The 144179-nt window shown below is 43.4% G+C and overlaps 2 protein-coding genes across 12 annotated transcripts; both read right to left on the bottom strand.

Moving 5' to 3' along the window:
- Positions 1–32518: 32518 nt before the first annotated feature.
- ly6pge (lymphocyte antigen 6 family member pge) lies at positions 32519–44862 on the bottom strand. Of its 2 annotated transcripts, none has more exons than XM_014158016.2 (3): positions 44634–44862; positions 35210–35338; positions 32519–33120 (listed from the first exon to the last, which is right to left on the bottom strand). In XM_014158016.2, the coding sequence occupies exons 1-3, from the start codon at positions 44692–44694 to the stop codon at positions 32930–32932; spliced, it is 381 nt and encodes a 126-aa protein (XP_014013491.2). In that variant the 5' UTR covers positions 44695–44862; the 3' UTR covers positions 32519–32929. The 2 variants fall into 2 exon arrangements, with proteins under 2 accessions (XP_014013491.2, XP_014013492.2); XM_014158017.2 differs by having other exon boundaries at positions 35222–35338.
- Positions 44863–53378: 8516 nt separating this feature from the next.
- On the bottom strand, positions 53379–130242 carry LOC106578818 (transforming acidic coiled-coil-containing protein 2). 10 transcript variants are annotated; one of them, XM_045702306.1, is made up of 20 exons: positions 105617–105900; positions 103523–103632; positions 101931–102801; positions 101648–101897; positions 101000–101427; positions 98563–98623; positions 98057–98279; positions 97324–97373; positions 96747–96868; positions 94119–94302; positions 92474–92641; positions 83977–84069; positions 73448–73606; positions 73109–73185; positions 71365–71408; positions 69588–69596; positions 65128–65288; positions 64736–64842; positions 59002–59122; positions 53379–55460 (listed from the first exon to the last, which is right to left on the bottom strand). In XM_045702306.1, exons 1-20 carry the CDS (start codon positions 105784–105786, stop codon positions 55395–55397), a joined length of 3474 nt encoding a protein of 1157 aa, XP_045558262.1. In that variant the 5' UTR covers positions 105787–105900; the 3' UTR covers positions 53379–55394. The 10 variants fall into 10 exon arrangements, with proteins under 10 accessions (XP_045558262.1, XP_045558265.1, XP_045558266.1 ...); XM_045702309.1 differs by lacking the exon at positions 105617–105900 and adding an exon at positions 129496–130242 and having other exon boundaries at positions 101648–102801; XM_045702310.1 differs by lacking the exon at positions 105617–105900 and adding an exon at positions 129737–130241 and having other exon boundaries at positions 101648–102801.
- Positions 130243–144179: the final 13937 nt, after the last annotated feature.

Raw genomic sequence — 144179 nt, 5'->3', positions numbered from 1 at the left:
CTCCATCGCTCGACCCCCCTCCTTTGTTCCTCCCTCCATTTGGGAGTCGTCTGTTTGTGTGTGCTCTGTGTTTGCTTGTTTGGATCACAGTGGGCACAACCACTCTGGGGTCATTGATATTATTAGGCTTTCCTCTGCGAGAGAGAGGTGACTTTATTTATCATTATGAAGTGAGGAACTTCAGCCAGATGCGGATCTCGTTAAGTTGTTGTTTGTGATTGTTCCTTTTTCAGAGGAGCCGACCTAAATGAATGTTCTCACTTAGATTTCTCAAGTTTTTTTGTTTGTCTCAGTTCGTTTTTAGCATGTGCACTCGTTACGTGCACGTTTTGCATGGTACAAAGCGGGCGTTGCCAAGGGAGGCTGATCCAGTCCTAGTCTCATCTCAATGCTCTCTTTCTGCACAGGCAGGCAGACATGTGACTCTGGATTCCTCTGATGGGTCACAAGTTCATGTCCCCTCCAGGGGGAGGAGTCACTGTGTTCATGTGGGAGGATCTCTCTGAGATGTCATTATGAGAAGGCGGAGTTGAGTTGAGGGTTCTAATTCTTAATTCTATGGTTTCAGGCGAGCTAGTTCAGGGCTTCATTGGGCTTCTGAGTGGCACAGTGGTCTAAGGCACTGTATCTCAGTGCAAAAGATGTCACTGCAGTCTCTGGTTCGAATCCAAGGCTGTATCACATCCGAGCGTGGTTGGGAGTCCCATAGGGCGGCGCACAATTGGTCAGCCGGGGGTAGGCCGTCATTGTAAATAAGAATTTGTTCTTAACTGACTTCCCTAGTTAAATAAAGGTTCATTTTAATAAAAATTCTGCAAAATTGTAAGTCTAGGTCTATGGTCCCGAGGAGAGATAACCACTTACCTAGATCCTCACCATCTACTCCACAGCCTAACTGGGAAAAACACGCTTCTCCCTCTCATACACACAACGAAGCTGCTTCTAAATGGTACCAGATTGTAACCCTGGATTGTAACCATAGCAGAACCCCTTTTTGGTGCTATATAGAACCTTTTTTGAAGGATCTATAAAGAACCATCCTTACGAGGTTCTAAATTGAACCTGTATGGTGCTATAAAGAACAATTTCCTAAGGTTCTATAAAATAACCATTAAAAAAAGGTTCTATATAGCACCAAAAAAAGGGTTCCGCTATGGTTACAACCCTTTTGGGGCTATATAGAACACTTTTTATGGTTCTTTATAGAACCTTAACGGAGAATGCTTCTGTAAAGAACCTTTCTGAATCTGATATTATCTTTGTAGATCATTTTGAGGAACTATACAGTTTATTTTTTTTATTCTGGTCAGCCATATTGTCAAAATTTCATAAGTGTTATTAATAATTGACAAGTTGAATCTAGTGAATCTAGTAACCTCTGGAGCAGAATTGAGAACCACTGACTGATTTAGACCAAAATTCTCAATTGGCACAAGACACTGTGACTGGCCATAATCTTGTTTAAAACATAACACAACTATTTAGATACACAGGAGTGACACTCTCACTCACGGTTGCACAAAAGAAATGCTGTGAGCAAATCACACCCCAAAATATTTCTAATGAGCAGCCTCCCCTACATTTTACACTGAATAAAAATGTAAAACGCAACATGTAAAGTGTTGGTCTGATGTTTCATGAGCTGAAATAAAATAATAATAATAATTTTTCATATTTTTTTATTTTATTTTTTATTTCACCTTTATTTAACCAGGTAGGCTAGTTGAGAACAAGTTCTCATTTGCAACTGTGACCTGGCCAAGATAAAGCATAGCAATTTGACACATACAACAACACAGAGTTACACATGGAATGAGCAAAATATACAGTCAATAATACAGTAGAACAAAAGAAAACAAAAAGTCAATATACAGTGAGTGCAAATGAGGTAAGTTAAGGCAATAAATAGGCCATGGTGGCAAAGTAATTACAATATAGCAATTAAACACTGGAATGATAGATGTGCAGAAGATGAATGTGCAAGTAGAGATACTGGGGTGCAAAGGAGCAAGATAAATAAATAAATACAGTATGGGGATGAGGTAGGTAGATAGATGGGCTGTTTACAGATGGACTATGTACAGGTGCAGTGATCTGTGAGCTGCTCTGACAGCTGGTGCTTAAAGCTAGTGAGGGAGATATGAGTCTCCAACTTCAGAAATGTTTGCAGTTCGTTACAGTCATTGGTAGCAGAGAACTGGAGGAAAGACGACCAAAGGAGGAATTGGCTTTGGGGGTGATCAGTGAGATATACCTGCTGGAGCGCATGCTACGAGTGGGTGCTGCTATGGTGACCAGTGAGCTGAGATAAGGCGGGGCTTTACCTAGCAGAGACTTGTAGATAACCTGTAGCCAGTGGGTTTGGAGATGAGTATGAAGCGAGGGCCAACCAACGAGAGCGTACAGGTTGCAATGGTGGGTAGTATATGCGGCTTTGGTGACAAAACGGATGGCACTGTGATAGACGGCTTCCAGTTTGTTGAGTAGAGTGTTGGAGGCTATTTTATAGATGACATCACCGAAGTCGAGGATCGGTAGGATGGTCAGTTTTACGAGGATATGTTTGGCAGCATGACTAAAGGATGCTTTGTTGCGATATAGAAAGCCCATTCCAGATTTAATTTTGGATTGGACATGCTTAATGTGAGTCTGGAAGGAGAGTTTACAGTCTAACCAGACACCCAGGTATTTGTAGTTGTCCACGTATTCTAAGTCAGAGCCGTCCAGAGTAGTGATGCTGGACGGGCGGGCAGGTGCGGGCAGTGATCGATTGAATAGCATGCATTTAGTTATACTTGTGTTTAAGAGCAGTTGGAGGCCACGGAAGGAGAGTTGTATGGCATTGAAGCTTGTCTGGAGGTTAGTTAACACAGTGTCCAAAGAGGGGACAGAAGTATACAGAATGGTGTCGTCTGTGTAGAGGTGGATCAGAGAATCACCAGCAGCAAGAGCGACATTGATGTATACAGAGAAGAGAGTCGGCCTGAGAATTGAACCCTGCGGCACCCCCATAGAGACTGCCAGAGGTCCGGACAACAGGCCCTCCGATTTGACAAGCTGAACTCTATCAGAGAAGTAGTTGGTAAACCAGGCGAGGCAATCATTTGAGAAACCAAGACTGTCGAGTCTGCCAATAAGAATGTGGTGATTGACAAGTCGAAAGCCTTGGCCAGGTCAATTAATACGGCTGCACAGTAATGTCTCTTATCTTTGTCGTTTAGGACCTTGAGCGTGGCTGAGGTGCACCCATGACCAGCTCTGAAACCAGATTGCATAGCGTAGAAGGTACAGTGGGATTCAAAGTGGTCGGTAATCTGTTTGTTAACTTGGCTTTCGAAGACCTTAGAAAGACAGGGTTGGATAGATATAGGTCTGTAGCAGTTTGGGTCTAGAGTGTCACCCCCTTTGAAGAGCGTGAAAAAAGCTTTTCAAATTTTGTGCACAAATTTGTTTATATCCCTTTCAGTCAGCATTTGTCCTTTGTCACGATAATCCTTCCACCTGACAGGTGTGACATATCAAGAAGCTGACTAAACAGCATGATCATTACACAGGTGCACCTTGTGCTGGGGACAATAAAAGGCCACTCTAAAATGTGCAGTTGTGTCACACAACACAATGCCACAGATGTATCATGTTTTGAGGGAGCGTGCAATTGGCATGCTGACTGCAGCAATGTCCACTAGAGTTGTTGCCAGAGAATTTAATGTTAATTGCTCTACCATAAGCCTCCTCCAACGTCATTTTGGAGAATTTGGCCGTACGTCCAACCGCAGACCATGTGTAACCACTCCAGCCCAGGACCTCCACATTCGGCTTCTTCATATGCGGGATCATCTGAGACCAGCCACCCGAACAACTGTCAGAAACCATCTCAGGGAAGCTCATCTGCATGCTCGTCGTCCTCACCAGGGTCTTAACCTGACTGCAGTTTGGTGTTGTAACCGCCTTCAGTGGACAAATGCTTACCTTCGATGTCCACTGGCACGCTGGAGAAGTGTGCTCTTCATGGATGAATCCCAGTTAGTTACAGGGCAGATGGCAGACATCGGGTATGACGTTGTGTGAGTGCCCAATGGTGGCGGTGGGGTTATAGTATAGACCACTTTCTGTGTTTGCAAACATTGCCGCAAGAGGCCGGTGGCGCAAGTTGGTGGCAGAACAAGGGAGTTCTTATAGAACACCAGCAAAAGAAACTCCATTTACATGTTGTTTATGAGTTCATTTCATACCACTTTTTCAATTATAACTGGATTTTAAGGCTCGTATAAATGTCCTGCTTAATATAATGTTTGTGTCATCATCACAAATCAACTGCATTACACTTTTTAAAAAACACTTCAATTTCAACCAGTAAAATGGCTCTTTGGCTAACTTTTGCTACAGCCTATATCAATGAGTGTTAGCATTCTATCTAACTGCTGCATCCAAAATAGTTATTTTGCAAAGATCATAACCGAATGTTCAAGCAAGAATCAAAATATAATTGTATGAGAACCCAAAAAGTTTTTTCGTTTAGAAGTTGTAACGCCCTGGCCAGAGAGGGGTTTTTTGTTCTTTATTTTGGTTAGGCCAGGGTGTTACATTGGGTGGGCGTTCTATGTTCCTTTTTCTATGTTTTTGTATTTCTTTGTTTTGGGCCGAATAGGGTTCCTAATCAGAGGCAGCTGTCTATCGTTGTCTCTGATTAGGAATCATACTTAGGCAGCCTGTTTTTCCGTTGGGGTTTTGTGGGTAATTGTTTCTGTTTCGTGTTTGCTTACGACAGGACTGTTTGGCTGTCAGTTTTCTTGTTTTGTTTTGTGTAGTGTTCTTCAGTAAATTAAACTTCAATGATGAACACTAACTCCGCTGCGTATTGGTCCACTTTCTCAGACGATGACTTCTCTGTTTCATCTGACGACGAAGACAGCCGTTACAGAAGTAATAAAAATGTAAATATGTAAGGATTTCACTGTTGTATTCGGTGCATGTGACAAATAAAATGTAATATCAATGCTATGTTGAACAGGCGCAGATGGTGATGGTTTTCTTACTGCAGCCAAGAGTGGTGTGCATCTGTGCTTGACGTCAGTATGTTGTGTACTGGAAAAGGGTCGACGGACAACGAACACAATTGCATTTTATCGATGGCAATTTGAATGCACAGTGATACCGTGGTGAGATCCTGAGGCCCATTGTCGTGCCATTCATCCACCACCATCACCTCATGTTTCAGCTTGACAATGTACAGCCCCGCTAGGGCGATCGTGAGTCATGACAGCAGTAAGATTCTACGTGACCGTTGAGTAATCTCCTCTTATGCACTCTGGACATGATTTGGTAGTATCCAACTTGCTACCGACCATCAGGTCCTAATGGCCTGGTGCTCAGGGCTCTATTGTCCCTCTAACCGCTCTGACATCAATGCAATCAAAAATCCCATCAAACACTTCTCATCAAAACAGTATTGTGCTTTTAAAGATCACCTCACTGTGATGATCAATTTGAAGACAGAAGTTCAACAGCAGGTAAAAACAGTGTATACCCTGATGAAGACATCTGAGCTCCTTGAGTGGGTCAGAGCTCCTAGAGTGTCCTTTTTTAAGTGTTCTCCTCCGCTAGCCAGCACCTAACAGGTTTCTTTTGGTCTCCATATTGAAACTGATTGGGAAACAATGTCGCTCTGGCTGTTTAAAAAAATTCATAAAAAAAAACACAAGGAAATGGACAACGCTTTCTAAGGTGATGATTAATTCTAAACACCCATATGCATATTAGAGCCCAAGCCCAGAATTCAAATTATGATTGGGCCTTATACAATACACAGCCTACCGTGTATTATCAAATCAAACTTTATTGGTCACATACAGACAGGTTAGCAGATTGTCAGCGGTGTATTGGAGGCGAAGTCAGGTGCAGGAGAGCAGAGTATAATGAACAGGCGCACTTTTATTACAGTTCCAAAAACGAGAGCACTACATAAATGAAACGCGCTCAAAAAACGGAACATAAAAGTAAAGCGCGTAAACTAACACCACATAACATGAAAAATTACACACAAAACATGATGGGAAACAGAGGGTTAAATACAAGTAGATTGATTGGGGAAATGAAAACCAGGTGTGTATGGAAACAAGACAAGACAAATGGATACAGTGAGGGAAAAAGTATTTGATCCCATGCTGATTTTGTACATTTGCCCACTGACAAAGAAATGATCAGTCTATAATTTTAATGGTAGGTTTATTTGAACAGTGAGAGACAGAATAACAACAAAAAAATCCAGAAAAACGCATGTCAAAAATGTTATAATTTGATTTGCATTTTAATGAGGGAAATAAGTATTTGACCCCCTCTCAATCAGAAAGATTTCTGGCTCCCAGGTGTTTTTTATACAGGTAACGAGCTGAGATTAGGAGCACGCTCTTAAAGGGAGTGCTCCTAATCTCAGTTTGTTACCTGTATAAAAGACACCTGTCCACAGAAGCAATCAATCAATCAGATTCCAAACTCTCCACCATGGCCAAGACCAAAGAGCTCTCCAAGGATGTCAGGGACAAGATTGTAGACCTACACAAGGCTGGAATGGGCTACAAAACCATCGCCAAGCAGCTTGGTGAGAAGGTGACAACAGTTGTTGCGATTATTCGCAAATGGAAGAAACACAAAAGAACTGTCAATCTCCCTCGGCCTGGGGCTCCATGCAAGATCTCACCTCGTGGAGTTGCAATGATCATGAGAACGGTGAGGAATCAGCCCAGAACTACATGGGAGGATCTTGTCAATGATCTCAAGGCAGCTGGGACCATAGTCAGCAAGAAATCAATTGGTAACACACTACGCCGTGAAGGACTGAAATCCTGCAGCGCCCGCAAGGTCCCCCTGCTCAAAAAGGACATACAGTGGGGCAAAAAAGTATTTAGTCAGCCACCAATTGTGCAAGTTCTCCCACTTAAAAAGATGAGAGAGGCCTGTAATTTTCATCATAGGTACACGTCAACTAAGACAGACAAAATGAGAAAAAAAATCCAGAAAATCACATTGTAGGATTTTTTATGAATTTATTTGCTAATTATGGTGGAAAATAAGTATTTGGTCACCTACAAACAATCAAGATTCCTGGCTCTCACAGACCTGTAACTTCTTCTTTAAGAGGCTCCTCTGTCCTCCACTCGTTACCTGTATTAACCTGTTGGGGCTAGGGGGCAGTATTTGCACGGCTGGATAAAAAAATTTACCCGATTTAATCTGGTTACTAATCCTACCCAGTAACTAGAATATGCATATACTTATTATATATGGATAGAAAACACCATACATTTTCTAAAACTGTTTGAATGGTGTCTGTGAGTATAACAGAACTCAAATGGCAGGTCAAAACCTGAGAGATTCCTTTACAGGCTGTCTGTCTGACCATTTCTTGAACTTCTTTTCCATCTCTATCATTTACTAAGGATCTCTGCTCTAACGTGACACTTCCCACGTCGTCCATAGGCGCTCAGAGCCCGGGAAAAAACAGAATGTCGTCATTCCAGCCCCAGGCTGAAACACATTATCGCCTTTCTCAAGTGGCCGATCAAGGGACACTGGGCTTAGGCGCGTGACCCGACCGGCCCCGCCTTTGGGATTTTTTCCTCTGTTTGCCGAAAAGGAGATTCCCTGTCGGAATATTATCGCTTTTCTACGAGAAAAATGTCGTAAAAATTGATTTTAAACAGCGGTTGACATGCTTCGAAGTACGGTAATGGAATATTTAGAATTTTATTGTCACGAATTGCGCCATGCGCGCGACACTTCTTTACTATTTCGGATAGTGTCTGGAACGCACGAACAAAACGCCGCTATTCGGATATAACGATGGATTATTTTGGACCAAACCAACATTTGTTATTGAAGTAGCAGTCCTGGGTGTGCATTCTGACGAAGACAACAAAAGGTAATCAAACTTTTATAATAGTAAATATGATTATGGTGAGTGCTAAACTTGCCGGGTGTCTAAATAGCGAGCCCGTGATGCCTGGGCTATGTACTTAGAATATTGCAAAATGTGCTTTCACCAAAAAGCTATTTTAAAATCGGACATATCGAGTGCATAGAGGAGGTCTGTATCTATAATTCTTAAAATAATTGTTATGCTTTTTGTGAACGTTTATCGTGAGTAATTTAGTAAAATGTTAGCGAATTCCCCGGAAGTTTGCGGGGGGTATGCTAGTTCTGAACGTCACATGCTAATGTAAAAAGCTGTTTTTTGATATAAATATGAACTTGATTGAACAAAACATGCATGTATTGTATAACATAATGTCCTAGTTGTGTCATCTGATGAAGATCATCAAAGGTTAGTGCTGCATTTAGCTGTCTTCTGGGTTTTTGTGACATTATATGCTAGCTTGAAAAATGGGTGTCTGATTATTTCTGGCTTGGTACTCTGCTGACATAATCTAATGTTTTGCTTTCGTTGTAAAGCCTTTTTGAAATCGGACAGTGTGGTTAGATTAACGAGAGTCTTGTCTTTAAATAGCTGTAAAATAGTCATATGTTTGAGAAATTGAAGTAATAGGATTTTTAAGGTATTTGAAAATCGCGCCACAGGCTTCAACTGGCTGTTACGTAGGTGGGACGAATTCGTCCCGCCTAGCCCATATTAATGATCAACAAACACTATACAAAAGAAACCAAAAAACTACTAGCAACAGTTCTGTTAGGAACACACTAAACAGAAAACAATTACCCACAAAACCCAAAGGAAAAACATGCTCCTTATGTGTGACTCCCAATCAGCAACAGCGAGCTCCAGCTGTGCCTGATTGGGAGCCACACACGGCCCAAAACAAAGAAATACAAAAACATAGAGAAGGGAACATAGAACGCCCATCCAATGTAACACCCTGGCCTAACCAAAATAATAACAAAAAACCACTCTCTATGGCCAGGGCGTTACACTGAGCTCAATTTCGAGTCTCATTGCAAAGGGTCTGAATACTCATGTTATGGTATTTCTGTTTTTCATTTTTAATACATTTGCAAAAATTTCGAAAAAACGGTTTTCACTGTCATTATGGGGTATTGTGTGTAGATTGATAAGGATTTTTTTTTTGCTTAATCCATTTTAGAATGAGGCTGTAACATAACACAATGTGAAAAAATTCAAGCACTGTATGTTCTTTAAAGTGTTGGCATTCTATCTATTAGTGTTGATATTTTCAACTATCTGTATTGATGCTTCCAACTATCTGTATTGATGTTTTCAACTATCTGTGTTGATTAATATTGATGCTTCCAACTATCTGTATTGATGTTTTCAACTATCTGTGTTGATTAGTATTGATGCTTCCAACTGTCTGTATTGATCTGTGTTGATGTTTCCAACAATCTGTATTGATCTGTATTGATGTTTTCAACAATCTGTGTTGATTAGTATTGATGCTTCCAACTGTCTGTATTGATCTGTGTTGATGTTTCCAACAATCTGTATTGATCTGTATTGATGTTTCCAACTGTCTGTATTGATCTGTATTGATGTGTTCAACTGTCTGTATTGATCTGTATTGATGTTTTCAACAACCTGTATTGATCAGTATTGATGCTTCCACCTGTCTGTATTGATGTTTCCAACTATCTGTATTGATCTGTATTGATGTTTTCAACTGTCTGCATTGATGTTTTCAACAATCTGTATTGATCAGTATTGATGTTTTCAACTGTGTGTATTGATGTTGTTGTTTTTAACTTCAGAACGTTTTCATTTCTCCTGTCATTTCTCCTGTCATTTCTCCTGTCATTTCTCCTTCTGTCATTTCTCTTTCTGTCATTTCTCCTTCTGTCATTTCTCCTTCTGTCATTTCTCCTTCTGTCATTTCTCCTTCTGTCATTTCTCCTTCTGTCATTTCTCCTTCTGTCAGTTCTTCTCCTGTCATTTCTCCTTCTGTCATTTCTCCTTCTGTCATTTCTCCTTCTGTCAGTTCTTCTCCTGTCATTTCTCCTTCTGTCAGTTCTTCTCCTGTCATTTCTCCTTCTGTCATTTCTCCTTCTGTCATTTCTCCTTCTGTCATTTCTCCTTCTGTCAGTTCTTCTCCTGTCAGTTCTTCTCCTGTCATTTCTCCTTCTGTCATTTCTCCTTCTGTCATTTCTCCTTCTGTCATTTCTCCTTCTGTCAGTTCTTCTCCTGTCATTTCTCCTTCTGTCATTTCTCCTTCTGTCATTTCTTCTTCTGTCATTTCTCCTTCTGTCATTTCTCCTTCTGTCAGTTCTTCTCCTGTCATTTCTCCTTCTGTCATTTCTCCTTCTGTCATTTCTTCTTCTGTCATTTCTCCTTCCTCTCAGTTCTTCTCCTGTCATTTCTCCTTCTGTCATTTCTCCTTCTGTCATTTCTTCTTCTGTCATTTCTCCTTCTGTCAGTTCTTCTCCTGTCATTTCTCCTGTCATTTCTCCTTCTGTCATTTCTCCTTCTGTCATTTCTTCTCCTGTCATTTCTCCTGTCATTTCTCCTTCTGTCATTTCTTCTTCTGTCATTTCTCCTTCTGTCAGTTCTTCTCCTGTCATTTCTCCTTCTGTCATTTCTCCTTCTGTCATTTCTCCTTCTGTCATTTCTCCTTCTGTCAGTTCTTCTCCTGTCATTTCTCCTGTCATTTCTCCTTCTGTCATTTCTCCTGTCATTTCTCCTTCTGTCATTTCTCCTTCTGTCATTTCTCCTTCTGTCAGTTCTTCTTCTGTCATTTCTTCTTCTGTCATTTTTCTCATGCTTTTCTTCTTTATCTGTCTTTCCATCTCTCCAGTCTACTGCATCTCCTCCACACCACACTCTGTCGTTATTTTCCTCTACCCCTGGCAGGTCTCTAATCTGACAGGCAGGTGTGAGGGTGTGAACGGGCTGCCCTGGAGCAGGATAGACACTGACCCCAAACTGTGACAAACAAACACACACACACACACACACACACACACACACACACACACACACACACACACACACACACACACTGGGGAACGGGCTGCCCCTAGGCAGGATAGAGACTGACCCCAAACTGTGAGACTCTGGGGCCTGTTCTTCTATAGGCCTGCGTGTGTGTTTGTGTCTGTGTCTGTGTCTGTGTGTGCACGCGCGCACAGTTTGGTCCACTGCTCAGCCGCTCCCATCCACAGACAGCTTCCACTCCGCCCCTGGCTGGCCCCGAATCAGAACCCATCAGCTCTGTTTGCAAGGCTTTCTTTAACCTTAATTAGGATGTTAAGTGAGGTGTGGAGGGAGGGGTGGTGCTGGTGTAGTGAATGGGGTGCTTTAGGCTGATTAGGTGAAGGGGGTGGGGATACTTGACGAAGGGTTTCCAGAGTTTGTCCAAAGTTATGTAAAAACAAAAAAAGGGGGGGTTTGTTAAAAAAGTTGTTCCATATAGTTCTGTAGTGTAAAGTTAGAATGACTACACAACGCGTCATGTGTCAACAGCCAGACTTCCTGACTGGTCTACTGCAACACGTTCCTTACTGGTATCCCCACCAAACTCACCAACAGACCCCCCCATATCCCTGTTATCTGTCCTGTTTTGCATGGTCCTTTGATTTTTAAATTGAACTACTGATTGAACTACTGATTGATTGATTTGATTTTATTCATCTTTGATCTGCACTTGATTTTAGGTAGCAACTATTTAAACTGCACTTGATTTTAGGTAGCAACTGTTAATGTAAGGTATGCTTGAGTTTCTTGAAAGGAGTCTGTTAAAATCTATTATTATTATTATTGTTATTATTATGTACTTACTTCCTGGTTTAGGGTTCAGTCTATTATAGTTTGAGTTACTTCCTGGTTTGGGGTTCAGTCTATTATAGCTTGGGTTACTTCCTGGTTTGGGGTTCAGTCTATTATAGCTTGGGTTACTTCCTGGGTTGGGGTTCAGTCTATTATAGCTTGGGTTACTTCCTGGGTTGGGGTTCAGTCTATTAAAGATTGTGTTGACTCTTACTCACAGCTTTGTCTCCTTGCTGCACAGCAGTCATCTAATAACTGTCCCAGAAAGTGAGATGTGTTGCAGTAACCAACATTCATTTAAGGTTGATCAGGGCAAGTCAAATGAGCAATTGATCTTGTGTAACCTGCGGTTGCCAGAGTGAGAAAGGACAAAATGTGTACTGAAAACAACTCCAAATGTGTGTGTTCTAACCTCCAGACACAGTATGCAGACGTGTTGACAGCCATCTAGTTCTGTAGTGTAACGTTACTACGCAGACACAGTATGCAGACATGTGTTGACAGCCATCTAGTTCTGTAGTGTAACGTTACTACGCAGACACAGTATGCAGACGTGTTGACAGCCATCTAGTTCTGTAGTGTAATGTTACTACGCAGACACAGTATGCAGACGTGTTGACAGCCATCTAGTTCTGTAGTGTAACGTTACTACGCAGACACAGTATGCAGACGTGTTGACAGCCATCTAGTTCTGTAGTGTAACGTTACTACGCAGACACAGTATGCAGACATGTGTTGACAGCCATCTAGTTCTGTAGTGTAACGTTACTACGCAGACACAGTATGCAGACGTGTTGACAGCCATCTAGTTCTGTAGTGTAACGTTACTACGCAGACACAGTATGCAGACATGTGTTGACAGCCATCTAGTTCTGTAGTGTAACGTTACTACGCAGACACAGTATGCAGACGTGTTGACAGCCATCTAGTTCTGTAGTGTAACGTTACTACGCAGACACAGTATGCAGACATGTGTTGACAGCCATCTAGTTCTGAAGTGTAATGTTACTACGCAGACACAGTATGCAGACATGTGTTGACAGCCATCTAGTTCTGTAGTGTAATGTTACTATGCAGACACAGTATGCAGACATGTTGACAGCCATCTAGTTCTGTAGTGTAACGTTACTATGCAGACACAGTATGCAGACATGTGTTGACAGCCATCTAGTTCTGTAGTGTAACGTTACTACGCAGACACAGTATGCAGACATGTGTTGACAGCCATCTAGTTCTGTAGTGTAACGTTACTACGCAGACACAGTATGCAGACGTGTTGACAGCCATCTAGTTCTGTAGTGTAACGTTACTACGCAGACACAGTATGCAGACGTGTTGACAGCCATCTAGTTCTGTAGTGTAACGTTACTACGCAGACACAGTATGCAGACGTGTTGACAGCCATCTAGTTCTGTAGTGTAACGTTACTACGCAGACACAGTATGCAGACATGTGTTGACAGCCATCTAGTTCTGTAGTGTAATGTTACTACGCAGACACAGTATGCAGACGTGTTGACAGCGATCTAGTTCTGTAGTGTAACGTTACTACGCAGACACAGTGGTTCATATGTCGACAGACATACACTGTATATACAAAAGTATGTGGACACCCCTTCAAAATAGTGGATTCGTCTATTTCAGCCACACCTGTTGCTGACATGTATATAAAATCGAGCACACAGCCATGCAATCTCCATAATCAAACATTGGCAGTAGAATGGCCTTACTGAAGAGCTCAGTGACTTTAAATGTGGCACTGTCCTATGAATCCAACTTTCCAACAAGTCAGTTCGTCAAATTTTTGCTCTGCAAGAGCTGCCCCGGTTAACTGTAAGTGTTGTTATTGTGAAGTGGAAATGTCTAGGAGCAACAACGGCTCAACCGCAAAGTGGTAGGCCACACAAGCTCACAGAACGGGACCGCCGAGTGCTGAAGCGCATAGCACGTAATCATCTGTCCTCGGTTGCATCACTCACTACCGAGTTCCAAACTGCCTATGGATGCAACGTCAGCACAATAACTGTTCGTCGGGAGCTGCATGAAATGGGTTTCCATGGCCGAGCAGCCGCACACAAGCCTAAGATCACCATGCGCAATGCCAAGCATCGGCTGGAATGGTGTAAAGCTTGTTGCCATTGGACTCTGGAGCAGTGGAAACGCATTGTCTGGAGTGATGAATCACGATTTACCATTTGGCATTCTGAAGGACTAATCTGAGTGAACGCTACCTGGTCTGGGGCTGTTTTTCATGATTCGGGCCCCTTAGTTCCAGTGAAGGTAAATCTTAATGCTACAGCATACAATGACATTCCAGACGATTCTGTGATTCCAACTTTGTGGCAACAGTTTGGGCAAGGCCCTTTCCTGTTTCAGCATAACAATGCCACCGTGCACAAAGCGAGGTCTAAACAGAAATTGTATGTCGAGATTCAGTGTGGAACAACTTGACTGGCCTGAACAGAGCCCTGACCTCAACCCCATTGAACATCTTTGGGATGAATTGGAACGCCGACAGCCAGGCCTAATCGCCCTGCTTCAGTGCCCGACCTCACTAATGCTCTTGTGGCTGAATGGAAGCAAGTCCCCGCAGCAATGTTCCAACATCTAGTGGAAATCCATCCCAAAAGAGTGGAGGCTGTTATAGCAGCAAAGGGGGGGACCAACTCTATATTAATGCCCATGATTTTGGAATGAGATGTTCGATGAGCAGGTGTCCACATACTTTTGGTAATTTAGTGTAGTTCTGTAGTGTAAATTAGTATTCAGACACAGTGCTTCATGTGTCTACAGCCATGTCCTCTCCATAGAGTCACAATCACCACACTTTCTGCCTTTTCTTTTTTTCATCCAAAGTTAGTCTTGCGCGCTATAGTCAAAAACTCCTAAATGTCATGAAATGTTATTGCCATGACATGCATCAAATGGTTGCTATAGGATGTGTTGTTGTTGTTGTTATGTACAGTAGTTCAAAAATATGTGCCTGTCCACTATCTAAGTAGCTGTCTATTGTGAATGAATGTCCAGGTTTTCATTAAGGGAGAGCTTATAATGGTTAAAAGTTTTCCTGTACTGCCCCCAACTGGCTATTGCATGTATTACAATTAGAAGAAGAAACCCACACACACACACACACACACACACACACACACACACACACACTGTGACAGTCAGAGTTGAGGGGACACTATCAATTCAAATCAAATTGTATTGGTCACATACACATGGTTAGCAGATGTTAATGCGAGTGTAGCGAAATGCTTGTGCTTCTAGTTCCGACAGTGCAGTAATATCTAACAAGTAATCTAACAATTTCACAACAACTACCTTATACACACAAGTGTAAAGGAATGAATAAGAATATGTACATATAAATATATGGATGAGCGATGGCCGTGAGGTATAGGCAAGATGCAGTAGATGGTATAGAGTACAGTATATACCTATGAGATGAGAAATGTAGGGTATGTAAACATTATGTAAAGTGGCATTGTTTAAAGTGACTAGTGATGCATTTATTACATCCAATTTTTAATTATTAAAGTGGCTAGAGATTTGAGTCAGAATGTAGGCCGCAGCCTCTATGTTAGTGATTGCTGTATAGCAGTCTGATGGCTGTGTGATAGATGTTTTTCAGTCTCTCGGTCCCAGCTTTGATGCACCTGTACTGACCTCGCCTTCTGGATGATGACAGGGTGAACAGGCAGTGGCTCGGGTGGTTGTTGTCCTTGATGATCTTTTTGTCTTCCTGTGACATCGGGTGGTGTAGGTGTCCTGGAGGGCAGGTAGTTTGCCCCCGGTGATGCATTGGGCAGACTGCATCACCCTCTGGAGACCCTTACGGTTATGGGTGGAGCAGTTGCCATACCAGGCGGTGATACAGCCTGACAGGGCCAAATTTCTTCAGCCTCCTGAGGTTGAAAAGGCTCTATTGGGCCTTCTTCACCACGCTGTCTGTGTGGGTGGACCATTTCAGTTTGTCCGTGATGTGTACGCCGAGGAACTTAAAACATTCCACTTTCTCCACTACTGTCCTGTCGATGTGGATAGGGGGGTTCTCCCTCTGCTGTTTTCTGAAGTCCACGATCATCTCCTTTGTTTTGTTGACGTTGAGTGAGAGGTTATTTTCCTGACACCATACTCTGAGGGCCCTCACATCCTCCCTGTAGTCCGTCTCGTCGTTGTTGGTAATCAAGCCTACCGCTGTAGTGTCGTCTGCAAACTTGATGATTGAGTTGGAGGCGTGCATGGCCACGCAATCATGGGTGAACAGGGAGTACAGGAGAGGGCTGAGAACGCACCCTTGTGGGGCTCCAGTGTTGAGGATCAGCGGGGTGGAGATGTTGTTTCCTACCCTCACCACCTGGGGGCGGCCCGTCAGGAAGTCCAGGACCCAGTTGCTCAGGGCAGAGTCGAGACCCAGGGTCTCAAGCTTAATGACAAGTTTGGAGGGTACTATGGTGTTAAATGCTGAGCTGTAATCGATGAACAGCATTCTTACAAAGGTATTCCTCTTGTCTAGATGGGTTAGGGCAGTGTGCAGTGTGATTGCGATTGCATTGTCTGTGGACCTATTGGGGCGGTAAGCAAATTGGAGTGGGTCTAGGGTGTCAGGTAGGGTGGAGGAGATATGATCCTTGACTAGTCTCTCAAAGCACTTCATGATGACGGAAGTGAGCTCTACGGGGCGATAGTCGTTTAGCTCAGTTACCTTAGCTTTCTTTGGAACAGGAACAATGGGGGCCATCTTGAAGCATGTGGGAACAGCAGAGTGGGATAGGGATTGATTGAATATGTCCGTAAACACACCAGCCAGCTGGTCTGCGCATGCTCTGAGGACGCGGCTAGGGATGCCGTCTGGGCCGGCAGCCTTGCGAGGGTTAACACGTTTAAATGTTTTATTTACGTTGGCCGCGGTGAAGGAGAGCTCACAGGTTTTTGGTAGCGGGCCGTGTCAGTGGCACTATATTGTCCTCAATGCGAGCAAACAAGTTGTTTAGTTTGTCTGGGAGCAAGACATCAGTGTCTGCTACGGGGCTGGTTTTCTTTTTGTAATGTGATTGACTGTAAACCCTGCCACATATGTATTGCAGACAATGGTTTCAAAGTAAAAAAAAGTTTAAAAATACTTTTTTTTACACTTAAAACCTCTTACATCTAGATCTTCCGCTAGCGGAACGCCTCACCAATATCCAATGGTAGAGCGTGGCGCGAATTACAAATACCTCAAAAATCCAAACTTCAATTTTTCAAACATATGACTATTTTACACCATTTTAAAGACAAGACTCTCCTTTATCTAACCACATTGTCCGATTTCAAAAAGGCTTTACAGCAAAAGAAAAACATTAGATTATGTCAGGAGAGCACCCAGCCAGAAATAATCACACACCCATTTTTCAAGCTAGCATATAATGTCACAAAAACCAAACAGCTAAATGCAGCATTAACCTTTGATGATCTTCATCAGATGACACTCCTAGGACATTATGTTATACAATACATGCATGTTTTGTTCAATCAAGTTCATATTTATATCAAAAACCAGCTTTTTACATTAGCATGTTTTGTTCAGAACTAGCATACCCACCGAAAACTTCCAGTGAATTTACTAAATTACTCACGATAAACGTTCACAAAATACATAACAATTATTTTAAGAATTATAGATACAGAACTCCTTTATGCAATCGCGGTGTCCGATTTTAAAATAGCTTTTCGGTGAAAGCACATTTTGCAATATTCTGAGTAGATAGCCCGGCCATCATGGCTAGCTATTTTGACACCCACCAAGTTTGGCACTCACCAAACTCAGATTTACTATAAGAAAAATTTGATTACCTTTGCTGTTCTTCGTCAGAATGCACTCCCAGGACTTCTACTTCAACACCCAATGTTGTTTTGGTTCCAAATAATCCATAGTTATATCCAAATAGCTGCATTTTGTTCTTGCGTTCAAGACACTATCCGAAGGGTGACGCGCCGGCGCATATCGTGACAAAAATTTTCAAAATATCCCATTACCGTACTTCGAAGCATGTCAAACGCTGTTTAAAATCTATTTTTATGCGATTTTTCTCGTAAAATAGCGATAATATTCCAACCGGGAGACGTTGTATCCGTTCAAACACTGTAAGAAGTAAAATGTTGTCGTCACATGCACGCGCCCACCAGTGTCATTGTTCTCAGAATGACCACTTTCCAAAACCCCAACTGTTTTACGCCCAGGGACTGCAGAGTTATCATTCCACGTTCTGGCGCCTTCTGAGAGCCTATGGGAGCCTTAGAAAATATCACGTTACAGCAGAGATCCTGTATTTTCGATGAAGAGGCTATAGAAGGACAAGAAATGGTCAGACAGGGCACTTCCCATATAGAATCTTCTCAGGTTTTGGCCTGCCATATGAGTTCTGTTATACTCACAGACACCATTCAAACAGTTTTAGAAACTTTAGGGTGTTTTCTATCCAAATCAAATAATTATATGCATATTCTAGTTTCTGGGCAGGAGTAATAATAAAAAAATTGGTTAGATTAACGAGAGTCTTGTCTTTAAAATGCTGTAAAATAGTCATATGTTTGAAAAATGGAAGTTTTCGGATTTTAGAGGAATTTGTATTTCGCGCCACGCCCATCATTGGATATTGGAGCAGGTGTTCCGCTAGCGGACCGTCTAGATAAGGCAAGGGCTGATTTCAAGGTTTTACTGCTAACCTACAAAGCATTACATGGGCTTGCTCCTACCTATCTTTCCGATTTGGTCCTGCCGTACATACCTACACATACTCTACGGTCACATGACACAGGCCTCCTAATTGTCCCTAGAATTTCTAAGCAAACAGCTGAAGGCAGGGCTTTCTCCTTTAGAGCTCCATTTTTACGGAATGGTCTGCCTACCCATGTGAGAGACGTAGACTCGGTCTCAACCTTTAAGTCTTTATTGAAGACTCATCTCTTCAGTAGGTCCTATGATTGAGTATAGTCTGGCCCAGGAGTGTGAAGCAACGAACCGCCCTTGCTGTCTCTGCCTGGCCGGTTCCCCTCTCTCCACTGGGATTCTCTGCCTCTAACCCTATTACAGGGGCTGAGTCACTGGCTTACTGGTGCTCTTCCATGCCATCCCTAGGAGGGGTGTGTCACTTGAGTGGGTTGAATCACTGACGTGGTCTTCCTGTCTGGGTTGGCGCCTCCCCTTGGGTTGTGCCGTGGCGGAGATCTTTGTGGGCTATACTCGGCCTTGTCTCGGGATGGTAAGTTGGTGGTTGAAGATATCCCTCTAGTGGTGCTGTGCTTTGGCAAAGTGGGTGGGGTTATATCCTGCCTGTTTGGCCCTGTCTGGGGCTATCATCGGATGGGGCCACAGTGTCTCCTGACCCCTCCTGTCTCGGCCTCCAGTATTTATGCTGCAGTAGTTTATGTGTCAGGGGGCTAGGGTCAGTCTGTTATATCCGGAGTATTTCTCCTGTCTTATCCGGTGTCCTGTGTGAATTTAAGTATGCTCTGTCTAATTCTCTCCTTTCTTTAATTCTTTCTTTCTTTCTCTTTCTCGGGGGACCTGAGCCCTAGGACCATGCCTCAGGACTACCTGGCATGATGACTCCTTGCTGTCCCCAGTCCACCTGGCCATGCTGCTGCTCCAGTTTCAACTGTTGTGCCTGCGGCTATGGAACCCTGACCTGTTCACCGGACGTGCTACCTGTCCCAGACCTGCTGTTTTCAACTCTCTAGAGACAGCAGGAGCGGTAGAGATACTCTCAATGATCGGCTATGAAAAGCCAACAAACATTTACTCCTGAGGTGCTGACCTGTTGCACCCTCGACAACAACTGTGATTATTATTATTTGACCATGCTGGTCATTTATGAACATTTGAACATCTTGGCCATGTTCTGTTATAATCTCCGCCCGGCACAGCCAGAAGAGGACTGGCCACCCCTCATAGCCTGGTTCCTCTCTAGGTTTCTCCCTAGGTTTTGGCCTTTCTAGGGAGTTTTTCCTAGCCACCGTGCTTCTACACCTGTATTGCTTGCTGTTTGGGGTTTTAGGCTGGGTTTCTGTACAGCACTTTGAGATATCAGCTGATGTAAGAAGGGCTATATAAATACATTTGATTTGATTTGATTATAACTCTATGGCAGGACCCAAAGGTCTAAGCCCAAACCAGATGTGATGGCGTATCGCTGCAGAATGCTGTGGTAGCCATGCTGGTTAATAAATCCTCTTGAGGATACCCTAGGATAGGGGGCGCCACAGCGCATTTTGAAAAAAATTCGTTCCCATTTTCAACGGCCTACTAATCAAACTCAGAAGCTAGGACATGCATATACTTATTATATATGGATAGAAAACACCCTAAAGTTTCTAAAACTGTTTGAATGGTGTCTGTGAGTATAACAGAACTCATATGGCAGTCAAAACCCCGAGACCGATTGAAACAGGAAGTGGAATTCTGAATTGTGGACTCGACTTCTCATCTTTCCCTATTAATCACACCGTTAACAATGGTTCAGTGAGCACTTCCTATTGCTTCCACTAGATGTCGCCAGTCTTTTCACAGTGGTTTGAGCCTTATACAGTCGAAACTCAGTGAATGAGACGCATTGGAAATTGGTCACAGGGGATGGGCCATCACCATTATGACGCCGGCGGCCCTGTCTACCCCCACCTTTGGAAACGTTTTGAAACACAATGAAATCATCCCCCTCAAATCTTATTGGCTCTCTTGGTGTTACAGGCCCTGAAGATTAATGTTTTACAACGTTTGACATGTTTGAACGAACCTAAAGGCGGGAAAATCTCATTTTATCCGAAACTGCAGCCCTGCGCACGTCGGAGAATTTGGAGACAGCCCTAGGACGCGCTACCAACAGCAGGCTAATGGAACGTGAAGGATGGACTTTTTCGACCGAAAATACATCTGTTGTGGACCTGGGATTCCTGGAAGTGCTTTCTGATGAAGACAACTAAAGGTAGGCGATTATTGACAATATTATACAAGATGAGATGTGACATGCGATTGTTCCAAGATGGCGCCGAGCTCGGTATATTAGCTCATTTTCTGAGTATCGCATCTCCTTTTATCGCAAAGTGTGATTACCCAGTAAAGTTAATTTAAAATCTGGTATGACAGGTGTTCTCAAGAGATATTCATCTATAAATGTTAGATTGACAATATAAATTTAAAAAATCGTTTTTGAATAGTAATTTAGGGAATTGTAGCACTGTTTCCCGGGACGCATTTGAGGGGAAAATAGTTAGTCAACGTCAGACGCCAATGTAAAATGCTGTTTTTATATATAAATATGACCTTTATTGAACAAAAGAATGCATGCATTGTGTAACATGATGTCCTAGGTGTGTCATCTGATGAAGTTTGTAAAAGGTTAGTGCTGCATTTAGCTGTTTTTTGGTTATTTGTGATGCAAGTGGTTGGTCGAAAAATGGCTATGTTGCTGCTTTTTACGATGGACTCATCTAACATAATCTAATGATTTGCTTTTCCTGTAAAACCTTTTTGAAATCGGACGATGTGGGTCGATTCAGGAGAGGTGTATCTATAAAACAAACAAAAAAATATTAATAAAAAAAATAAAAAATAATTACTTTTTTTATGCTAATTGGCGATATGATTTTTCGCTGGATTTTGATCCCGCTGACGGGATGAGACGCTTTAACCTGTTAGGGCTAGGGGGCAGTATTGACACGGCTGGATAAAAAACATACCCGATTTAATCTGGTTACCACTCCTACCCAGTAACTAGAATATGCATATACTTATTACATATGGATAGAAAACACCCTAAATTTTCTAAAACTGTTTGAATGGTGTCTGTGAGTATAACAGAACTCAAATGGCAGGTCAAAACCTGAGAGATTCCTTTACAGGAAGTGGCCTGTCTGACCATTTCTTGAACTTCTTTTCCATCTCTATCATTTACTAAGGATCTCTGCTCTAACGTGACACTTCCCACGTCGTCCATAGGCGCTCAGAGCCCGGGAAAAAACAGAATGTCGTCATTCCAGCCCCAGGCTGAAACACATTATCGCCTTTCTCAAGTGGCCGATCAAGGGACACTGGGCTTATGCGCGTGACCCGACCGCCCCCGCCTTTGGGATTTTTTCCTCTGTTTGCCGAAAAGGAGATTCCCTGTCGGAATATTATCGCTTTTCTACGAGAAAAATGGCGTAAAAATTGATTTTAAACAGCGGTTGACATGCTTCGAAGTACGGTAATGGAATATTTAGAATTTTATTGTCACGAATTGCGCCATGCGCGCGACACTTCTTTACTATTTCGGATAGTGTCTGGAACGCACGAACAAAATGCCGCTATTCGGATATAACGATGGATTATTTTGGACCAAACCAACATTTGTTATTGAAGTAGCAGTCCTGGGTGTGCATTCTGACGAAGACAACAAAAGGTAATCAAACTTTTATAATAGTAAATATGATTATGGTGAGTGCTAAACTTGCCGGGTGTCTAAATAGCGAGCCCGTGATGCCTGGGCTATGTACTTAGAATATTGCAAAATGTGCTTTCACCAAAAATCTATTTTAAAATCGGACATATCGAGTGCATAGAGGAGGTCTGTATCTATAATTCTTAAAATAATTGTTATGCTTTTTGTGAACGTTTATCGTGAGTAATTTAGTAAAATGTTAGCGAATTCCCCGGAAGTTTGCGGGGGTATGCTAGTTCTGAACGTCACATGCTAATGTAAAAAGCTGGTTTTTGATATAAATATGAACTTGATTGAACAAAACATGCATGTATTGTATAACATAATGTCCTAGGGTTGTCATCTGATGAAGATCATCAAAGGTGAGTGCTGCATTTAGCTGTCTTCTGGGTTTTGGTGACATTATATGCTGGCTTGAAAAATGGGTGTCTGATTATTTCTGGCTTGGTACTCTGCTGACATAATCTAATGTTTTGCTTTCGTTGTAAAGCCTTTTTGAAATCGGACAGTGTGGTTAGATTAACGAGAGTCTTGTCTTTAAATGGCTGTAAAATAGTCATATGTTTGAGAAATTGAAGTAATAGGATTTTTAAGGTTTTGAAAATCGCGCCACAGGCTGCCAGTGGCTGTTACGTAGGTGGGACGCAAGCGTTATAAAAGAGTATGCATTCGTCCACCTTGAATATTATTCATGTTCTGGTTAAAAAAGGCCCTAATGATTTATGCTATACAACGTTTGACATTTTTGAACGAACGTAAATATATTTTTTCCCCTCGTTCATGACGAGAAGTCCGGATGGCTTAGATCATGTGCTAACAAGACGGAGATTTTTGGACATAAATGATGAGCTTTTTTGAACAAAACTACATTCGTTATGGACCTGTGATACCTGGAAGTGACATCTGATGAAGAGAATCAAAGGTAATGGATTATTTACATAGTATTTTCGATTTTAGATCTCCCCAACATGACGTCTAGTCTGTATCGCAACGCGTATTTTTCTGGGCGCAGTGCTCAGATTATTGCAAAGTGTGATTTCCCAGTAAGGTTATTTTTAAATCTGGCAAGTTGATTGCGTTCAAGAGATGTAAATCTATAATTCTTTAAATGACAATATAATATTTTACCAATGTTTTCTAATTTTAATTATTTAATTTGTGACGCTGACTTGACTGCCGGTTATTGGAGGGAAACGATTTCCTCAACATCAATGCCATAGTAAAACGCTGTTTTTGGATATAAATATGAACTTGATAGAACTAAAAATGCATGCATTGTCTAACATAATGTCCTAGGAGTGTCATCTGATGGAGATTGTAAAAGGTTAGTGCATCATTTTAGCTGGTTTTATGGTTTTGGTGACCCTGTCTTTGAATCGACAAAACATTACACACAACTCTTGTAAATGTACTGTCCTAACATACTCTAAATTTATGCTTTCGCCGTAAAACCTTTTTGAAATCGTAAAACGTGGTTAGATTAAGGAGATGTTTATCTTTCAAAGGGTGTAAAATAGTTGTATGTTTGAAAAATTTGAATTTTGACATTTATTTGGATTCAAATTTGCCGCTCTTGAAATGCACCTGCTGTTGATGGAGTGCACCACGGGTGGCACGCTAGCGTCCCACCTAGCCCATAGAGGTTAAGTGTGCCTTGAATTCTAAATAAACACAGACAGTGTCACCAGCAAAGCACCCCACACACCATAACACCTCCTCATCCATGCTTCACGGTGGGAACTACACATGCGGAGATCATCCGTTCATCCATACCGCGTCTCACAAAGACACGGCGGTTGGAACCAAAAGTCTCCGATTTGGACTCCAGATCAAAGCACAAATATCGACCGGTGTGGTGGCTAATTTCTGCATTACCAAATGAGGAGAGTTACAAACACACCAGTCTGAGTTAAACTACATATTTAATAATTAAGATACTTTTGCAAAAGCACTTGACCTTCAATAATGCACTCTCTCGAATGAACCATTGAAAAAGGAAGGTCCCAACACAATGGCTACTGAGATATTTTATAGCAAATATCCACCCCCCTTTGACATGACAAACCACAGACATTTAGGAACGGTTCACAAAGAAAGTCTGTTTACTTTAGAGAGGAGTACCTACAGCCAGATAGCATTCGCTATAAATTATCGTTCAGTTTGATCCCTAATGACGAGGTTCTAATCTCGTCCCTGGTACTTCATAGAACAAAACCACCATTTCATCCAATGGCATATATCAATTGCCAACTCTAGATACTCCCATCTCAAGCAAACCCACTCTTGACCCCACTCCTGGACAAGCTCACTGAGGGGAGTGACCTGCGCACAGACATTGTGGAGACAAATAATTGGTTCCCCATTAATCACGCCATCCCTTCACACGGTTTAAGAATAAGTAAAGACACATTCACATACAGTGGGGCAAAAAAAGTATTTAGTCAGCCACCAATTGTGCAAGTTCTCCCACTTAAAAAGATGAGAGAGGCCTGTAATTTTCATCATAGGTACACGTCAACTATGACAGACAAAATCAGGAAAATAAATCCAGAAAATCACATTGTAGGATATTTAATTTATTTATTTGCAAATTATGGTGGAAAATAAGTATTTGGTCACCTACAAACAAGCAAGATTTCTGGCTCTCACAGACCTGTAACTTCTTCTTTAAGTGGCTCCTCTGTCCTCCACTCGTTACCTGTATTAATGGCACCTGTTTGAACTTGTTATCAGTATAAAAGACACCTGTCCACAACCTCAAACAGTCACACTCCAAACTCCACTATGGCCAAGACCAAAGAGCTGTCAAAGGACACCAGAAACAAAATTGTATACCTGCACCAGGCTGGGAAGACTGCATCTGCAATAGGTAAGCAGCTTGGTTTGAAGAAATCAACTGTGGGAGCAATTATTAGGAAATGGAAGACATACAAGACCACTGATAATCTCCCTCGATCTGGGGCTCCACGCAAGATCTCACCCCGTGGGCTCAAAATGATCACAAGAACGGTGAGCAAAAATCCCAGAAGCACACGGGGGGACCTAGTGAATGACCTGCAGAGAGCTGGGACCAAAGTAACAAAGCCTACCATCAGTAACACACTACGCCGCCAGGGACTCAAATCCTGCAGTGCCAGACGTGTCCCCCTGCTTAAGCCAGTACATGTCCAGGCCCATCTGAAGTTTGCTAGAGAGCATTTGGATGATCCAGAAGAGGATTGGGAGAATGTCATATGGTCAGATGAAACCAAAATATAACTTTTTGGTAAAAACTCAACTCGTCGTGTTTGGAGGTCAAAGAATGCTGAGTTGCATCCAAAGAACACCATACCTACTGTGAAGCATGGGGGTGGAAACATCATGCTTTGGGGCTGTTTTTCTGCAAAGGGACCAGGACGACTGATCCGTGTAAAGGAAAGAATGAATGGGGCCATGTATCGTGAGATTTTGAGTGAAAACCTCCTTCCATCAGCAAGGGCATTGAAGATGAAACGTGGCTGGGTCTTTCAGCATGACAATGATCCCAAACACACCGCCCGGGCAACGAAGGAGTGGCTTCGTAAGAAGCATTTCAAGGTCCTGGAGTGGCCTAGCCAGTCTCCAGATATCAACCCCATAAAAATCTTTGGAGGGAGTTGAAAGTCCGTGTTGCCCAGCGACAGCCCCAAAACATCACTGCTCTAGAGGAGATCTGCATGGAGGAATGGGCCAAAATACCAGCAACAGTGTGTGAAAACCTTGTGAAGACTTACAGAAAACGTTTGACCTGTGTCATTGCCAACAAAGGGTATTTAACCTCTCTAGGCTAGTCGGGACGAATTCGTCCCACCTACGTAACAGCCACTGCTATCCTGTGGTGCGATTTTCAAAACCTTAAAAATCCTATTACTTCAATTTCTCAAACATATGACTATTTTACAGCCATTTAAAGACAAGACTCTCGTTAATCTAACCACACTGTCCGATTTCAAAAAGGCTTTACAACGAAAGCAAAACATTAGATTATGTCAGCAGAGTACCAAGCCAGAAATAATCAGACACCCATTTTTCAAGCCAGCATATAATGTCACCAAAACCCAGAAGACAGCTAAATGCAGCACTCACCTTTGATGATCTTCATCAGATGACAACCCTAGGACATTATGTTATACAATACATGCATGTTTTGTTCAATCAAGTTCATATTTATATCAAAAACCAGCTTTTTACATTAGCATGTGACGTTCAAAACTAGCATACCCCCCGCAAACTTCCGGGGAATTCGCTAACATTTTACTAAATTACTCACGATAAACGTTCACAAAAAGCATAACAATTATTTTAAGAATTATAGATACAGACCTCCTCTATGCACTTGATATGTCCGATTTTAAAATAGCTTTTTGGTGAAAGCACATTTTGCAATATTCTAAGTACATAGCCCAGGCATCACGGGCAATCTATTTAGACACCCGGCAAGTTTAGCACTCACCATAATCATATTTACTATTATAAAAGTTTGATTACCTTTTGTTGTCTTCGTCAGAATACACACCCAGGACTGCTACTTCAATAACAAATGTTGGTTTGGTCCAAAATAATCCATCGTTATATCCGAATAGCGGCGTTTTGTTCGTGCGTTCCAGACACTATCCGAAATAGTAAAGAAGTGTCGCGCGCATGGCGCAATTCGTGACAATAAAATTCTAAGTATTCCATTACCGTACTTCGAAGCATGTCAACCGCTGTTTAAAATCAATTTTTACGACATTTTTCTCGTAGAAAAGCGATAATATTCCGACAGGGAATCTCCTTTTAGGCAAACAGAGGAAAAAATCCCAAAGGCGGGGGCGGTCGGGGTCACGCGCATAAGCCAGTGTCCCTTGATCGGCCACTTGAGAAAGGCGATAATGTGTTTCAGCCTGGGGCTGGAATGACGACATTCTGTTTTTTCCCGGGCTCTGAGAGCCTATGGAAGACGTGGGAAGTGTCACGTTAGAGCAGAGATCCTTAGTAAATGATAGAGATGGAAAACAAGTTCAAGAAATGGTCAGACAGGCCACTTCCTGTAAAGGAATCTCTCAGGTTTTGACCTGCCATTTGAGTTCTGTTATACTCACAGACACCATTCAAACAGTTTTAGAAAATTTAGGGTGTTTTCTATCCATATGTAATAAGTATATGCATATTCTAGTTACTGGGTAGGAGTGGTAACCAGATTAAATCGGGTATGTTTTTTATCCAGCCGTGTCAATACTGCCCCCTAGCCCTAACAGGATAACAAAGTATTGAGATAAACTTTTGTTATTGACCAAATACTTATTTTCCACCGTAATTTGCAAATAAATTCATTAAAATTCCTACAATGTGATTTTCTGGATTTTTTTTTCAGATTTTTGTCTGTCATAGTTGAAGTGTACCTATGATGAAAATTACAGGCCTCTCTTATCTTTTTAAGTGGGAGAACTTGCACAATTGGTGGCTGACTAAATACTTTTTTGCCCCACTGTATAAAAGACAAGTCTGACCTCTCCCCTCTCTGGGCCCCAAGTGACTGAGCCCCAGCTAAGGGAAACGTGCTACTGAAACATACCAGAGTCCAAAGGATACTTTCTAATGACAAGTATCTCACATAAGCATATTATACTAATAAAACATCTTAATTATCTATGTTACCCAACTAATTCTGATTCATCCACCACACCGGTCTAATGTCCATTGCTTGTGTTTCTTGTCCCAAGCAAGTCTCTTCTTCTTATTGGTGTCCTTTAGTAGTGGTTTCTTTGCAGCAATTCAACCATGAAGGCTTGATTTACGCAGTCTCCTCTGAAGAGTTGATGTTGAGATTTTTCTGTTACTTGACCTCTGTGAAGCATTTATTTGGGATGCAATTTATGAGGCTGGTAACTGTAATGAACTTATCCTCTGCAGCAGAGGTAACTCTTATATTTGAAGAATCTCAAATATTAAATATATTTGATTTGTTGAACACTTTTTTGGCTACTACATGATTCCATATGTGTTATTTCATAGTTTTGATGTTGTCACTATTATTCTACAATGTAGAAAATAGTAAAAAAGAAAGAAAGAAAAACCCTTGAATGAGTAGGTGTTCTAAAACTTTTGACCGGTAGTGTACATATATATATTTATTTTATTTTTTTGCAAAAACTTTGGGCTCTGCCCCACCTGCCCTGAATGATGGGTCGCCACTGCCTCTGCTGAGTCCCCAACAACCGGATGTTCTAGTTTACAAGGGAAATGGAAAGAGAGCCTGTGGATGTTCCTGTTGTCAGGGGAAATGGAAAGAGAGCCTGTGGATGTTCCTGTTGTCAGGGGAAATGGAAAGAGAGCCTGTGGATGTTCCTGTTGTCAGGGGAAATGGAAAGAGAGCCTGTGGATGTTCCTGTTGTCAGGGGAAATGGAAAGAGAGCCTGTGGATGTTCCTGTTGTCAGGGGAAATGGAAAGAGAGACTGTGGATGTTCCTGTTGTCAGGGGAAATGGAAAGAGAGCCTGTGGATGTTCCTGTTGTCAGGGGAAATGGAAAGAGAGCCTGTGGATGTTCCTGTTGTCAGGGGAAATGGAATGAGAGCCTGTGGATGTTCCTGTTGTCAGGGGAAATGGAAAGAGAGCCTGTGGATGTTCTGGTTGTCAGGGGAAATGGAAAGAGAGCCTGTGGATGTTCTGGTTGTCAGGGGAAATGGAAAGAGAGCCTGTGGATGATCTGGTTGTCAGGGGAAATGGAAAGAGAGACTGTGGATGTTCCTGTTGTCAGGGGAAATGGAAAGAGAGCCTGTGGATGTTCCTGTTGTCAGGGGAAATGGAAAGAGAGCCTGTGGATGTTCCTGTTTTCAGGGGAAATGGAAAGAGAGCCTGTGGATGTTCTGGTTGTAAGGGGAAATGGAAAGAGAGACTGTGGATGTTCCTGTTGTCAGGGGAAATGGAAAGAGAGCCTGTGGATGTTCTGGTTGTCAGGGGAAATGGAAAGAGAGCCTGTGACACAACTTCTGCTTTTGGACAATAACAAAGCAACCCAATCTTAACTCCTCCTCTACATGTACTGGATTGGTTGAACAGTGCAGAAGAGAACCTCCCCCAACAGGTAGTTCTGTAGGGGATATAGTTTCAGGTGTTTATTTTACACCTGCTACATTAGGTTATGGATAACATGACAAACCTCACTTGACTTGATAGAAACTTCTTCCCAAATGTGATTATATAAGAATGTGTGATATACTATAGTGGCTTGAATCAAAATAAATAATACGATGGTTTGTAAGTCATTTATAAATGTTTAATTAATAATGAGTTTATATATGTATTATAGGATTCTGTAATAACTCTGTAATAAATACGCCATACATGTAAATATGTAATAAAGCACATAGGTTAAAACTGTGTTTTTTTATGTTTACCATTCTAATACATCTCAATGGCTAATCCACACTAAGGCTCTAGTTTCTTAAAAAGATAACTATATATTCTTCATATATTAATATATTACTGACAACAAAGACCCACACAATGGAAATACAGGAAAAAAAAACTATTTTATTGAATTTATTTACAGTTGACTACAGAGGAGAAAAAAGTTGAACAATGCTTTCTTTAGTTTACATCATCTCTATTGGTTCTTTCACGGAGGAGTTGAACACACAGAATGCATAGAGTTACAAATTACAGTAGGAGTAGATTGTTCCTAGTTCTTCCAACGGTTGTCCTTTTGTTGTCTGTTTCAGCTAAGACCATAAGAGCAATGTTGAGTTTCTTTTTGAAGAAGCTCTTTGCTCTAAAGATGCAAGATTGTAGCCTGGTCTCTGATCTGTTTAAGAAGTCATTCTATTTTAGTTGAAATTTTACCCAAATGTCAATGGTTACAATGCTGGTTGATTACTTTTTGTGAATCCAAATGTGTTGTCCACGTTGATTCCACATCAAAATAGGTTGACAAATGACGTTGAACCAATGTTTATTAAACCCGTGCGTGCCCAGTGGGGTAGGTGTAGAGTTCCTTCCCTTTCCTTATCTCTCCTTCCCTCACCTTTTCTCCCCTTATCTCCCCTTCTCTCCTTCCCTCACCTTATCTCTCCTTCCATCACTTTATCTCTCCTTCCCTCACCTTCTCTCTCCTTCCCTCACCTTATCTCTCCTTCCCTCACCTTATCTCTCCTTATCTCTCCTTCCCTCACCTTTTCTCCCCTTCCCTTCCCTCACCTTATCTCCCCTTCTCTCCTTCCCTCACCTTCTCTCTCCTTCCCTCACCTTATCTCTCCTTCCCTCACCTTATCTCTCCTTATCTCTCCTTCCCTCACCTTCTCTCTCCTTCCCTCACCTTATCTCTCCTTCCCTCACCTTATCTCTCCTTATCTCTCCTTCCCTCATCTCATCTCTCCTTTCTTCACCTTGTCTCGCAAATGTTATTTTTCTATTTTCTTTCTATACTGAACAAAAATATAAACGCAACATGTAAAGTGTCCCAGAAATGTTACATACGTACAAAAAACGTATTTTGTGCACAAATGTGTTTACATCCCTGTTAGTGAGCATTTCTCCTTTGCCGAGATAATCTATCCACCTGACAGGTGTGGCATATCAAGAAAGTAATTAAACAGCATGATCATTACACAGGTGTACCTTGTGCTGGGGACAATAAAAGGCCACTTTAAAACATGTAGCTGTCACGGATCCCTCCGGAACTGTCATTACGCACACATGGTCCCTATTCCCATTTGATTAGTAATTGTATACGTGTGCCCTTTGTTCCCCATTGTCCTGTCGATTATTGTTACAATGTCCGTTGGTTGTGTGAGTACCTGTGCCTTGTTGTTTTGCCATTGTGGATGATTACGGGTCTCGAGAATTTGGAAGTATGTCCAACCGGATTCATAACCGCAGACCACATGTAACCACACCAACCCAAGACCTCGACTTCCGGCTTCTTCACCTGCGGGATCATCTGAGACCAGCCAACCGGGCAGCTGATGAAACTGTCGAGTATTTCTGTCTGTAATAAAGCCCTTTTTGGGAGGGAAAAACTAATTCTTATTGGCTGGGCCTGGTTCCCAAGTGGGTAGGCCTAAATCCAAGTGGGTGGGCCCTAATCCATAGATTAGGGCCTAAATAATTTATTTCAATTGACTGATTACCTCAACTCATCTAAAATCCTTGAAACTTGCATTTATATTTTATAGTTTATATTTAGTTCTGCACACTTCTCCCTCCCTCCCTCCCTCCCTCCCTTCCCCACTTGAAGCACACTAACAGTGGCTAACTGTAAAAAAAACATAATGCAAAGGCAGCAGCTGCAAATCCGTGGTGCCCAGCAAAACCTCAGCGCCTCCATTTTAAAACTGCTTCAGCTAGTCTAGTAGCCTGAAACTAGATATGTTTGAGTTGCCTTACTAGTCTTTCTAGAAAGACAGGTTGCCTCCCACAAAGTACCAATGCTCCCAGCTTACACTTCTGTACATATACAATGTCAGCTTGGCATAGAAGAAAGGACAGAGTTGGATATCCAGCTTTCTTATGTCACTGACTTATCCGCTTGTTGCCCTAGCGTAAACAGCACAATTCCCACCCACAACTCCGCCAACCCAAACTCTTGATTTGTTGGGAGAGATGTCTCTCTGAATAGGACTCTCTGGAACAACCAATAGAATCTGCCCTAGGTCTGGGATTTCCAAAACGAATGTCTTGCCAACTTGTGACAATGGCCATGGGATTTGGCAAGACAGCACAAACAGATCTTGGACCAGGTTAAGTTCCTTCAATCCCATACTTCCAAAATACATTCAGACCTGATAAATAGTGAAATGGACTGTGATTGGCTAGAACACCTGAACGTCCAGCCAATCATCTTAGAAGTACCCGATTAGAACCAGTCCAGATCTTTAGATTACATAGTTGGCCATACTTAGATTGGGAGTGGCGGGTACAGTAGGTATGGGTAGTTAGTTGGCATGACTGGGTTTAGGTTAGGTTGGTTTGGTTTGGGTTTGTTCTGGGTTGGGTTGGTTTGGGTTTGTTGTAGGTTAGGTTGGTTTGGGTTGTGTTTGTTCTGGGTTGGGTTGGTTTGGGTTTGTTGTAGGTTAGGTTGGTTTGGGTTGTGTTTGTTCTGGGTTGGGTTTGTTCTGGGTTGTGTTTGTTCTGGGTCAGGGTTGTTCTGGGATGGGTTTGTTCTGGGTTGGGTTTGTTCTGGGTTTGTTCTGGGTTGGGTTTGTTCTCGGTTAGGGTTTGTTCAGGGTTGGGTTTGTTCTGGGTTGGGTTTGTTCTGGGTTGTGTTTGTTCTGGGTCAGGGTTGTTCTGGGATGGGTTTGTTCTGGATTGGGTTTGTTCTGGGTTTGTTCTGGGTTGGGTTTGTTCTCGGTTAGGGTTTGTTCAGGGTTGGGTTTGTTCTGGGTTGGGTTTGTTCTGGGTTGGGTTTGTTCTGGGTTGGATATATAGTGATATCAAAGGTTATTTTAGTGTGTGTTACTTTAGATACTTTAGATAGAGTTAGATGGCGTAGTCGGCCATAGCAAGACATTTACATTTTTTTACATTTAAGTCATTTAGCAGACGCTCTTATCCAGAGCGACTTACGAATTGGTGGATTCACCTTATGATATCCAGTGGAACAACCACTTTACAATAGTGGGGATGGTAGCTGAGGCTTGGAGAGTTGGGGTTAAAGTCGGGTAGAGTAGGGTAAGGAAGGAAGGTAGGTGGTGTAGTTGGCATTGCTGTTGGTTTGTGTTGGGTTATGGTTACATGTTTAGTTTTAGATCCAGTGGAGGAGCAGGGGAAGGAGGAGCAACAGGTAGCTGAGACTTCCTTCCAGCTTGGATACATTTCCTGTCACGTTGCAGTCATCAGAGAAACAGCAGTGAACTCTGACCCCTGGTGACCGGTAACCCTGACTGTTGGCCTGGCTACAGAAAGACTTGTAGGAGCAGGACTTCATCACTCCGCCTGAGAGAGAGAGAATGAGACAGAGTGAAAGAGAGATAGAGACAGAAAGAGAGAGAGAGAGAAAAAGAGAGAGAGAAAAAGAAAGAGAGAGAGAGAGAATGAGAAAGAGATACAGAGAGAGAAACAAAGAGAGAAAGAAAGAGATAGAGAGAAACAAAGAAAGAGAGAGAGAAACAGAAAGAGATAGAGACAGAAAGAGAAAGAGATACACAGAGAAAGAGAAACAGAGAAAGAGAAGGAGAAATATTTACAGTGAAAAAAGAGAGAGAGAGAAAGTATGAATGGAGAGGGAGCAGGGGCGAGAGAATGCAGAGGGAGAAGAGAGAGAAACATTGAAATGCCTTTGTTAATACACAAGGTAACATTTAACATAATGCCTGTAGGTATTTGTATTTGTATTTATTAGGGATCCCCATTAGCTGCTGCCCAGAAGTGATTTTTTTTTTTTTTAAATCGGAAAAGTGGTTGCTATGAAGCCTCTAAATAAGATCTGGTGCAACCAATTACCTTCAGAAGTCACATAATTAGTTAAAAAAACGTCCACCTGTGTGCAATCTAAGTGTCACATGATCTGTCACATGATCTCAGTATATATACACACCTGTTCTGAAAGGCCCCAGAGTCTGCAACACAACTAAGCAAGGGGCACCACCAAGCAAGCGGCACCATGAAGACCAAGGAGCTCTCCAAACAGGTCAGGGACAAAGTTGTGGAGAAGTACAGATCAGGGTTGGGTTATAAAAAAATATCATAAACTTTGAACATCCCACGGAGCACCATTAAATCCATCATTAAAACATGGAAAGAATATGGCACCACAGCTAACCTGCCAGGAGAGGGCCGCCCACCAAAACTCACAGACCAGGCAAGGAGGGCATTAATCAGAGAGGCAACAAAGAGACCAAAGATAACCCTGATGGAGCTGCAAAGCTCCACAGTGGAGATTGGAGTATCTGTCCATAGGACCACTTTAAGCCGTACACTCCACAGAGCTGGGCTTTACAGAAGAGTGGCCAGAGAAAAGCCATTGCTTAAAGAAAAAAATAAGCAATAGTTATGCGCGCTCAAGTTCAGTTTTTTGTCTTATTTCTTGTTTGTTTCACAGTAAAAAAGATGTTGCATCTTCAAAGTGGTAGGCATGTTGTGTAAATCAAATGATACAACCCCCCCAAAAAAATCTATGTTAATTCCAGGTTGTAAGGTAACAAAATAGGAAAAATGCCAAGGGGGGTGAATACTTTCTCAAGCAACTGTATGGACAGATCTGGGACCAGACCAGAGACACACAGATCTGGGACCAGACCAGAGACACACAGATCTGGGACCAGACCAGAGACACACATATCTGGGACCAGACCAGAGAGACACACAGATCTGGGACCAGACCAGAGACATATATATCTGGGACCTGACCAGAGACACACAGATCTGGGACCAGACCAGAGACACACAGATCTGTGACCAGAGCAGACACAAACTGATCTGAGACCAGACCAGAGACAAACAGATCTGGACCAAGTTTGATTTCATCATTTCTGAACTAGGTTTGCAAAATTCATAAAACTTTCCCCAAATTCCCAAGTTTTCCAGAGATCCAGTTTCTCGTACAGGATTTCCTGCTCATTCTTTCCTGATTCCAGGAATCCTTCAACCTGGATTTCTGAGGAAACTGGTAATTTCGGGACAGATACCAAAATGTTGCAACGACATCAACAAACATATAATCATCCTAATTAAGACCCTGAATGTAAGTCTCTGTTATCTCCTCATGTCCCCGCTGGGACTCCCCCCAACTCCCTGCTGGGTCTGGGCTGGGGGTCCAGACAGAACAGTCTGTCATGTCCTCAGACACACTCAAGACACAAGCATGTGCACAACCACACACACACACAACCACACACAACCACACACACACACACACACACACACACACACACGCACACGCACACGCACACGCACACGCATACACACACGCACACACACACGCACACACACACACGCAGGATATGAACCCATTACATTTGACCCATGTAAACTACAAAACGGGTCAAGGTTTGCAGGGTACCAGAGTTGTAGATTACACACTCACTGTTTAACTCACTTCCATGTCCTCGTACTACAGCGCAGGCGTCAGAGTAGCTTGGACAGGTTTTTGAGCCTTGGCGATTGCAGTCTTCATCACTAGAACCCATGCAGGTATAGCATTGTAGGGCTTCACCTGGAGAAAGAGACGAAGACAGAGAACATTAGAAGATGAAGAGAGAAGAAGAGAATGAAAGCATTAGGAAGAGGCAGGGAGAGAGAGACGCGAGAGAGAGATATATGAGAGAGAGAGAGAAAGAGAGAGAGCGAGAGAGAGATGATAGAGAGAGACAGAGAGAATGAGAGAGAATGAGAGAGAGAGAATAAGAGAGAGAGAGAGAATAAGAGAGAGAGAGAATAAGAGAGAGAGAGATAGATAGAGAGGGAGATGAGAGAGACATGAGAGAGAGAGATGAGAGTGAGAGCGAGAGAGAGAGAATAAGAGAGAGAGAGGGAGATGGGAGAGACATGAGAAAGAGAGATGAGAGAGAGAGAGAGAGAGAGAGAGAGAGAGGGAGATGAGAGAGACATGAGAGAGAGATGAGAGTGAGAGAGAGAGAGAGAGAGCACTACACGATTAACAGTGGATTCAACACTGATCTGAGGAGACACGTTTACAGTACTGTTGTTAAAAACACTGACATAAAACTAAATGCTCACAGTATTAAAAACACTCTTGACCCAAACTGCTACAGACCTATATCTATCCTACCCTGCCTTTCTAAGGTCTTCAAAAGCCAAGTCAACAAACAGATTACCAACCATTTCGAATACCACCGCACCTTCTCCGCTATGCAATCTGGTTTCAGAGCTGGTCATGGGTGCACCTCAGCCACGCTCAAGGTCCTAAACGATATCGTAACCGTCATCGATAAGAAACAATACTGTGCAGCCATATTCATTGACCTGGCCAAGACTTTCGACTCTGTCAATCACCACATCCTCATCGGCAGACTCAATAACCTTGGTTTCTCAAATGATTGCCTCGCCTGGTTCACCAACTACTTCTCTGATAGAGTTCAATGTGTCAAATCGGAGGGCCTGTTGTCCGGACCTCTGGCAGTCTCTATGGGGGTGCCACAGAGTTCAATTCTTAGGCCAACTCTTTTCTCTGTATATATGAATGATGTCGCTCTTGCTGCTGGTGAGTCTCTGATCCACCTCTACGCAGACGACACCATTCTGTATACTTCTGGCCCTTCTTTGGACACTGTGTTAACTACCCTCCAGACAAGCTTCAATGCTATACAACTCTCCTTCCGTGGCCTCCAACTGCTCTTAAATACAAGTAAAACTAAATGCATGTTCTTCAACTGATCGAAGCCTGCGCCTGCCCGCCCGTCCAGCATCACTACTCTGGACGGTTCTGACTTAGAATATGTGGACAACTACAAATACCTAGGTGTCTGGTTAGATTGTAAACTCTCCTTCCAGACTCACATCAAACATCTCCAATCCAAAGTTAAATCTAGAATTGGCTTCCTATTTCGCAACAAAGCATCCTTCACTCATGCTGCCAAACATACCCTCGTAAAACTGATCATCCTACCGATCCTCGACTTCGGCGATGTCATTTACAAAATAGCCTCCAACACTCTACTCAATAAACTGGATGCAGTCTATCACAGTGCCATCCGTTTTGTCACCAAAGCTCCATATACTACCCACCACTGCGACCTGTACGCTCTCGTTGGCTGGCCCTCGATTCATACTCGTCGCCAAACCCACTGGCTCCAGGTCATCTACAAGACCCTGCTAGGTAAAGTTCCCCCTTATCTCAGCTCGCTGGTCACCATAGCAGCACCCACCTGTAGCACGCTCTCCAGCAGGTATATCTCTCTGGTCACCCCCAAAGCCAATTCCTCCTTTGGCCGTCTCTCCTTCCAGTTCTCTGCTGCCAATGACTGGAGCGAACTACAAAAATCTCTGAAACTGGAAACACTTACCCCCCTCACTAGCTTTAAGCACCAGCTGTCAGAGCAGCTCACAGATCACTGCACCTGTACATAGCCCATCTATAATTTTGCCCGAACAACTCCCTCTTCCCCTACTGTATTTATTTATTTATTTATTTTGCTCCTTTGCACCCCATTATTTCTATTTCTACTTTGCACTTTCTTCCACTGCAAATCTACCATTCCAGTGATTTACTTGCTATATTGTATTTACTTTGCCACCATGGCCTTTTTTGCCTTTACCTCCCTTATCTCACCTCATTTGCTCACATTATATATAGACTTATTTTTCTACTGTATTATTGACTGTATGTTTGTTTTATTCCATCCTGTGTTGTTGTATATGTCGAACTGCTTTGCTTTATCTTGGCCAGGTCTCAATTGAAAATGAGAACTTGTTCTCAACTTGTCTACCTGGTTAAATAAAGGTGAAATAAAATAAATAAAATACAAATGATATACAGTACATTCACTTCTCATAATCATCTACAATGAGTTATAATACATGCACCAAGCATAGAGAACACAAAGACAACATAGGCGCCAGCATAGACAACCCAATACAGAAGGCTTTACATGCAGCCATACACTCCGTTCTAATAAGGCCATCACATCCATCCCACCAAATAAAATGTATTTACAAAACATCGGTTTACAAAGCAGCATTCAACCTGACCATGACATCACCAAGTCATCACAAATATGTTATAATGACATCACTGCAACTCGTTTTGACTGCTGGGACGTTATCTAAGCAGCGTGCAGGTACAGTCAACAGCCAGGGATGACTAAACCAGGTCAGAGTGAGGCATCTAACAGTTATCTGAAGACAACAACACAAATATGTTGTTCACTGGACCACCCCTGTTACAGACAGTACAGTAGAGACTGGACCACCCCTGTTACAGACAGTACAGTAGAGACTGGACCACCCCTGTTACAGACAGTACCGTAGAGACTGGACCACCCCTGTTACAGACAGTACAGTACAGACTGGACCACCTCTGTTACAGACAGTACAGTACAGACTGGACCATTCCTGTTACAGACAGTACAGTAGAGACTGGACCACCCCTGTTACAGACAGTACAGTACAGACTGGACCACCTCTGTTACAGACAGTACAGTACAGACTGGACCATTCCTGTTACAGACAGTACAGAACAGACTGGACCACCCCTGTTACAGACAGTACAGTAGAGACTGGACCACCCCTGTTACAGACAGTACAGTACAGACTGGACCACCTCTGTTACAGACAGTAAAGTACAGACTGGATCACTCCCTGTTACAGACAGTACAGTAGAGACTGGACCACCCCTGTTGCAGACAGTACAGTAGAGACTGGACCACCCCTGTTACAGACAGTACAGTAGAGACTAGACCACCCCTGTTACAGACAGTACAGTAGAGACTGGACCACCTCTGTTACAGACAGTAAAGTACAGACTGGATCACTCCCTGTTACAGATAGTACAGTAGAGACTGGACCACCCCTGTTTCAGACAGTACAGTAGAGACTGGACCACCCCTGTTACAGACAGTACAGTAGAGGCTGGACCACCCCTGTTACAGACAGTACAGTAGAGACTGGACCACCCCTGTTACAGACAGTACAGTAGAGACTGGACCACCCCTGTAACAGATAGTACAGTAGAGACTGGACCACCCCTGTTACAGACAGTACAGTAGAGACTGGACCACCCCTGTTACAGACAGTACAGTAGAGACTGGACCACCCCTGTTTCAGACAGTACAGTAGAGACTGGACCACCTCTGTTACAGACAGTACAGTAGAGACTGGACCACCTCTGTTACAGACAGTAAAGTACAGACTGGATCACTCCCTGTTACAGACAGTACAGTAGAGACTGGATCACTCCCTGTTACAGACAGTACAGTAGAGACTGGACCACCCCTGTTACAGACAGTACAGACTGGATCACCCCTGTTACAGACAGTACAGACTAGACCCCCCCTGTTACAGACAGTAGAGACTGGATCACTCCTGTACAGTAGAGACTGGTCCATTCCTGTTACAGACAGTAGAGTAGAGGATGGACCATTCCTGTCACAGACAGTAAAAACTGGACCATTCCTGTTACAGACAGTAAAAACTGGACCATTCCTGTTACAGACAGTAAAGACTGGACCGCCCCTGTTACAGACAGTGCAGACTGTACCACCCCTGTTTCAGACAGTACAGACTGGATCACCCCTGTTACAGACAGTAAAGACTGGATCATTCCTGTTACAGACAGTACAGACTGTACCATCCCTGTTACAGACAGCACAGACTGGATCACCCCTGTTACAGACTGTAAAGACTGGACCATTCCTGTTACAGACAGTACAGACTGGACCACCCCTGTTACAGACAGTACAGTAGAGACTGGATCACCCCTGTTGCAGATAGTACAGACTGTAACACCCCTGTTACAGACAGTACCGTAAAGACTGGACCACCCCTGTTAGACAGTACAAACATGATCACACCTATTACAGACAGTACAGTAGAGACTGGATCACCCCTGTTACAGACAGTACAGTAAAGACTGGACCACCCCTGTTAGACAGTACAAACATGATCACACCTATTACAGACAGTACAGTAGAGACTGGATCACCCCTGTTACAGACAGTAAAGACTGGACCACCCCTGTTACAGACAGTACAGTACAGACTAGATCATCCCTGTTACAGACAGTACAGATTGGACCACCCCTGTTACAGACAGTACAGTAAAGACTGGACCACCCCTCTTACAGACAGTAAAGACTGAACCACTCCTGTTACAGAGAGTACAGTAAAGACTGGATCATTCGTGTTACAGCCTGTACAGTAGAGACTGGACCACCTCTGTTACAGACAGTAGAGACTGGACCACCCTTGTTACAGACAGTACAGTACTGACTGGATCACTCCTGCTACAGACAGTACAGTAGAGACTGGACCATCCCTGTTACAGACAGTAAAGACTGTACCACCCCTGTTACAGACAGTACAGTACAGACTGGACCACCCCTGTTACAGACAGTAAAGACTGTACCACCCCTGTTACAGACAGTAAAGACTGGGACACCACGGTTATAGACAGTACAGATTGGACCACCCCTGTTACAGACAGAACAGACTGGACCACCCCTGTTACAGACAGTACAATACAGACTGGACCACCCCTGTTACAGACAGTAAAGACTGAACCACCTCTGTTACAGACTGTACAGACTGGACCACCCCTGTTACAGACTACAGTAAAGACATAACACCATGTCAGCTGTCCAACCAGCAGAGGAGTAAACACCCTGTTTAAATTGATGATACATGTTGTGACGTGTTCATTCTGACAGTCTGGCGTAACATGTTACTGTCAGAAAGGTGATATCATTGTTGTATTTCTGTTGTTTCAGAGATTTTCTTCAAAGTAAACTTCAATCTTAACTCTGTTTCCTTTCGTTCTTTTAAACAAAACAACACCAGATGTCAAGAATGTAACTAGCTAGCCAATGTAGCTTACCAGGTCAGTGAGGCCTTACGTATCACACACCACCCAGGCACGTGTGGCCTCAGTGCCTTGTTTCTCGGAGTAGACTACAGGAGTTCCACCTATAGTTACTGAACCCCAGACCAGTAGTCAGCCTGGCAGCGTCACGTCTGCTCCCGCTCCTCTGGACCCCAACAAATCAGCCAGGCCAGACAATCTGGACCCTCTCTTTCTAAAATGATCTGCCGAAATTGTTGCAACCCCTATTACTAGCCTGTTCAACCTCTCTTTCGTGTCGTCTGAGATTCCCAAAGATTGGAAAGCAGCTGCGGTCATCCCCCTCTTCAAAGGGGGGGACACTCTTGACCCAAACTGCTACAGACCTATATCTATCCTACCCTGCCTCTCGAAAGTCTTCGATAGCCAAGTCAACAAACAGATTACCGACCATTTCGAATCCCACCGCACCTTCTCCACTATGCAATCTGGTTTCAGAGCTGGTCACGGGTGCACCTCAGCCACGCTCAAGGTCCTAAACGATATCTTAACCACCATCGATAAGAAACAATACTGTGCAGCCGTATTCATTGACCTGGCCAAGGCTTTCAACTCTGTCAACCACCACATCCTCATCGGCAGACTCAACAGCCTTGGTTTCTCAAATGATTGCCTCGCCTGGTTCACCAACTACTTCTTTGATAGAGTTCAGTGTGTCAAATCGGAGGGCCTGTTGTCCGGGCCTCTGGCAGTCTCTATGGGGGTGCCACAGGGTTCAATTCTTTGGCCGACTTTTTCTCTGTATACATCAATGATGTCACTCTTACTGCTGGTGAGTCTCTGATCCACCTCTATGCAGACTACACCATTCTGTATACTTCTGGCCCTTCTTTGGACACTGTGTTAACTACCCTCCAGACGAGCTTCAATGCCATACAACTCTCCTTCCGTGGCCTCCAACTGCTCTTAAATACAAGTAAAACTAAATGCATGCTCTTCAACCGATCGCTGCCTGCACCTGCCCGCCCATCCAGCATCACTACTCTGGACGGTTCTGACTTAGAATATGTGGACAACTACAAATACCTAGGTGTCTGGTTAGACTGTAAACTCTCCTTCCAGACTCACATCAAACATCTCCAATCCAAAGTTAAATCTAGAATTGGCTTCCTATTTCGCAACAAAGCATCTTTCACTCATGCTGCCAAACATACCCTCGTAAAACTGACCATCCTACTGATCCTCGACAATGTCATTTACAAAATAGCCTCCAACACTCTACTCAACAAATTGGATGCAGTCTATCACAGTGCCATCCGTTTTGTCACCAAAGCCCCATATACTACCCACCACTGCGATCTGTACGCTCTCGTTGGCTGGCCCCGATTCATACTCGTCGCCAATCCCACTGGCTCCAGGTCATCTACAAGACCCTGCTAGGTACAATTCCCCCTTATCTCCACTCGCTGGTCACCATAGCAGCACCCACCTGTAGCACGCTCTCCAGCAGTTATATCTCTCTGGTCACCCCCAAAGCCAATTCCTCCTTTGGCTGCCTCTCCTTCCAGTTCTCTGCTGCCAATGACTGGAACGAACAACCAAAATCTCTAAAACCGGAAACACTTATCTCCCTCACTAGCTTTAAGCACCAGCTGTCAGAGCAGCTCACAGATTACTGCACCTGTACATAGCCCATCTATAATTTAGCTCGAACAACTCCCTCTTCCCTTACTGTATTGATTTATTTATATTTGCTCCTTTCCACCCCATTATTTCTATTTCTACTTTGCACTTTCTTCCACTGCAAATCTACCATTCCAGTGTTTTACTTGTATTTACTTCGCCACCATGGCCTTTTTTGCCTTTACCTCCCTTATCTCACCTCATTTGCTCACATTGTATATAGACTTATTTTTCTACTATATTATTGACTGTATGTTTGTTTAACTCCATGTGTAACTCTGTGTTGTTGTATGTGTCAAACTGCTTGCCTTATCTTGTCCAGGTCGCAAATGTAAATGAGAACTTGTTCTCAACTTGCCTACCTGGTTAAATAAAGGTGAAAGAAAATAAATTTCATAAATAAATAAAGTTGGCTTGATGTCCTTTGGGTGGTGGACCATTCGTGATAAACACGGGAAACTGTTGAGCATGAAAAACCCAGCAGCGTTGCAGTTCTTATCTCACTCAAACTGATGTGACTGGCACCTACCACCATACTCCGTTCAAAGGCACTTAAATCTTTTGCCTTATCCATTCACCCTCTGAATGACAAACATACACAATCCATGTCTCAATTGTCTCAAGGCTTAAAAATCCTTCTTTAACCTGTCTCCTTCCCATCATCTACACTGATTGAAGTGGATTTAACAGGTGACATCAATAGGGGATCATAGCTTTCAACTGGATTCACCTGGTCAGTCTATGTCATGGAAAGAGCAGGTGTTCCTAATGTTTTGTACACTCAGTCTCTGTTTCTTACCTTGTATACATAACAGCCATTGAACAGAACAAAGATTCAACCTAAAACAATGGTACAGTGTTTGTCATGGTCATGGAAAACTGCATGCTTTCAGAGGATTAAAGAAACTAAAACCTACACATACACATTCGAATCCCAATTAATCCATTACCTCAATCCCAATTAATCCATTAACGAGGTGCTAGAAGAGTATGAAGATGAATTAAAAGAGTTTGATTGAAAAGGACAACAGTGGTGGAATAGATCAAGCTGGAAAGTAATAAAAGGCAAGAGAACAAGTCAGAAGCAAGAGTTTCTGGAAGTTGGAAGAGGTTATGCAAGAGAGAGGGCCAGGAGCGAGAGGGGGAGATACAGTCTGGAAGAAGAAGAAGAAGAAGAGGGAGAAGAAAGAAGAAGAAACAGAAGACAGAAGAGAAAGCAAGGGAACAATACAATTCAGAAAAGAGGAAGAGGAAGCAAGGGAACAATAAGGTTGAGAAAGGAGATAGAGGAAGCAAGGGAACAATAAGATTGAGACAGGAGGAAGAGGAAGCAAGGGAACAATACAATTCAGAAAAGAGGAAAAGGAAGCAAGGGTACAATAAGATTCAGAAAAGAGGAAGAGGAAGCAAGGGAACAATAAGGTTGAGAAAGGAGATAGAGGAAGCAAGGGAACAATACAATTCAGAAAAGAGGAAGAGGAAGAGGAAGCAAGGGAACAATAAGGTTGAGAAAGGAGATAGAGGAAGCAAGGGTACAATAAGATTGAGACAGGAGGAAGAGGAAGCAAGGGAACAATAAGATTGAGAAAGGAGATAGAGGAAGCAAGGGAACAATAAGATTCAGAAAAGAGGAAGAGGAAGCAAGGGAACAATAAGGTTGAGAAAGGAGATAGAGGAAGCAAGGGAACAATAAGATTGAGAAAGGAGATAGAGGAAGCAAGGGAACAATAAGGTTGAGAAAGGAGATAGAGGAAGCAAGGGAACAATAAGATTGAGAAAGGAGATAGAGGAAGCAAGGGAACAATAAGATTGAGAAAGGAGATAGAGGAAGCAAGGGAACAATAAGATTGAGAAAGGAGATAGAGGAAGCAAGGGAACAATAAGATTGAGACAGGAGGAAGAGGAAGCAAGGGAACAATAAGGTTGAGAAAGGAGATAGAGGAAGCAAGGGAACAATAAGATTGAGAAAGGAGATAGAGGAAGCAAGGGAACAATAAGATTGAGACAGGAGGAAGAGGAAGCAAGGGAACAATAAGGTTGAGAAAGGAGATAGAGGAAGCAAGGGAACAATAAGATTGAGAAAGGAGGAAGAGGAATAAAGAAACAATATGGTTGAGAAAGAGGAAGAGTGAAATGTCATGAATAATAAGGATGGATTAAGAATGAAAAAGAAAAGCTGGATGGATAGAAGATAAAAAAGCAAAAGAAGAGGGGAAAGTGGAGACAAGAGAGGTATAGAGATCAAGATTGAATACATTATCCCAAAATGTCCAGTATTGAAGCCAGAACCAGAGAACCAAGATAGTCCTTACCGTAGTTAATGAGAAAGAGTAGGGAGACGAGGAGTAGAATACCGCTCTGGAAAACTCTCATGTTGTTGGTGATGATGGTGGTCCTTCCTTCGTGGTCTCCTTCCCTGGAGCGATGTGATCACACAATGAATATACGTAGTTTTTTTAACTTGCTGGTTGTTCCCTGGAGTGATGTGATCACACAATGAAAAGCAGGTTGTTTGCTTCGTGGTCCTTCCCTGGAGCGATGAGATCACACAATGAAAAGCAGGTTGTTTGCTGCTAAACCCCTCTGATCTTAATCCTGTCTTCTTCTGCTAGCAAGGAGCTAATACCTCATCCTGCCTGCACGGACCAGGAGATTAACGATTACTGGTTAGAGGTTAGCTTCTCCACTGGAGGCCTATGGCTCTGGTAGCAGCTAGGTTAGCTTCTCCACTGGAGGCCTATGGCTCTGGTAGCAGCTAGGTTAGCTTCTCTACTGGAGGCCTAGGCTCTGGTAGCGTCTAGGTTAGCTTCTCCACTAGAGGCCTATGGCTCTGGTAGCGACTAGGTTGACTTCTCCACTGGAGGCCTATGGCTCAGGTAACGAGCCATAGAATCTGCCTCCATGTCCCACACTCTTACAAAAAAGGGTTCCAAAGGGGTTATTTGGCTGTCCCCATGGGAGAACCCTTTTTGGTTCCAAGTAACACCCTTTTGGGTTCCATGTAGAACCCTTTTGGGTTCCATGTAGAAGCCTCTTGTGGAAAGGGTTCTACATGGAACCCAAAATGGTTCTACTTGGAACCAAAAGGGTTCTACCTGGAACCTAAAAGTGTTCTCTTATGGGGACAGCCAAAGAATCCTTTTTAGGTTCTAGATAACACCTTTTTTTCTAAGAGTGAATTTCTCAGAATTATCTACTGCAGGTAGATTTTTCTGGATTGTTTTCAATATCTGTATTTTTGCATGTACATTGATTGATTAATTAATCTTATGCTATATAAAGATAAATAACATACATTTTTCTAAACCAATCAAATCATTTAGTTTCCGTTACTGGTTGCTCCAGTTTAAATGGTTTAGGTAGTCTCCTTTATCAATTTCCATTATCCTGACAGTCATTCAGAATGGATTCCTATGGGATTCCAGTAGAAATTACACATCACTTTGCAAGCCAGGATAACGTGACTTGCAGGCCTGATTTGTCCTGTAAACCAGGAGTTTCCTAACTGAGTTAGTATCAAACTAGGCCATCAAAGTAAGGCCTTATGATATACGTAATGTATATTTTTCAAAGAGTTTAATTTTATTAAATAACATTCGCCTAGGAACTTCCAACCTGAGTTAAATGGAACGTAATTTCCTTTTTATGTACTTTACTCTCTATACGTATTCTGAACTTGAACTTAATCATGAGAATAACATGCTATTCACCAGCTATTCATTCGGGGTAGAGATCAAAGAGGTGAAGGTGTGGCGGGTGGTTGTCCGCAGATACGCTTTATTCTGACCTTGACTTAATTCCCTCATAATTCTAACGCCTTTTATGCGCCAAACCAATAATAATGTCGAGCGAACCTGCCGTTTCCAAGAGGAAAAAGCCTGTACTTTCTTTTTTTCAGATAGAAATAACATAATTCTCCATGCACTGCCATTTCTACATGGATAAGAGTTATTGATAAGAGCTATTGATAAGAGCTAGGTAAATGAGAAATCTGTTTGGATAAGGGGATTGTAAATAGACATGGCAATTGTTTTAGAAGTTTTTTTCTTCTTATAATCCCTGGAGACAAATGTGAAACCAGCCATATGGATGCAAACTAAAAATCATATCAACATGACAGAATTTCTATTGTGTACCCTAATAATTGGTGTGGAGGAAAGCTACAGGCTTCTGTAGGACTGAGCCTGCCTAGTTGATGTATGTGATTTAAAATACCCGCGCTTTTCTCCATTTTTATTTTAAAATGTGTATCTTGTTAAAAACCTCTTGGGGCTAGGTGGGACGCTAGCGTGCCACCCGTGGTGCACTCCATCAACAGCAGGTGCATTTCAAGAGCGGCAAATTTGAATCCAAATAAATGTCAAAATTCAAATTTTTCAAAAATACAACTATGTTACACCATTTGAAAGATAAACATCTCCTTAATCTAACCACGTTTTACGATTTCAAAAAGGTTTTACGGCGAAAGCATAAATTTAGAGTATGTTAGGACAGTACATTTACAAGAGTTGTGTGTAATGTTTTGTCAAGTCAAAGACAGGGTCACCAAAACCATAAAACCAGCTAAAATGATGCACTAACCTTTTACAATCTCCATCAGATGACACTCCTAGGACATTATGTTAGACAATGCATGCATTTTTAGTTCTATCAAGTTGATATTTATATACAAAAACAGCGTTTTACTATGGCATTGATGTTGAGGAAATCGTTTCCCTCCAATAACCGGCAGTCAAGTCAGCGTCACAAATTAAATAATTAAAATTAGAAAACATTGGTAAAATATTATATTGTCATTTAAAGAATTATAGATTTACATCTTTTGAACGCAATCAACTTGCCAGATTTAAAAATAACCTTACTGGGAAATCACACTTTGCAATAATCTGAGCACTGTGCCCAGAAAAATACGCGTTGCGATACAGACTAGACGTCATGTTGGGGAGATCTAAAATCGAAAATACTATGTAAATAATCCATTACCTTTGATTCTCTTCATCAGATGTCACTTCCAGGTATCACAGGTCCATAACGAATGTAGTTTTGTTCAAAAAAGCTCATCATTTATGTCCAAAAATCTCCGTCTCGTTAGCACATGATGTAAGCCAGCCGGACTTCACGTCATGAACGAGGGGAAAAAATATATTTCCGTTCGTTCAAACATGTCAAACGTTGTATAGCATAAATCATTAGGGCCTTTTTAACCAGAACATGAATAATATTCAAGGTGGACGAATGCATAGTCTTTTATAACGTATTGGAACGAGGGTACCCAACATGAAGTAGCGCGCCAGGTGTCTAATGGGACATCACCGTTCCATGGCTCTTGTTCGGTCAGATCTCCCTCCAGAAGACTCAAAACACTTTGTAAAGGCTGGTGACATCTAGTGGAAGCAATAGGAAGTGCCAAAATATTCCTAAACCCCTGTGTTTTTCAATGGGATAGGTTTAAAGTCAATACAACACATCAGGTATCCACTTCCTGTCAGAAAATGTCTCAGGGTTTTGCCTGCCAAATGAGTTCTGTTATACTCACAGACACCATTCAAACAGTTTTGGAAACTTTAGAGTGTTTTCTATCCATATATAATAAGTATATGCATATTCTAGTTACTGGGTAGGATTAGTAACCAGATTAAATCGGGTACATTTTTTTTATCCAGACGTGCAAATGCTGCCCCCTAGACCCAACAGGTTAAATACTAGCCACTATGGAGAGCCACTGTCAGAAATACCCACATACATTTATAACTGTCAGTTTGTTAGTTTCCTTCAGTTTGTAGCCTACATTTATAACTGTTACTGTAGTTTCCTTCAGTTTGTATCCTACATTTATAACTGTAGTGTTATTTTCCTTCAGTTTGTAACCTACATTTATAACTGTTACTGTAGTTTCCTTCAGTTTGTAACCAACATTTATAACTGTTACTGTAGTTTCCTTCAGTTTGTAACCTACATTTATAACTGTAGTGTTATTTTCCTTCAGTTTGTAACCTACATTTATAACTGTTACTGTAGTTTCCTTCAGTTTGTATTCTACATTTATAACTGTTACTGTAGAGTTAGTTTCCTTCAGTTTGTAACCTACATTTATAACTGTTACTGTAGTTTCCTTCAGTTTGTAGCCTACATTTATAACTGTTACTGTAGAGTTAGTTTCCTTCAGTTTGTAACCTACATTTATAACTGTTACTGTAGTTTCCTTCAGTTTGTATCCTACATTTATAACTGTTACTGTAGTTTCCTTCAGTTTGTAACCTACATTTATAACTGTTACTGTAGTTTCCTTCAGTTTGTATCCTACATTTATAACTGTAGTGTTAGTTTCCTTCAGTTTGTAACCTACATTTATAACTGTTACTGTAGTTTCCTTCAGTTTGTATCCTACATTTATAACTGTAGTGTTAGTTTCCTTCAGTTTGTAGCCTACATTTATAACTGTTACTGTAGTTTCCTTCAGTTTGTAGCCTACATTTATAACTGTTACTGTAGAGTTAGTTTCCTTCAGTTTGTAACCTACATTTATAACTGTTACTGTAGTTTCCTTCAGTTTGTATCCTACAGTTATAACTGTAGTGTTAGTTTCATTCAGTTTGTAGCCTATATTTATAACTGTAGTGTTAGTTTCCTTCCGTTTGTATCCTACATTTATAACTGTAGTGTTAGTTTCCTTCAGTTTGTAGCCTACATTTATAACTGTTACTGTAGTTTCCTTCAGTTTGTAGCCTACATTTATAACTGTTACTGTAGAGTTAGTTTCCTTCAGTTTGTATCCTACATTTATAACTGTAGTGTTAGTTTCCTTCAGTTTGTATCCTACATTTATAACTGTAGTGTTATTTTCCTTCAGTTTGTAACCTACATTTATAACTGTTACTGTAGTTTCCTTCAGTTTGTAACCTACATTTATAACTGTTACTGTAGTTTCCTTCAGTTTGTATCCTACATTTATAACTGTAGTGTTATTTTCCTTCAGTTTGTAACCTACATTTATAACTGTTACTGTAGTTTCCTTCAGTTTGTAACCTACATTTATAACTGTTACTGTAGTTTCCTTCAGTTTGTAACCTACATTTATAACTGTTACTGTAGTTTCCTTCAGTTTGTAACCTACATTTATAACTGTAGTGTTATTTTCCTTCAGTTTGAAACCTACATTTATAACTGTAGTGTTAGTTTCCTTCAGTTTGTATCCTACATTTATAACTGTAGTGTTAGTTTCCTTCAGTTTGTAACCTACATTTATAACTGTAGTGTTAGTTTCCTTCAGTTTGTAGCCTATATTTATAACTGTAGAGTTAGTTTCCTTCAGTTTGTAACCTACATTTATAACTGTAGTGTTAGTTTCCTTCAGTTTGTAGCCTATATTTATAACTGTAGTGTTAGTTTCCTTCAGTTTGTAGCCTACATTTACAACTGTTACTGTAGTGTTAGTTTCCTTCAGTTTGTGACCTTCATTTATAACTGTAGTGTTAGTTTCCTTCAGTTTGTGACCTTCATTTATAACTGTAGTGTTAGTTTCCTTCAGTTTGTAGCCTATATTTATAACTGTAGAGTTAGTTTCCTTCAGTTTGTAACCTACATTTATAACTGTTACTGTAGTTTCCTTCAGTTTGTATCCTACATTTATAACTGTTACTGTAGAGTTAGTTTCCTTCAGTTTGTATCCTACATTTATAACTGTTACTGTAGAGTTAGTTTCCTTCAGTTTGTAACCTACATTTATAACTGTTACTGTAGTTTCCTTCAGTTTGTATCCTACATTTATAACTGTTACTGTAGTTTCCTTCAGTTTGTATCCTACATTTATAACTGTTACTGTAGTTTCCTTCAGTTTGTATCCTACATTTATAACTGTTACTGTAGTTTCCTTCAGTTTGTATCCTACATTTATAACTGTTACTGTAGAGTTAGTTTCCTTCAGTTTGTAACCTACATTTATAACTGTAACTGTAGTTTCCTTCAGTTTGTATCCTACATTTATAACTGTTACTGTAGTTTCCTTCAGTTTGTATCCTACATTTATAACTGTAGTGTTAGTTTCCTTCAGTTTGTAACCTACATTTATAACTGTTACTGTAGTTTCCTTCAGTTTGTATCCTACATTTATAACTGTTACTGTAGAGTTAGTTTCCTTCAGTTTGTAACCTACATTTATAACTGTTACTGTAGTTTCCTTCAGTTTGTATCCTACATTTATAACTGTTACTGTAGTTTCCTTCAGTTTGTAACCTACATTTATAACTGTTGCTGTAGTTTCCTTCAGTTTGTATCCTACATTTATAACTGTTACTGTAGTTTCCTTCAGTTTGTAACCTACATTTATAACTGTTACTGTAGTTTCCTTCAGTTTGTATCTTACATTTATAACTGTTACTGTAGTTTCCTTCAGTTTGTATCCTACATTTATAACTGTTACTGTAGAGTTAGTTTCCTTCAGTTTGTAACCTACATTTATAACTGTAACTGTAGTTTCCTTCAGTTTGTATCCTACATTTATAACTGTTACTGTAGTTTCCTTCAGTTTGTATCCTACATTTATAACTGTAGTGTTAGTTTCCTTCAGTTTGTAACCTACATTTATAACTGTTACTGTAGTTTCCTTCAGTTTGTATCCTACATTTATAACTGTAGTGTTAGTTTCCTTCAGTTTGTAACCTACATTTATAACTGTTACTGTAGTTTCCTTCAGTTTGTATCCTACATTTATAACTGTAGTGTTAGTTTCCTTCAGTTTGTAACCTACATTTATAACTGTTACTGTAGTTTCCTTCAGTTTGTATCCTACATTTATAACTGTAGTGTTAGTTTCCTTCAGTTTGTAACCTACATTTATAACTGTTACTGTAGTTTCCTTCAGTTTGTAGCCTACATTTATAACTGTTACTGTAGAGTTAGTTTCCTTCAGTTTGTAACCTACATTTATAACTGTTACTGTAGTTTCCTTCAGTTTTTTATCCTACATTTATAACTGTAGTGTTAGTTTCATTCAGTTTGTAGCCTACATTTATAACTGTTACTGTAGTTTCCTTCAGTTTGTAGCCTACATTTATAACTGTTACTGTAGTTTCCTTCAGTTTGTATCCTACATTTATAACTGTAGTGTTAGTTTCCTTCAGTTTGTAACCTACATTTATAACTGTTACTGTAGTTTCCTTCAGTTTGTAGCCTACATTTATAACTGTTACTGTAGAGTTAGTTTCCTTCAGTTTGTAACCTACATTTATAACTGTTACTGTATTTTCCTTCAGTTTGTATCCTACATTTATAACTGTAGTGTTAGTTTCATTCAGTTTGTAGCCTATATTTATAACTGTAGTGTTAGTTTCCTTCCGTTTGTATCCTACATTTATAACTGTAGTGTTAGTTTCCTTCAGTTTGTAGCCTACATTTATAACTGTTACTGTAGTTTCCTTCAGTTTGTAGCCTACATTTATAACTGTTACTGTAGTTTCCTTCAGTTTGTAGCCTACATTTATAACTGTTACTGTAGAGTTAGTTTCCTTCAGTTTGTAACCTACATTTATAACTGTTACTGTAGTTTCCTTCAGTTTGTATCCTACATTTATAACTGTAGTGTTAGTTTCATTCAGTTTGTAGCCTATATTTATAACTGTAGTGTTAGTTTCCTTCCGTTTGTATCCTACATTTATAACTGTAGTGTTAGTTTCCTTCAGTTTGTAGCCTACATTTATAACTGTTACTGTAGTGTTAGTTTCCTTCAGTTTGTAACCTACATTTTGCATCATTCCATTCCTCTTACATTTTTGTCCTCTGTCATGATATTTTAAATCTACCAGTTGGTAAATGGCATTCTTTCATTGATCACTATTTTCAGAATCCGTTCTCTTGATGTATTCTAGTCTGTCATTAAAATTCTATTTAAAGGTAAACCGTATTTAAAGGGATGGCTTATGTTAAATGTACTGAAAAGTGGGAGGGTTTTCAGCGGTTGAATTACACTTATTCAGCGTGCACAAGGGAACCACACCTGCAAAGTCCGTTACGCACCTTCATAAGGTAAGTCTGAATACCAACTACTAAGAAGTGTTTAGGAAAGGCGTCATTTTGGAAAGGCGTCCGCATGCTTCACAGCCGAAGACTTTGTGCATATATTACGATTACTTTTTGTGACTTTTTTTGTTTGCTTTGGACTTCGGTGAGGGTTTTTTCGGCTTTTCAGGCACCACACAAAAATTCTGGAGACAAGCTGAAGTTTGGAGCCGAAGTCTACGCCCTTTCATAGTTGAATAGTCAACAGTAGGGATTCTTTAATAAGGCTTTGTTGTCATTCAACGAGAGATAACCCATTTTCATGCACATTTTTTAATTGAAAGGTACTGCAACAAACATCTTAGATGTAAAATTCTGCGACTAAGATTACTTCAGCAAAAACGTTATCTTAGATTAATTCTAAGATAGTGTATTCTGGCTACAGCGTCTCAAAATGGACAAACGGTACTATTTAATCAAGCAAAGGTCTTTTAAGGGAGTATGCGAGTACACTCCTTTGTTTCGGCTAGGCGCCAGGGCCCTTGGTGAAAGCCACAGGCCTTTTGATGGAACTAATTCAACAACCATGTCTCCATCACTAACTAATACAGTCATAGGTGGTTTCTCTACAAATACAGTAATGGGTGGTATCTCTACAAATACAGTAATGGGTGGTATCTCTACAAATACAGTCATGGGTGGTATCTCTACAAATACAGTCATGGGTGGTATCTCTACAAATACAGTCATGGGTGGTATCTCTACAAATACAGTCATGGGTGGTATCTCTACAAATACAGTCATGGGTGGTATCTCTACAAATACAGTCATGGGTGGTATCTCTACAAATACAGTAATGGGTGGTATCTCTACAAATACAGTAATGGGTGATATCTCTACAAATACAGTCATGGGTGGTATCTCTACAAATACAGTCATGGGTGGTATCTCTACAAATACAGTCATGGGTGGTATCTCTACAAATACAGTCATGGGTGGTATCTCTACAAATACAGTCATGGGTGGTATCTCTACTATTCACTCAAAAAGAAAAGACACCCGGGGAAATATATCACACCGTTTAATTACATTTTACTCCACTGTAGAGTGAGTGCATTTTATATTTCACTTCAGAGTAGAGTGAATTACTAATTAGTTCACTCCAGCGTATTGTGAATTTCACACAGCCAGTGTTGATTTTCTACTCTGTATAGGGTTACAGAAACACTTTTTAAATGTTAACATTTCAACACTTTTGTAAGTGTTAAATTCACTCTGTTGAGTGTGAAGGCATATGCACACCACAAAAGTAAAAAAATGAACAGAGGTGTCCTGAAATAAACATGACACACTGTACACACAGGGACCGTTTCTGTCATTCCCACAGCACTGAGAATCCTAGGTGTGTGTGTGTGTGTGTGTGTGTGTGTGTGTGTGTGTGTGTGTGTGTGTGTGTGTGTGTGTGTGTGTGTGTGTGTGTGTGTGTGTGTGTGTGTGTGTGTGTGTGTGTGTGTGTGTGTGTGTGCAATTTTCATTTTTCTCCTGGGACTCCATTTTCAAATCAGGCGACCCCCACATGGTGTTGCGACCCCTAGGTTGGGAAACGCTGGCCTAATCACTTGAAGGTGTTTGTTGTTTGTTTGTTTTTTCAAAGAAGCCACATCCCATGTTTCTATTGTCATCCTTTATTTCACGTTTCAGATGCTGTACACTATAGCTGTGCAGACCTGGGTTCAAATACTATTAGAAATCAATTCAATTACTTTATCTGTGCTTGATTGATCTCGCCAGGTTTTAACAGATTAATAAAATAGTCCCAAAACTGCAAACTCCACCCATTTGGCACTCTAGGCCAGAACAAACACTCAACATTTGAACCCAGACGAGTAGCAGTGCAGAGCTCTTTTTTCAATTGCTTCCACCTTGTGAACACATCAATTATAACAGGCCTGTGACATAGAGATCCAAAATGTAATTACTTACCTACCCTCAGTACCAACACCTGATTGTTACAGGAACAATTACTGTTCATCGTCATTAATATTAAAATAAAATAAAAAAAATAAAATCCCATCACACGTTTTTTTTTTCTTCAAGAAAAAATATGACATAAATTACGCCTCACAAAGTATCTGCACGATAACACGATCAAGGGAAGCCATTTAAACACAATATTGTATCAAAATGCAGATATATCTCTATTATAATCATCAGCACAACTTCCTACTTACAAAAAAAAGGACGTTTATATTTTGCTACTTCCACATGCAGTTCTCTGTGATCAAGTATATTTCTTATTAACTGAACGATTCATTGATTTATTCTATATATATATATATATATATATATATATGGTTTTCTTTTCATCTGTGTTTCACTCTCTAGTGTTGAGGATTGAAGACACAGCAGGAGTTGGAAGAGAGAACAGTATTTCCCCATCGTTTGCTGTCATGGCAACCACATCGCATATCAGTCTATCTTCAATCAATCAATGCACTCACCTTTCTCTCTATCACGCACACGCTTTCACACTCGCACCACACACACCACAAACACACCACAACATGTATACAAACTGTAAATGTGTACATATGAACTCCAACACAGTCTCATGATTTACATGTAAGCTCATGAGACTGAGTTGTACACTTGTACACACCACACACCCACCCACACCCACCACACACCACACACCACACACACACACACACACACACATACCCCACACTCTCTCTCATTTATGATATAGAGCACATTTCTAAACACTCGTTCACCGGATCCCTGATACAGGACATGTGGTACACATCGGCACATCAAAATGTACTGGGTGAAACCCATTGACCCTCCAATACTCTGGGGGTGCTGTTGCCAGTAGATACATGTACATAGTCAGTCAGTAGTGTATTACATCCAGAGACCACTTTGGCTTCAACTGTCCATCTGTTCAGCTGCCCATCAGTCCAAGTCAAGGTTTGGACGTAAAAGAGAAAACCACGTCTTCTCTCTTTATCTTTCTTCTATTCTTCTACCACTCCTTCCCCTCAGGCCCTGGAGACATGGGCTGGACGTGTTCAGCGTTGCTAGCTCTTTCCCATCTTGGCGATCAGCTCGTCACAGATCTTGGTCAGTTCTTCGATCTCTTTGTTCTTTAAGGAAGAGAGACAAAACCAGGTTAAAGTAATTCTGTGTTAAATTCGTCAACAAAAATAGTGACAAAAATGTTCGTCAAGCAACAATTTTTCAGTGGTAAGTGATTTTATTTATTTATTTATTTCACCTTTATTTAACCAGGTAGGCAAGTTGAGAACAAGTTCTCATTTACAATTGCGACCTGGCCAAGATAAAGCAAAGCAGTTCGACAACATACAAAAACACAGAGTTACACATGGAGTAAAACAACATACAATCAATGATGCAGTAGAAAAAAAATAAAAAATAAAAAATTAAAATAAAAAAAAAATAAGATTATATACAATGTGAGCAAATGATGTGAGATAAGGGAGGTAAAGGCAAAAAAATGCCATGGTGGCAAAGTAAATACAATATAGCAAGAAAAACACTGGAATGGTAGATTTGTAGTTTGAAGAAAGTTCAGAGATAAAATATAAATAATATGGTGCAAAGGAGCAAAATAAATAAAATAAATAAATACAGTAGGGGAAGAGGTAGTAGTTTGGGCAAAATTATAGATGGGCTATGTACAGGTGCAGTGATCTGTGAGCTGCTCTGACAGCTGGTGCTTAAAGCTAGTGAGGGAGATAAGTGTTTCCAGTTTTAGAGATTTTTGTAGTTCGTTCCAGTCATTGGCAGCAGAGAACTGGAAGGAGAGACGACCAAAGGAGGAGTTGGCTTTAGGGGTGACCAGAGAGATATACCTGCTGGAGCGCGTGCTACAGGTGGGTGCTGCTATGGTGACCACTGAGCGGAGATAAGGGGGGACTTTACCTAGCAGGGTCTTGTAGATGACCTGGAGCCAATGTGTTTGGCGACGATTATGAAGCGAAGGCCAGCCAACGAGAGCGTACAGGTCGCAGTGGTGGGTAGTATATGGGGCTTTGGTGACAAAACGGATGGCACTGTGATAGACTGCATCCAGCTTGTTGAGTAGGGTATTGGAAGCTATTTTGTAAATGACATCGCCGAAGTCGAGGATTGGTAGGATGGTCAGTTTTACGAGGGTATGTTTGGCAGCATGAGTGAAGGATGCTTTGTTGCGAAATAGGAAGCCAATTCGAGATTTCACTTTGGATTGGAGATGATTGATGTGAGTCTGGAAGGAGAGTTTACAGTCTAGCCAGACACCTAGGTATTTGTAGTTGTCCACGTATTCTAAGTCAGAACCGTCCAGAGTAGTGATGCTGGGCGGGCAGGCGGGTGCGGGCAGTGAACGGTTGAAGAGCATGCATTTGGTTTGGCTAGCGTTTAAGAGGGCGGCAGCGTAGCCTAGTGGTTAGAGTGTTGGACTACTAACCGAAAGGTTGCAAGATTGAATCCCCGAGCTGACAAGGAACACATCTGTCGTTCTGCCCCTGAACAAGGCAGTTAACTCACTGTTCCTATGCCGTCATTGAAAATAAGAATTTGTTCTTAACTGACTTGCCTAGTTAAATAAAGGTAAATTAAAAAAATAAGAGCAGTTGGAGGCCACGGAAGGAGTGTTGTATGGCATTGAAGCTCATTTTGAGGTTAGTTAAAGTTAACACAGTGTCCAAAGAAGGGCCAGATGTATACAGAATGGTGTCGTCTGCGTCGAGGTGGATCAGGGAATCACCTGCAGCAAGAGCGACATCGTTGATATATACAGAGAAAAGAGTCGGCCTGAGAATTGAACCCTGTGGTACCCCCATAGAGACTGCCAGAGGTCCGGACAACAGGCCCTCTCATTTTACACACTGAACTCTATCTGCGAAGTAGTTGGTGAACCAGGCGAGGCAGTCATTTGAGAAACCAAGGCTATTGAGTCTGCCAATAAGAATATGGTGATTAACAGAGTCGAAAGCCTTGGCCAGGTCGATGAAGACGGCTGCACAGTACTGTCTTTTATCGATGGCGGTTATGATATCGTTTAGTACCTTGAGCGTGGCTGAGGTGCACCCGTGACCAGCTCGGAAACTGGATTGCACAGCGGAAAAGGTACGGTGGGATTCGAAATGGTCAGTGCTCTGTTTATTAACTTGGCTTTCAAAGACTTTAGAAAGGCAGGGCAGGATGGATATAGGTCTGTAACAGTTTGGGTCTAGAGTGTCACCCCCTTTGAAGAGGGGGATGACCGCGGAAGCTTTCCAATCTTTGTGAATCTCAGACGAAATGAAAGAGAATTTGAACAGACTGGTAATAGGGGTTGCAATAATGGCGGCTGGTAATTTTAGAAAGAGAGGGTCCAGATTGTCTAGCCCGGCTGATTTGACGGGTCCAGGTTTTGCAGCTCTTTCAGAACATCTGCTATCTGGATTTGGGTGAAGGAGAAGCTGGGGAGGCTCGTGCAGTAGCTGCGAGGGGTGCGGAGCTGTTGGCCGGGGTTGGGGTAGCCAGGAGGAAAGCATGGCCAGCCTTAGAGAAATGCTTAAACTGTAACTACCAATTGGATACCACGAAAAAGGGGTAAAACATTTTTTTTAAACGAACACACGCTGCTACAGGAAATTAAAAACAATTTTAATAGTAAAACAACAGTCTAGATGTTTTTCTCTCCCTGGAGTATAGAAGAGTAGGCTGTCTTTGAATTTGTAGTATCGATCCTCCCACTTTCCCCACAGCATTTCATAGCCAGGTTCTGTTGCCTAAGTAGCCAAGTATCCTTTTTTTCCTCAGAGGAAAACGGCGCGATTCCCTTACCGTTTAAAAGATACAACCCATAATACCACCGCTATGTGTTTTTCTTTCCAAATCGTGCATTGTGTCGGGTCGCATTTTAAATTCATAAAGCATATAACGCGCCGTTCTAAAACAAGCCTACTTACGGACCCGGACAGTTAACCATTCATTTAGGTTGTGGACCCAGTGACTCAGACTTAAATCATTATTCAAATGACAAAATAGTGACTTAACACTTAATGATATTTTAGGCAAAATGAATAAGTTAAGACAAAAAAGAGTGGCACAACTGGTTTCCATTACAGTCTGTCATGTTTAGTAGGTCTGCAGACTTCCATCTTGCCTAGGTTTTTGCTCAAAGGGCTAACACAGTCTATTGGCATGCATGACACCTGGCTTCTAATCCATTCTGTCACATACAGATGTAGGATCTTAATATGAGCCAGTTTGCTACAACTGGAAATTATTCCTGCAACAACAGGAAACGTGAATTATTATGTGGATTATAATGTTTTTGTAGGGCTTGATACCTTTTTCGCAAGGGAAAATTAAGTGTGAAATCTCAAAGTGGAAATTACTCAGAAGCCTTTTTAAACCTCAAATACACATCACGTTTTCCATTTCCTAAACTGCAGTAACGTTCTCCTGCAACAGGGTGATCAAATGAAGATATGTCATCTGTATAATGCAACATCCTGAAGACGTGTGGGCTAACAAGAGACCTCAGTTTGAATTCTGTGTCCGTCACATATAATGCGTGCATCCTGGGGTTTATATTGACAAAGCATGCTTATCTAGGGCTTCATGGTCCCCCCCGTCCATGAAATCTTATCCATTGTGATATAAAAGGCCAAACTGATCCAAGATCAGTACCTTCTGCTCAAGAGTTCTCTCCAGTGAGTCCACTTTCATGGTCTCCTTCCTGAGAGAGGCCTGGTACGCTGCTGTCTCCTGACGGGACTTCATCCTCACCTGGGCGATGTCAGAGTTCGCCCTGAGATACACAAACAGGATATTAGTGTCATGGTGGTCAGAACATAGAGGATGTTAGTGTCATGGTGGTCAGAACATACAGGATGTTAGTGTCATGGTGGTCAGAACATACAGGATGTTAGTGTCATGGTGGTCAGAACATACAGGATGTTAGTGTCATGGTGGTCAGAACATACAGGATGTTAGTGTCATGGTGGTCAGAACATACAGGATGTTAGTGTCATGGTGGTCAGAACATACAGGATGTTAGTGTCATGGTGGTCAGAACATACAGGATGTTAGTGTCATGGTGGTCAGAACATACAGGTGCTCATCTGATCACCTCTATCAACAACAAGGAACTGGATCGCAGTTATATAATTATATTGTTATAATATCTGTGTACAGTAGGCTGGTTGAGATTCTATAATATCTGTGTACAGTAGGCTGGTTGAGATTCTATAATATCTGTGTACAGTAGGCTGGTTGAGATTCTATATTAACTGTGTGCAGTAGTCTGGTTGAGATTCTATAATATCTGTGTACAGTAGGCTGGTTGAGATTCTATATGAACTGTGTACAGTAGGCTGGTTGAGATTCTATAATATCTGTGTACAGTAGGCTGGTTGAGATTCTATATTAACTGTGTGCAGTAGGCTGGTTGAGATTCTATATGAACTGTGCACAGTAGGCTGGTTGAGATTCTATATTAACTGTGTACAGTTGGCTGGTTGAGATTCTATAATATCTGTGTACAGTAGGCTTGTTGACATTCTATAATATCTGTGTACAGTAGGCTGGTTGAGATTCTATAATATCTGTGTACAGTAGGCTGGTTGACATTCTATAATATCTGTGTACAGTTGGCTGGTTGAGATTCTATAATATCTGTGTACAGTAGGCTGGTTGAGATTCTATAATATCTGTGTACAGTAGGCTGGTTGAGATTCTATATTAACTGTGTGCAGTAGGCTGGTTGAGATTCTATAATATCTGTGTACATTTGGCTGGTTGAGATTCTATATGAACTGTGTACAGTTGGCTGGTTGAGATTCTATAATATCTGTGTACAGTTGGCTGGTTGAGATTCTATAATATCTGTGTACAGTAGACTGGTTGAGATTCTATATTAACTGTGTGCAGTAGGCTGGTTGAGATTCTACAATATCTGTGTACAGTAGGCTGGTTGAGATTCTATATGAACTGTGTACAGTAGGCTGGTTGAGATTCTATAATATCTGTGTACAGTAGACTGGTTGAGATTCTATAATATCTGTGTACAGTAGGCTGGTTGAGATTCTATATTAACTGTGTGCAGTAGGCTGGTTGAGATTCTATAATATTTGTGTACAGTTGGCTGGTTGAGATTCTATAATATCTGTGTACAGTAGGCTGGTTGAGATTCTATATTAACTGTATGCAGTAGGCTGGTTGAGATTCTATAATATCTGTGTACAGTAGGCTGGTTGAGATTCTATATTAACTGTATGCAGTAGGCTGGTTGAGATTCTATAATATCTGTGTACAGTAGGCTGGTTGAGATTCTATAATATCTGTGTACAGTAGGCTGGTTGAGATTCTATAATATCTGTGTACAGTAGGCTGGTTGAGATTCTATAATATCTGTGTACAGTTGGCTGGTTGAGATTCTATAATATCTGTGTACAGTAGGCTGGTTGAGATTCTATATTAACTGTAAGCAGTAGGCTGGTTGAGATTCTATAATATCTGTGTACAGTAGGCTGGTTGAGATTCTATAATATCTGTGTACAGTAGGCTGGTTGAGATTCTACATTAACTGTGTACAGTAGGCTAGTTGAGATTCTATAATATCTGTGTACAGTAGGCTGGTTGAGATTCTATAATATCTGTGTACAGTAGGCTGGTTGAGATTCTATATTAACTGTATGCAGTAGGCTGGTTGAGATTCTATAATATCTGTGTACAGTTGGCTGGTTGAGATTCTATAATATCTGTGTACAGTAGGCTGGTTGAGATTCTATATTAACTGTGTGCAGTAGGCTGGTTGAGATTCTATAATATCTGTGTAATGTAGGCTGGTTGAGATTCTATAATATCTGTGTACAGTAGGCTGGTTGACATTCTATAATATCTGTGTACAGTTGGCTGGTTGAGATTCTATAATATCTGTGTACAGTAGGCTGGTTGAGATTCTATAATATCTGTGTACAGTTGGCTGGTTGAGATTCTATAATATCTGTGTACAGTAGGCTGGTTGACATTCTATAATATCTGTGTACAGTAGGCTGGTTGAGATTCTATAATATCTGTGTACAGTAGGCTGGTTGAGATTCTATAATATCTGTGTACAGTAGGCTGGTTGAGATTCTATAATATCTGTGTACATTAGGCTGGTTGAGATTCTATAATATCTGTGTACAGTAGGCTGGTTGAGATTCTATATGAACTGTGTACAGTAGGCTGGTTGAGATTCTATAATATCTGTGTACAGTAGACTGGTTGAGATTCTATAATATCTGTGTACAGTAGGCTGGTTGACATTCTATAATATCTGTGTACAGTTGGCTGGTTGAGATTCTATAATATCTGTGTACAGTTGGCTGGTTGAGATTCTATAATATCTGTGTACAGTTGGCTGGTTGAGATTCTATAATATCTGTGTTCAGTTGGCTGGTTGAGATTCTATAATATCTGTGTACATTAGGCTGGTTGAGATTCTATAATATCTGTGTACAGTAGACTGGTTGAGATTCTATAATATCTGTGTACATTAGGCTGGTTGAGATTCTATAATATCTGTGTACAGTTGGCTGGTTGAGATTCTATAATATCTGTGTACAGTTGGCTGGTTGAGATTCTATAATATCTGTGTACATTAGGCTGGTTGAGATTCTATAATATCTGTGTACAGTTGGCTGGTTGACATTCTATAATATCTGTGTACAGTAGGCTGGTTGAGATTCTATAATATCTGTGTACAGTTGGCTGGTTGAGATTCTATAATATCTGTGTACAGTAGGCTGGTTGACATTCTATAATATCTGTGTACATTTGGCTGGTTGAGATTCTATAATATCTGTGTACAGTTGGCTGGTTGAGATTCTATATGAACTGTGTACAGTAGGCTGGTTGAGATTCTATAATATCTGTGTACATTAGGCTGGTTGAGATTCTATATGAACTGTGTACAGTAGGCTGGTTGAGATTCTTTATTAACTGTGTACAGTTGGCTGGTTGAGATTCTATAATATCTGTGTACATTAGGCTGGTTGAGATTCTATATGAACTGTGTACAGTAGGCTGGTTGAGATTCTTTATTAACTGTGTACAGTTGGCTGGTTGAGATTCTATAATATCTGTGTACAGTAGGCTGGTTGAGATTCTATAATATCTGTGTACAGTTGGCTGGTTGAGATTCTATAATATCTGTGTACAGTAGGCTGGTTGAGATTCTATAATATCTGTGTACAGTAGGCTGGTTGAGATTCTATAATATCTGTGTACAGTTGGCTGGTTGAGATTCTATATTAACTGTGTGCAGTAGGCTGGTTGAGATTCTATAATATCTGTGTACAGTAGGCTGGTTGAGATTCTATAATATCAGTGTACAGTAGGCTGGTTGAGATTCTATAATATCTGTGTACAGTAGGCTGGTTGACATTCTATAATATCTGTGTACAGTAGGCTGGTTGAGATACTCTATTAACTGTGTGCAGTAGGCTGGTTGAGATTCTATAATATCAGTGTACAGTAGGCTGGTTGAGATTCTATAATATCAGTGTACAGTAGGCTGGTTGAGATTCTATAATATCTGTGTACAGTAGGCTGGTTGACATTCTATAATATCTGTGTACAGTAGGCTGGTTGAGATTCTATAATATCTGTGTACAGTAGGCTGGTTGAGATTCTATAATATCTGTGTACAGTAGGCTGGTTGAGATTCAATAATATCTGTGTTCAGTTGGCTGGTTGAGATTCTATAATATCTGTGTACAGTAGGCTGGTTGAGATTCAATAATATCTGTGTACAGTTGGCTGGTTGAGATTCTATATTAACTGTGTGCAGTAGGCTGGTTGAGATTCTATAATATTTGTGTACAGTTGGCTGGTTGAGATTCTATAATATCTGTGTACAGTAGGCTGGTTGAGATTCTATATTAACTGTATGCAGTAGGCTGGTTGAGATTCTATAATATCTGTGTACAGTTGGCTGGTTGAGATTCTATAATATCTGTGTACAGTAGGCTGGTTGAGATTCTATATTAACTGTAAGCAGTAGGCTGGTTGAGATTCTATAATATCTGTGTACAGTAGGCTGGTTGAGATTCTATAATATCTGTGTACAGTAGGCTGGTTGAGATTCTACATTAACTGTGTACAGTAGGCTAGTTGAGATTCTATAATATCTGTGTACAGTAGGCTGGTTGAGATTCTATAATATCTGTGTACAGTAGGCTGGTTGAGATTCTATAATATCTGTGTAATGTAGGCTGGTTGAGATTCTATAATATCTGTGTACAGTAGGCTGGTTGACATTCTATAATATCTGTGTACAGTTGGCTGGTTGAGATTCTATAATATCTGTGTACAGTTGGCTGGTTGAGATTCTATAATATCTGTGTACAGTTGGCTGGTTGAGATTCTATAATATCTGTGTACAGTAGGCTGGTTGACATTCTATAATATCTGTGTACATTTGGCTGGTTGAGATTCTATAATATCTGTGTACAGTTGGCTGGTTGAGATTCTATATGAACTGTGTACAGTAGGCTGGTTGAGATTCTATAATATCTGTGTACATTAGGCTGGTTGAGATTCTATATGAACTGTGTACAGTAGGCTGGTTGAGATTCTTTATTAACTGTGTACAGTTGGCTGGTTGAGATTCTATAATATCTGTGTACATTAGGCTGGTTGAGATTCTATATGAACTGTGTACAGTAGGCTGGTTGAGATTCTTTATTAACTGTGTACAGTTGGCTGGTTGAGATTCTATAATATCTGTGTACAGTTGGCTGGTTGAGATTCTATAATATCTGTGTACAGTAGGCTGGTTGAGATTCTATAATATCTGTGTACAGTAGGCTGGTTGAGATTCTATATTAACTGTATGTAGTAGGCTGGTTGAGATTCTATAATATCTGTGTACAGTAGGCTGGTTGAGATACTCTATTAACTGTGTGCAGTAGGCTGGTTGAGATTCTATAATATCAGTGTACAGTAGGCTGGTTGAGATTCTATAATATCTGTGTACAGTAGGCTGGTTGAGATTCTATAATATCTGTGTACAGTTGGCTGGTTGACATTCTATAATATCTGTGTACAGTAGGCTGGTTGAGATTCTATAATATCTGTGTACAGTAGGCTGGTTGAGATTCAATAATATCTGTGTTCAGTTGGCTGGTTGAGATTCTATAATATCTGTGTACAGTAGGCTGGTTGAGATTCAATAATATCTGTGTACAGTTGGCTGGTTAAGATTCTATAATATCTGTGGTTGTCTATATCTTTCTGTTTTTTAATTTAATTTAGTGTATTGAGACCATATGATAATCCACTATAAATGAAGACTTGACTTGGTTGAATATGTATGAGTTCTAACATGCTTTGAATGTCACAATGAGCACAACCAGAGAGTGTGAGGTGCACTCACTTGTCTAGTTTCTCCTCGGCATGGATCTTCAGGGCCTGGTAACGTTGTTCCTCCTTACGGACCCTGGACAGGTACTCCTGAGCACACTTCTTCAACACCTCCTCATTCTGTTGGAGAGACAGGTAGGGAGAGAAAAAAAGTTTTCACTTGCAAAGATCCTGTTTTGTGATTGGTCTAATTCTGTTGAATGCACATATTGGAAGTAATTCTAGATAAAAGCATCTACTAAATCACTAGAAGGTATACAGTAAGCAGACAACGTTATCATCGACATTGATTTACAGCCATTAGCAGTGTGTGCGGTAGTAAGGTTGGTTGGTGTTTGTGTGTGTCTGTCCATGTGTCTGTGTGTAGGTGTGTGTTCGTCTTTGTGTGTTCATGTGTGTACCCACCTTACGGTAGCCCTCGAGGACATCCTTCAGCTTCTCGTATCGTCTGAACAGTTCAGCCAGACTCTTCTCTACTGAGTTGAGGTCTGAAAGAGCCTGGTCCTTCTCTACGACCAGCTGCTGGATGGTGTGGTGAGACAGAGACTTATCCTTCTGCTCATCGTCTGGAAGGAGGGGGGGGAGGAGAGAGAGGAGAGAGGACAGAGAGGAGAGAGAGAGAGGAGAGAGGACAGAGAGGAGAGAGAGAGAGGAGAGAGGACAGAGAGAAGATAGAGATGAGTTGGAAGGAGGGAGGATATAGAGAGGAGAGAGAGACAGAGAGAGGGGAGAGAGAGAGAGAGAGAGAGAGAGAGAGAGAGAGAGAGAGAGAGAGAGAGAGAAAGGAGAGAGGAGAGAGAGAAAGCGAGAGAGAGAGAGAGAGAGAGAGAGAGAGAGAGTGAGAGGAGGGGAAGGAGGGAGGATAGAGAGGAGAGAGAGAGTGAGAGAAATCAGAGAGAGAGAGAAAGCAGAGAGAGAAAGGAGAGAGAGATAGAGAGAAAGCAGAGAGAAAGCAGAGAGAGAGAGCGAAAGAGAAAGAGAAAGGAGAGAGGAGAGAGAGAAAGCGAAAGGAGAGAGAGAGAAAGAGAGAGAGAGAAAGAGAGAGAGAGGAGAGAGAGAAAGCGAAAGGAGAGAGAAAGAGAGAGAGAGAGAGAGTGAGAGGAGGGGAAGGGGGGAGGATAGAGAGGAGAGAGAGAGAAATCAGAGAGAGAGAAATCAGAGAGAGAGAAAGCAGAGAGAGAGAAAGGAGAGAGAGAGAGAAAGCAGAGAGAAAGCAGAGAGAGAGCGAGAGAGAAAGAAAGAGAGAGTAGGGGGAGGAGGGAGGATATAGATTAGATTGTATTCCTGGTACTTCACACACAGACACTAACACATTTGCTCATACACATTCTCATACGGAAAAAAGCCAAGCCATACACACACACACGCACACGCAGACACGGACGGACAGACACACAATCACACACACTTGCTCATACGCATATCAACATACACAACCCACATGCTTACTTACACACACACACACACACACACACACACACAGATTTGAAATCAATAAAAACACAGTAGGTTCCTACAGTAGATAATGACACCTGCATTAGGGACATTTTAGCATGAATGCAATATTGACAAAGCTTGTATTTCTGGTGTGAAGCGTGCAGACAGAACAAACACTGAACGATGAGTGAAATGAACGAGATCCAGACTTCGGGAAAGAGCAACACACTGACATTGTAACGTTCCAACCCTATTCGAGCAGTGGTTAGCGAGTTAGCGAGTTTACAGGCTGGGAGACCAGGGTGATGGTAGAAAATTAACATTCTATTTTCTGGCGAACAGAATCATTTTAGAGTGGCTTTTTTATCTAACAGTGCTGTCTAATTTGAGTATGTTTTCTGTCCTCAGATACGGAAAGCTATGAAAGCCTGTTTGCAGATGAAGAGAGAGGTCCCAATGAATGGCACAAGAGACTAAGGGTATGTCGTATATGCCTTGGGTTATATGTCTAGGCTTACCTACAGTATGTTAGCAAATGTTGTTTGCAAAAACACAGTTAAACACAATGTATGAACCTATTACTGGAGTCATTCAACCCTGTTAGAGGTCTGCTGGATGAAGAGGGTTATGTTCCGGCCCAGCAATAACACACCTGATTCAACTTATCAAATCTAGTTAAGTTGATATTCAAGTGTGCTTATTGCTGGGCTGGAATATAAATCTGCTCAGCCAGTAGATCAGGGATCAGTGGAACAACGTTGGCCACCGTTGGTATGTAGTTTTATTTTGTTCATCTGAAATGATGCTTTACTGATAACAAACTACTTGTTACTACTCAATTATCTATTGTTGTTTACACTAACATGTCTAATCTTTACATACCAGTTATCTATTGTTGTTTACACTAACATGTCTAATCTTTACATACCAGTTATCTATTGTTGTTTACACAAACATGTCTAATCTTTACATGCCAGTTATCTATTGTTGTTTACACAAACATGTCTAATCTTTACATACCAGTTATCTATTGTTGTTTACACTAACATGTCTAATCTTTACATGCCAGTTATCTATTGTTGTTTACACAAACATGTCTAATCTTTACATACCAGTTATCTATTGTTGTTTACACTAACATGTCTAATCTTTACATACCAGTTATCTATTGTTGTTTACACAAACATGTCTAATCTTTACATACCAGTTATCTACTGTTGTTTACACTAACATGTCTAATCTTTACATACCAGTTAACTATTGTTGTTTACACTAACATGTCTAATCTTTACATACCAGTTATCTATTGTTGTTTACACTAACATGTCTAATCTTTACATACCAGTTATCTATTGTTGTTTACACTAACATGTCTAATCTTTACATACCAGTTATCTATTGTTGTTTACACAAACATGTATAATCTTTACATACCAGTTATCTATTGTTGTTTACACTAATGTCTAATCTTTACATACCAGTTTCCTATTGTTGTTTACACTAACATGTCTAATCTTTACATGCCAGTTATCTATTGTTGTTTACACAAACATGTCTAATCTTTACATACCAGTTATATATTGTTGTTTACACTAACATGTCTAATCTTTACATGCCAGTTATGTTATTTGTAAATGTTGATGAAAGTGATGAAGTGTCAGTTCTTTGAAGTGAAGTGTTTAAACTTGTTTTAATTGTTAAAACTATTATTCAAAATGAACTAGTGTCAATGTTGATTAATCACATATCACAATCCTGCAATAAAGAGGGGCACGGGGATCTGTCTCTAATGTGTCTGTGTTTCTGTGTTGTATTCTAAAATGAACATTTGTAAGATCTCCAATCTGTTTTATTTGATTGTCACTCTCTCTCTCTCAGTATATCAGCTATGTGAATCCATTGTGCAGCTTATCATATGACATGCATCGCCAATGCAGCCATAGGCCTACAGTACGATGGCATTACTGGCTTTATGGTCATCTGAAGCAGAGAATAGCTCAACTCACATATTGGTTACATGTTGAGCTCTATGTTGTCAATTTAAAATTATAACATTAGACAATGTATATGAGGCAGACCATATACCAGATTGTGTACATGCCTTTTAAGTGCTGGCATATACAATTGTTTAGTGCAAATCCAACCCTTGTAATATAGGTACAGTATGACAATAAGGAGATGACAGTCAGGCTACAGGAGATGAGCATTACAGCTAACCTTTAGGCTACAGGAAATGAGCATTACAGCTAACCTTTAGGCTACAGGAAATTAGCATTACAGCTAACATTTAAACTACAGGCGATTAGCATTACAGCTAACAGTTAAACTACAGTTGATTAGCATTACAGCTAACATTTTATGAGGCTCGTTTTAATTGATTGAATTCATTTTAGCAATGTTGCTTGCAAAATGATTGCAGTTGTTCCCATAGATAGACAGTACATGGTTGCTCTATATATCACTGACCCTGAATAAGCTAGCGACTGGGCTAACACAGCTAACCTTTTAGGTCAATAATATGCTATTTTTATTAACATTTTGCTAGAAATGTTAATAAAAAACAAACCTTATTGTGGCTAGCTGCTTCTTGTCCCTCATGCTAGCTTTTACAGGCAATTATCACTTCAGAAACGTCCTCCACAAAAATATTAATATAGCCAGCATTGAAGACCATTTCTCCCTTCTTGCTGCAGCTTTAACTCATCTCGAAACAACAGAGAAGCGAGCTGCAAACATTCTAAAATGGTTTGAAAACCAGAGCACTGCAAACGTTCTAAAATGGTGCTGCGAACCTTCTAAAATGGTTAGAAAACCAACGTGCTGCAAACTTGCTAAAATGTTTTGTCCCCATTGGTTGTTTTGTTGTTATGTTTAGTCCTTCCTACGGCACTCGGAGGAACAAGGCATTTGATTGGTTTGACATGTTTCGAGGGTTCACTGATTTACATCCGGTCCCGACCCCTCTTTAGCTGATTTATGAACTTCCGACGAAGCTAAGGTTTAACTAACTAATACTGCCAAGCTCCCATATGATCTTCAAGGACCTATACACACAGAACATGGACATTGTGTGCGTGTGTGTGTGTGTGTGTGTGTGTGTGTGAGGGAGGGAGGGAGGGAGGGAGGGAGGGAGGGAGGGAGGGAGGGAGGGAGGGCGAGAGAGTTAAGGTTCCTGCTATGTACTTCAGGGGAAGAACAGAACAGAAGGGCCACGCTTTACATAGTGTCCTACGTGAAAGTCTTGCTTATGGAAATCTGGTGTTGTGTATAAACTAACGAAGGTACACTTTCACCAGTTAGCTCACAAAGAAGTCTGGAAAAATAAAAGACAACAGAAATGGGAAGATGAATGTCACTTCTATCGCTCTTTGACAGACGGATGTGATCTGAAGACACAAACAACTAAAGGTAGAGTCCTCGATACTCACCTGGCAGCCCTGTTAGAGAGGGTTTACACAAAAGGAGCAGCAGAACACAAAAGAAGGGGTTGTGTTATAAGTCAAGCATGGGAGGGCAGCAGGACACATGGGTTGGGGTCAATCCATTTGAAATTAAATTCAAATTCAACATTTTAAAACGTGTCTCATAACCCAGGTTTCCATCCAATTGGCGACAGATTTTCATACGAATATTCTAAAATCTATATCAATAAAATATGCATATTTTCCCACCAGAGATGAGTTTCCATCAAGTTGACTTGTTACGGATAAAAGTCCGTACACATGTACCGAATAAAAAATATAAGTTAAATGGGTTTCCATATAATTCTACTGAGCTACATCCAGTTAGATGTCATTATAGGTGAAAATTTAAAAACAGGGTCCGATCCTTAAGAGGTTTTAAATGGGTTTCCATATAATTTTCAAATGTTTTCCATCATATAGTGAATGTGCCTACTCTGGTATTGGCAGGTGTGCTCTAGCCAACAGTTTGCAGATACGGTGTGGGTTGGCCAGTCTACATAATGAGATTATTATGGACAAAAGAGCGAGATTATTTTAATTTGTCAAACGGCAGCCAAACATCAATCATCATGTCACCAGAATAAGACCCTCTGTATTTATTAGAAAGCAGCATCAAGCTCGTCACCGTGCTCTTTCACCACCCTGTGAAGTTCATCATCATTTATTTAATCTATAGTTTAATAAACTGCATGGCTTCCTGAGTCGTAGTGGGAGGACCACAAAACACGTCATCGCGTGACTCCAAGTTTACTTCCATATGATGGTTATTATATCAATATTTGCGCATAAAAGCATTTCCATTTCATGCATAATTTATTTTACAGACACAAAAAGATCCCGCCTTGTCTAGAGTATTTTGTTTTGTTGACATTTGGAAAGTTTACCGACAAATGTGTTGCTTCCATCAGGCCTGTCATGACATTTTTTATCCGACCAACTTTACTCACATAAAAAGGTTGGATGGAAACTTGCTAATAGAGACAAATGTAGGAAAATTGTAATTTACAGTTACTTCCTGGTTTGACAGAACTGAATTAAAATTGACCCCAACCCTGTCAGGACATGTGAGAGAGCCGTAGCTGTGTTAAAACAAAAATGTCGGCTCACTCCTTTAGTGAGTGTTTAGTGTTGTACAGGGTTGAGGCCAGTCCCATCTTCAATTTGGTCCATTCGTGAAGTAACCTGAAATTCCAATTCTAACTCCATTGTTTTCTCATAGAGAAGCATTTTGGACAATTGGAATTGGAATTTCTGTTAACTTCCTGAATTGATTGAAGTTGACCCCAGCCCTGACGCAATATGAACAACGGGAATGAAATCCTCTTCAGAAATCAGAGCAGAGCTTCAGAAATGTTCAGAGGTGGAAAGGGAGAAATGAAATGAGAGTAGTGAGATAAACAGGACAAAGAGTGAATCTTTGTGGGTTTGATGTGGAAGATAATAGTGAGGCTGGAAAGCGTAGAGATATAATTATTGTATGTCATACAATAGAGAAAAAGTGAAAGGTTTTGATGCATAAAGGTGGAAACCCACTGTAGCCTGCATCACGTGGTTTAAACTTTAAAAATGATGAATTGGGAACATAAGATTTTTTTGCTAATTATTAACATACTGAAAAGGTTATGAGGAAGAACAAACCACATATTGGTATAGCAAGCATGTACTGTATAGAACCCATGCTGGGGTTGGTTTACCGTTCGGTAGATGTATGTTTGGAGAAACTACACAGAGACACACTCACCAATCATCTGTGCAATGGTCTTCTCATACTCTGCCACGATTCTCCTGTGAGCCAAAAACGGATGAATTATAAACAGACAAATATTCCAGTGTTTGTTCTTTATAATGTATAACGTTTCTTAAAGGCACACATGAGATCTCAAACAGGAAGTAATGTGTCAAAACACCAATCATGTGCTTTCTTCACAGAGGCAATGATGCACAGTGTTGTCACCCACAAGCGTGAGGTGGACGAGGCTTTCTGTAAACCTCCATAGGTATGTGTCTAAATCTGCCTTGGCTTTGTTTTCAATGCCACTAACTCCCTATCTCTCTCTCTTTCTATCTTTCTTTCTCTCTCTCTCTGTGGCAATGCATTCAGTGTACTATATTGACATGGAAAGTAAACACTTCCATTGTCAAGGTAAACATAACAACGATGGTCCAACAGAAATATACTAGACTGTAAGTCTTGTGTCCCCGTTAGAATTCCTTAAAAGTATATCCTTCCTCAATTTCTCAAATGAATCACTAATTACAGGCATGATTGGACAGGTGAACACACAGTGTACACAATGCTAGTCATTTCTAATCAATCAATTACTTCAAGGAAGTAATGATAATAGCATTAATTTATTCATTTGTATTTTAAGGAGTTCGAATGAGGCCACAGCCTGTGTGCTAGTGTCCCTCTCTCTCACTCTCTCTCTCTCTCTCTCTCTCTCTCTCCGTCTCTCTCTCTCTCTCTCTCTCTCTCTCTGTCTCTCTCTGTCCCTGTCTCTCTGTCTCTCTCTTTCCCTCTCTCTCTGTCTGTCTGTCTGTCTGTCTGTCTGTCTGTCTGTCTGTCTGTCTGTCTGTCTGTCTGTCTGTCTGTCTGTCTGTCTGTCTGTCTGTCTGTCTCTCTGTCTCTTTGTCTCTCTGTCTCTCTGTCTCTCTCTGTCTGTCTCTGTCTGTCTGTCTCTCTCTGTCTCTCTTTCTCTGTCTCTCTCTCTCTCCCCCTCTCTCTGTCTCTCTGTCTCTCTCTCTCTGTCTCTCTTTGTCTCTCTCTCCCTCTCCCTCTCACTCTCTTTCCCTCTCTCTCTTTCCCTCCCTCTCTATCTCTGTCTCTCTGTCTCTCTGTCTCTCTCTGTCTGTCTCTGTCTGTCTGTCTGTCTCTCTCTGTCTCTCTTTCTCTGTCTCTCTCTCTCTCCCCCTCTCTCTGTCTCTCTGTCTCTCTCTCTCTGTCTCTCTTTCTCTCTCTCTCCCTCTCACTCTCTTTCCCTCTCTCTCTTTCCCTCCCTCTCTATCTCTGTCTCTCCCTCTCTCTCTCTCCCTCTCTCTCTCTCTCTCTGCCTATGACAATGCTGCTTGTTTGGGGTTGCCAGAGAGTGGGTGGATCAGCCCTCTTAGCTACTTAACCCTCCTTATCCCAATCAGCCTAATGATATAAACCTATAGGCTCTCCTAGCCAGCTGGATCACCACCCTATCCCAACCCCACCCCACCACTCCAGAACCACACCACCACCCCACCCCACCACTCCAGAACCCCACCACCACCCCACCCCACCACTCCAGAACCCCACCACCACCCCACCCCACCACTCCAGAACCCCACCACCACCCCACCCCACCACTCCAGAACCCCACCACCACCCCACCCCACCACTCCAGAACCCCACCACCACCACTCCAGAACCCCACCACCACCACTACAGAACCCCACCACCACCCCAACCCACCACTCCAGAACCCCACCACCACCCCAACCCCAGTTGATCAACTCACCTCATCTCCAGCACTTCCTGTCGACTGTCCTCGTACTTCCTTTGCCACTCCAGTACCTCCTTCTCCTTGGACACGATCTAAGAGGGAGGATAAATATAACTTTCTTAGGTACACATCATGTACACATGACATGAAGAACTGTGAAGACATCAGGCCGTAGTGTTTATATTTACATCAGTATACAAAAAATGCATGTGTTTTTATCTATATAATCTGCATTTGTATTGACTATACTGTTGAATGTCAACCTGTTCCTCCAATACAGTCATACAGTAACATTTCTACAATGGATATGAACTTGACAGTAGTGAGTGGTTTGCGAGTAGGTTAGAGGGGTACCTCTTCTCGTGCGATGCCCAGGGAGTGCTCCATGTCTTTGGGTGGGTAGGGGCTCTCTCTCTCCTCCTCTCCGTAGCCCGCTGTCCGGGTGTAGAGAGAACTCTTGGTATCCGTGCTGTCCCTGTCCAGTGTTGATGACATCACTTCTCTGTCTCTCTGCTGCTCGCCAAAGCCAGGTCAGGGGAGAGGAAGAGGATGAGGAAGAGGAGGGGGAGAGACACAGGAACAGACAGTTAGTTAGGTATCTGGTTGATCTAATGGTGACAGAAAACTAGGGTTGTGTTCTGGAAGCTTTCCCAAAAACCCCAGTTGGAAGATTCCCAGAATCAGAAGGGAATAAGCAGAACATGTGGAATCCTCCATCCAGGATTTCTGGAAAACCTGGGAAAGTTACCTGCACTTTAAAACCCTACAGACAATACACACTGTTTGTAGGATCCTGAACCAAACCAAGCCACAAGGCTGCATCATATCGGATCAGAAAGATGCCCCAAACCAAGATGCCCCACACCAAGATGCCCCACACCACGGCCAAACTCAATATGCAAAATGATGCAGCCTCTGTAATGATGCTCTTGGAGACTTAGGCAGCTGGTAGCAACATGTTTGGATGGAACAGTCCTCAATGCCAGTGATTGGCTGATGCTGCAGCAGCTTGGCTGTAATTGGGTCTAGGCAGGGGAAAGAGGCAGGATATATCTACTGATAGATGAATGCTGCATGATATGGAGATCGACAGGGATAGGGGGTATTGGGGGAGGGACAGAGATAGGGGGTATTGGGGGAGGGACAGGGATGGGGGTATTGGGGGAGGGACAGGGATAGGGGGTATTGGGAAAGGGACAGGGATAGGGGGTATTGGGGGAGGGACAGGGACAGGGATAGGGGGTATTGGGGGAGGGAAGGGATAGGGGGAATTGGGGGAGAGGGGGACAGGAATAGGGGGTATTGGGGGAGGGACCGGGATAGCGGGTATTGGGGGAGGGACAGCGATAGGGGGTATTGGGGGAGGGACCGGGATAGGGGGTATTGGGGGAGGGACAGGGATAGGGGGTATTGGGGGGGAGGGACAGGGGGTATTGGGGGAGGTATAGGGGGTATTGGGGGAGGGACAGGGATAGGGGGTATTGGGGGAGGGACAGGGACAGGGATAGGGGGTATTGGGGGAGGGACCGGGATAGGGGGTATTGGGGGAGGGACAGGGATAGGGGGTATTGGGGGGAGGGACAGGGGGTATTGGGGGAGGTATAGGGGGTATTGGGGGAGGGACAGGGATGGGGTATTGGGGGAGGGACAGGGATAGGGGGTATTGGGGGTGGGACAGGGATAGGGGGTATTGAGGGAGGGACAGGGATAGGGGGTATTGAGGGAGGGACAGGGGTAGGGGGTATTGGGGGGAGGGACCGGGGGTATTGGGGGAGGGACAGGGATAGGGGGTATTGGGGAGGGACAGGGATAGGAGGTATTGGGGGAGGGATAGGGGGTATTGGGGGAGGGACAGGGATAGGGGGTATTGGGGGAGGGACAGTGACAGGGGGTGTTGGGGGAGGGACAGGGACAGGGTGTATTGGGGAGGGACAGGGATAGGGATAGGGGGTATTGGGGGAGGGACAGGGATGGGGGTATTGGGGGAAGGACAGGGATAGTGGGTATTGGGGGAGGGACAGGGATGGGGGTATTGGGGGAGGGACAGGGACAGGGATAGGGGGTATTGTGGGAGGGACAGGGATAGGTAGTAGCACAATATTAGTGTCATGAATCATGTGACTAGGCGCATCACAATGTCAGAGGAAGTTGTTATTATTTTGATAGGTGTAAAAGGTCCTGTGAAAACACTTAATTTCCAATCTATCCAATCTGACCTGGAGCCAGTTTTATATTAATACATCTAACGTCCACTGACTGTATGTCTCCACTGCCCACAGGTTAGGGTAATTGACAGGGGTTTGCCATAGAAGACAAGTTCAGTAGCGCTTGGCCCCATACGGCAAAGCATCTGCAGGGCATCAGAAAATCCAACATGAACTTGGATATCTTTACTGTAATAAAGAAACACATAAAAAAATGTTAGCTAGTCACCTGAAATGTCTGAACACAGAATCCAACCCAGAATCTGATTATGACATCATAACCCAGAATCTGATTATGACATCATAACCCAGAATCTGATTATGACATCATAACCCAGAATCTGATCATGGAGTTGCCCGCCCCCCCCCCCCCCCCCCCCCCCAAAAAAAAAACTGCCGTGGATGGTTTAATCCTCCCTGTGGGGGATTAGGGGATTGGGGCCTCATGGGGGTGTAGGAGACTTAAAGCCCCACTAATACAGTAGTCCTAGAGAGATGTGTTGGGTCTAGCTGCAGCATTTAACCACTAATACCTTTCTTATTCTATAGTATGATATTATAACACTGGCTCTGCTGCGGTCCATAGAGACAAACTGTAGCAGTTGTAAGGATGAGCAGGTCCAAGAAGACTCGGTAGTCTTAGGGATTGGACCTCAGTCCCCAAGACAGCCACCAACTGCGCTAGCCAACATACTGTAGAGCCAAAGATTGGATTTGATTAGTATCCCCATAAACTGAGGCCATGACAACAGCTAGTCTTCCTGGGGATTGGCCTGGGGATTGGCTCAGTCAGCCTGCCACCAACTAGGGTAGTCGCTCAATCCAGATTTGTTGATATATAATCAATCAGCAGGTTAAATATAGTTGGTCCTTAGTCGGCCTGCCACCAACTGGGTAAACAGCCCTCTCTGTCCAGATTTATATAATGAACATCCAGGTACATCTCCTGGACAGGACACTAGTCTATCTCTGGGCCTTAACCCATATCCATCCCCTTAGTGCCAAGTAGAGACCTGAACCCATATCCATCCCATTAGTGCTGAGTGCAATGTGGAGACCTTAATCCTTATCCATCCCTTTAGTGCCAAGTAGAGACCTTAACCCATATCCATCCCCTTAGTGCCAAGTAGAGACCTTAACCCATATCCATCCCCTTAGTGCCAAGTAGAGACCTTAACCCATATCCATCCCATTAGTGCTGAGTGCAATGTGGAGACCTTAATCCTTATCCATCCCTTTAGTGCCAAGTAGAGACCTTAACCCATATCCATCCCCTTAGTGCCAAGTAGAGACCTTACCCCATATCCATCCCCTTAGTGCCAAGTAGAGACCTTAACCCATATCCATCCCTTTAGTGCCAAGTAGAGACCTTAACCCATATCCATCCCCTTAGTGCCAAGTAGAGACCTTACCCCATATCCATCCCCTTAGTGCCAAGTAGAGACCTTACCCCATATCCATCCCCTTAGTGCCAAGCAGAGACACATCGGTCCCATTTTTACAGTCTGGTATAACTCGGACGGGGATCGAACTCCCAAATTTCCAATCTCAGGGCGGACACTCTAACCACAAGACAACATCTTCCTGTTGTACTAATATACACTACATGACCAAAAGTATGTGACCACCTGCTCTTCGAGCATCTCATTCCAAAATCATGGGCATTAATATGGAGTTGGTCCCTCCTTCGCTGCTATAACAGCCTCTACTCCTCTGGGCAGGCAATTTCATGCTGAAACAGGAAAGGAACTTCCCCAATCTGTTGCCACAAAGTTGGAAGCACAGAATCATCTAGAATGTCATTGTATAATGTAGTGTTAAAAAAAGGAAGAGTTGTTTTCCTTGTGTTACACAGTAATAGTTTACATGGTATTTTAAATGAATTTGAAAGGAAAGCAGTAGCTATTTATTGTCTGTCGCAAGGCTCACCTCGGATTCTGGAGTTTGCAGTGCCAAGCCCTGTAATGTGTTCTGTCCCTTCATTAAAATGCAAGATTATGAGCGATCATATTTGACATCTCGACCATGAAAAACAGCCACAGACCATTATACCCCCTCCACCAAACGTTACAGTTGGCACTATGCATTGGGGCAGGTAGCATCCTCCTAAGATCCGCCAAACCAAGATTTGTCCGTCGGACTGCCAGATGGTAAAGAGTGATTCATCACTCCAGAGAATGTGTTTCCACTGCTTCAGAGTCCAATGGTGGCGAGCTTTACACCACTCCAGCCAACGCTTGGCATTGGGCATGGTGATCTTAGGCTTGTGTGCAGATGCTCGGCCATGGAAACCCATTCCATTAAGCTCCCGATGAACAGTTATTGTGCTGACGTTAATTACAGAGGCAGTTTGGAACTCAGTAGAGAGTGTTGCAACCGAGGACAGACAATTTTTACGCGCTACAAGCTTCAGCACTCAGCAGTCACTTTCCGTGGGCATGTGAGGCCTACCACTTCACAGCTGAGCCGTTGTTGCTCCTAGAAGTTGTGTGTGTGTGTGTGTGTGGAAGAGGAATGGTTCCTTTAGAAGTGGAAGAGTTCATTTTCCTTTAGAAGTGGAAGGGTTCCTTTAGAAGAGGAAGGGTTCCTTTAGAAGTGGAAGGGTTCCTTTAGAAGTGGAAGGGTTCCTTTAGAAGTGGAAGGGTTCCTTTAGAAGAGGAAGGGTTCCTTTAGAAGTGGAAGGGTTCCTTTAGAAGTGGAAGGGTTCCTTTAGAAGTGGAAGGGTTCCTTTAGAAGAGGAAGGGTTCCTTTAGAAGTGGAAGGGTTCCTTTAGAAGTGGAAGGGTTCCTTTAGAAGCGGATGGAATCTAGTTCTGGCTGTAGTTGGATCAGGGCAGTAGGAGCACAGTGACGAGGGAGTAGCACAGGCAATAGCACAGGAGGTAACATTACTTTTACTATGGGTGAACTGAAGAGATTCCACATGTGAGTGCTGGGCTTCTTGAGGCGGGACTGTAGAGTTAGCAGTGGTGGAAAAAATACCCAATTGTCATACTTTAGTAAATGTATAGATACCTTAGTGGAAAGTTGCCCTTGATATATATATTTATATATATTTTTTATCTTCACATTTTCAAACAGTTTAAACAGTTTAATTAAACATCTAGTGTTCAGCGAAATAACAACACAGTGTCAAATACAGGTAGGCTAGTCAAATAATAACATCCAATCACACTGTTACTCTCTCACAGGAATTCCACTAACAGCCAAACGTAGCTGTTGCTCATTCCGTTTGCTCTAAAAATGATTAAATTTTTTTTTTTAAAGTAAGGCCCATGTCCGTAGAGACACATACCAGCTCTACTGGTAGTACTGCTACTACCAGCAGTACTACACCTGCACCTGCCAACAACACAAGTTGTTCTGCTTCCACGAGCACATCCAATGCTAGCATCAGTAATTCTACATTTTGTTGTTAGACCAGCTAGCATGGACACTGACAGTTGTGAATCTGATGCAGACGAAGAGCTACTGCCCCCTTATCCGGGGAAAGCACCGAACAACAGACAGGGACGTTGGACCATCGAAGAAGCGCAAATATGATGAGAACTACATTTATTTGGGGTTCACTTAGATTGGGAGTAGTGCCTTTCCTCAGCCACAGTGTGTTATATGTGCAAAGGTACTATCTCACAACTCGATGAAATCTTCACTCTTGCGCAGACAATTAGAAACAAAACATGCCCAATTTGAAAAATAAGCCACGGCAGTTTTTGGAGCGAGAATTAAGATGACTTTTGAGTAGTAAGACATGTATAAAAGCAACAGATACCATTAATAAGAAGGGGCTAGAAGCGTCTTATATGGTGAGCTACTGAGTGGCTAGGACAGGCAAGCTCCATGCTATTGTGGAGGACTTAATTCTTCCTGCTGTGGTGGATGGGACAATGCTGGGGGAAAAGGCCCAAAAAATTATACAGACAATGGCTTCATTAAACAACACTGTTTCACAACGCATCAGTGACATGGCAGGAGATGTTTTGAAACAATTACTGCTTTGCATACAAGCCAGTGAATTCTATGCATTACAGCTGGATGAGTCAACAGACGTGGCAGGCCTGGCACAGCTGTCACGTCCTGACCAGCAGAGGGAGTATTGTATTAGTATTTTGGTCAGGACGTGGCAGAAGGGTTTGTGTTGTATGGTTTTTCTAGTATGTCTGTTTCTTTGTTGGTCTGTGTGGCTCCCGATCAGGAACAGCTGGTTATCGTTGTTCCTGATTGGGAGTCATATATTAGGAGTGTGTTTTTCACCTGGGGTTTGTGGGTTGTTGATTTTGCACTGCTAGTATTTGTAATAGCCTGCAAAACTGTTCCTGTCAGTCGTTGTTTCTTGTTTTTTCGTGGTGTTCACATTTTAATAAATATAATGATGAGCACGCAACCCGCTGCGTATTGGTCCACTTTTTCCGACAGCGATTTCTCTCTATCTTCAGACGAAGAGGAGCGTGACAACAGCTCCTGGTATATGTCGTTACGTTTATGGGGGGTCAATTAAGGAAGACATCCTCTTCTGCAAACGACTGGAAACTAGGACAACAGGAGAGGATATTTTTGTGACAACTTTGTGACATCAAATGGACTTTGGTGGTCAAGATGTGTTGGTATCTGTACTGATGGCGCAAAAGCCATGACAGGGAGACATAGTGGAGTGGTAACGTGCATGCAAGCAGTAGCTCCCGACACCACTTGGGTACACTGCAGCATCCACGGAGAGGCTCTTTCTGCCAAGGGAATGCCTGACAGCTTGAAAGACGTTTTGGGCACTACAGTGAAAATGGTTAACTTTGTTAAAGCAAGGCCCCTGAACTCTCATGTATTTTCTGCACTATGCAATGATATGGGCAGCGACCATGTAACGCTTTAACAACATACAGAAGTGAGCTGGTTATCAAGGGGCAAAGTATTGAGAGACAAGCTTCTTCGGGATCGGTATCCCTTCCACGGGACGGCTGAGTTAACGTAGGCTAATACGATTAGCATGAGGTTGTAAGTAACAAGAACATTTCCCAGGACATAGACTTATTTGATATTGGCAGAAAGCTTAAATTCTTGTTAATTTAACTAACTACACATACATGACAAGTTTCTCCCACTATCTGGGTGATGTTTTTTATCGCCTGAATTATCTGAATCTAGGATTACAGGGACTCTCCGCAACTATATTCAATGTGCGGAACAAAATTGAGGCTATGATTAAGAAGTTGGAGCTCTTCTCTGTCTGCATTAACAAGGACAACACACAGGTCTTTCCATCATTGTATGATTTTTTTGTGTGCAAATGCACTCAAGCTTACGGACAATGTCAAATCTGATATAGCGAAGCTCCTGAGTGAGTTGGGTGCGCAATTACGCAGGTACTTTCCCGAAACGGATGACACAAACAACTGGATTCGTTATCCCTTTCATGCCCTGCTTCCAGTCCACTTACAGATATCTGAACAAGAGAGCCTCATCGAAATTGCAACAAGCGGTTCTGTGAAAATGTAATTTAATCAGAAGCCCCTGTCAGATTTCATGATTAGGCTGCGCACAGAGTATCCAGCCTTGAAAAATTGCGCTGTTAAGACACTGATGCCCTTTGCAACCACGTGTATGTGAGAGTGGGTTCTTGCCCTCACTGGCATGAATACAGGCACAGACTGTGTGTGGAAAATTATTTAAAACTGAGAATCTCTCCAATACAACCCAACATTGCAGAGTTATGTGCATCCTTTCAAGCACACCCTTCTCATTAACCTGTGGTGAGTTATTCACAATTTTATATGTAAGATTGTTAAATAAAGAGCAAAATGACTGATTATTATTATATTATTATTTGTGCCCTGGTCCTATAAGAGCTCTTTGTCACTTCCCACGAGTCGGGTCGTGACAAAAACTCGCTTATTCTTATGTTTAATAAATGTATCGTATAGTGTGTGTGTGTGTGTGTGGCAGGCTTACAATGATGGCAAAAAACAACATTTGAGAATGAGCTGACCCTGGTGCTAGAGGGGGTATGCAGCTGGAGGTTGAATGTTTGAAGGGGTACAGGACTATAAAAAGTTTGGGAACCACTGCAGTAGATCATTCCATTCTTGTGGGCCGGCTAAGGAGCATTGGTGTCTCTGAGGGGTCTTTGGCCTGGTTTGCTAACTACCTCTCTCAAAGAGTTCAGTGTATAAAATCAGAACATCTGATGTCTCAGCCACTGCCTGTCACCAAGGGAGTACCCCAAGGCTCGATCCTAGACCCCACGCTCTTCTCAATTTACATCAACAACATAGCTCAGGAAGTAGGAACCTCTCTCATCCATTTATATTCAGATGATACAGTCTAATACTCAGCTGGCCCCTCCCCGGATTTTGTGTTAAACACTATACAACAAGTCTTTCTTAGTGTCCAACAAGCTTTCTCTGTCCTTAACCTTGTTCTGAACACCTCCAAAACAAAGGTCATGTGGTTTGGGAAGAAGAATGCCCCTCTCCCCACCGGTGTTATTACTACCTCTGAGGGTTTAGAGCTTGTGGAAGTCACCTCATACAAGTACTGGGGAGTTTGGGTAGAAGGTACACTGTTCTTCTCTCAACACATATCAAAGCTGCAGGCTAAAGTTAAATCTAGACTTGGTTTCCTCTACCGTAATTGCTCCTTTCACCCCAGCTGACAAACTATTTTTAAATTTTTTATTGAACCTTTATTTAACTAGGCAAGTCAGCTAGGAATAAATTCTTATTTACAGTGACGGCCTACCCTGGCCAAACCTTAACCTGGACGATGCTGGGTCAGTTGTGATACAGCCTGGATATCGAACCAGGGTCTGTAGTGACGCCTCTAGCACTGAGATGCAGTGCCTCAGACCACTGAACCAGGATCTGTAGTGACGCCTCTAGCACTGAGATGCAGTGCCTTAGACCACTGAACCAGGGTCTGTAGTGACACCTCTAGCACTGAGATGCAGTGCCTTAGACCGCTGCACCACTCGGGAGATCTGATTAACCCTGATTCAGATGACCATCCTACCCATGCTAGATTACAGAGACGTAATTTATAGATCGGCAGGTAAAGGTGCTCTCAAGCAGCTAAATGTTCTTTACCTTTCGGGCCATCAGATTTGCCACCAATGCTCCTTATAGGACACATCACTACACTCTATACTCCTCTGTAAACTGGTCATCTCTGCATACCCGTCGCAAGACCCGCTGGTTGATGCTTATTTCTATAACCCTCTTAGGCCTCACTCCTCCCTATCTGAGATACCTACTGCAGCCCTCATCCTCCACATACAACATCAGTTTTGCCAGTCACATTCTGTTAAAGGTCCCCAAAGCACACTCATCCCTGGGTTGCTTGTCTTTTCAGTTCGCTGCAGATAGTGACTGGAACGAGCTGCAAAAAAACACTCAAACTGGACAGTTTTATCTCCATCTCTTCATTTAGTGTTAATGCTAAATTGTAATTATTTTGCCTCTATGGCCTATTTATTGCCTCCCTACTCTTCTAGATTTGCACACACTGTACATAGATATTCTATTTTTCTTTTCTTTTATGTTATTGACTGTACGTTTGTTTATGTGTAACTCTGTTGTTGTTTTTGTAGCACTGCTATGCTTTATCTTGGCCAGGTCGCAGTTGTAAATTCTCAGCTGGCCTACCTGGTAAAATAAAGGTGAAATCATTTTAATTTTTTTAATTCAAAGACTCAAAACGGACCTATCTCCTGACTAGGCCTACCTAACGGACCTATCTCCTGACTAGGACTACCCAACGGACATATCTCCTGACTAGGCCTACCCAACAGACGTATCTCCTTACTAGGCCTACCCAACAGACCTATCTCCTGACTAGGCCTACCCAACGGACCTATCTCCTGACTAGGCCTACCCAACAGACGTATCTCCTTACTAGGCCTACCCAACGGACCTATCTCCTGACTAGGCCTACCCAACGGACATTTCTGGTGTGACCCTCAGTAACAGATGCATTTCACATGGTTTCACTACAGACCTTAGATGGAAGATAAATGAACCATCTGTATCTGGAAACCTCTACTGACTTCTCTTCTGAAGCAAGGCAGCAACGATATTGGGGTTTGTTGGGTTATTTAGGAGACAAAGTCAGTCAGTCAGAAAACAGGAATGTGAGATTACAGATGAAAGGCTCAACAGTATCTGATCATTCTGCTTCACTCTCTCCCGTCAGATCGAGGAATGAGGAGGGTTACAAAATACTGGTTACTTTCCAAAAATTCCCAGGTCAAGTTAGTGTTAATGGAAGCCTCTCATGTTCAGGCCGATGGCCGACATGTTCAGGCCGATAGCCGACATGTTTGATACACAGCCAAGAAAAGAAAAGGCTCAGTACTCTTTAAGTTAATTGGTTCAGGAGATCCGGGGTTTGGAGGTCAGGGGTCAGGGTCTGGAAGCCGTGTTAGAGATGTTACATGGGGGGAAAAAGGGAGAGGCAACGACGGTTGATGTTGCTGTTTAGTAACGGCCATGGGTTCACACACACACACACAATGGTGTGACTAGAGGGGGGAGGGGGAGGGAGAGGCAGGCTGAAACACGCTCATGCTGCTCACACACACACACACACACACACACACACACACACACACACACACACACACACACACACACACACACACACACACACAGAGCGAGAGCAGGTACAGGTGCAGGCTGGCTCAGCTCAGTACCTGGGGGGTTACAGTGGAGAGGGAGGGGCTGTCTGAGATGTATTTGGCTACCTGAAGAGCCTCTATCCTCAGAGCAGCTAGAACCAGTTCCTCCTGAGACGGAGGTAAGAGGGAGAAAGAGAGAGGAAGGGGGGGGGGAAGAGGGAGGGGGGATCAGGGAAGAGGAGGAGGAGGGAGAAAGATAGATGGGTGTGGGTGTTGCAGGAGGGGGAGGGAGGGGGCAGGGGGAGACATAGAAAACCAGAAGTTGAGTTACACATACCTAGGCTACTTACTTCTCACCAACAGTACCCACATTCTCACCTACAGCACTGTCACCTACAGTACCCACATTCTCACCTACAGCACTGTCACCTACAGTACCCACATTCTCATCTACAGTACCCACATTCTCACCTACAGTACCCACATTCTCATCTACAGTACCCACATTCTCACCTACAGTACCCACATTCTCATCTACAGTACCCATATTCTCACCGACAGTACCCACATTCTCATCTACAGTACCCACATTCTCACCTACAGTACCCACATTCTCATCTACAGTACCCATATTCTCACCTACAGTACCCACATTCTCATCTACAGTACCCATATTCTCACCTACAGTACCCACATTCTCATCTAAGGTACCCACATTCTCACCTAGAGTACCCACATTCTCACCTACAGTACCCACATTCTCACCTACAGTACCCACATTCTCATCTACAGTACCCATATTCTCACCTACAGTACCCACATTCTCACCTACAGTACCCACATTCTCATCTACAGTACCCATATTCTCACCTACAGTACCCACATTCTCACCTACAGCACTCTCACCAACAGTACCCACATTCTCACCTACAGCACTCTCACTTACAGTACCCACACTTACACCTATAGCACTCTCACTCTCACCTACAGCACCCTCACTCTCACTTACAGCACCCTCACTCTCACCTACGGTACCCACACTCTCACCTACAGTACCCACATTCTCACCTACGGTACCCACACTCTCACCTACGGTACAAACACTCTCACCTACGGTAACCACACTCTCACCTACAGCATCCACACTCTCATCTATAGTTCCCACATTCTCACCTATAGTACCCTCACTCTCACCTACTGCACTCTCACCTACAGTACCCACACTCTCACCTACAGTACCCACACTCTCACCTATAGTACCCACACTCTCACCTATAGTACCCAAACTCTCACCTACTGTACTCTCACATACAGTACCCTCAATCTCACCTACAGTACCCTCACTCTCACCTACTGCAATCTCACCTACAGTACCCACACTCTCACCTATAGTACCCAAACTCTCACCTATAGTACCCTCACTCTCACCTACTGCACTCTCACATACAGTACCCTCAATCTCACCTACAGTACCCACACTCTCACCTATAGTACCCAAACTCTCACCTATAGTACCCTCACTCTCACCTACTGCACTCTCACCAACGGTACCCACAATCTCACCTATAGTACCAACATTCTCACCTACAGTACCCACACTCTCACCTATAGTACCCACACTCTCACCAACAGTACCCTCACTCTCACCTAGAGTACCCTCACTCTCACCAACGGTACCCACACTCTCACCTATAGTACCCACACTCTCACCTACAGTACCCACACTCTCACCTACAGTACCCTCACGCTCACCTACAGTACCCTCACGCTCACCTACAGGACCCTCACGCTCACCTACAGTACCCTCACGCTCACCTACAGTACCCTCACGCTTACCTACAGTACCCTCACGCTCACCTACAGTACCCACACTCTCACCTACAGTACCATCACTCTCACCTACAGCACCCTCACTCTCACCTACGGTACCCACACTCTCACCTATAGTACCCACATTCTCACCTACAGTACCCACATTCTCACCTACAGTACCCACATTCTCACCTATAGTACCCTCACTTTCATCTACAGTACCCTCACCTACAGTGCCCACACTCTCACCTACAGTACCCACACTCTCACCTATAGTACCCACATTCTCACCTACAGTACCCACATTCTCACCTACAGTGCCCACATTCTCACCTATAGTACCCTCACTCTCATCTACAGTACGCTCACTCTCACCTACAGTACCCTCACTCTCACCTACAGTACCCACACTCTCACCTACGGTACCCACATTCTCACCTACAGAACCCTCACTCTCACCAACAGAACCCTCACTCTCATCTACACTACCCTCACCTACAGTACCCACATTCTCACCTATAGTACCCACATTCTCACCTACAGAACCCTCACTCTCACAAACAGTACCCACACTCTCAACTATAGAACCCACATTCTCACCTATAGTATCCACACTCCCACCTACAGAACCCCCACTCTCATCTACAGTACCCTCAACTACAGTACCCACATTCTCACCTATAGTACCCACATTCTCACCTACAGAACCCTCACTCTCACAAACAGTACCCACACTCTCACCTATAGAACCCACATTCTCACCTATAGTATCCACACTCCCACCTACAGAACCCTCACTCTCATTTACAGTACCCTCACCTACAGTACCAACATTCACACCTATAGTACACTCACTTTCACCTACAGCACCTTCACTAACTCTCACCAACAGTACCCTCACGCTCATCTATAGTACCCACACTCTCACCTACGGTACCCTCACTCTCACCTACAGCACCCTCACTCTCAACTACAGTAAGCTCACTCTCACCTACAGTACCCTCACTCTAACCTACCACACCCACACACTCACCTACGGTACCCTCACTTTCACCAACAGTATCCACATGCTCACCTACGGTAGCTGCATTCTCACCTACGGTACTCACAATCTCACCTATAGTACCCACACTCCCACCTACAGAACCCTCACTCTCATTTACAGTACCCTCACCTACAGTACCAACATTCTCACCTATAGTACACTCACTTTCACCTACAGCACCTTCACTAACTCTCACCTACCGCACCCTCACTCTCACCTACAGCACCCTCACTCTCACCTACAGTAAGTTCACTCTCACCTACAGTACCCTCACTCTCACCTACAGTAAGCTCACTCTCACCTACAGTACCCTCACTCTAACCTATCGCACCCACACACTCACCTACGGTACCCTCACTCTCACCAACAGTATCCACATTCTCACCTACGGTAGCTGCATTCTCACCTACGGTACCCACAATCTCACCTATAGTACCCACACTCTCACCTACGGTACCCACACTAACCTACGGTACCCATACTCTCACCTACAGTACCCACACTCTCACCTATAGTACCCACACTCTCACCTACGGTATCCACACTCCCACCTACAGTACCCACACTCCCACCTACTGTACCCTCACTCTCACCTACAGAACCCTCACTCTCACCTATAGTACCTACACTCTCACCTACAGCACTCTCACCTACAGTACCCTCACTCTCACCTATAGTACCTACACTCTCACCTACAGCACTCTCACCTACAGCACCCTCACTCTCTCCTACAGCAGCCACATTCTCACCTACGGTACCCTCACTCTCACCTACAGTACCCTCACTCTCACCTTCAGTACTCTCACTCTCACCTACAGTACCCACATTCTCACCTACAACACACTCACTCTCACCTATAGTACTCTCACCTACAGTACCCACATTCTCACCTACAGTACCCTCACTCTCACCTATAGTAACCACACTCTCACCTACAGTACCCTCACTCTCACCTATAGCACCCACACTCTCACCTATAGTACCCAAACTCTCACCTATAGTAACCTCACTCTCACCTATAGTAACCACACTCTCACCTACAGTACCCTCACTCTCACCTATAGCACCCACACTCTCACCTATAGCACCCACACTCTCACCTATAGCACCCACACTCTCACCTATAGTACCCTCACTCTCACCTACAGTACCCACATTCTCACCTACAGTACCCTCACTCTCACCTATAGTACCCAAACTCTCACCTATAGTACCCACATTCTCACCTATAGTACCCTCACTCTCACCTACGGTACCCTCACTCTCACCTACAGTACCCACACTCTCACCTACAGGACCCTCACGCTCACCTACAGTACCCTCACGCTCACCTATAGTACCCACATTCTCACCTATAGTACCCTCACTCTCACCTACAGTACCCTCACTCTCACCTATAGTACCCAAACTCTCACCTATAGTACCCACATTCTCACCTACCGCACACTCACTCTCACCTACAGTACCCTCACTCTCACCTACAGTACCCACATTCTCACCTACAGTACCCTCACTCTCACCTATAGTAACCACACTCTCACCTACAGTACCCTCACTCTCACCTATAGCACCCATACTCTCACCTATATTACGCTCACTCTCACCTATAGTACCCACACTCTCACCTATAGTACCCAAACTCTCACCTGTAGTACCCTCACTCTCACCTACTGCACTCTCACCTATAGTAACCTCACTTTCTCCTATAGTACCACACTCTCACCTATAGTACCCACACTCTCACCTATAGTACCCAAACTCTCACCTATAGTACCCTCACTCTCACCTACTGCACTCTCACCTATAGTACCCACATTCTCACCTAAGGTACCCACATTCTCACCTACGGTACCCTCACTCTCAACTACAGTACACACATTCTCACCTACAGCACACTCACTCTCACCTACAGTACCCACATTCTCACCTATAGTAACCACACTCTCACCTACAGTACCCTCACTCTCACCTATAGCACCCATACTCTCACCTATAGTACCCTCACCTATAGTACCCACACTCTCACCTATAGTACCCTCATTCTCACCTACAGCACTCTCACCTACAGTACCCACACTCAACTACAGTACCCTCACTCTCACCTATAGTAACCACACTCTCACCTACAGTACCCTCACTCTCACCTATAGCACCCATACTCTCACCTATAGTACCCTCACTCTCACCTATAGTACCCACACTCTCACCTATAGTACCCAAACTCTCACCTATAGTACCCACACTCTCACCTATAGTACCCTCACTCTCACCTATAGTACCCACACTCTCACCTATAGTACCCACACTCTCACCTATAGTACCCTCACTCTCACCTACAGCACTCTCACCTACAGTACCCACACTCTCACCTACAGTACCCACACTCTCAACTACAGTACCTTCACCTACAGTACCCTCACTCTCACCTACAGCACTCTCACCTACAGTACCCACATTCTCACCAACAGTTCCCTCACTCTCACCTACAGCACTCTCACCTATAGTACCTACACTCTCACCTACAGCACTCTCACCTACAGTACCCACATTCTCACCTACGGTACCCTCACTCTCACCTACGGAACCCAAATTCTCACCTAAGGTACCCACATTCTCACCCACGGTACCCTCACTCTCACCTACAGTACCCTCACTCTCACCTTCAGTACTCTCACTCTCACCTACGGTACCCACATTCTCACCTACAACACACTCACTCTCACCTACAGTACCCTCACTCTCACCTACAGTACTCTCACTCTCACCTACAGTACCCACATTCTCACCTACAACACACTAACTCTCACCTACAGTACCCTCACTCTCACCAACAGTACCCACATTCTCACCTACAGTACCCACACTCTCACCTATAGTACCCACACTCTCACCTATAGTACCCAAAATCTCACCTATAGTACCCACACTCTCACCTACTGCACTCTCACCTATAGTACCCACACTCTCACCTATAGTACCCCAAATCTCACCTATAGTACCCAAACTCTCACCTATAGTACCCTCACTCTCACCTACTGCACTCTCGCCTATAGTACCCACGTTCTCACCTAAGGTACCCAGATTCTCACCTACGGTACCCTCACTCTCACCTACAGTACACACATTCTCACCTACAGCACACTCACTCTCACCTATAGTATCATACTCTCACCTGTATTACGCTCACTCTCACCTATAGTACCCACACTCTCACCTACAGTACCCTCACTCTCACCTATAGTACCCTCACTCTCACCTACAGTACCCACATTGTCACCTATAGTACCCTCACTCTCACCTATAGTACCCTCACTCTCACCTACAGTACCCACATTGTCACCTATAGTACCCTCACTCTCACCTACAGCACTCTCACCTACTGTACCCACACTCTCACCTACAGCACTCTCACCTACAGTACCCACATTCTCACCTACAGTTCCCTCACTCTCACCTACAGCACTCTCACCTAGAGTACCCACACTCTCACCTACAGCACTCTCACCTACAGTACCCTCACTCTCACCTACAGTACCCACACTCTCACCTACAGTACCCTCACTCTCACCTATAGTACCCACACTCTCACCTACAGTATCCTCACTCTCACCTACAGTACCCTCACTCTCACCTACAGTACCCACACTCTCACCTACAGTACCCACACTCTCACCTACAGTACCCTCACTCTCACCTACAGTACCCTCACTCTCACCTACAGTACCCTCACTCTCACCTACAGTACCCTCACTCTCACCTACAGTACCCTCACTCTCACCTACAGTACCCTCACTCTCACCTACAGTACCCACACTCTCACCTGCGGTACCCAAACTCTCCCCTGCGGTACCCAAACTCTCACCTACAGTACCCACACTCTCACCTACAGTACCCACACTCTCACCTATAGTACCCACACTCTCACCTACAGCACTCTCACCTACGGTACCCACACTCCCACCTGCGGTACCCAAACTCTCACCTACAGTACCCACACTCTCACCTACAGTACCCACACTCTCACCTATAGTACCCACACTCTCACCTACAGCACTCTCACCTACGGTACCCACACTCCCACCTGCGGTACCCAAACTCTCCCCTGCGGTACCCAAACTCTCCCCTGCGGTACCCAAACTCTCCCCTGCGGTACCCAAACTCTCACCTACAGTACCCACACTCTCACCTACAGTACCCACACTCTCACCTATAGTACCCACACTCTCACCTATAGTATCCACACTCTCACCTGTAGTACCCACACTCTCACCTACATTGCCCACATTCTCACCTACAGTACCCTCACTCTTACCTACAATACCCACACTCTCAAAGATCAACAAACAGGCTTACATAGATAAAGGCAAAGGAAGCTCAATTAAAGTAAAGGTCGGAGATAAGGTTAAGGAAATTGACTAGTAAACAGACTAGACATCAGACTGGACAAAAGACTAGACAACAGACCAGACAACAGACCAGACAACAGACCAGACAACAGACTAGACAACTGACTAGACAACAGACCAGACAACATATTAGAGAACAGACTAGACAACAGACTGGACAACAGACTGGACAACAGACTGGACAACAGACGAGAAAGCAAACTAGACAACATACTAGACAACACATTAGTAAAAAGACTAGACACCAGACTAGACACCAGACTAGACAACAGACTAGACAACAGATTAGAGAACAGACTAGACAACAGACTAGACAACAAACTAGACAACTGACTAGACAATGGACTGGGCAACTGACTGGACAACAGACTAGACAACAGACTGGACAACAGACTAGACACCACATTAGAAAAAATACTAGACAACTGACTGGACAACTGACTGGACAACTGACTGGACAACTGACTGGACAATTGACTTGACAACTGACCAGACAACATATTAGAGAACAGACTAGACAACAGACTGGACAACAGACTGGACAACAGACGAGAAAGCAAACTAGACAACATACTAGACAACAGAATGAACAGCTGACTAGAGAACAGACTTGACAACATATTAGACAACTGACTAGACAACTGACTAGACAACAGACTACACAACAGACTAGACAACAGACTAGACAACAAACTAGACAACTGACTAGACAATGGACTGGGCAACTGACTGGACAACAGACTAGACAACAGACTGGACAACAGACTAGACACCACATTAGAAAAAATACTAGACAACTGACTGGACAACTGACTGGACAACTGACTGGACAATTGACTTGACAACTGACTAGACAACTGACTAGACAACAGACTTTAAAACAGACCTAACAACACATTAGTAAATAGACTGGATAACAGACTAGACAACAGACTAGACAACTGACTAGACAACTGACTGGACAATAGACTGGACAAGTGACTGGACAAGTGACTGGACAACAGACTGGATAACAGACTAGAGAACAGAGCTGACAACACATTAGTAAAAAGACTAGATAACAGACTAGACAACAGACTAGACAACAGACTAGACAACTGACTAGAAAACATATTGAAATCAAAGGGAGACACACACATTATAGTACACACACAATCTCATTCATCAATAATATAACTATGATGTATCAACAGCATAACTATGATTTATCAATAGTACAACTGCGAGGGATAGAGAGGATCCAAACGGGAAGGAGGTTGGCACGCGAGGGAGGGGAGCACAGCACACTGTCTGACTCTAATCAACACACCTGTAGTTTGAGGGCGAAGGCAGTGGGGTTGGTCTCTGCCAGGTCAGTCTCCACAGCCTCCAGGTAGGCTAGGGGGTCAGGGCACTCAGACAGCCTGGCTAAGAAGGGTGCGTCTGGGGATGGGCCAGGGGCTGGACCTTGGACCTCCATAGAGCCCTGGGTGGGTTTCTACGAGGGTTGGCAGCAGGGAGGAGGAAGAGGTCCAGGAGCGGGGCAAGGAGCGGTGCGAGGAGCGGGGCGAGGAGGAGGTCAGCATTGCGAAGCAAAGCATTGGGCATTGTCAGCAGGAGGTTGGGAGCTGAGTAGCTGAGACTGAGGTGTGTTGTTTGTAGCTGGCTAATAGGTAGCTTATGGTAGTTACCTTCTGGTAGTTAGTTTACGGTAGCTACCTTCTGGTAGTTACTTCACGGTAATTACTTTATGGTAGTTAATTTATGCTAGTTACTTTATGCTAGTTACCTTCTGGTAGTTTAGTTACCTTCCAGTAGTTACTTTATGGTAGTTACCTTCTAGTAGTTACCTTCTGGTAGTTACTTTATGGAAGTTACTTTATGGTAGTTACCTTCTAGTAGTTACCTTCTGGTAGTTACTTTATGGTAGTTACTTTATGGTAGTTACTTTATGGTAGTTACCTTCTGGTAGTTACTTTATGGTAGTTATCTTCTGGTAGTTACTTAATGGTAGTTACCTTCTGGTAGTTTAGTTACCTTCTGGTAGTTACTTTATGATAGTTACCTTCTGGTAGTTACTTTATGATAGTTACCTTCTGGTAGTTACTTTATGGTAGTTACCTTCTGGTAGTTACTTTATGGTAGTTACCTTCTGGTAGTTACCTTCTGGTAGTTACTTTATGATAGTTACCTTCTAGTAGTAACTTTATGATAGTTACCTTCTGGTAGTTTAATTACCTTCTGGTAGTTACTTTATGATAGTTACCTTCTGGTAGTTACTTTATGGTAGTTATCTTCTGGTAGTTACTTTATGATAGTTACCTTCTAGTAGTAACTTTATGATAGTTACCTTCTGGTAGTTTAGTTACCTTCTGGTAGTTACTTTATGATAGTTACCTTCTGGTAGTTACTTTATGGTAGTTACCTTCTGGTAGTTACTTTATGATAGTTACCTTCTGGTAGTTTAGTTACCTTCTAGTAGTTACTTTATGATAGTTACCTTATGGTAGTTAATTTATGGTAGCTAGCTTATGACAGGGCATTGAGAGTAGCTGATGAGGTTAATGTACCTATTGAGCATCAACGTCTACACCCCAGGCCACCCCAGGCCAGGCCACCACAGGCCACCCCAGGCCAGGCCACCCCAGGCCACCCCAGGCCAGGCCAGGCCACCCCAGGCCAGGCCATGCAGTATTTATGGCTGTCATTGTCGCCCTCTAGTGTCTACATGACTACATGACAATAACACAGACAGCCAGTTGTATGGATTAAGAGAGGCCTCAGCATAGTGAACCCAAGAAAGAAAATCTGACGTAACATTATATTCTGAGAGGAGCCTGATACAAATAACTGTCACATGCAGATGAACGATGATGAGAAACATACTGTAAATGCAATGCTACATTTTCATCTTGATTTTGTTTGCTTTAGTGAGGTAAATTGACAACCAGACAGTTCAGTGTTGTTCTACTCACCGCTCCATGCTCAATGTCTGTGCTCTGTGTCCGGCTGAGTGACTGGCTCTCTCTCTTCCTGGTCTTCTCTTTCTCTCCAGTGGACCCCTCCAGACCGGGTCGAGACCCTTCTGGACCGGGTCTGGAGCCCAGCACAGGAGTCTTCATCTGGGCTGTGATCTGGGCCTCTATCTCCTCAAAACTCCTACATGGAGGGAGAGAGAGAGAGAGAGAGAGGGAAGGAGGGATAAGGAAAATTAGATAGAGAATATATCTGGGTATATGGGTGTGCGTTTATGGATAATGTGTTTGTTATGTGGTAAGTCGGCAAGTACAATAACAACTGAAAGCGGTAGTGAGGGACGGCAGGTAGCCTAGTGGTTAGAGCGTTGGGCCAGTAACAGAAAGGTTGCTGGATTGAATCCCTGAGCTGGCAAGGTAAAAATCTGTTGTTCTGTCCCTGAGCAAGCAGTTAACCCACTGTTCCCCGGGCACTGTGAATGTTGATGTTTGATTCAGAGAAAGGGACTGGAAACTCAATCTGTGTGCACGTGAGAGAGTGTGAATGGATTTTGTCCTATTTGTTATAATTATTACTGCTCATGTTGATAACTATATGTGACTAGACTAGAGAGTGTGTTTAGGCGTGTGTGTGCGTGTGTGTGAGTGTGCGCGCGTGTGTGTGTGTGAGTGTGCGCGTGTGTGTGTGTGTGTGTGTGTGTGTGTGTGTGTGTGTGTGTGTGTGTGTGTGTGTGTGTGTGTGTGTGTGTGTGTGTGTGTGTTATATTTTAAATGAGATGGCCTTATTTCTATTACAGCATATTGGATGACTGTCATTCATATTCCATTCAACCAGTTCAATGTAACAGTACATGATACTCTAATTTTCCCTTTACCCATCATGAGGATGCTACAACCTAGCCTATGAATTAACGTTAATAACGTAGGTGCACAAGTCGAGATACTTGCACACTCTTGCCTGCATCTAGCTAATCTTAGGTGTAATCATTAGTCCAAACGTTCTGTTTTGCAACTAAAATGAGATTCTATTGGGGGAAAAAAAGATCAGGTAGTTCCCTCCCCGTTTTGTTCCGTTTGCTTCTGTTTAACTAAGTGGCTAAGCCGGTGGAGGAGGGGTTATACTAAGCTATATGGAATTGTTTTAAGAAGGTCATACCAAGCATAATTTAGCTATTTGATTTTGAATTTTAAGACCACTTGAAGAATCCCCCTAAAAAGTTGTAAAAAATTTGGAGGAAATTTTTTGGGGGAACTATTAGCCCATACAAACACATTGAATAACAGATTCATTATATGGAACAATAGATAGTCCCACCCAAAAAATCTAGAGGAAGTTTGTTCTGAAATGTCCTATATCTGAGAGATATAAAAAAGATCAGGAAACATTTAATTTGTAATTTTTTTCATGTATTTAACCCCATATTTTTGGCACTGAACAGTCTCCATATATATTTCCATTCATTTTTTCAACTGGTACCGGGGGACCTTCAGACAAGTCTTGTGAGGGGTGTGTTGGCGTCCTAGAACAAACCAACCGACATGCTCGTGAGTCTCGTCTTTCCATAGAGTGGTCATAACAGTTTTTTAGGCCGAACCGTTCGGACGCTACAGAAGATTTTGTGAGAAGACGGGATTTTCGGGATGTCTCATGGTCTGACAAACACAGCTCTACAGCTCTGTCACCTTTCACCACGGATGAGGAAGTGTTACATAGGAGGTGGATTGAGACGCATCCAATGCAAAAGAACAAATATCTCTAGGTTAAACTGATGGATTTGTATGGAGATGTTTTGTTATGCTAATTCGATTTCCACAGGGGCATGGACATTGACCTTAGGGGGTTAAGAAATGTTTTGTAACAGAATCGGCGGAATGAATACACCCCTGATCAAACACACACACAGTTCACTTTCATAGCAGCCACGTACAGCACCATCACTTTGCTCGTTGTATAATTCCTTCTCACATCTACACGCTCGCCTCCTCTCACCTTTTCCCTTAGCTTGTGGACTTCAGTGCACAACAGCTGTCTGTGACCAGGTGAAAAAACCTCTCCAAGCCAAACCATCGTATCATAACAGCTAACTGCTACACAGGCTACATTGTTGTCACCATATTAGCTAAGGTCATAGTCAACATAGTTACTAGAACTAACGGGTTAATAAACCCACTACAATCAAGCAGTACAGTGTACAGCAATCAGTTTAGCAGTTACACCTGCGGGCCCCTGTGGCAATAAATGAATAAAACCGAAGCTTACCATGACTTGGAAGAGTTGCAACGTTGGATAGCCTTAGCCAGCTAGCTAACATAAATAGCATTCCTCTCTGTTTGAGTCAGGTTGTTGAGTAGGCTAAATTAGCTACATAATTTTAATCAGTTATTTGGTGACGTGAATATATTTACTCTAATTTTACCTAAAAAGGATCACTTTTTCACTATGTTCCTTTTTCAGAAATTCACTGAGTTGGACGTTCCTCCCCTTCCTCTGAGGAGGAGCCTCCACTGGTGTGTGTGTGTGTGTGTGTGTGTGTGTGTGTGTGTGTGTGTGTGTGTGTGTGTGTGTGTGTGTGTGTGTGTGTGTGTGTGTGTGTGTGTGTGTGTGTGTGTGTGTGTGTGTGTGTGTACCCCAGTGTGTTGTACCCTGTGCAGGGAGAGTTGAGTTCTGATCCATGGTTAGGCTTGGTCAGGCTGTCTGTCACAGAGTCCAGCTTCAGGTAGAGAGTAGAAGGTTTCTTTACAAACAGAGTCTATATATATTTATATATAGAGACAGAGAGAGACAGAGAGAGAGATAAACATACAGCAAGAGTTAAACCATGTCAGATACACAAACCCACACATTTTCTTTGATGATCAGAAGAAACTAAAGTATGCAAGGATAGTCAATCTCAAGGACAGTCAGTCTCAGTCTCAAGGACAGTCAGTCTCAGTCTCAAGGACAGTCAGTCTCAGTCTCTAGGACAGTCACTCTGTCTCTAGGACAGTCACTCTCAGTCTCTAGGACAGTCAGTCTCAAGGACAGTCAGTCTCAGTATCAAGGACAGTCAGTCTCAAGGACAGTCAGTTTCACGAGCAAACATATAGACCTAATTTAGCAGTATTAAATCTTCATAGATCAGGATCATAATGTGAGCTGGTTTCACTTCTATCTTCTTACCCCTTCTTATCTGACTGACAGCACAGACTATGGATATATACTCACCGGCGATGGTGGGCCGATCTTCTCCATGTACTCAATCTCATAGTCTGGCACTGAGGGAGACAATAGAACAGACAGATTTAGAGACACAAGTACGAGAGAATGAAAGAGAGAGAAAGAGAGAAGAGAGGAGGGAGAAGAGAGATGGTTAGAGACAGAAAGAGAGATGAGAGGAGAGAGAAAAGAGATGGTTAGAGACAGAAAGAGAGATGAGAGGAGGGAGAAGAGAGATGGTTAGAGACAGAAAGACAGAAGAGAGGAGGGAGAAGAGAGATGGTTAGAGACAGAAAGAGAGATGAGAGGAGGGAGAAGAGAGATGGTTAGAGACAGAAAGAGAGATGAGAGGAGAGAGAAAAGAGAAAAATGAAAGAGGAGGGAGAACATCAGATACTCTAGACTGAACTGGACTGGTGGGACAGTCAGTCTGTCTATCAGTATAACAACATGACCCAGTTTAAACACTGTCAGGCAGACACAGCCTGTGGGTAGTGTGGCTCTCCTCTATCCTTCTAGGGGTCAGGGTTTAGTAAAGGGCTGGATAGCTAGCTGCATGGGCTCGCTGCCAATTAGCAATCAATAAATGGGGTTGCACACGTATGGATGACATATCGTCCTGTACATGGAGACATTAACTTTTGACCTGAAATTGTCCAATGATGACTATTTAATGTACTATTTATTTTTAAACACACACACACACACACACACACACACACACACACACAAACACACTCACCTCGATTGTTCTCGTTGACGAAGGCTGTGAGGTCAGATGGCTGCGGGAAGTCCTCCTGGGGGTCAGAGGTTAGGTCAGCCTCCATGGATGCCCACTTGTGATTGGCTGAGGAAGCAAGCTTCTCTTTGTGATTGGAGGAAGAGGCCAGCTTCTCCTCGTCTGTGGCATGGTCGTCCTGTAGCGGGGGGATAGGAGGCTGGACTTCATCTACTGGGGTGGGCTCCTGGAGCGCAGGAAGGAGGAAACGAGGAAGTGGGGAAGTGAGGAGGTGAGGAGGTGAGGAGGTGAGGAGGTGAGGAGGTGAGGAAGTGAGGAAGTGAGGAGGTGAGGAAGTGAGGAAGTGAGGAGGTGAGGAAGTGAGGAAGTGAGGAGCTGTGTGTGTGTGTGTGTGTGTGTGTGTGTGTGTGTGTGTGTGTGTGTGTGTGTGTGTGTGTGTGTGTGTGTGTGTGTGTGTGTGTGTGTGTGTGTGTGTGTGTGTGTGTGTATGCGAGAGAGGACTGACTCACTTGTGATGATGGATCAGACATTGTAGACCTCTTTGGGGACCTCTTGACTCTGAAAGTGTTACTGGAACGGGAAGAAGAGAGAGACAGGGTGATCAGGAGTCACTGAATGTCATGTCATCCCTGGCAGAGACTTAATCAATCAAATCAATCAATACTTAATCAATACATACGTTTTCAATTATTATTCTCTCCCTTATATTGTTGTTACGTTCAGCTTCAGATACATGTAATTCACATTACATGGGGAATTTAGAAAAAGCTACGATTTACAGCAACATCATCTGTCTATAGCAAGACTGAATCAAACCTTAAAAAGCTTAATACTCACTTGTTGTTGGATTAAAATGAAAATACATTTTTACAATGAGATTTAACATCACCAGTTTAGTTAGGGAACATTATGTTAATATAACTAGTTTAGTTAGGGAACATTATGTTAATATAACTAGTTTAGTTAGGGAACATTATGTTAATGTAACTAGTTTAGTTAGGGAGCATTATATTAATGTAACTACTTTAGTTAGGGAACATTATGTTAATGTAACTAGTTTAGTTAGGGAACATTATGTTAATGTAACTAGTTTAGTTAGGGAACATTATGTTAATGTAACTAGTTTAGTTAGGGAACATTATATTAACGTAACTAGTTTAGTTAGGGAACATTATGTTAATGTAACTAGTTTAATTAGGGAACATTATATTAATGTAACTAGTTTAGTTAGGGAGCATTATATTAATGTAACTAGTTTAGTTAGGGAACATTATGTTAATGTAACTAGTTTAGTTAGGGAACATTATGTTAATGTAACTAGTTTAGTTAGGGAACATTATGTTAACTAGAACTAGTTTAGTTAGGGAACATTATGTTAATGTAACTAGTTTAGTTAGGGAACATTATGTTAATGTAACTAGTTTAGTTAGGGAACATTATGTTAATGTAACTAGTTTAGTTAGGGAACAGTATATTAATGTAACTAGTTTAGTTAGGGAACATTATATTAATGTAACTAGTTTAGTTAGGGGAACATTATGTTAACTAGAACTAGTTTAGTTAGGGAACATTATGTTAATGTACTAGTTTAGTTAGGGAACATTATGTTAATGTAACTAGTTTAGTTAAAGAACATTATGTTAATGTAACTAGTTTAGTTAGGGAACATTATGTTAATGTAACTAGTTTAGTTAGGGAACAGTATATTAATGTAACTAGTTTAGTTAGGGAACATTATATTAATGTAACTAGTTTAGTTAGGGAACATTATGTTAACTAGAACTAGTTTAGTTAGGGAACATTATGTTAATGTACTAGTTTAGTTAGGGAACATTATGTTAATGTAACTAGTTTAGTTAAAGAACATTATGTTAATGTAACTAGTTTAGTTAGGGAACATTATGTTAATGTAACTAGTTTAGTTAGGGAACATTATGTTAATGTAACTAGTTTAGTTAAAGAACATTATGTTAATGTAACTAGTTTAGTTAGGGAACATTATGTTAATGTAACTAGTTTAGTTAGGGAACATTATGTTAATGTAACTAGTTTAGTTAGGGAACATTATGTTAACTAGAACTAGTTTAGTTAGGGAACATTATGTTAATGTAACTAGTTTAGTTAAAGAACATTATGTTAATGTAACTAGTTTAGTTAAAGAACATTATGTTAATGTAACTAGTTTAGTTAGGGAACATTATGTTAATGTAACTAGTTTAGTTAGGGAACATTATGTTAACTAGAACTACAGCAGTGGGAAGTCTGTCAGGAGTTTGATTTTTTTTTTGCTTCTGGCCCAAAAAGTATTTTACTCGCATTAATCAAATTGATGGCATAGACTAGGTTGCAGATTAATGTTAATGCCTTGCAGGGTTTGGAGTCAATTCCAGTCAATTCAGAAAGTGTGTTAGGGCTGAAATGGTATTGACCCCAAACCTGATTCTTTGTTAGGTTAGTGAGTTAGGGCTTGTGTGTGTAAGTCCCAGGTTGAATATAAAGATGTGAAAACACACGCACGCACATAATATGATAAGACATAGTGAGATATGTGTGTGTGTGTGTGTGTGTGTGTGTGTGTGTGTGTGTGTGTGTGTGTGTGTGTGTGTGTGTGTGTGTGTGTGTGTGTGTGTGTGTGTGTGTGTGAGAGAGAGTACACACACACATTTCTCACTATGTTTTATCATATTATCTGCATGTGTTTTCACATCTTTATTTCCAACCTGACACACACACACACACACATACATATATATATTGGAACCGCTATCTGGTGGCCCGACTGGTCAAGCAGTAACGCCACAGCCTCCGGCATACATGCCTACGGTGTCGGCGTTTGAATACTGCCCTTTGATACTCTATCTTCCACTACCTTTCATGCTCTCTATCTCTCTGTTCAGTAAGGTCAGGAAAGACCATAAAAATATCAATTTTTTAAAACCAACTTACGATTTGATAGGTTTCTTCTTCGTTTTGGATGGTTTGTTCTGGTTGTGGTCCTCCAGCTCACCGACATTATCGTTATCATTATCAACCTCATTGTCATTGGCCGACACCTCAAAGGAGGCGGAGCCTGAGGCAGCCGTGGGCGTAGACGCAACCATGCTATTGGAGGAGGACTTGAAGGCAGCAGACTCGTCAAAGGTGTCAGAGTCGAATCGATGGGAGGGTTTGTTCAGTTTGGGAGAGACGGGGATCTCGCTGTTCGAGCCGAACGGGTTGAAATTAGGGTCGTCCCACTGGGCGGGGTCAAAGTTATAGGAAGCCTTATGGATAGGAATGTCATCACTGGGGACAGTAGCGGGGGTGTTGTCTAGGGGCTCCGATTGCGGCTGGACAGCCTTCTTCAGGCCCATCCTGGGCTTCCTTAGAGGCATCTGATAATAATAATAATTATTATTAATATTATTAAAATATATAATAAACATAATAATAATAATGACATGAATATAAGTATTATGAATAATTGTAATAACATGTACTATTCTTTTCAAAAACAAAAAAATCTGCAAGATAATCAGGCAAAAAAATAAATGACACATTGAAATCAGCAAGAGTAAAGAAAGGTACCATTGTTCAATCCTATGACAGACTAACCTTGGAGCCTGGCTTCCTGCCCAGCTTCTTGGGAGGTGGAGAGGCCTTAGGAGGCTCCTCGAGGGTCTCCTCAGAATAGTCAAACTCCAGTCTGACCGCCCCTGAGGTGCGAATAGGGGGGCTGGTAGAGGGACGAGCTGGTTCCTCAGTAGAGACAGGAGGGGGGTTAGACACAGGGGTGACAGTTTTGTGAGCAATGGACGCAGTGACTTCTTTCCTTCCCAACGGGGGAGAGTTAGCGACTCCTTTCCTTCCCAACGGGGGAGAGTTAGCGACTCCTTTCCTTCCCAACGGGGGAGAGTTAGCAACTTTACTACCTCCGGTGTTGAATGGGTCGATGTCCTCAAAGTTGTCTGGGTCCCATTTGTAGGCCCCACTAGGGGGGATGGGAGAGGAGCCCTCGCTGGCTGGGAGATGTGCCTCCGGCACTGGGATGGGGGTATCCTCCTGTCGGAGGGGTATGGAAATGGCCAGGGTCGGAACAGGAGTAGGGGTTGGGACTGGTTGGTTATCTGTCTCTGGGCTAGTGTGATTGGTCTCTTCAATGAGAGGGGCGGGGCTTTCCACGCGTGGTTTCCTGGTTCTGCGGAGTGTGCCTCCTGGACTGGGCGTGGCCGAGGCAGGGCCGGAGTCTGTTGTGGCTCCTCCTACTTCCTGGTCCTCGGGGCCCAATAGGGGGCTAGCTGCTCTGTGGCTCTTTTTCAGCTCCGGTGTGATACCAGAGGATGGAGGTTGGGGGCTCTCTGGGTTAGAGCTCTGCCTGAGGAGAGGCTTCTTTTTCAGGGAGCCACCAGGGCGGAGAGGCCCCTTCTTGGATGGTCTGCGGAGGGTCCCTGGAGCACTCTCAGTACCACCGTCGATACTAAAGGCCTCAGCCAAGGGACGGGAGTCTCCGATTGAGAGGGAGGATCCTACGCTGTCTAGGGGGCCAGAGCCGTCTAGCTCCCCAGCCTGAAGGCTCAGAGAGCGGGTTAGAGTTGATCGGCTCTGGGCCTCTGCAGCAGCAGCAGCAGCAGCAATGAGCTGGTCTAAGTTATAGGCTCCGCTAGCAGCTATGGGCTTGTCCTCGTCAAAGACTATGGACAGGGAGCTACCATGGTGACCTTTAGCCTCTGACCCGGGTTCACCGTCTGCCTCAGAGTCACAGCCAAGACCTGGAGGAACAGAGAAATATATATGACAAGTGTTATGTAGTCAAGACATAATCCCACAATGCATTGTCAGGGTTTGCATTATGGTTTATGAATGAGAGTGAGAATGTGTAAGAGTGTGTGTGTGTGTGTATGTGTAAGAGGGAGAGAGAGAGAGAGAGGAGAGGAGAGAGGAAAGAGGAGAAAGGAGAGAGGAGAGAGAAGAGAGAGAGAAGAGAGAAGACAGAAAGAGAGAAAGAGAGAAAGAGAGAGAGACCGAGAGAGAGACTGAGAGAGAGACCGAGAGAGAGACCCGAGAGAGAAAAAGAGGGAGAAAAAGAGGGAGAGAGATAGAGATGAAGGCTGTGTCTGGTTTTAGACAAGTCTAATTAAATTGATGAATGAGCTCTGAATATTTCAACACACCTCCCAGTTGGCCAATCAGTAAAACACGGCATACATCATGTGATGGATGACTGAAGCTTTTCTGCATTTATAAGACCTGTTTATATCCTTTAACAACTCAGTGATGCTGGTCTGACTCACTAAACAAAGCAAACCTCTTGTTTGATGTACCAGTAGTCACCACTAGAGGGTGATCTAAGCTTTTGTCTCTCTCTCTCTCTCTCTCTCTCTCTCTCTCTCTCTCTCTCCTTCCTCTCTCTCCTTCCTCTCTCTCCTTCCTCTCTCTCCTTCCTCTCTCTCTTTCTATGTGTGTGTCTGTGTCTCTCTCTCTCTCTCTCACCGGTGTCTTCCGAGGTCAGCAGCTGGGTATGATGGTCTGTCTCTCCAGTGGGGGACTTGACAGGGGTGGTCGACTCCGGTGTCTCGAACGCTCCGTCAGAGTCTGAGCTCCTGTAGGACAGAGAGAGAGAGACAGAGCCTCATTATAAACCACAGTATCACTGTGGACCTCATAGGGACAAAGATGTGAAGAGAGAGAAACATGAGAGAACAGGTTGATTAGTAAGCGATAAACTTCAACGCTGTACATTTTCTGGAAATAACGGACGATGCGGTTTGTGAGCAATAACAATCGCTCTCTTCTTAATCCACATTAGCATAAAGAAATGCGTGACAACAATGGATATTGGAACGTGGCTCAGCTGTTATTGAGCCCGTGTAGGATGGATTGGCAGACAGATATTGGTCTAACGAAAACAAACAAAGAAATATGTTGATCATCAAGTCATTTTCCTAACATACTGTACAACCATCTGTGCAGATATACATACTGTTTCCCATTAAGAGAAAATATCACCAGTCTGAAACTAATGAGCTAATGTGTCAACGCTGTGACGGTTCTACTTTATGGTTCCAATATCGTCCCTGTTCATCACGCTCCCATATTTAGTCCAACAAAGACCCCAGTCAGCATGTATGTTTTCCTTTATGTCTGATTGGCCCTGCTGGATTATTAGGTCTGAAAATGAAAGCGCTGAATCTGCAGCCAGGAGACAGAAAATGGCTCGCCTGAGACGCTCCCCCTCCCTTTTACACACGAACCAACATATCAAGATGATAGCTACTAAAAGATTGACAGATCTTGTTAGACAGGCCGACAGGCAGACAGGCAGACAGGCAGGCAGACAGACAGACAGACAGACAGACAGACAGACAGACAGACAGACAGACAGACAGACAGACAGACAGACAGACAGACAGACAGACAGACAGACAGACAGACAGACAGACAGACAGACAGACAGACAGACAGACAGACAGACCAACATGCTGAGTGGCAAAACAACGGTAACATAGGTTATAACACATATTACATTATCTAGAGAGGCAGGTAGTCTAGTGGTTAGAGTGTTGGGCCAGTAACCAGCAGGTAGTCTAGTGGTTAGAGCGTTGGGCCAGTAACCAGCAGGTAGCCTAGTGGTTAGAGTGTTGGGCCAGTAACCGGCAGGTAGTCTAGTGGTTAGAGCGTTGGGCCAGTAACCAGCAGGTAGGCTAGTGGTTAGAGTGTTGGGCCAGTAACCAGCAGGTAGTCTAGTGGTTAGAGCGTTGGGCCAGTAACCAGCAGGTAGTCTAGTGGTTAGAGCGTTGGGCCAGTAACCAGCAGGTAGTCTAGTGGTTAGAGCGTTGGGCCAGTATCCAGCAGGTAGTCTGGTGGTTAGAGTGTTGGGCCAGTAACCAGCAGGTAGTCTAGTGGTTAGAGCGTTGGGCCAGTAACCAGCAGGTAGTCTAGTGGTTAGTGTTGGGCCAGTAACCAGCAGGTAGTCTAGTGGTTAGAGTGTTGGGCCAATAACCAGCAGGTAGTCTAGTGGTTAGAGCGTTGGGCCAGTATCCAGCAGGTAGTCTAGTGGTTAGAGCGTTGGGCCAGTATCCAGCAGGTAGTCTAGTGGTTAGAGCGTTGGGACAGTATCCAGCAGGTAGTCTAGTGGTTAGAGTGTTGGGCCAGTAACCAGCAGGTAGCCTAGTGGTTAGAGTGTTGGGCCAGTAACCAGCAGGTAGCCTAGTGGTTAGAGCGTTAGGCCAGTAACTGAAAGGTGGATGAGCAAGGCACTTAACACTAATATGCTGCATGGGTGCTGTACTACTTTGGCTGATCCTGTAAACCACATGCCGAATTTACATATTAATCTTGATAGGCACATATACATCTAAATATTCTGCCACACACACACACTGCATCAGCTTCCACATACATACATCAGATACTGTATATAGATGGATGTCTCAGAATTCTGCTACACACACACACTCAACCAGCTCCCTCCATCCAGACGCTTCTCTCTCTCTTTCTCTCTCTCTCTCTCTCTCTCTCTCTCTCCAGTCTCTTTCTCTCTCTCTCTCCCTCTCTCTCTCTTACCAGTCACTCTCTCTCTCTCACCTCTGTCTGGCCAGGATCATGGCATGGTGTTGGGACCCCCAGGACAGTCTCTGGAGCATCCCCAGAGTAGGGTTAGTAGGGTTGTCCCTATCCCCAGGGCTGGTGTCTCTGTATAGGGTGTCCCAGCCCCATCGAGCCCACTGCAGAGGAGACAGAGCCCCCCAGACCATGCCTGTCTCTCCTCTGCCTCTACCTCTGAACTGACTCTCTCTACTGACGCTCTCCTGTCGATTTCCTCTACCTCTGTTCTCTACCTCTGTTCTCTACCTCTCCTCTCTACTTCTCCTCTCTGCCTCTCTTCTCTTCTCCTCTCTGCCTCTCCTCTCTACCTCTCTTCTCTGCCTCTCCTCTCTGCCTCTCCTCTCTGCCTCTCCTCTCTGCCTCTCCTCTCTGCCTTTCCTTTGGTTTCTCTATACACCGAGTCTCTGCTCCACTCTTCTCCTGCTCTCCTATCCTTCTCTCGTGTGTTCTCCTTCTATATATCCTTGTCTCTATCCCTCTTATATTGTGTATCCTTCCCTCTCTTCTGCTCTTTTGTTGTTTCTTTATCCCCTCCTCTTCCCTTCCTCCCTTCCTCTCTTCTCCAGTTGTAAATTATCCTTCTTCCCTTCCTCTCTTCTCCAGTTGTAAATTATCCTTCTTCCCTTCCTCTCTTCTCCAGTTGTAAATTATCCTTCTTCCCTTCCTCTCTTCTCCAGTTGTAAATTATCCTTCTTCCCTTCCTCTCTTCTCCAGTTGTAAATTATCCTTCTTCCCTTCCTCTCTTCTCCAGTTGTAAATTATCCTTCTTCCCTTCCTCTCTTCTCCAGTTGTAAATTATCCTTCTTCCCTTCCTCTCTTCTCCAGTTGTAAATTATCCTTCTTCCCTTCCTCTCTTATCCAGTCCTAAATGATCGTTCTAGCTGCTGAGTCTCACACTAACCTGCAGATATTCAGGCAGTCTCTCTTTCTCTCCTTCCCTCCCTGGTCCTCTCTATCTCCCTCCCTCCCTCCTCCTTTTCTTCCCTAACCACCCGGATGTGAACACGCTGGAACTGAAGATGCTGGCAGCTCTGTGTGCGGCTGTGTGAGAGACACGCATGCGCACACGTCTCTCTCCTCGTAGGCTATTTTAGAGGATGGAGGAAACAGTCTGTCAACGTAAGCTTCTGTGATGAAGCATGTTCCTCTCTCTCTCTCTCTCTCTCTCTCTCTCTCTCTCTCTCTCTCTCTCTCTCTCACTCCCTCTCCCTCTTTTTCTGCACCGATTTTAATGAGAATCGATGACTTGAAGCTTTGCCGTTGTCCAAGCGGTGCAGAGAACACACACACACACACACACACACACACACACACACACACACACACACACACACACACACACACACACACACACACACACACACACACACACACACTAATCTGGACTCTTATGAGAAATCACGCTATGTCCTCTGACGAACCATCAAACAGGCAAAGCGTCAATACAGGACTAAGATCGAATTTACTCCACCTGCTATGGTGCTCGTGAGATGTGGGAGGGGATTCAAACTATCATGGATTGCAAAGGGAAACCCAGCCGAGAGCCTACCAGATACAGTGAGGGAAAAAATTCTTTGATCCCCTGCAGATTTTGTACGTTTGCCCACTGACAATGAAATTATCAGTCTATAATTTTAATGGTCGGTTTATTTGAACAGTGAGAGACAGTATAACAAAAAAAAATCCAGAAAAACGCATGTCAAAAATGTTAGAAAATGATTTGCATTTTAATGAGGGAAATAAGTATTTGACCCCTCTGCAAAAAATTTCCCTCATTAAAATGCGTTTTTCTGTATTTTTTTTGCGTAATGATGATGGCAGGAGTGCGCAATGCTGGGGAGCCTGGTGCCCTCGAGCGCCATGAGGGAAGAGTGGGAGCAGGCGTGACAGTACCCCGCGCTCTAGGGGCGCCACCCGGCATCCCACCTGGGCGAGCCTGACGGGCCGGCCCAGGCACGGGCGCTGGACCCAGATTAACCGACAAAGGAGTGGGAGCCCGATGATCCGGCGGAGGCATAGCAGCCTGGGCGTAAAAACCTGACGATCAAGCTGAGGCCTGACGTGGGATGGGCGCCTTCCGAGCAAACCGGGGAAAGAAACCTCTAGAGCCAGCTAGGGCGTGACAGCCCAACGAACCCCCGGTTCAATCGGTGTCGGGCCCTGACATCACCACCAACCGGAACATCAGCACTCCCCGATGCTTCTGCATTCTGTAAGGACCGACGCCGGGGGTGAACCGAACTATTTACATTGACCCACCCTTTATTATGTATTGTTGTTGTTGTATTTTGATTTCACTAGACTCTCTTGCACACTCACTAGACTCTACCCACACACTCATTAGACTCTACCCACACACTCACTAGACTCTACCCACACACTAGACTCTACCCACACACTCATTAGACTCTACCCACACACTCACTAGACTCTACCCACACACTAGACTCTACCCACACACTCACTAGACTCTACCCACATACTCACTAGACTCTACCCACACACTGACTAACTCTACCCACACACTCACTAGACTCTCTTGCACACTCACTAGACACTACCCACACACTCACTAGACTCTACCCACACACTCACTAGACTCTACCCACACACTCACATATACTAACTACACACACACACACACACACACACACACACACACACACACACACACACACACACACACACACACACACACACACACACACACACACACACACACACACACACACACACACACACACACACTAACACACACACACACATACACACTTTCACACTCTTTCACATACACTGCTGCTACTCTGTTTATTATCCATCCTGATTACCTAGTCACTTTACCCCCTACATACAGTACATATTACCTCCACTACCTGGTACCCCTACCTACAGTACATATTACCTTCACTACCTGGTACCCCTACCTACAGTACATATTACCTCCACTACCTGGTACCCCTACCTACAGTACATATTACCTCCACTACCTGGTACACCTACCTACAGTACATATTACCTCCACTACCTGGTACCCCTACCTACAGTACATATTACCTCTACTACCTGATACCCCTACCTACAGTACATATTACCTCCACTACCTGGTACCCCTACCTACAGTACATATTACCTCCACTACCTGGTACCCCTACCTACAGTACATATTACCTCCATTACCTGGTACACCTACCTACAGTACATATTACCTCAACTACCTGGTACCCCTACATACAGTACATATTACCTCCACTACCTGGTACCCCTACCTACAGTACATATTACCTCCACTACCTGGTACCCCTACCTACAGTACATATTACCTCCACTACCTGGTACCCCTACCTACAGTACATATTACCTCAACTACCTGGTACCCCTACCTACAGTACATATTACCTCCACTACCTGGTACCCCTACCTACAGTACATATTACCTCCACTACCTGGTACCCCTACCTACAGTACATATTACCTCCACTACCTGGTACCCCTACCTACAGTACATATTACCTTCACTACCTGGTACCCCTACCTACAGTACATATTACCTCCACTACCTGGTACCCCTACCTACAGTACATATTACCTCCACTACCTGGTACCCCTACCTACAGTACATATTACCTCGACTACCTGGTACCCCTACCTACAGTACATATTACCTCCACTACCTGGTACCCCTACCTACAGTACATATTACCTCCACTACCTGGTACTCCTACCTACAGTACATATTACCTCCACTACCTGGTACCCCTACCTACAGTACATATTACCTCCACTACCTGGTACACCTACCTACAGTACATATTACCTCAACTACCTGGTACCCCTACCTACAGTACATATTACCTCCACTACCTGGTACCCCTACCTACAGTACATATTACCTCCACTACCTGGTACCCCTACCTACAGTACATATTACCTCCACTACCTGGTACCCCTACCTACAGTACATATTACCTCCACTACCTGGTACCCCTACCTACAGTACATATTACCTCAACTACCTGGTACCCCTACCTACAGTACATATTACCTCCACTACCTGGTACCCCTACCTACAGTACATATTACCTCCACTACCTGGTACCCCTACCTACAGTACATATTACCTCCACTACCTGGTACCCCTACCTACAGTACATATTACCTCGACTACCTGATACTACCCCTACCTACAGTACATATTACCTCAACTACCTGGTACCCCTACCTACAGTACATATTACCTCCACTACCTGGTACCCCTACCTACAGTACATATTACCTCCACTACCTGGTACCCCTACCTACAGTACATATTACCTCCACTACCTGGTACCCCTACCTACAGTACATATTACCTCCACTACCTGATACCCCTACCTACAGTACATATTACCTCAACTACCTGGTACCCCTACCTACAGTACATATTACCTCCACTACCTGGTACCCCTACCTACAGTACATATTACCTCCACTACCTGGTACACCTACCTACAGTACATATTACCTCCACTACCTGATACCCCTACCTACAGTACATATTACCTCAACTACCTGGTACCCCTACCTACAGTACATATTACCTCCACTACCTGGTACCCCTACCTACAGTACATATTACCTCCACTACCTGGTACCCCTACCTACAGTACATATTACCTCCACTACCTGATACCCCTACCTACAGTACATATTACCTCAACTACCTGGTACCCCTACCTACAGTACATATTACCTCCACTACCTGGTACCCCTACCTACAGTACATATTACCTCCACTACCTGATACCCCTACCTACAGTACATATTACCTCAACTACCTGGTACCCCTACCTACAGTACATATTACCTCCACTACCTGGTACCCCTACCTACAGTACATATTACCTCCACTACCTGATACCCCTACCTACAGTACATATTACCTCCACTACCTGGTACCCCTACCTACAGTACATATTACCTCAACTACCTGGTACCCCTACCTACAGTACATATTACCTCCACTACCTGGTACCCCTACCTACAGTACATATTACCTCCACTACCTGATACCCCTACCTACAGTACATATTACCTCCACTACCTGGTACCCCTACCTACAGTACATATTACCTCCACTACCTGGTACCCCTACCTACAGTACATATTACCTCCACTACCTGGTACCCCTACCTACAGTACATATTACCTCAACTACCTGGTACCCCTACCTACAGTACATATTACCTCCACTACCTGGTACCCCTACCTACAGTACATATTACCTCCACTACCTGATACCCCTACCTACAGTACATATTACCTCCACTACCTGGTACCCCTACCTACAGTACATATTACCTCCACTACCTGGTACTCCTTGTAAATGTTCTTGTTACTGTTATTTATTGTGTAACTATTTCCTTTTTTTTGTTTTTGAAAATTTGTCATAAGGGCTCATAAGTAAGCATTCCATAATAAAGTCTACACTTTATTTGACCAATAAAATTTGATTTGATTTGACATTGCTCTACAAACACTTCACCCTAACTGAACTGACACACTGATACAGAACTGGTACTTTGGCACCATACCCCCCACACACACACACACACACACACACACACACACACACACACACACACACACACACACACACACACACACACACACACACACACACACAGGAGAACATGAATCAGACAACAGCAGGGAGGAGAAGATAGGTGGGGGGAGGATAGTATGACCCCTGTATGTTCACCCTGCTATCATTATAGACATCAGTCAATGGCGGGGTAAAAGCCTCGTAAAACCTTCCCTTCACCACGGTCAATAACCTTAGTGCCCCTGGGGCAGGTCACTGCAGAGATGGACTTGAGGAGAGGTCAGGGCCACATCTCGTAACAAAAATTGCAGATGTGAAGCTAATGCAGATATGACAGAGAGATGAATAATCAATGGGGGGGCTGAATGGACTGGAGAAATATGTTTACAAGCTTGATAAACACTACTCACCTCTGCTGTACATGACCAACCAAAATAGCGTAATACTGCCCTACTTTTTCTCAGGTTCACGTTTATTGAGATTAATCTTGTCCCGGAGGCAGAGTAGAGCCATTTTCACTGATGGCCCGGCTGCCAAGTCAATATTGTTAATTTATCGTAAACATTACTGAAGATAAAAAAACTACTTTTTAAATTTAGGGTTAGACATAATGTTAGCAGTGAGGTTAAAATGAGCTTTTATAACTTTGTGGCAGCTAACAAGGACCCTGCTGCCTCCAGTTCATGAGTCATCCCAATAAACACCAACCTGCTACTATTTCATTAATATATGCCTTGACCCCCTTCCCATGCCATTTACCAGATGTTTTTATCCAAAGGCAATTACAGTCACTTGTGCATACATTTTACTTATGGGTGGCTCTGGGAATTGAACCCACAACCCATGCGCTGCAAACGCCACACTCTACAAACTGACATACAGAGGACCATATAAATCCAGAGGTGATATAACATATATTAAGCAGGATGGTGGTATACTCTAATAGTGACGGTAGGTAGCCTAGTGGTTAGAGTGTAGGGACGGCAGGTAGCCTAGTGGTTAGAGTGTAGAGACGGCAGGTAGCCTAGTGGTTAGAGTGTAGGGACGGCAGGTAGCCTAGTGGTTAGAGTGTAGGGACGGCAGGTAGCCTAGTGGTTAGAGTGTAGGGACGGTAGGTAGCCTAGTGGTTAGAGTGTAGAGACGGCAGGTAGCCTAGTGGTTAGAGTGGAGGGACGGTAGGTAGCCTAGTGGTTAGAGTGTAGGGGGGCAGGTAGACTAGTGGTTAGAGTGTAGGGGCGGCAGGTAGCCTAGTGGTTAGAGTGTAGGGACGGCAGGTAGCCTAGTGGTTAGAGTGTAGGGACGGCAGGTAGCCTAGTGGTTAGAGTGTAGGGACGGTAGGTAGCCTAGTGGTTAGAGTGTAGGGACGGCAGGTAGCCTAGTGGTTAGAGTGTAGGGACGGCAGGTAGTCTAGTGGTTAGAGTGTAGGGGCGGCAGGTAGCCTAGTGGTTAGAGTGGAGGGACGGCAGTTAGCCTAGTGGTTAGAGCATAGTAACCGAAAGTTTTCTAGATCGAATCCCCGAGCTGACATGGTAAAAATCAATCGCTCTACCCCTGAACAAGGCAATTAACCCTTTGTTCCCTGGTAGGATGTCATCGTAAATAAGAATTTATTCTTAACTGACTTGCCTAGTTAAATAAAATAAATAAATAAAATAATCCCCATTGTGTGTGTCCCTGTCTGTCCCAGTAAGATCATCTGTGGAGCCTTCAATCGACTCATTCTGACTTAAAAACAAGGGCGCAAGACTTGCCAGAAAAGATGGAGAAAGGGGGGGGGGGGCACTGAAGGCTAATCATCATTATACCTTCCCTCGCCACGGATAAGTAACCTTAGTGCCCCTGGGGCAGGTCATTGCAGAGATGGACTTGAGGAGAGGTCAGGAACGAGACACATCTCTGACAGGAGCAAAGAAAATAAGCACACAGTTTTGCTACTGGCCGGTGTACAGTAACAGTCTAATCTTCTTGGGATCCCTGACTCTCCCAGAGGGATCATCTGTAGAGCCTGCCGCTCAATCACACGTTGACGCTTATTGTCACGAGTCTTGTCCTGGAGGCAGAACTGAACAATTTGCGAAGCAAGCTAGATCTAGTCAGGGCTTTCTAAAGCTAGCCAGCTTCAGTTAGCTTCACATTCCAGTTCAGGCTTCGTCCGTACTACGAGGATAGATTTTCATCCTACGAGGGTAGATGTTCATACTACGAGGGTAGATGTTTGTCCTACGAGGGTAGATGTTCGTACTACGAGGGTAGATGTTCGTCCTACAAGGGTAGATGTTGCTCATCCACTTCCTGTTAACTCTAGCAGGCTTGAATCTGTGCGTGCGTATCGCACATGTTTAGTCGAATGCAGAACTCGTCACTGAGATAATGCAAAAATATCAATGGATGGGCGAGTCAGTGGCACATTTTAATTTGTGCCGAAATCAAAATGACGTCTTCATTTCGTGACTTATTGTTAATGCCGTCTTTGCCATGTTATTACTAATATCTTTCCTACTGCTATCGATATAGTTTTAGTATTCAGTCATACAAAAGTGTTACATTGTGTGAAGTTTAAAATGCATTCTGTCATCACTAAATGTGTAATTTCATATATTATTTTTTACATTTGATTAAGAAAACATTTAACCTCTAAAAGTCTAAGCCGTTGGTGTGGTTATACCATCGATCATTTAGCTATTTAATTTAGAATTTTAGTACCCCTTTAGGTATCAAAAAAATTATTTAAATTGTTTTGATAAAATATTGAATTTGGCTACTATTAAAGCTCATTGAATAACACGTTCATAAATGACAAAAAAGACAGTCAACAAAGGTATCATAAGGAATAAGGTTATTAAGTGTCTGTCCTATGTCTAGGAGATATAAGAAATCTCAGGAATATTTATGTTTTTTTGGACACATATTTAACCCCTTATTTTTGTTGGCACAAAACTACCTCCATACTGCCATTCATTGTATGGGTTAACTTCAGACGAATGTTTAATGTCTATATATTTCTCCATACTGTCACATCCTGACCAGTAAAGGGGTCTTTTGTCGTAGTATGGTCAGGGCGTGGCAGGGGGTGTTTGTTTTGTGTGTTTTGGGTTTTTGGTCTAGGGGATTTTGGTTCTAGTTTTCATTTTCTATGTTCTGTTTTCCGTTTTGTGTAAGTACCTGACGGAGCTGTCGGTTGTCGCTTTTGTTATTTTTTGTAAAGGTGTTTTCTCATTAAAAGGAAAGAAGATGAGCACTGTACCCGCTGCGCCTTGGTCTGTCCTTTACGACGCGCCTGACACATACTTCCATGTGTTTATATGGGTTACCTTCAGACGAGTTCCGTGACACTTGTGGGGGTCGTAGAGCAAAACCATTTGGACGCTGCAGACATTTTGTAAGAAGACAGATTTTTGGGATGTCTCATGGTCTGACAAACACCGCTGTAGCTCGGCCACCTTCCGCCGCAGATGCGGAAAGGCCGACATCGTCAGATATCTCTAGTTTAAACTGACGGATTTTGATGAGTTTTTTTTATTATTATGTTACTTAGATCGATGCACTGTGTCACGGTTGTCGTTGGTAATGGAGGACCAAAACGCAGCAGGTATGTGTAAACTCATCTTCTTTATTATATGGAAAGAAGGCAAACCCAAAATAAACACGTATACAAAAGAAACACACCGACAATAAACAGTCCTGTAAGGCTTGATGCTATACACGGAACAATCTCCCACAATTAAACAGACAAACACACCCAACTAATATAGGACTTCCAATCAAAGGCAACACCACACAGCTGCGTTCAATTGGAAGTCCACCCCAATTAACCAAACATAGACATACAACTAACTAGATCAACATAGAAATACGTAAACAAGGAACAGTGCCCAAAAACCCCGGAATACTTAAATCAAATGCCCTTTTTAGAAAAACACCACCCCTAACCACATAAAACAAATACCCTCTGCCACGTCCTGACCAAACTACAATACCAATTAACCCTTATACTGGCCAGGACGTGACAGTACCCCCCCTTAAAGGTGCTAACCCCGGAAGCACCTTAAAAAAAAAACAACCCCAAACAACAAAACAAAATTCCCCCCTACTAAAGGGAGGGAAGGGAGGGTGGCTGCCGTCAACGACGGCACTGTGCTACACCCACCCTCCCCAACCGACCTATATCTGGAGGTGGCTCCGGTTCTGGCCGTTCCAGGCAGTCGGGCCACTCTGGCAGCTCGGGGCAGTCTGGCCGCTCGGGGCAGTCTGGCCACTCTGGCATCTCCGGGCAGTCTGGCCACTCTGGCATCTCCGGGCAGTCTGGCCACTCTGGCAGCTCCTGACTAGTGGGTGGCTCTGGCGACTCTTCACTGACGGGCGGCTCTGGCGATTCCTCACTGACGGGCGGCTCCGGCGACTCTTGACTGACGGGCAGTTCGGGCGACTCTTGACTGACGGGCAGTTCGGGCGACTCTTGACTGATGGGCAGTTCGGGCGACGTCGGACTGGGATGACACACTTGAAGCCTGGTGCGTGGTGCTGGTACTGGACGTACCAGATTGGGAACACGCACCTCCAGGCTAGTGCGGGGAGCGGGAACAGGACGAGTCGGACTGGGCTGACGCACTTCCGGGTCCGCACGAGAGACAGGAGCTGGAAACCCAGGGCTATGGAGGCGCACAGGCGGTCTTGATCTTACCTCCTGCACAACCCGTCCTGGCTGGATGGAACTAGTAGCCCTGCATGAGCGGGGTGCTTGTACAGGGCGGACTGGGCTGTGCGGGGGCCTGATGGTAGCCGTGCGTAGAGCGGGAGTTGGGTAGCCTGGTCCTCGGAGGCGTACCGGCGACCAGATGCGCTGCGCAGGCATCCTCCTACCAGGCTGGATGCCCGCTCTAGCACGGCACCTGCGAGGGGCTGGAATAACGCGCACCGGACTGTGCGTGCGTATGGGTGAGATAGTGCGCTCCTCAGCGAAACATGGCGCTCTCCACCTCATACACTCCTCCATATAACCACGGGTAGCTGGCTTCCGGCTCTTCCTAGGCCTAGCCAAACTACCCGTGTGCCCCCCCAAAAAAAATTATTGGGGGTGCCTCTCGTGCTTCTCCCTCAGCGCGTCCAAGGCCTCGTACCTCCGCCTCTCTGCCTTGGCTGCCTCAATTTCCTCCCGTGGGCGACGGTACTCCCCAGCCTGGTACCAAGGTCCAGCCCCGTCCAGAACTTCCTCCCAGGTCCATCTCTCCCGCCAGTCCAACTCGAAATCCCTTTTCTTCTGCTGCTTGGTCCTTAGTTGGTGGGAGATCCTGTCACGGTTGTCATCGGTTAAGGAGGACCAAAATGCCGCAGGTATGTGTAAACTCATCTTCTTTATTATATTGAAAGAAGGAAAACCCAAAATAAACACGTATACAAAAGAAACACACCGACAATAAACAGTCCTGTAAGGCTTGATGCTATACACGGAACAATCTCCCACAATTAAACAGACAAACACACCCAACTAATATAGGACTTCCAATCAAAGGCAACACCACACAGCTGCCTTCAATTGGAAGTCCACCCCAATTAACCAAACATAGACATACAACTAACTAGATCAACATAGAAATACGTAAACAAGGAACAGTGCCCAAAAACCCCGGAATACTTAAATCAAATGCCCTTTTTAGAAAAACACCACCCCTAACCACATAAAACAAATACCCTCTGCCACGTCCTGACCAAACTACAATACCAATTAACCCTTATACTGGCCAGGACGTGACACACTGGTGAGTCAATAGACTCTTAAGTATTTATCAGTCGTCTTCCTCAAATGAAGGGAATGATGACGCAATCTTTGCAAGATGGAGGGAATTTGATTTCATTGGTCCTCAACTCGCGACTCAGTCATTTCATTCAGGATAAGTAGAGTTAGCTGTGTGTCTGTCCCGGAGCAGGTTCGTTCTGAACGATTCGTTGCCATAGAAATGTACCCGGCTAAAAGGTGAGACACTTTCATATGACCGGTTATGACAGGTTATGCCGAGTTGAACTCAGAGTTGACCGAAGTTCCCTCACCAACTCCTCAAACCTGCTTGGCAGGTTACCCATCTGACGATGTGGTCCTGAATGACTCAGTTGGTAGAGCATGAAGCTTAACAACACAAGGATAGTGGGTTTGATTCAAGGGACCAACCGTACTTAAAAAAAATATATGCATTCATGACTGTAAGTCGCTTTGGATAAAAAAAAACATCTGCTAAAATGCATGCATTATATCATGTAAATCGTGAATTTATGACCAGTACAGTGGTGAACACAGAGACAGGTACTGTTCTTGGTGCTCCTCCTAGGAGCTGAAAAAACCCTTTCAGACAAAACTACCACTTGTTTACCATACCCCCTTTCTTTATGTATATCTGAAGGGGGGTTAAGGGTTAAAAACACATTCCATTGAAACCCACCTAAAGACCTAGTCATAAAACGTATATTTTCACAGACCCTGTAACCAAACAGTACTGTATGTGTGAGGCTAGATAATATAAGTCTATCTCAATGGTTATTATGAGTCATTTACTGAGGTAATTAACACGTTTAGCAGCTCAGTCTACTGATGCCTTTGCGGAGGACATTTCACATTCTGTAACGACAGCAAACATACACCGTCACCATGGTAACTGGGAGCTGCTAGCCTTTCACCATATGCTCCAGTGTGGTTAAGAGCCCACACTAGCTTGGCCAACACACACACACACACACACACACACATATATAAAACACCCCAGACTACCACATTCATATCAACATGTCTATTACTGTTGTCTAAAACAAAGCCTTTTCAAAATTGTTGACCGTGTTGTCGCTTTGACTTGCTTGGCAGCCCTGTTGGCAACTAGCACACGGAGTCGCTGAGGGAGAGAGAGGAATGGGTAAGGAAAGGGAATGGGTGGTAGAGAGCAGCTGAGGGAACAAAGAGAGAGAGAGAGAGAGAGAGGAGAGGTGCTGTCTACAGCTTCAACACAGACCTGAGTGACTCGAGGCAGGATTGATTCTCTGACTCAGTGTGCAGCTAGCAGGAGGTACATAACTCACATACACACATACACACAATCACACACACACACACACATAAACTCTACCTGGCTCAGTGTGTAGCTAGCAGGAGGTACATAACTCACACACACACATACAATCACACACACACACACATACAATCACACACACACACACACACACACACACACACACACACACACACACACACACACACACACACACACACACACACACACACACACACACACATTCTCTATCTGGCTCAGTGTGAAGCTAGCAGGAGGTAGTCTACATAAGGAGTATACATAATGAATAGTCTGCATAATGAATAGTCTGCATAATGAATAGTCTGCATAATGAATAGTCTGCATAATGAATAGTCTACATAATGAATAGTCTAAATAAGGAATAGTCTACATAAGGAGTAGTCTACATAAGGACTGGTCTACATAAGGAGTAGTCTACATAAGGAATAGGTGTAGTCTACATAAGGTGTAGTCTACATAAGGAATAGTCTACATAAGGTGTAGTCTACATAAGGAATGGTCTACATAAGGAGTAGTCTACATAAGGTGTAGTCTACATAAGGAGTAGTCTACATAAGGAGTAGTCTACATAAGGTGTAGTCTACATAAGGTGTAGTCTACATAAGGAGTAGTCTACATAAGGAGTAGTCTACATAAGGTGTAGTCTACATAAGGAGTAGTCTACATAAGGAGTAGTCTACATAAGGTGTAGTCTACATAAGGAGTAGTCTACATAAGGAGTAGTCTACATAAGGTGTAGTCTACATAAGGTGTAGTCTACATAAGGAGTAGTCTACATAAGGAGTAGTCTACATAAGGTGGAGTCTACATAAGGAGTAGTCTACATAAAGAGTAGTCTACATAAGGAGTAGTCTACATAAGGAGTAGTCTACATAAGGAGTAGTCTACATAAGGTGGAGTCTACATAAGGAGTAGTCTACATAAAGAGTAGTCTACATAAGGAATAGTCTACAGAAAGGGTCTGTTTATCCCAGAACCCAACCGACCGTTCCTGTCTAAACAGACGTGTAGTCTAGCCTGGGAGAGATATATTTGGGGAGATAGCCATCTCTCCTGGGGAGAGGAGAGGAGGGAGAGGGGGAAACTGGGCTAAACCTGGGTCACCTGTCGTCCTCTAATCCTCTCAACACCCCCCCTCGATCCCTCTATCATCCCTTCAACAAAATGGAGGGAGATAAAAGAGAGTAGAGAAATCAAAAAACATTTTTCAGGAAGCAAAGTTCAATTGTTATATTATTATTGGTCTGTGTTGCTATGTCTATTATATCATCACAATCTAATTTTGAAACAATCGCGAGCTTGGTGGATAGATTTGTCCGAGAAAATGGGAGATAGAGAGGGGGAGAGAGAAGGGGAGAGAGAGGGAGAGGGGGAGAGAGGGGAGAGGGGGAGAGAGAGGGGAGGGAGAGAGAGGGGGAGGGAGAGGGAGAGGGGGAGAGAGGGGGAGAGGGAGAGAGAGGGGGAGAGAGAGAGAAATGGAGAGAAGGGCGGGAGAAAGAAAGAAAGAAAGAAAGAAAGAGAAAGAAAGAAAGAAAGAAAGAAAGAAAGAAAGAAAGAAAGAAAGAAAGAAAGAAAGAAAGAAAGAAAGAAAGAAAGAAAGAAAGAAAGAAAGAGAAAGAAAGAAAGAAAGAAAGAAAGAAAGAAAGAAAGAAAGAAAGAAAGAAAGAAAGAAAGAAAGAAAGAAAGAAAGAAAGAAAGAAAGAAAGAGAAAGAAAGAAAGAAAGAAAGAGAAAGAAAGAAAGAAAGAAAGAAAGAAAGAAAGAAAGAAAGAAAGAAAGAAAGAAAGAAAGAAAGAAAGAAAGAAAGAAAGAAAGAAAGAAAGAAAGAAAGAAAGAAAGAAAGAGGGGAAAGAGAAGGAGGGGTCTGGCTGGTAGGAGGGTGGTCGTCTCATGGCAGCTGTGTGATTAGCGTGTCATTGGATTAGTGGTAGTGTGTGTGTGTGTGTGTGTGTGTGTGTGTGTGTGTGTGTGTGTGTGTGTGTGTGTGTGTGTGTGTGTGTGTGTGTGTCACTATCAGGAGGCTAAAAAACTTTCTCAACACCTCAAGAAATTAGACTGAACCAATTATCCTCCCCTTCTCCCTCCCCCTTTCCATCTCTCTCCTCTTCTGTATCTCTCGCTTTCTCTCTCTTTATATACAGTATATATATATATATCTCTCTCTCAAGACCCCATCGGTCTCCATCTGCCCCTCTTTTCAAATCAAATCACCTTTTATTGGCCACATTCACATATTTAGCAGATGTTATTGTTCTTTCGCTCGTTTCTGTTTTGTGTGAGACACTGTTGGTCAGCAAGCTGGACTAGCACAGCGCCGATGTCATAAAGCCTGCTGTCTGTCTGTCAATCAAAAAAACTCAATATACAGAATCAAGAAGAGATAGAGGGAGAAAGAGAGGAGAGAGAGGAGAGAGAGGAGAGAGAGAGAGAGAGAGAGAGAGAGATAGAGAGAAGCTTAGATCACCCTCTAGTGGTGGTAACATACAACTACAACTGGCAACCTTTTTATTTTATTTTGTGTTATTGACTGTAAGTTTGTTTATGTGTAACTGTGTTGTTTGTATCGCACTGCTTTGCTTTATCTTGGCCAGGTCGCAGTTGTAAATGAGAACTTGTTCTCAACTGGCTTACCTGCTTAAATAAAGGTGAAATACATTTTAAAAAACTGCCATTGGTAAATATGGCATGTATTCCAGATTATATAAAACCTGTCCTTCAATTTAACACACACAGTGAACAAGTGTGCATGCAAAAAGTGTGTCTTTACACATTACATTTGATCGATTTGGAGAACTGTAATATTTATCAGAAAATGCTATTGTAATTATACAGTCGCATTTTCAGAGACATACAATTCTCCAAATCAATCAAATGTAACGCAGAACATGAATTTATAATTACAATAGTATAATAATATATATGCTAATATACACTGAGTGGACAAAACATTAAGAACACCTGCTCTTTCCATGACACAGACTGACCGTCACGTCCTGATCTGTTTTACCTGTCCTTGTAATTGTCTCCACGCCCTCCAGGTGTCGCTGATTTTCCACAGTGTATTTATCCCTGTGCTTCCTGTCTCTCTGTGCCAGTTCGTCTTGTATGTTTTTCCAAGTCAACCAGCGGTTTTCCCGTTCTCCTAATTTTTGCATTCTCCCTTTTCTAGTCCTCCCAGTTTTGATCCTTTGCCTGTTTCTGTACATTCGCCTGCCTGACCATTCTGCCTGCCTTGACCACGAGCCCTGTCTGCCACTCTGTACCTCCTGGACTCTGATCTGGTTTTGACCTTTTTGCCTGTCCATGACCATTCTCTTGCCTACTCCTTTTGGATTAATAAACATTGTAAGACTCCAACCATCTGCCTCCTGTGTCTCGCCTTGTGTCATGATAGACCAGGTGAAAGCTATGATCCCTTATTGATGTCACCTGTTAAATCTACTTCAATCAGTGTAGATGAAGGGGAGGAGAAGGATTTTTAAGCCTCGAGACCGTTGAGACATGGATTGTGTAAGTGTGCCATTCGGAGGGTGAATGGGCAAGACAAACAAGATTTAAGTGCCTTTGAATGGGGTATGGTAGTAGTTTGTTTAACCTTTAGTTAACTAGGCAAGTAAGCTAAGAACAAATTCTTATTTACAATGACGGCCTACCCCAGGTCAATTGTGCACCGCCCTATGGGACTCCCAATCACGGCCGGATGTGACACAGCCTGGATTCAAATCAGGGACTGTAGTGACACCTCTTGCACTGCGATGCAGTGCCTTAGACCGCTGCGCCACTCGGGTGCACCGATTTTGGTCAAGAACCGAAATGCTGTTTTGTACCCTCAGTGTTTATAATTATAGATTAATAATAACAATAGCATTTTTTGGAGACATATTACAATTCTCCAAATCAATCAAATGTAATGCCAAAATACAACTTTTTTTTGTTGTTGCATGCACTCGTGCGTTTACCTGTGAGCACTGTGGTCGCCAGACAGACATTGGGGATGTGGAGGCTAGAGGAAAGGGTTTGAATGAAGATAATCTGTGCATTTTCCTCTCATCCTCATCCAGACTGAGAGAGAAGGAGAACAGCAACCTTGATGAGTCTATATTAAGTAGTACTTCAACTCGTCTCGGCGTAGCTATATCTCCATGTTGTTGTCACACCTCCTTTTGGAGGTCTGGAGAATTTTGTATTATGCCCCGCACACATGGTGAGGTAGTTCATTATGACCCGTACACATGATGATGTAGTCCATTGTGACCCGTACACATGGTGATGTAGTTCATTATGACCCGTACACATGGTGAGGTAGTTCATTATGCCCCGCACACATGGTGAGGTAGTTCATTATGACCCGTACACATGATGATGTAGTCCATTATGACCCGTACACATGGTGAGGTAGTTCATTATGACCCGTACACATGATGATGTGGTCCATTATGCCCCGTACACATGGTGATGTAGTCCATTATGACCCGTACACATGGTGATGTAGTCCATTATGACCCGTACACATGGTGATGTAGTTCATTATGACCCGTACACATGGTGAGGTAGTTCATTATGACCCGTACACATAGTGATGTAGTCCATTATGCCCCGTACACATGGTGATGTAGTTCATTATGATCCGTACACATGGTGATGTAGTCCATTATGCCCCGTACACATGGTGATGTAGTTAATTAAACTGTGCTTCATATTCACACTACTGGACAGATAGCATGGGGAGGGTTTCACAAGGCAAGACAAGATTGAGGACAGCGTAGTCTCTCATCAGAGATCGCATATATTTTGGGAGACTAGAAAAAATATGACCTTTTCATTCAAGACAGGATAAACATATTGTTTCAGGTGATAATAAAACATGTTTAGTTTAGTTATTTTTTCCTCTTTGGCGCTGTTATAACACTGTTTCGTGGATGGTCCCTATTGAAATGAATGACATCCGATGCAACGCACCGGACCGCTCAGATGTCATGTAAATGGGGCTTGAGTATAAACAATTAGAATCGTCTTCTGGATTTCGGCGGCTACATTTTGATTGGATGATATATTTTAAGAACCCTCCCCCTACATGCCCTTAAAAAAGGGAAGTTATGGCCATGTCCACCTACAGTCAAAGGTAAAAGTTTATTGTATCAAGTGTGGCCGACAATGTGCAATTGATTGAAATTCAAAGTCACCACAAACACATCATACATCAATATATTTGGATGGGGTTTTAATCATTTAATGAGTGATTTTTTTATCCTCACTCACTGTTGCTCGTATGGCACTAGTGGGCACGTTTGGAGCTCCGCCCAAGCAAGGCATTTGATTGGTTTGACGTATTGCGAGATGTCACTAGTATCCACCCCTTTGTTGCTACTTTCTGACGTGGACTTCACCAGGCTTTCTGAATAGGGAAGCCTGGTTCTTGGGCCGTTAATTAATGCATTTCTGAGCTGAGTTTTATACTACAAAGCAGGATCAAAAGATACGCTTGAAATGGGCCTGGTCTCATTTAATCAACAACCAAAAAGCCATTTCTAAGTTTAGTTTTCTTAATGACCCAGTAAAATCCATAGTTATTTCTGGTTGTTGATCAACTAAGTCATTGATTCTGCTTTGTAGTATTCCCCTCTGGGCACAACAATGACAACACGGTGAGACAAAGCCCCTTAGAAGGACCCTTAGACCAGAACACTCCTAATGATGATAATAATCTCTAATCTGAGACACGGTCTGAAACCAGATGGCCTAAAGCTTCTTCCAGACACAACAGGCTATGGTTAATAAGGACAATGTTCTTGAATGGAGCTATGATCATCAATAAAGAGCAGGTGGTTAAGAGCATTGGGCCAATAACTGAAAGGTCCCTGGTTCAAATCCCTGGGTCGACCAGGTGACAGAAATCTGTCAATGTGCCCTGTAAAATCACTCTGGATAAGAGTGTCTGTTAATTGACATAAGTGTGATCATGTATGTTTTGATTATCCAGTAGTATCTTATGTTGCTATGGTTATCGTCTGGCTCCCAAGGTTCAGGAAGCAAGTCTCCTCTGAGAATAAATTGTAACGAAGACCGGTGGCAAATAGCCAAGGTATCCAATCCCAGAGTGGCAGCCACCCACCCCCCGCACCTCTCACAAAACGTTTATGTATACGTGTCTTTCTGAGGGGTTTGGGCTAAAAGTGGAAGTCAAATTTCGATTGGATCTTTTGTACAATTGACCAATAAAGTGATCTTATTCTTACAGCAGCTCCCTACCCATCCTTGCCTTGCAGCAAGATGATGTCATCATACAACAATCATGCTCGCCATGGATACGGGTCTAATGCCTCTGTGGATAACACACAAACGCTCGATAAGAATGCCTCGAGCCAGTGATAACACATACAGTAGATATAGAATCTGATGAACTGGATGTCAAAATGTTTTTTTGCTTTTTCTTTTTTTACATCCATGTTACATCTCTATGTGACGTTGGGAATAAATGATCCCTGTGCCTGCAATGGTCCTGAATGTCCAAAATACTACATGAAGAAGCCTGTTACCTCCTACATGAAGAAGCCTGCTAACTCCTACATGAAGAAGCCTGCTAACTCCTACATGAAGAAGCCTGCTACCTCCTACATGAAGAAGCCTGCTACCTCCTACATGAAGAAGCCTGCTAACTCCTACATGAAGAAGCCTGCTAACTCCTACATGAAGAAGCCTGCTAACTCCTACATGAAGAAGCCTGCTAACTCCTACATGAATAAGCCTGCTACCTCCTACATGAAGAAGCCTGCTAACTTCTACATGAAGAAGCCTGCTATCTCCTACATGAAGAAGCCTGCTAACTTCTACATGAAGAAGCCTGCTAACTCCTACATGAAGAAGCCTGCTATCTCCTACATGAAGAAGCCTGCTACCTCCTACATGAAGAAGCCTGTTATTTCAATGCTTCTGCTCCATTGTAAAACCTTTCTCTCTATCGCCTCTATCTCTAACACTCCTCTGTCAGCCTGGGTGCCAATCTGTTTCTGCTCTCTTGCCAACTACTTAAAGAATTGTCATGAAGAACATGGCTTGACAATGACAATAGAGTAGGCAAAAGCACAAACAGATCTCGGACCAGGATATAGAAGGAGACAACAGATATGGGACCAGGATATAGAAGGAGACAACAGATCTGGGACCAGGATCTAGAAGGAGACAACAGATATGGGACCAGGCTACAGAAGGAGACAACAGATCTGGGACCAGGCTACAGAAGGAGACAACAGATCTGGGACCAGGCTACAGAAGGAGACAACAGATCTGGGACCAGGCTATAGAAGGAGACAACAGATCTGGGACCAGGCTACAGAAGGAGACAACAGATCTGGGACCAGGCTATAGAAGGAGACAACAGATCTGGGACCAGGCTATAGAAGGAGACAACATATCTGGGACCAGATTACAGAAGGAGACAGCAGATCTGGGACCAGGCTATAGAAGGAGACACCAGATCTGGGACCAGATTCTCAGAAGGAGACACCAGATCTGGAACCAGGCTAGTGCCAGCCTGTATGTTAGAATGAATGGTAAAGGCCCTACAGATAGCTACAAGCCATGTGTACTGTACTTATATAAATGGTGCACCAGAAACAGTTGCATAACTGAAAACATGAGCATTCTAAACCTCAAAGCCATGTTACTAATGGTTGAGAGAGCAGAGCACACTTCTCTGACGTTGAGCAAGGCAACTCTGTCGTGGCTGGAAGAGGCTGCTATAGCCCATAAGCCAGGGTTCCCCAACTGGCGGCCCACGTTCTGAATTTGGCCTGAGGTGGTTTTATTTCCCCCCCAAGTTATTATAATTTTTTATTTCATTGTCGGACATAAAAGACTGTAAAAACACCCGTAAATCAGATCCAAGTAATTTTAATTTAGGAAATCTGTTCCCATGCATTCCACACACATAATAGAGAGACACGTGATCGGTTACCAAACGTAAACAAGGTTTGAAATGATTATGTATTAGTCAGATATTATATCTGTTTTGGGGTTATTGGGTCAATTTGCAGTCTACAAACCATCCGCTCAAGGAAAACATCCGCCCGTGACTGAATCTAGTAGATGTTGTAAGCGTTCACTATGCCTAAACCATTAACTAGCAATAGCTTCTTGCCTCAGTGGCTACAGTATTACATCTGGATAATCAAGCAGTTGAGAAAAGTATTATCTGGCCTCTCACACAGAGCTCTCACACAGACCTCTCTACAGTTGTCTCCACAGAGCTCTCACACAGAGCTCTCACACAGAGCTCTCACACAGACCTCTCTACAGTTGTCTCCACAGACCTCTCACACAGAGCTCTCACACAGACCTCTCTACAGTTGTCTCCACAGAGCTGTCACACAGAGCTCTCAAACAGAGCTCTCAACTCTGCTTAGGCTAGCTCCCCTGTCACTAAGCCTGGCCCATGTTCTCCTGTGCTCCTGAGATATAAATAACTCTCTCTCCCACACTCTTCCTTTCCTCTCTCAGACACAGCGACGTGTTCTATTTCAACACAGTCCCCAGCACTGCTTCCTGTCTGTCTGTCTGTCTGTCTGTCTGTCTGTCTGTCTGTCTGTCTGTCTGTCTGTCTGTCTGTCTGTCTGTCTGTCTGTCTGTCTGTCTGTCTGTCTGTCTGTCTGTCTGTCTGTCTGTCTGTCTGTCTGTCTGTCTGTCTGTCTGTCTGTCTGTCTGTCTGTCTGTCTGTCTGTCTGTCTGTCTGTTCTGTCTGTCTGTCTGTCTGTCTGTGCCCTCCTTCTCCTAGCAAAACATCTCTCTCTCTCTCTCTCTCTCTCTCTCTCTAGCAGAACAGCACTGATCAAAAATACATTTACAGAACTTCCGATCATTTTCTTGCCTTTTTAACATAATATTAAATGAGTATTAAATACAAATGTCATCAGCGAATACAAAATTCCCTGTTAAATGTTTTGTTCACAGAATATGAACACATTGAGAAACGTGTGTAATCGTGTTCACTGTTTCCATCAACCAGTAAATACTAAATCATCCCATCAGCTTCATACCATGTACAAAATAGGCAAAGATCTAGCCAATGGGAATATCTTATTTTTAAGATTTTTTTTACAATGTTGAGGACATGCAGAGATGCAGAGAATAATGTCATTCATATCACTTGCGTTCATCCTTCCCTTATTTCTGTTGTGGATTGTGTTTCTGTGAACCAATGGAACGTCTACAAAACTATGAGCAAACCAGCCGATATATTGATTACATGTATTTGTGATTGTAAATGAATCCTACACACAATCTGATACTTTTCCCCCCCCAATTTTTTTTATGAGGAATAATATTTAATTTCATGTGTATGAAATTATTTGGTGAACTAAACACGACATGACCAAAAGTATGTGGACATCTACTCGTCAAACATCTCATTCCAAAATCATGGGCATTAATATGGAGTTGGTCCCCCCCTTTGCTACTATAACAGCCTCCACTCTTCTGGGAAAGCTTTCCCGAGTGGCGCAGTGGTCTAAGGCATTGCATTTCGGTGCTTGAGACGTCACTACAGTCCTTGGTTTGGATCCAGGCTGTATCACATCCGGCCGTGATTGGGAGTCCATAGGGTGGCGCACAATTCGCCCAGCATCATCTGGGTTTGGCCGGTGTAGGTCGTCATTGTAAATAAGAATTTGTTCTTAAATGACTTGACTAGTTAAATAAAAGTTAAATACAAAACATTTTTTTAAAAGATGCTGCAACATTCCTGTGGGGACTTGCTGCCATTCAGCCTCAAGAGCATTAGTGAGGTCGAGCACTGATGTTGGGCGATTAGTCCTGGCTCGCAGTCGGCATTCCAATTCATCCCAAAGATGTTCGATGGGGTTGAGGTCAGGGCTCTGTGCAGGTCAGTCAAGTTCTTCCACACCGACCTTGACAAACCATTTCTGTATGGACCTCGCTTTGTGCACGGGGGGCATCGTCATGCTGAAACAGGAAAGGGCCTTCCCTAAACTGTTGCCACAAAGTTGGAAGCACAGAATTGTCAAGAATGTCATTGTATGCTGTAGTGTTCAGACCTTTATCATTCTGATAGTTTGGATTAATGTATTTATGTTCTTAGAAAACAATTTACTGTTTTGCAAAAAAGCCACAGAGTTATGTGTCTTCTGGGCAACATTGTTAAAAAAGAAAATACGCGATTGAGAAGAATTCACCAGTCAACTATAGATACATGTAGGTTACATACACATTGTGTACACTTCCACATACCACTTCATTCTCACAGCCTGCCTGGGGCAGTGTAGTGTTGAAACACAGTCCACAGTTCACACACACACACACACACACACACACACACACACACACACATGCACACACACATGCACGCTGCCGTCTGTGGTCTCATCCTCATTTCCATACAAAGCAAAACAACAACAATCACCATCTCTCTCCCTCACCTCTAAACCATCCAGAGGCCCATGGGTGAGCTCGTACATCATGTTTTTATTTTACCTTTATTTAACTAGGCAAGTCAGTTAAGAACAAATTCTTATTTTCAATGACGGCCTAGGAACAGTGGGTTAACTGCCTTGTTCAGGTGCAGAACAACAGATTTTTACCTTGTCAGCTCGGGGATTCGATCTAGCAACCTTTACGGTTACTAGTCCAACACTCTAACCACTAGGCTACCTGGATAACATATGGATATGGGGCACAAAAGCCCTTCTCTGTTTCTCAATACCCAGCATGCAAGGAGGAGCTCCACAACAATCACAAGAGCAGTAACAATATCCTCATGTTCTACACATAGTCCCTGTCTCTCCAGACCAGGTGGATCGGACCAGGCAACAGAACTCATGTGCATGGATATCCACACAACCAGAACAAACAAGACAGAGCCTCAGGGCACAAAGCCCAGTCCAATCAGAACCCAGAACCACAAACTCGGAACACAGAACTCAGAACCCTAAACTTGGAACACAGAACCACCAACTCGGAACACAGAACTCAGAACCCCAACCTCGGAACACAGAACTCAGAACCCCAACCTCGGAACACAGAACTCAGAACCCCAACCTCGGAACACAGAACTCAGAACCCCAAACTCGGAACACAGAACCACCAACTCGGAACACAGAACTCAGAAACCCAAACTCGGAACACAGAACTCAGAACCCCAAACTCGGAACTCAGAACCCCAAACTCGGAACCCAGAACTCAGGAATCAGAACTCACATGTTCTCTGTGTGCTCCTTGGTTAGACTGGGGGCCTGTCCATCTTCCAGGGACTGCTCAGCTCCCATTCTCCTCCACTGCTAGGTATGCCCCCCTGTCCTCCTGCTCCTGATGCTCCCCCAACACCCTCCACATCCAGCTGTTACCCCCTCCTCCCCTTACTCCTCTTTCTGGGCCAGAAGGAGAGTGTGTCGGGGACTGTGAGCGTGTAGCAGTCGATGAGATCCGTGGTGTGTTTTACCTTGCTGCACTGCGGTGGAGGAGAGGAGCGGACGCTCGCATCCGGAGGAGAGATTTAGGACTGTCCGATTCCTTCTTTCATTCAGGCAACAGCATCCTTGTTTTATCTGTCTCTCTCTTTCTCTGTCCTGTTAATCCTTCTCTCTCTCTCTCTCTCTCTCTCTCTCTCTCTCTCTCTCTCTCTCTCTCTCTCTCTCCCAGTCTCGTTGTTTCTCACTCTCTCTGTTGTTATGGTTCCTTTTCTCACAGCTTCTCCTCTAGTCTCGCTGTCATTCTCCGTCTGTGTATCTGTCTACATCACGGACTGTCTCTGTCTGGCTATGAGATTACAACACCGTAGTGTAGAGTGATGCAGTACATAGCGTGAGATAAAAAAAAACAAAAAACAAAAAATGGATGACAGGAATAAAATTATATTCTCTCTCTGTCTCGCTGAAGCGCCTGTTTTGGTTGGTAGCTTGATGATGTCGCTGAGAATGCTGTGTAGCTGCTGCTCTGCCTCCTCCTCCTCCTCCTCCTCCTCCCCCTCTCTCTCTCTCTCTCTCTCTCTCTCTCTCTCTCTCTCTCTCTCTCTCTCTCTCTCTCTGTCTCTCTCTCGCTCTCGCTCTCCTCAGCTCCCCCTGTGAGACCAGATGCCTTTAAAAAGGCGAGCTGTTTTTTACCGTGTGCTGCTCCGGCGGTGCACGGGCAGACTAACAGCAGAGAGTGACCGGTGCTCTCTATCTCAATCTCTTTCTCTTTGTCGCTCTCTCTTTCTTTCTCCCCCTATCTGTCTGTGAATGTGTCATTGTGGGTGTGTGTTTGTGTGTGTGTGTGTGTGTGTGTGTGTGTGTGTGTGTGTGTGTGTGTGTGTGTGTGTGTGTGTGTGTGTGTGTGTGTGTGTGTGTGTGTGTGTGTGTGTGTGAATGTGTTATTGTGGGTGTGTCCCCTCCTTTTCACACAATGGAAGCTTCCAGCGCAGCTTCCAGCTCAGTTGCAGCGTGGCTAACCAGAGGTAAAGAATAGAGCCTATGAAAGAGTGTGGGAACGTGAAGCTATTATACCCCTCCCCTTTCCCTTTCCCTCTCTTTCTGTTTCTGTCTCTCTCTCTACCTCCTCTCCCTCCCTTTCTCTCTCTACCTCTCCTCCCTCCCTCTCTGCATCTCTGTTTCCCTCTCTGTCTCTCTCTCTACCTCCTCTCTCTCCCTCCCTCTCTCTCTCTACCTCCTCTCCCTCTCTCCCTACCTCTCCTCCATCCCTCCCTCTATCTCTCAACCTCTCCTCCCTCCCTCATCTCTGTTTCCCTCTCTGTCTCTCTCCCTCTACCTCCTCACCCTTCCTCTCTCTCTCTACCTCCTCTCCCTCCCTCTCTCTCTCTCTACCTCTCCTCCCTCCCTCTCTCTCTCAACCTCTCCTCCCTCCCTCTCCGCATCTCTGTTTCCCTCTGTCTCTCTCCCTCTACCTCCTCTCCCTCCCTCTCTCTCTACCTCCTCACCCTTCCTCTCTCTCTCTACCTCCTCTCCCTCCCTCTCTCTCTCTCTACCTCTCCTCCCTCCCTCTCTCTCTCTACCTCTCCTCCCTCCCTCTCTGCATCTCTGTTTCCCTCTCTGTCTCTCTCTCTACCTCCTCTCTCTCCCTCCCTCTCTCTCTCTACCTCCTCTCCCTCTCTCTCTACCTCTCCTCCCTCCCTCCCTCTCTCTCTCAACCTCTCCTCCCTCCCTCATCTCTGTTTCCCTCTCTGTCTCTCTCCCTCTACCTCCTCACCCTTCCTCTCTCTCTCTACCTCCTCTCCCTCTCCCTCTCTCTCTCTACCTCTCCTTCCTCCCTCTCTCTCTCAACCTCTCCTCCCTCCCTCTCCGCATCTCTGTTTCCCTCTGTCTCTCTCCCTCTACCTCCTCTCCCTCCCTCTCTCTCTACCTCCTCACCCTTCCTCTCTCTCTCTACCTCCTCTCCCTCCCTCTCTCTCTCTCTACCTCTCCTCCCTCCCTCTCTCTCTCTACCTCTCCTCCCTCCCTCTCTGCATCTCTGTTTCCCTCTCTGTCTCTCTCTCTACCTCCTCTCTCTCCCTCCCTCTCTCTCTCTACCTCCTCTCCCTCTCTCTCTACCTCTCCTCCCTCCCTCCCTCTCTCTCTCAACCTCTCCTCCCTCCCTCATCTCTGTTTCCCTCTCTGTCTCTCTCCCTCTACCTCCTCACCCTTCCTCTCTCTCTCTACCTCCTCTCCCTCTCCCTCTCTCTCTCTACCTCTCCTTCCTCCCTCTCTCTCAACCTCTCCTCCCTCCCTCATCTCTGTTTCCCTCTCTGTCTCTCTCCCTCTACCTCCTCACCCTCCCTCTCTCTACCTCCTCTCCCTCCGTCTCTCTCTCTACCTCTCCTCCCTCCCTCTCTCTCTCTCTCTACCTCTCCTCCCTCCCTCTCCGCATCTCTGTTTCCCTCTGTCTCTCGCCCTCTACCTCCTCTCCCTCCCTCTCTCTCTCTACCTCCTCTCCCTCCCTCTCTCTCTCTACCTCTCCCTCCCTCTCTCTCTCAACCTCTCCTCCCCCCTCTCTGCATCTGTTTCCCTCTCTGTCTCTCTCCCTCTACCTCCTCTCCCTCCCTCTCTCTGTTTCTGTCTCTCTCTCTACCTCCTCCCCCTCCCTCTCTCTTTCTGTTTCTGTCTCTCTCTCTACCTCCTCTCCCTCCCTCTCTCTGTTTCTGTTTCTCTCTCTACCTCCTCCCCCTCCCTCTCTCTCTTTCTGTTTCTGTCTCTCTCTCTACCTCCTCTCCCTCCCTCTCTCTGTTTCTGTCTCTCTCTCTACCTCCTCTCCCTCCCTCTCTCTCTCTACCTCCCCTCCCTCCCTCTCTCCCTCTCTGTTTCTATAATGCTCATGTGAAATCTGTCTATATCTATCACACAAATGATAATACTACTGTCACACTCCAATAGCATTTCTATACATTTAAACAAAAAGAGGGAAAACATCAAACATTTTCCAACAGCATCAAATGACCTAATTTCCACCAGTTTTGCGTCGCCAGAGGTGATGCTCTCTGATTCATTTCGTTTCGATTCCTTTACAGCAACGTACATTCCAAAGGAGACATCACTTTCTTCCCAGAAAAGACAAGTGCATTATACTTTAGTAATGCCAAGCCTGTCTCAGTCATCTCATCTCTACATTACCGCATAGCCACTCTGCGGGATCCCCAGGGACCAGAGATGCCACTCTGTCTCACCACTACCACTCTGTCTCTGTCTCACCACTACCACTCTGTCTCACCACTACCACTCTGTCTGTCTCACCTCTACCACTCTGTCTGTCTCACCTCTACCACTCTGTCTGTCTCACCTCTACCACTCTGTCTCTGTCTCACCTCTACCACTCTGTCTGTCTCACCACTACCACTCTGTCTCTGTCTCACCTCTACCATTTTGTCTCACCACTACCACTCTGTCTCACTTCTACCACTCTGTCTCACCGTTACCACTCTGTCTCTGTCTCACCACTACCACTCTGTCTCTGTCTCACCGCTACCACTCTGTCTCTGTCTCACCACTACCACTCTGTCTGTCTCACCACTACCACTCTGTCTGTCTCAGCTCTACCACTCTGTCTGTCTCACCACTACCACTCTGTCTCTGTCTCACCACTCTGTCTCTGTCTCACCGCTACCACTCTGTCTCTGTCTCACCTCTACCATTTTGTCTCACCACTACCACTCTGTCTCACTTCTACCACTCTGTCTCACCACTACCACTCTGTCTCTGTCTCACCACTACCACTCTGTCTCTGTCTCACCGCTACCACTCTGTCTCTGTCTCACCTCTACCATTTTGTCTCACCACTACCACTCTGTCTCACTTCTACCACTCTGTCTGTCTCACCTCTACCACTCTGTCTCACCGCTACCACTCTGTCTCACCGTTACCACTCTGTCTCTGTCTCACCACTACCACTCTGTCTCTGTCTCACCACTCTGTCTCACCACTACCACTCTGTCTCACCGCTACCACTCTGTCTCTGTCTCACCGCTACCACTCTGTCTCTGTCTCACCACTACCACTCTGTCTGTCTCACCACTACCACTCTGTCTGTCTCAGCTCTACCACTCTGTCTGTCTCACCGCTACCACTCTGTCTCACCGCTACCACTCTGTCTCACCACTACCACTCTGTCTCTGTCTCATCAAACCTCAGAGATGATTCAGCCTTTCTATTTGTTATGAGTCTTTCTGTTATAATCATGTTTCTGATCCGCCTTTTATAGTGTGTGTGTGAGAGAGAGAAGGAGAGAGAGAGAGAGAGAGAGAGAGAGAGAGAGAGAGAGAGAGAGACCAAAAAAATGGGTCTCTAATGGCTGTGGGTTAGTAAGTTCACCCAACTCACTCTCACACACACACACACACACACACACACACACACACACACACACACACACACACACACACACACACACACACACACACACACACACACACACACACACACACACACAAACACTGCCCATTCATTGGATAGAAGCAGTTGGAATACTGGGAAAGTAGACAGTCTGAAATATGAGAAATACTAGTCCATTGTACACTCCTGGGAAAGTAGACAGTCTGAAATATGAGAAATACTCGTCCACTCCTGGGAAAGTAGTGTAGAATGACTGAGACTCCCTGAACTTGCAGTGTCTGGAGTTACAGGAGGAATTTGACAAGTGTCAGGTCAGGCACTGTAGCTCTACCTGAATAAACAAGGATCCAGTCATACAAATCATTCCACTCATCCCAGTCCAGTACAATATTATGGGGGGGGCAAAACATTTAGTACTAGAAGTGTTCACACAATGAGATATTTTCAAATATGGAGAAAGGAAAATCATACACACATTTAACACATGTTACACATATTTATACAATGAGTATATGCTGATTTAACCAATGCTGATTGGTTAAATCAGCATTCCAGCCGGTGTCTATTCCACAAGTTACCGCTGGCTAAATCTAATCTAAATCTATGATGTTAAAATGCCTCTTTACTCTGTTCCATCTGACTGAACAATCCACTGTCTCATCAGTGGTGTAAAAAGTACTCAACTGTCATACTTGAGTAAATGTAAAGATACCTTAATAGAAAATGACTCAACTAAAACCGAAAGTCACCCAGTAAAATACTACTTGAGCAAAAGTCTAAAAGTATCTAAATTAAATGGAATCACTAAAATGTACTTAAATATCAGAAGTAAAATGATAAACCATTTCAAATTCCTTATATTTGTCATGCCCTGACCTGAGAGAGCCTTTTTTATGTCTCTATTTTGGTTTGGTCAGGGTGTGATTTGGGTGGGCATTCTATGTCCTTTTTTCTATGCTTTGTATTTCTTTGTTTTGGCCTGGTATGGCTCTCAATCAGGGACAGCTGTACATCGTTGTCGCTGATTGGGAGTCATACTTAGGCAGCCTGTTTTCCTTTGGGGTTTGTGGGTAGTTGTATTCTGTTTTGTGCTTATCACCTGACAGAACTGTTAGTGTCGTTTCCTTTAATTTTATATGTGTTTCATTTGTTTCTCCTTCTTCAATATTAAAAAAAAAGATGAGTATACACTTCCCTGTTGCGTCTTGGTCCTCCACACACGACACGCGTCACAGAACTACCCACCACCAAAGGACCAAGCAGCGGAGGAAGCAGCAACAGGAGGACTATACAGAGTCATGGACCTGGGAGGAGATCTTGGATGGGGCAGGACCATGGCACCAGGCTGGGGAATATCACCGCCCGAAGGAGGAACTAGAGGCAGCGAAAGCTGAGAGGCGGCGATATGAGGCAAGGCAGCGCAGCAGGCACGAGAGGCAGCCCCCCAAAAAAATTGGAGGGGGGGCACACGGGGAGATTGGCGGAGTCAGGCGATAGACCTGAGCCAACTCCCCGTGCTTACCGGAAGCAGCGTAGTACTGGTCAGGCACCGTGTTATGCGGTGAAGCGCACAGTGTCTCCAGTACGCGCTCATAGCCCGGAGCGCTACATGCCAGCCCCCCGCAAGTGCCATGCAAGAGTGGGCATCGAGCCAGGGCGGATTGTGCCAGCTCAGCGCGTCTGGTCTCCAGTGCGCCGTTTCGGTCCAGGGTATCCTGCGCCGGCTCTGCGCACTGTGTCGGGTGAAAGTGGGCATTGAGCCAAATGGAGAGGTGCGTGCAGCAAGCATCAGATCTCCAGTGCTCCCCCACAGCCCGGTTCGACCTGTGCCTGCGCTCTGGAGGGGCCGAGCTAGAGTGGGCATTCAGCCTGGAGGAGGGGTGTCAAGCCTACGCACCAGATCTCCAGTGCTCCCCCACAGCCCGGTCTAACCTGTGCCTCCTCCACGGACCAGGCCTCCAGTGCGTCTCCCCAGCCTGGTCTATCCTGTGCCTCCTCCTCGGACCAGGCCTCCAGTGGGTCTCCCCAGCCTGGAGAATCCAGCGCAGCCAGTCCGGGGCCCGCGGCGAGGGACCCCGCTCTAGAGGCGCTACAAAAGTGGGGTGAGCCAGTGGTGGAGCGGGGTCTGCGTCCCGCTCCAGAGCCGCCACCGCGGAGAAATGCCCACCCAGACCCTCCCCTACAGGTTCAGGTTTTGCGGCCGGAGTCCGCACCTTTCGGGCGGGGTACTGTCACACCCTGACCTGAGAGAGCCTTTTTTATGTCTCTATTTTGGTTTGGTCAGGGTGTGATTTGGGTGGGCATTCTATGTCCTTTTTTCTATGCTTTGTTTTTCTTTGTTTTGGCCTGGTATGGCTCTCAATCAGGGACAGCTGTACATCGTTGTCGCTGATTGGGAGTCATACTTGGGCAGCCTGTTTTCCTTTGGGGTTTGTGGATAGTTGTATTCTGTTTTGTGCTTATCACCTGACAGAACTGTTAGTGTCGTTTCCGTTAATTGTATACGTGTTTTATTTGTTTCTCCTTCTTCAATATTAAAAAAGAAGATGAGTATACACTTCCCTGTTGCGTCTTGGTCCTCCACACACAACACACATTACAATATTAAGCAAAGCGTACGGCACAATTTGTATTATTACATTTTTGGGGGGGGAAGGGGGATAGCCAAGGGCACACTCCAACACTCAGACATAATTTACAAACTAAGCATTTGTGTTTAGTGAGTCAGACAGATCAGAGGCTGTAGGGAGGACCAGGGACGTTCTCTTGATAAGTGTGTGAATTAGACCATTTTCCTGTCAAAATGTAACGAGTACTTTTGGGTGTCAGGGAAAATGTACAGAGTAAAAAGTACATTATTTTCTTTAGGAATGTATTGAAGTAAAAGTAAAAGTAGTCAAAATATAAATAGTAAAGTACAGATACCCCCCCCCAAAAAACGACTTAAGTAGTACTTTAAAGTATTCTTACTTAAGTACTTTACACGACTGACATTTTATATACTAGATCTCCACAATAAAAAGCATCTATATATTATCCCACATTTAGTTTAGACTACCAATTGGTTTTCAACAGCGGAGATTTGTATAAACATTCCTGTCTTTCTGTCCGACATTTGTAACATTGTCTCAATATTGAATTTCAATCTCCAGCTGTCCCATAAAAATGAAGGAGTCGGGAGGAGACAGACAGGCAGCTTTTCTCAGCCAATTGAAATCATGAATCAGCATCATTTTTTTATGGATATCTATAATGAAATGTCAATAGAAAACAGGAAATGCAGCTGGTTTGCTGTCATTTCAGCTTCAGTTTGAAGCAATTGTGTTAGCTGTGTAGTTGGCTAGTTCCTCTGAACGGTGTCCAGTGGTCCTGTTGGTAATGGCTCTTGCACCACCAGGGTTATAGGTTTGATTCCTGCGACGACCCATGTGTAAAATCTATACACGCTTCGCATTAGATAAAACTCATCTGCTAATTGGCATAACTTAGAGCAATTTTCTATGCCAGGTGAAATCACACTTCATTAGCTCATTGTTGTGGATGTATCACCAAAAAAAACATCACTGTTATTCTGGCAGCACTGTTTGACTTGACTGTGTTAGCTGAAGTTGGTTAGCTAGCACGCAAGGAATAACAACGTTGCCAGCCATCATGACAACTGGGTCGCGTCCATAGATACAGAACATAAAGACTGAACGACTGGGTCGCGTCCATAGATACAGAACATAAAGACTGAACGACTGGGTCGCGTCCATAGATACAGAACATAAAGACTGAACGACTGGGTCGCGTCCATAGATACAGAACATAAAGACTGAACGACTGGGTCGCGTCCATAGATACAGAACAAAAAGACTGAACGACTGGGTCGTGTCCATAGATACAGAACAAAAAGACTGAACGACTGGGTCGCGTCTCTGTCAACTGAACCGAACGACCAGCCAGCTTGAACGAACGACCAGCCAGCTTGAACGAACGACCAGCCAGCTTGAACGAACGACCAGCCAACTCTAGACTTGTGTCGGAACTACATCTTGTGGAAGGATGAAATAGTATAAAGAAATTCATCAAAATAACATTTTGAGGGTGAGTGGTCTAAGGCATAAAAAAAAAAAATAATAATAAATAAAAAATAAATAAAAAATATATACAACATTTTGAATGTAAATGTGTAAATCATTATTTGAGTATGTTGGTAACCCGTTGTATAAAAGTGATAATGCCCTTGAAGCCAGTGTTTGGGGGATATATTGGTTTGCCGGCCCGATACGCAACAACACCTGTACCAATATATCCTACAAACACCGGCTTCTCAGGAATGATCACTTAAGTATTCACACAGACGTTCAATAGCAGTGATCCTGATGGGATTGTTGCCTGTCAGTCAACTGTCCAAATCCCAATAGTCTAGTAGTCACTTCTAGAAACTCATTCAACTGGAGAGGACCCTCTTTTTACAGTAATGAAGCTAAACACGCTACTGAAGGAAGACAGCAATAGACACAAAGCAGTCTATAGTAAAGCATCAAGATAGGTGTGTGAATGTGCTGGTCAGTTGCCATTAGCGGTCTTCATCAAAGACTTTTAAACACCGAGATATAATGTTGGAATGGTTGACGAGAACCACTTATGTGTTGTGATTAAAATGCTTCACACTGAATGAGGACTACACACAGCCACACACAAACACACACACACACACACACACACACACACACACACACACACAGACACAGACACAGACACGCACACAGACACGCACACAGACACAGACACACACACAAATGACACAACACACATTCTCTCAAAAAGTAGCAGCAACATCAGCCCATGCACTTCTGCTACCCGCTCAGCAGCTGAGAAAGTCAGGCAGGGCACTGGAAGTTATTTCATTGGCAGATTTTTTTTTTTGTGAAAGATTCATAACCCTGATGTGCATGATGAATGTGGGTCGCCAGATGTTCCCGAGTGGTGCAGCGGTCTATGGTACTGCAGCTCAGTGCAAGAGGCATCACTGCAGTCCCTGGTTCAAATCTAGGCTGCATCACATCCGGTTGTGATTGGGAGTCCCGTAGGGCGGTGCGTAATTGGCTCAGTGTCGTCTGGGTTTGGCCGGGGTAGGCCGTCATTGTAAATAACTATTTGTTCTTAACTGACTTGCCTAGTTTAAATAAAGGTTACATTTTTTATTTGTGTTTTTATTTTATATGTAAATGTGTTAACAGCGAAGAGGGTTGGTTCAAAGGCCATATTTAAACCATGGCCAGGTTGGAGGAAGACCGCCTATGGGTTTCATGGAGATACAGTCCTATAAGATCTGCCCTCGCTGAGGAGTAAAACCTTTTCTTAGATAGAAAGAGTTGAGAAAATATGAATTTCCTCACTAAATCCTCTCAGTCTACCAACAGTAAGAGAACTAAAAGGAGAGATAGCTGCAGCTCATTTCAGCCGTCTATTCATCTCTCCAAAGGGCTGATGGGCATAAAACCCGTCTGTTCACCCTTGTCTCTGGCAGTCTGTCTGTATGTCTGAAGGAGCCAAGAACCTGCTTCTTCTCCCTGTTTATATCCCATAAGACCCTCTCACAGGGTTGCTATCCTGGGACTATGTGTACACAATGTTTAACTTAGAATTACATTTTTTATTTTATTTAGCCTCTTACTGTATTGTTCAGTATATTGTAGTAAACTGTCCGACACGTGATTTTCACAAAACATTCATCTAAATATTTCTCTCATCACCCGAGTGGTAGTTTTAATCAAAGCATTATTTAGTCTCGCTCGTACTCCGTTGTTCTCGGAGTTTATATACCCTCCAACAACTACAGTTAACCCTTTGACTAAGATTAACCTTAGCCCTACTCAGTGGTCTTGTGGTTAGAGTGACTGCCCTGAGATTGGAAGGGTTGGGAGTTCAATCCCAAAGACTGTTAAAATGGGACTGCTGCGTTTCTGCTTGGCACTTAACGTTACGGACATGGATTGGGGGTAAGGCCCCGTGGTAGACTAGTGTCCTGTCCAAGGAAGTGTACTGGTACATCAAGCTGTCTCACTATAGTAACATGAGATAGACTAGTGTCCTGTCCAGGGAAGTGCACTGGTACATCAAGCTGTCTCACTATAGTAACATGAGATAGACTAGTGTCCTGTCCAGGGGGTGTCCTGTACATCAAGCTGTCTCACTACAGAAACAGGAGATAGACTAGTGTCCTGTCCAGGGGGTGTACTGTACATCAAGCTGTCTCACTACAGAAACAGGAGATAGACTAGTGTCCTGTCCAGGGGGTGTCCTGTATCTTTATCTCCCTAGACTCTGTCACCCTGCCATACCTCTTTATCTCCCTAGACTCTGTCACCCTGCCATACCTCTTTATCTCCCTAGACTCTGTCACCTTGCCATACCTCTTTATCTCCCTAGACTCTGTCACCATGCCATACCTCTTTATCTCCCTAGACTCTGTCACCATGCCATACCTCTTTATCTCCCTAGACTCTGTCACCATGCCATACCTCTTTATCTCCCTAGACTCTGTCACCCTGCCATACCTCTTTATCTCCCTAGACTCTGTCACCTTGCCATACCTCTTTATCTCCCTAGACTCTGTCACCATGCCATACCTCTTTATCTCCCTAGACTCTGTCACCCTGCCATACCTCTTTATCTCCCTAGACTCTGTCACCATGCCATACCTCTTTATCTCCCTAGACTCTGTCACTGATATGTGTTTCTCTCCCAAGTCACTGTGTCTCTTCAATTACAATAATTATAGATACGATCCTCCCCTTCACAGCCAATGGCAGGGCTACTCCTTCCTCCTCTCTTCCACAGCCAATAGCAGGGCTCCTTGTTGCTACCCTCTGGGCTCTGCTTCCCTCTCTGCTTCTATTCTATTTACACATCATCATAAATAATAGCTACTGCCGCTGCACCACTCTTCACTAGCCTGCAGTACTATATTCCCTGGGCACTGTTTTCACTGGGAGAAGGGGGTTATTATGAATTTATGTATGCCAAGTTCGTTCAGCTATGCCCCCAGGATACAAAAAAAAAACATCTAGAACTATATTCTGTAAAATCTCTAAGATGTAAGACTCTTCTCTAAAACACTGGGCTAGGTATATATTTATATGGGGTTTTCATAGATGTATGAATGCCAAATAGGTTGTAGTAATACTACAATTAGAGGTAGTCTTACAGTATGCTACGTGACATATGCAAAACATTTATATAATTGAAAGCCACAATATATAACTTTTTCTGGCGACCTGACAAAATTCAGATAGAAATGTGTGTTATAGATCTGTGATTCTCATTGACAGCAAGTCTAAGACGCAGTCGATCTGTTCTATGTGCTCTGTTTCTATGCTTCCATTTCTTAAGTTTTGTTTTTGTGTCTTTTTACTTGTGGTTTTGTACAACAGCTTCAAAAAGCTGAAACACAAAATATACACTGAACAAAAATATAAACGCAACATGCAACAATTTCACTGATTTTACTGAGTAACATATAAAGGAAATCAGACAATTGAAATCAATTCATTAGGCCTTAGTCTATGGATTTCACATGACTGTGAATACAGATGTGCATCTGATGGTCACAGATTCTTTAAGAAAATTGTCCATCACATGGTATTTTTGTCATTGTAAATAGGAATTGGTTCTTAACTGACTTGCCTAGTTAAATAAAACATTTAAAAAAAATGTATTTTTGTGTGTTCAAATTGCCATAGATAAAATGCAATTATGCCTGCCCATACCATATCCCCACCACCACCATGGGGCACTCTGTTCACAACGTTGACATCAACAAACCGCTCACTCACACGACACCGTACATGTGGTCTGTGGTTGTGAGATCGGTTGGACGTGCTGCCAAATTCTCTAAAAAAGGAACATTAAAATCTCTGGCAAGAGCTCTGGTGGACATTGCTGCAGTCAGCTTGCCAATTGCACATTCCTTCAAAACTTGAGACATCTGTGTTATTGTGTTGTGTGACAAAATTGCACATTTTAGTTGCCTTTTTTGTCCTCAGCACAAGGTGCACCTGTGTAATGATCATTAATCAGCCTCTTGATATGGCACACTTGTCAGGTGGATGGATCTTGGCAAAGGAGAAATGCTCACTAAAAAGGATGAAAACTAATTTTTGCACAACATTTGAGATAAATAAGCTTTTTGTGTTGGAAAATAAGAACAATCCAAAATTTATTTTTGATACTGTCGCAAAGTTAACTAAAAAGCAGCATTCCCCAGGAGAGGATGGCTCTCACTTCAGCAGTGATGAATTCATGAACTTCTTTGAGGAAAAGATCATGATCATTAGAAAGCAAATTACAGACTCCTCTTTAAATCTGCGTATTCCTCCAAAGCTCCGTTGTCCTGAGTCTGCACAACCCTGCCAGGACCTAGGATCAAGGGAGACACTAAAGTGTTTTAGTACTATATCTCTTGACACAATGATGAAAATAATCATGGCCTCTTAACCTTCAAGCTGCATACTGGACCCTATTCCAACTAAACTACTGAAAGAGCTGCTTTCTGTGCTTGGCCCTCCTATGTTGAACATAATAAACGGCTCTCTATCCACCGGATCTGTACCAAACTCACTAAAAGTGGCAGTAATAAAGCCTCTCTTGAAAAAGCCAAATCTTGACCCAGAAATTATAAAAAACTATCGTCCTATATCGAATCTTCCATTCCTCTCAAAAATTTTAGAAAAAGCTGTTGCGCAGCAACTCACTGCCTTCCTGAAGACGTACAATGTATACGAAACGCTTCAGTCTGGTTTTAGACCCCATCATAGCACTGAGACTGCACTTGTGAAGGTGGTAAATGACCTTTTAATGACTTCAGACCGAGGTTCTGCGTCTGTCCTCGTGCTCCTAGATCTTAGTGCTGCTTTTGATACCATCGATCACCACATTCTTTTGGAGAGATTGGAAACCCAAATTGGTCTACATGGACAAGTTCTGGCCTGGTTTAGGTCTTATCTGTCGGAAAGATATCAGTTCGTCTCTGTGAATGGTTTGTCCTCTGACAAATCAACTGTAAATTTCGGCGTTCCTCAAGGTTCCGTTTTAGGACCACTATTGTTTTCACTATATATTTTACCTCTTGGGGATGTCATTCGAAAACATAATGTTAAATTTCACTGCTATGCAGATGACACACAGCTGTACATTTCAATGAAACATGGTGAAGCCCCAAAATTGCCCTCGCTAGAAGCCTGTGTCTCAGACATAAGGAAGTGGATGGCTGCAAACTTTCTACTCTTAAACTCGGACAAAACAGAGATGCTTGTTCTAGGTCCCAAGAAACAAAGAGATCTTCTGTTGAATCTGACAATTAATCTGGATGGTTGTACAGTCGTCTCAAATGAAGGAAAAAAAGGAAACCGCACACTGTTCTTGATAGTATCACTGATATTTAATAAGCTTACGTATCGGCCTAACGGCCTTCGTCAGAGCTTTTGTGAATTTTCTGAAAACAGCACCTCTATGTAGACCTAGCCCCACCCACATCCGTTCCACGTATGTAAAGGGGTTGGAGGCAAAGGAAAAATAAATAAGTGCTACCAAACATAACAATATGCAATATCCGTTCTGTGAGCTTGTGTGACCTACCACTTCACTAAGAGCCGTTGTTGCTCTTAGACATTTCCACTTCACAATAACAGCACTTACAGTTGACTGGGGAAGCTCTAACAGGGCAGAAATGTGATGAACTGACTTGTTGGAAAGGTGGCATCCTAGGACGGTGCCACGTTGAAAGTCACTAAGCTCTTCAGTATGGGTCATTCGACTGCCAATGTTTGTCTATGGAGATTGCATGGCTATGTGCTCAATTTTATGCACCTGTCAGCAACAGGTGTGGCTGAAATAGACGAATCCACATATTTGAAGACGTGTCCACATACTTTTATATATACAGTGTATGTCTTAGCTGGGATTGTCTATGCACTCTGCACCATAGAAATAGAATGATTTTACTTCCTGTTTGGCTCCTATAGGTACACTCGCAATGGCTGCCAGTCCACCCATGATGCCATCATCAATTTGAATGGGAAAACCCAATCTATGGATTGTGTT

The sequence above is a fragment of the Salmo salar genome, chromosome ssa19 (genome assembly GCF_905237065.1).
Source record: "Salmo salar chromosome ssa19, Ssal_v3.1, whole genome shotgun sequence".
Lineage (NCBI taxonomy): Eukaryota > Metazoa > Chordata > Actinopteri > Salmoniformes > Salmonidae > Salmo > Salmo salar.
Note: the sequence above shows the minus strand (reverse complement) of the source record. Positions and strands in the feature narration are given on the sequence as shown.

What these genes read in the sequence shown, in the direction of transcription:
- ly6pge (XM_014158016.2), bottom strand. Translation starts at nt 44,694, where the DNA reads ATGAGAGTTTTCCAGAGCGGTATTCTACTCCTCGTCTCCCTACTCTTT. An exon ending in ACTCTTTCTCATTAACTACG is followed by an intron (nt 35,339 to 44,633) that starts GTAAGGACTATC and finishes CTCTTTCTCCAG; the next exon opens with GTGAAGCCCTACAATGCTAT. An exon ending in ACATGGAAGTGAGTTAAACA is followed by an intron (nt 33,121 to 35,209) that starts GTGAGTGTGTAA and finishes TCTCTCTCTCAG; the next exon opens with GCGGAGTGATGAAGTCCTGC.
- LOC106578818 (XM_045702303.1), bottom strand. Translation starts at nt 105,786, where the DNA reads ATGGTCTGGGGGGCTCTGTCTCCTCTGCAGTGGGCTCGATGGGGCTGG. An exon ending in CCTTCGCCCTCAAACTACAG is followed by an intron (nt 84,070 to 92,473) that starts GTGTGTTGATTA and finishes CCTCCGTCTCAG; the next exon opens with GAGGAACTGGTTCTAGCTGC. An exon ending in CAGGAAGTGCTGGAGATGAG is followed by an intron (nt 71,409 to 73,108) that starts GTGAGTTGATCA and finishes TTTGGCTCACAG; the next exon opens with GAGAATCGTGGCAGAGTATG.